The following is a 144,179-nucleotide window of genomic DNA, read 5'->3' on the forward strand; positions in this document are numbered from 1 at the left end:
ACAGACACAAGGCTCAACTCGGCTTGAAGTTTTTTATTGAAATAATTTGATTCTTTTAGTTGTAGTAGCAGTAGTAGTAGTGGTATTTGTAGTTGATGTAGCAGTAGCAGTAGCAGGTCGAAAACCTTTAAAGTAAACAAATGTGTAATTAAATTAGCATTTTACAATTTCATTAGTTATATAATCCAATTTAATTTTAATTAATACACTTCAATTATAATATCATTTATATATATTATTTATATATATATTATTTATTGTATTTTTTTATCTAGCACATTTCACACATGAACTTAAATAGCTATCATTTTAACCAATAATTTTTTAATCCTATAATTAACTTTTTATACAGTTTTAAATGAATATGAAAGTAATATTTGAAGATAAATTCTGATACATAAATACATTGTTTTTTTAATTGCTAAATAACATATATTTATATAATATTTAACTAGAGCTACTTAAACTTAGGATTTACATCATTTTCTTAGTAGTAAATCTGATTTAAACAATTTAGTTATTCAACTTAACTCTTTTGGCATTTTCAAACTTAACTGAATTTATTTACAGTTCCTTTTAAACTTGAAACTAATTTTAAAGTTAAATTTCCTCACCAGTAGTGTCTCTGTTTCCCCTCACATTCCTTGGTTTGGTTTGATTTGTTTGCACACACCTGGGCCTAATTAAATGATTCCAGAGACACACCTGGTTACCTTGTTTTTTGTCTTGCTGCCATCTACTGGCCAGACTCAAAATAACCTAATCAACTAATAAAAAGGGAGGGGAGGAGGAAGAGGAGGGAGCAGAGGTGAGAGGAGACAGGCTCTGGACTGGAGGTGAAAACTTGGTGCAGGGGCTGGGCTTTTTCACTTGACGCTGCATTAAACACATGATAATGTCAAACGGCTGATGTGGCTCTGGAGTGTTTATGGTTTATATGCTGTAAAGATGAGTTTATTTATGCAGATAAGTAATAGTAATAATAATGAGGATAATTTTTATATAAAAATGTTCATAATTAATCGAAAATAGATCCGCTGACAGTATTGTTGACAACACAGTCAGTCTTGACCTGTGCTCGTGCAGCCACAGTCAGGCCACGTAACTTTCACGAGAAAACGTGAGATGCCAGCGATCACAACATCAAAATGGATCATTTTTTAATTAAAAAGGGACAAAAAACTGCAGATATACCACACGTACAAACACGCAGAGTCGTAAAAAACAGAAAAGAAAAAGAGTCTGAGGAAAATGTGACTGTGAACTCTTGCATACAAGATGAACACAGGAAATGTCAAGATAAAAGGACGGACAAATTCTTATTCATTATCCATAACACAAACTCTTTATGCTTATTGTGCAATGAAAGAGAAGCAACTTGGAACACCATTTCAACACAGCGCAGCCACAGTTCAATGAAAGTTATCCGGCTGGCAGTGAACTATGAAAGAGGAAAATAGCACAGCTCCCTGCTTCACTTTGTGAGCAGCAAAACCTTATCCACAAAGTACAAACCTCCACTGCAGAGCGTTTAGCAGACGCAGCTCTGAGATGGCGTGGATTTTGGCCCAGGCCAAACAACTATTTTCAGGCTCCAAAATAGTAAAAGACTGTTTTTTGGCTTCAGCAGAAATACTGTTCACAGACTTTGACAGACTTTGATCCTTAAACAAATAAAAGGATTACAGTTGTTTGATTCAACAATAATGAGGAGGATGGAAAACATCAGAAAGGACGACAGAAAGGAAGACTAGTTGAGCAGTCGACCTGTAGCGATAAACTCCTGGAGATAACCACACACACCACATTTGGTGTCAACTGAGCAGTCATCAGTATCAAGTATTTCTACAAGACTAACATATTTGATAATATATTACAAAAATATATACAATAAAATGACCTGAGGGCAGATATTCCCTGCTCCTTCTGTGGGGGGGGGGGGGGGGTATTTGTGTTTCTTGTGGTCTTCAGTGGAGCTGCTTCATCTGTCTCACTACTCACCCAATCACCTTTGAGAGAGAATGAGGGGAATGTAAATGTGTTCACAGTATTTTTGCCTAAGCCCAAAAGTCCTACTTGAATTGAATTAAAAGTTTTAAAAGCCATTTTTGGTTTCCATCAATGAGGGAGGTTTTAATCAAAAGCCAAATCCTGTCTCTCCATTTTATTCTTACCTCACGCTCACCTTCCAACTGAAGAGACGGTACCAGATCAGAACATACACTTTAACCAAGCTGTTTTCTTGAATCTGAATCTATAACTTGGTTTCAGGTCACAATATTTTAGACTTCATTAAAAATAAACACAATGGGTTTGGTGAATAGTTAAAAGACGTAACATACAAGCCTGATGATCAGGGATGTCCAAGTCTGAACAGTCGTCCAGGGTGACTCCACACATCTCAGAAGCACCTCCAAGGAGAACATGAACAATGGCAGGGCTGAGGTCAGACAGACAAGGCCCTTCATGGAGGAAGGAGTGACCCTTCATCCTCCCGGCCATGAGGAAGAGGTCGTCTTCAACCAGAAAGAGTGAAGCTGATCAGACAAGAACACTTGGCTCCCCTTCAAAAAGTCGAGTGATTCTGCTGTTTGCCATGGAAAACAAAGTTGGGACACAACAAATCAGAAGGTTTTCTGTTTTGACTGGAGCAAACCAATTCATATTTAAACTGTGGAAGTATGTCACTGTCACAGGAAACAGCAAAGGGAGATGTGACTGGTGCCAAATGGATAAACTGGTATATAACAACATGTTTGTGAAAAACCGAGTGTTTCTGTCCACGTGGAAAAAACAAACAAACAAACTAAACAAAAACAAACACCACGTCTCTGTCCCCTATGACACTAAATAAATAAATAAATAAATAAAAAGAAACTGAATCTCATTTCTAAGAACCTTGAACATTTTTAGGTTTTACCTTCTAGTCTGCATGTCAGTGGACAGGCCCCTTCCACATTTGTTTGTCCTGATCTGCAAAACTTTTTCTAATGTCCATGTTGAGAATTAACGGACTCGTCCATTTCATGGTTTTGGAGAAACTGCTTTGCACATTGAGACTGATCCCCCTTGGATCATTCATAGATAAACTCACAGATATTGTACAATTGATTTGATTGTAAATTTACAAAAACGACCAAATAACAGATTTTAAACACTCATTTTCTGTTCCTGTTGTGTTTTGTTTTTGTTTTGTTTGTTTTTTTTTCATTATTTTTAATGAGAATTTTACTCCTGTTCCAATCACAAGATGCACGCTGCTTTTTCCACAACATCAGAACCCACACTCTATCTAGGGTTTATATTCTCATTGGCTCTGAGTCTGCACGATCAGGTCGCCGCCCGAGCTGCGTCACCTGGACTGTCACTTGGGCAGCAGCCAACTTGGACCTGAAGCATCTATGCACTTACATGAGGTGAAACTTCAGCAGAGGACACTTCTGTTTTTAGAAAGGGACGTCTCTGTGAGTCAGTGCTCATGCTAATGCCGCTGTCTAAGCCTCATCAAGATTCAAATAACACCACAAACTGAAATAGTCAAATAATAAAGAAAGAATCAGATGGTCTTACCACCAATAACATTCTGTTGTAATGTTAGATTTGACATTTTAATAAAAGTCAACATGTAGAAACTTCAGACATTTCTAGAGAAAAGAAAGTGACGGCAGCAGGAAAAGGATGAGTTCACAGGTGGTAACGTCCTTCAGCTCCTACAGCTGAACTGAAGAGCATCAGCATCATGAGGCAGTGCAGGTCTGTGACACTGAACCTTTATAACTGGTCACTTTGGATGTTCAACTGAGAGTGGAAATTTATTGTAGCCCAGAATTTTTTTTATTTTTATTTTTCTGTCTATAATGTCCAGGTCCACCTAAAACTGTAAAGAGCAATGACATGTGTCTGAGTTTAGATTAGTCGGCTAATCCCTCCTTAAAGTGGAGTCAGGGGTTTGAGCGCCCGAATGATCCCGGGAACTTTGTTGTCGAGGCTTTTATAGTACGACTGTAGAACACAAACACTGTGAGGTGAGCTGTTGTCACTCACAACAGTGAATAAACTCAGCTCCAAAACAAACGGCAAATCCACGCTCACCTTCAATAAGCACTTCTGTCACAGAAGTCGGTTAAGAGCTCTGCCCCTTTCTTCACCGAGTGACTAGAGGTGAGATCGGGCCTAATTTGAAGCTTTTCCACACCTCACTCTTACCGGGCGTGTTTGTCTTTTCAGTTCTCCTGCCTTTAGTTTAACTTCTTGCTCCTCCATATTGGGGACACCAGGTCAAAATAGATGCAGACTTGCGGAGGGGAAGATTATTAAATGAAGAGGGGGCGTTCACGTGCGCAGAGCTCTGGCTCTGCGGATCCTGTTTAGTAGTTAAATAGCAATTACATTACATTACTTCTCTGTTTTATCCATATTATTTATTTTATAACAAGTATTCCTTAGTTTAGTATCCACACATCGTTTTAGCATACATTTTATAAACATATATTTATTTGAAGCCGACCCGACCCGAAGTAATGATTGACATTTTCGGGTCGGGTCGGGTCGGGCTTGGGCTCGGTCTTAAGATCTTACCTCTACGAGTGACCAAGACAGGCGGCCGAAAGTCAGACGACACAAAATCTATCATCAACTTCCGGTCTACGGTGTCCTTGTGCCACGTGCACTGATGAAACCTTCTGTTTGAACATGATGTTTGTTATGGACAAACTGTCACAGAAATCCAACAGCAGACAACCACCTCATGTCAGAGATGCTGTTCCTCCTGATCACCTCTCTCCACGTGTCACTCTCCACGTGTCACTGACGTCATCACCGTGGACACTGGAGTAGGAGCCTCCTCAGTAAGATCTAGTCCAAGGTACTGGAGATGAGGATCCAACTGATGGTTCATGGGAGTTTGTCCAACACGTGCTTTGAGAATCTGGAGAAGACGTTTGACTGTGTCCCGCGTGTTTGTCCTTTGGGTTTGTTCTGGGAGTCTGGGTTCCAGGCTCTTTGCTCAGGGCTGTGTGGTCCTTGTCTGCTGTTTGCAGATGATGTTAATTCATTTCAAGAAATATACGTTTAATTTGTTTAGACCAGGGGTGTCAAACTCATTTTGGTCCGGGGGCCGTAACCAACCTACTTTGATCCCAAAGTGTCCGGATCAGAAAACTCATGTCATATAAACCCCAAAAATAACAATAAGTTCAAATATTTGTGCAGAGAAAAACAAATCTATTACAGAAATCTTTTTAAAGAACTTTGAAACTAAACATTTTTAAACTAAAAATCTTCGTAAATGAACTCTTTCTTTTACAAATTATTATGAAGAACCTGAAACTTTAAGAAAAATGCAATTTCAACACAATATTTTAACATGAACTTGTATGTAAATAGGAATAAGTAAATTTTTGTTGTAAAATCCTGCACTCGGCTCCACTTTTCTCATGTTGGACATTTTTGTGATGAGGGTGTCACGGTCAACAGTCAAAACGATCGTCCTTTAAGAGCGTTTGGAAAGAGACAAGTCTTCATTTGTGCTGCTCTGGTGGGAGGGGCCACGTACAGAGACGCTGGAGACGCTGCTGTGATAAACACCACAGAAAATTAACAAGATTTTAATTAAAATATTTAAGTAGAAAATCAGCCAAGGGCCAGATTAAAGGTGTTGGAGGGCCGCATCTGGCCCCCGGGCCGCATGTTTGACACCTGTGGTTTAGACCATTGTCACTCTGGACAACATGTGGCAATGTTCATTTTGTCACAAATGAAAACCCTCTCCTCCTCGTGCTTTTCCTGCTGTATCTCTGTCTGTTTCTTCTCCACTCGTCTCGTCACACCAGAGTTACTCTTCCTGAATTCTGCCTTTGTCTGTTGGTCATAATTACAGACAGTAGGTACAATAAAAGTGAAGCAATCTAAAAATGCACCGCGCTGACGTTACCATGTGATTTTTATTTTGATAATATTCTGTCTATTACAGGTAATCTGATGAAAATATAATTCATGTGGAGTGTATTTATTCTCTTTCCTGTTTGGTGCACTGTGGAGAACAATCATGTTGGACTCTGGCAAAGAAAACAGACTTGGGCCATAATTTTGTCACTGGACGGCGGAGAAGGCAGAGCAACCCTGCGCCGCTCATACACCAGATCTGAAATTACTCTCACTCACTCCAACATGAACAGTTCCTACGCAGCAATAACAAAACACAATGAAGACGTACAGTGTGGAATCTGCCTGTTATATCCACTTTAAACATCCTCCACATGGAGAATTACTCTACACTCCACTTAGGTTAAACTGTGTAACACACTGATCTGATTTGTTTCATCCTCATGTGTCCAGAACTCTTTTGTATGTTGTATAATATAGTCAGTGTTGGGAAGGTGACTTTTAAAATGTAATCCCCTACAGATTACAGATTACACACCCCAAAATGTAGTTTGTAACAGAATCCATTAAATTACTTAAAGTGAGTAATGTAATCTGAATACTTGATATTGTCCTGCTTTTTAAAACTACATAAATGTACCAACCACATCCTGAAAATTCTTGTTTGTTTTCTTCAAATTGACTGAGCCAAAGTCTCCATGAACAGACTTTTGTTTTACTGTAGAGAAGCAAAGACGAGGATCTTCAGATACGATATTTTGTCTGTTAAAAGAAAATAAAAAGTCCAATCTTTACTTAACCAGATTAAAAATATTATTGATAGAGAAATTATTTTTATATGAGAAATTTATATGATTATGTCCACCCTACTTTTAGTGTCATACTGTTTAGACCTGGTTTAGACCTGGTTTAGACCTGGTTTAGTCCTGGTTTAGACCTGGTTTAGTCCTGGTTTAGACCTGGTTTAGACCTGGTTTAGACCTGGTTTAGTCCTGGTTTAGACCTGGTTTTACTCCTAGTTTAGACCTGGTTTAGTCCTGGTTTAGTCTTGGTTTTACTCCTAGTTTAGACCTGATTTAGTCCTGGTTTAGACCTGGTTTAGACCTGGTTTTACTCCTAGTTTAGACCTGATTTAGTCCTGGTTTAGACCTGGTTTATTCCTGGTTTAGACCTGGTTTAGACCTGGTTTAGTCCTGGTTTAGACCTGGTTTAGACCTGGTTTAGACCTGGTTTAGTCTTGGTTTAGACCTGGTTTAGACCTGGTTTAGTCCTGGTTTAGACCTGGTTTAGACCTGGTTTAGTCCTGGTTTAGACCTGGTTTAGACCTGGTTTAGTTCTGGTTTAGCCCAAAATGTCCCCAAAAAATCCCTCTGTGTAATCCATTTATTTCAACAAAGTAACTGTAATCCAATTACCACTCACTGAAACAGTAACTGTAACTGAATACAGTTACTCATCATTTGTACTCTGATTATGTAACTCTGGTACATGTAATCTGTTACTCCCCAACACTGGATATAGTGAATTTGAACATGTGAACATCCTGTGAGTGTTTGCCTCATGAATGTGACCAAGATGTGACAGTGGCTCGTCCCTCCTCCTCCTCCTCCTCCTCCTCTCACACACTATTCTACTTAAAGGGATAGTTCGGGTTTTTTGACATGAATCTGAACCGAGATACTGGCCGGTTTCTGTGCTGAGGAAAGTCGTCCGGCAAGTTGTCTGGGGACTGTAAAATAAAGTGTTTTTCTTCTCAAAACAATGTGTTCAAAAGAGTGATACATTTGCATCACAAAACCATCGTCCTCCAAAAAGTCAGACCTCATAATCGCTTGGCACTATTTTCTCTCCGTTCGTATCACTGCGCGCTGCCGCCAGGTGACAGCCGCGCCTGGTTCACAGCCTGGATAATCAAGAGTTTGCACCATTTTTTAGATATATTCTTATGTATCTTATACAAATTTATATACTTCTCGCTCTAGTTCTCACGTTAGATCTCTCGCATCGCGGTGGTGTGTGCATGTCAACACTGCCGAACAACTGAACAAAGTGATGGATCCGTGCGCGGCTGTCACCTGGCGGCAGGGCGCAGTGATACGAACGGAGAGAAAATAGTGCCAAGCGATTATGAGGTCTGACTTTTTGGAGGCCGATGGTTTTGTGATGCAAATGTATCACTCTTTTTAAAACATATTGTTTTGAGAAGAAAAATGTTTTATTTTACAGTCCCCAGCCAACCTGCCGGACGACTTTCGTCAGCACAGAAACCGGTCAGTATCTCGGTTCACCGGACGCTGTCGGGGGTGAGTCAGTGTGGATGCACCACACTGCTCATGAGGATGACATACAGATTCATGTCAAAAAACCCGAACTATCCCTTTAAGGACATTTGGGTGACATTTTTTCCGACACTATAAAAATGTCTTTAAGTGAGACGAGTAAATAGAGGAGCCGGGGAAACCAGTGACTCTCCTCCAGTGTAAATGCCACAGTGTCCCAGAGGCTGCACGTCCACTGTACAGCACATTCTAACCCCAGATCCCTTTATATTAGTACACGCATATTCCTATTGCAAAACCAAATAAATACATCAATAAATCTTAGCTGTAATTTGTCTTGGTTTATATTTATTCTCTCCATAATATCATAACAGTGATAAGAAGTAGTCTGCTGATGTTCCATTGTTAAGTCAAAAGATTTAACTCGTAAAATGTCATTATGTAAGATTTGTATTAACATTTCCCCAAATATGACCTAAGTGTTTCCCAGAGACGACGTAAACAGATCAGATCAAATATATATTTTGACTGAAAACAATTGTAATGCTAATTTATTCTGAATGTTTCTGATTCTTATGTTATAATGAGGTATTTGTTTCTCAAGACGATTATCCAATCAGAAAGCAGAATGAGCGTCACATGACTCTCTCATTTGGGTTGCTGGTTCAACGCTGAAATCCAGTGTGTTTAAACCTAACATGTCTCTGATCTGAACGGTCTCTCTCTAAACCCCAGCACCTGCAGCATCATGAGTCAGTGCTAGTTCAGCCTCTGCAGCTCAGGGAGGGAAGTCTGGAGGTTCTGAGCTTCACATGAGCCTGAACATGAACTGAGACTGAGACAAACTTGGATGTGTTTCTATCTGCAGGTTAAGGCTCTGATGACACTGGTTCAGTTGTGACTGTAGTACTTTAAAAAAATATACAGTTTTGGGAAGGTGACTTTTAAAATGTAATCCCCTACATATTACAGATTACATACACCAAAATGTAGTTTGTAACGTAATCCATTAAGTTATTTAAGGTGAGTAACGTAATCTGAATACTTTGGATTACTTGATTTGCTGTAGTGAAGCAAAGACGAGGAAATCGTAACATAAGATGTTTTGTCTGATAAAAGAAAATGAAAAGCCCAAACTTTACTGAACCAAATTTAAAAATATTTCTAATAGAAGAGGAAGAGACACGTCCACACAGAAAGGTTTAGTCCTGTTAAGTCCTGTTTTAGCCCTGGTTTAGTCCTGGTTTAAACCTGGTTTAGTTCTGGTTTAAACCTGGTTTTAAATCTGATTTAGATCTATTTAGATCTAGTTTAGACCTGGTTTAGTTTCCTGGCAATGAGTGGAATTACCGGGGAAAAAAAAAAAAGTGGGATATAGCCCAAAATGTGAAAACAGGAAAATCCCGCCGTGTAATCCATTTATTTCAACAAAGTAACTGTAATCCAATTACCACTCACTGAAACAGTAACTGTAACTGAATACAGTTCCTCATCATTTGTACTCTGATTACGTAACTCCAGTACATGTAATCTGTTACTCCCCGACACTGAATATATATATATATATATATATATATAAAACAGTAAGAGTGCAGTCTGCATCCAGCTTCTTTAAAACACCACATGTGTTTTTCTGGCCTTTGTCTTTTTGATCACTGATATTCTTCTTCTTCTTCTTCTGCAGTGCATTTGTTGACAGGACGCTCCACCTGCGTCTTTGATCAGATGTGTGTATTATGTATATATATGTCTACTGGAGTCACTTAAGGAAAAGATGACAGAGAATAGAAAATAAAAGTGTCTGGAGGAGACGTGTTTGTGTGTCCGCTGTGTGTGTCAGAGTCGCAGCAGGGAGCAGTGGTTCTGGGCGTGTCTGTGTGTTCGCCTGTGCCCCGAGACGCACGTGTCCATAACATATGTGGACAGCAGCGATGCACTTCAGGTCGAGTCATTAAAGGTGCTCTTCCTGTTTTGTCCACCCTTAAAAACATGAAACACTCACTTCCTGTACGTTTTCTGTTTAGAAGCACTTTTCACAACTCCAGTGTGAAACCAGTGCAACTCTGCAACCAGTGCAGGGTTTTACTGTTGCAGTGAAGCTAACAACAACTAGAATGTTATCTTGCACTTCCTGATAATAAATAAATAAAATGCAGCTCATTGCAGGCAGCAAGAAGGTGACTTGTTGTGACCTTAAGCTTATACAATATGTGTCTTTACTGTGGTAAGTTTTGCTCAAATACAGGAGTAAAAAAAATAGTTACAGTTCATCTAACGTTCAAATTAGTGAGAAAAAAAATATTGCTTTTGTCATAATGGTGATTTTATTTAGAAATCATATGAATCTCACTTAATTTTGTTGACATATTACAAAGGGTAAAATAAAAATAATGAGAGGTTTTGGAGAGCACATGCAGTATTAAAGAAATGCTTATAAAATGCAATAAAAAATCCATCAAAATAGAGTAAAACATAAGTAAAATAAAGTAATAATGAAATAATAAAAATAAAGAAATTAAATAAACAAATACAATATTAAAATAATAAAAAATAAAGCCAAGTCAAGTACAAATAAGTAATAAGTAAAGTCAAATATGGTTTATATGGTACAGCCTGTGTTCTTACAGTCCTACAGTCTCAGCTGTGTCTCCTCCACCTGCAGAAGCTGCACTAGCACTGACTCATGATGCTGCAGGTGCTGGAGTTTAGGATGTGACTGTTCAGATCAGAGACATTTTAGGTTTAAACACACTGGATTTCAATACTGAATAAATCAGCATTGGAACTGTTACCTACGGAAGCCCTGAGAGGCAAGAGAGAGAGAAAAAAAAAAAGAGGCAGGTCATTTGGGCTCTGTTTTCTAAGTGTCTTTTTTTTTAACCACATCAACAGCAAAAAAAAAAAAAAAAATTACATATTTTTTTTGACAATTTTTTTTTCTAAAAGAAAAAAAAAGTTCTAATTTTTTTTTTTTTTTTTTTCTCTTGTGTTTTTTTTTTTTTTTTCTGTTGATGTGGCTGACGAAAAAAACTGCCGCACTGCCTCTGGTTTTAGCGGGACTGAGGTGCGCCCTGACGTGTAGAGCGACCGTGTTTCCCGGGAGCCGACATTTTGCATTTTGCGCGTTCTCATTGCGATGGGATTTGAGAGAGAGAGAGAGACGCTGCGATCATCCAACGGTCTATGACGGACGCACCTTCGGGCCCCTCCCCACATTCCTGGTTCAGTCCTGGTCCTTTCATGTCTGTTCGGGTCAGGACAGTGCGGCGTTCTGTCTTCCAGCCTGGAGCAGTGATCCCCACTCTCGCTCTCCCAGAATGACAGCGGATCAGTGATGCATCGATCTTACTTCTCATATTACTCAGAACATAAAACATAAAACTCATGAAAAGACTGTATTCAACTAGAATAAAAACACACAACCCGGTCCAGGTGAGTTTCAAACCTCGACCTCCCACATCCCAACCCAGAACCTAACGCCATAAACCAAATCTCCTGCGGCCTGAAGTGTGGTACTTATGGGAATACACCAGGAAAACACTTAGGCTCTGAGTGGTGTTTTTTTTTTTTTTTTTTTTTTTTTTTCCATCAGCCACATCAACAGCAAAAAAAAAAACACAAGAGAGAAAAAAAAAAAAACGGAGAAAATGTATTTTTTTTTTTTTTTAGATTTTTTTTTTTTTTTGTAGAATTATTATTAATATTTATTTTTTTTGAGTTGGTGAAAAAAAAAAAAAAACACTTTGAAAATAGAGCCCAAATGACCTGCCTCTTTTTTTTTTTTCTCTTGCCTCTCAGGGCTTCCGTAGTTGTCAGTGATAGAGCAGATCTATTTGAACATGATTATCTTGTATCTTAATGTATCTGTAACACAGTTTGGTCTGTGGAATTTAAAATCTCACTGAGTTCCTTTAAGGATCTTAAGCCTTTAAAGTTACAATGTCCCATTTCAAAGCTGAAGTTAGAGGAAAGAAAAGCCGTTATCTCCTGCAGTGTCACCACTTGGATTGAACTTAAGTGCAAATGTGATGGACAGTAGACTTTGTTCGAGAGGAATAATATGGTATTAATATTGCATAACCTTGTCCAGGCCTTGAGCAAAGACAAGCGTGATATGAGATGAAAATATGTGCAACTTAAGAACTCATTAAAACTGAGCCATTAAATATTGAAGTGCTTTATGAAGGATTTTCAGAGGAACATTTACAACAGCTCACCCTGCTCGCTTCAGCCCACACCTGTACACCACACGCCTGGGACGTTTGGAAGGATTAATAGAGCTCAGGATCTCCATTTTTGACTCAAATTGACCAAATATACAGTTTTAGTGTGGTTTAACCCCACTGTCACAAATTCTGTCTTAAAAAAGGTGTATTATGAAAAGTCAGCTGTCATCTTATGACCTTGTTCCCTCATCAAACCATGCAAACAATGTCACCTTGTCTGAATAATATACTTTACACATGATCCATATTAATAGTGTTCATATTCATATGAATCATTATTAATATGACATTCTTTTACTCATTAAACCATAGAGGAATATATTTCTCCTGATCCTACATTTATTTTTATAAAATAAATAATGCAATGTTGACAAGACGTCTGTATTGACAGTGGCACTGGTGAAAGCTGATGTCTGAATCCTATATAATGTATAGCATCTATAGGTGAAGAAGAATCAAGCTGGCACGTTGTGAAGGTAAATGTGTCCATATGTTGTCACAGTAATGCCTCTGCACAGCGCTGTGACAGCACAGCTCTGGTCACACATGCTCCTGTTTGGACACGCGGATGAGAAACAAAATGGAACCTGAGCTTTGTTCACAACACAGCAGCAGGTTTAATAAGACTTGATAATTGGCATAAGTGCTGCAGCTGACAGCCCATGGTCCAGCACAACATGTTAAAGAATCATCATTATGCTAATGAGGCAGATCACTTAAGAACACAGTATTTATTAATACCTGCTCGGGCTCAGACTTACTGTCACAGCATCTGATGAAAGACACAGTTGTTGCATTTTTGTGATGCGACTGGCAAAGCCACACACAGCCCATCAGTGAGACGACATTAGCTCTACTTAGCTTTTAGTAGTAGTTTTACTACTACTCGTAATAGTAGTAGTAAATCTGCAGCAGCGGCCACAGTAACAGTAGTAGTAGTAGTAGTAACAGCGGCGTTTAAAAACAGATGTGACAATCCCCTCAGGACCCTGTGCAAATGAGATATTTTATATATTTTTTATTTCCTCTGCACTTTATCGACACGTGATTTCTTCTTTACTAGATGAAGATGTATGACATGATAATGTTTCACTTGAACTTTCACTGCACTGAGTCTCCCCTCTATTTGCTCTCCATGCTAGGTCACTCCACCTTCAGAGCACTGTCGCAGCACAATCAGTGTGCATCCCACTCATGTGTGAGAGAAGAACTCAGTCTAAATCTGCAGGGTTTGTGTGAATGAAATAAAATAAAAGTCCAGGTGTGTTTGTGATGAGGAAACTACATTAGACCAGAGTTCAGGAAACAGAGTCATATGGGCCGTTTAAACTTTAGGTCACATGAAGGAAAATGTGTTGGTGTTTGGGAAATGACTGCACCTCAAAGCAGCATTTTATCTCCATGTTCTGTTGCTTTGTTCTTTTTTTCTTTATTAATGACCATGACACAGTCCTTATATTCAAAGTGCTGTTCTGTTTTTATCAAACCTTTTTTACTTAAGTCAAAGGAAAGAGGCTGCAGCAAAACTTATTCCAGTCAAAAGATGTAAGACACTGGACGTGTGACACCAGGGAGCTAGAAAAACCTCACTCAGATGCAGGCTGTTTGTTACTTTCATGGCAGTTTATGAAAACAATAACAGTGTCTGACTTGTTCTTTTGGTACTGAAACTCAATTTTAAATATTAGAAAGTGTCACACTGTTGTAGTATTAGTACTTGTACAGACACAGTGTTACACTGTTGTAGTGTTAGTACTTGTACAGACACAGTGTTACACTGTTGTAGTGTTAGTACTTGTACAGACACAGTGTTACACTGTTGTAGTATTAGTACTTGTACAGACACAGTGTTACACTGTTGTAGTGTTAGTACTTGTACAGACACAGTGTTACACTGTTGTAGTATTAGTACTTGTACAGACACAGTGTTACACTGTTGTAGTTGTAGTATTAGTACTTGTACAGACACAGTGTACAGTGTGTACTTGTACAGTTGTAGTATTAGTACTTGTACAGACACAGTGTTACACTGTTGTAGTATTAGTACTTGTACAGACACAGTGTTACACTGTTGTAGTTGTAGTATTAGTACTTGTACAGACACAGTGTTACATTGTTGTATATAGTACTTGTACAGACACAGTGTTACACTGTTGTAGTTGTAGTATTAGTACTTGTACAGACACAGTGTTACACTGTTGTAGTTGTAGTATTAGTACTTGTACAGACACAGTGTTACACTGTTGTAGTATTAGTACTTGTACAGACACAGTGTTGCATTGTTGTAGTTGTAGTATTAGTACTTGTACAGACACAGTGTTACACATTGTTGTTAGTATTAGTACTTGTACAGACACAGTGTTACACTGTTGTAGTATTAGTACTTGTACAGACACAGTGTTACACTGTTGTAGTTGTAGTATTAGTACTTGTACAGACACAGTGTTACACTGTTGTAGTATTAGTACTTGTACAGACACAGTGTTACACTGTTGTAGTATTAGTACTTGTACAGACACAGTGTTACACTGTTGTAGTTGTAGTATTAGTACTTGTACAGACACAGTGTTACACTGTTGTAGTATTAGTACTTGTACAGACACAGTGTTACACTGTTGTAGTTGTAGTATTAGTACTTGTACAGACACAGTGTTACACTGTTGTAGTATTAGTACTTGTACAGACACAGTGTTACACTGTTGTAGTATTAGTATTAGTACTTGTACAGACACAGTGTTACATTGTTGTAGTTGTAGTATTAGTACTTGTACAGACACAGTGTTACATTGTTGTAGTATTAGTACTTGTACAGACACAGTGTTACACTGTGTAGTAGTTAGTACTTGTACAGACACAGTGTTACACTGTTGTAGTTGTAGTACTTGTACAGACACAGTGTTACACTGTTGTAGTATTAGTACTTGTACAGACACAGTGTTACATTGTTGTAGTTGTAGTATTAGTACTTGTACAGACACAGTGTTACACTGTTGTAGTATTAGTATTACTTGTACAGACACAGTGTTACACTGTAGTAGTTAGTACTTGTACAGACAGTGTTACAGTAGTATTAGTACTTGTACAGACACAGTGTTACATGTTGTTAGTAGTATTAGTACTTGTACAGACACAGTGTTACATTGTTGTAGTTGTAGTATTAGTACTTGTACAGACACAGTGTTACACTGTTGTAGTTGTAGTATTAGTACTTGTACAGACACAGTGTTACATTGTTGTAGTTGTAGTATTAGTACTTGTACAGACACAGTGTTACACTGTTGTAGTATTAGTACTTGTACAGACACAGTGTTACACTGTTGTAGTATTAGTACTTGTACAGACACAGTGTTACACTGTTGTAGTTTAGTATTAGTACTTGTACAGACACAGTGTTACATGTGTAGTTGTAGTATTAGTACTTGTACAGACACAGTGTTACACTGTTGTAGTTGTAGTATTAGTACTTGTACAGACACAGTGTTACACTGTTGTAGTATTAGTACTTGTACAGACACAGTGTTACACTGTTGTAGTATTAGTACTTGTACAGACACAGTGTTACACTGTTGTAGTTGTAGTAGTTAGTACTTGTACAGACACAGTGTTACATTGTTGTAGTTGTAGTATTAGTACTTGTACAGACACAGTGTTACACTGTTGTAGTTGTAGTATTAGTACTTGTACAGACACAGTGTTACATTGTTGTAGTTGTAGTATTAGTACTTGTACAGACACAGTGTTACACTGTTGTAGTTGTAGTATTAGTACTTGTACAGACACAGTGTTACACTGTTGTAGTTGTAGTATTAGTACTTGTACAGACACAGTGTTACACTGTTGTAGTTGTAGTATTAGTACTTGTACAGACACAGTGTTACACTGTTGTAGTATTAGTACTTGTACAGACACAGTGTTACACTGTTGTAGTTGTAGTATTAGTACTTGTACAGACACAGTGTTACACTGTTGTAGTTGTAGTATTAGTACTTGTACAGACACAGTGTTACATTGTTGTAGTTGTAGTATTAGTACTTGTACAGACACAGTGTTACACTGTTGTAGTTGTAGTATTAGTACTTGTACAGACACAGTGTTACACTGTTGTAGTTGTAGTATTAGTACTTGTACAGACACAGTGTTACACTGTTGTAGTTGTAGTATTAGTACTTGTACAGACACAGTGTTACACTGTTGTAGTTGTAGTATTAGTACTTGTACAGACACAGTGTTTACACTGTTGTAGTTGTAGTATTAGTACTTGTACAGACACAGTGTTACACTGTTGTAGTTGTAGTATTAGTACTTGTACAGACACAGTGTTACACTGTTGTAGTTGTAGTATTAGTACTTGTACAGACACAGTGTTACACTGTTGTAGTTGTAGTATTAGTACTTGTACAGACACAGTGTTAGCAGAATGATCTGTCTGTCAGGTTCCCAGCAGCTGTTGGCACGAGCCCCAGAGGTGCTGTACCTTCTGTCAGGGTGACATCTGTATTTCCCTCACTCACCTCCTCACACTGTTTACACACACAGGAGTGTGTAAGTGTTCTCCCACAAACTATTTCAGTAGCACGGCAAATTATGACAACAAAGTGTTATATCCAATAAACTTACGCAATATTGCAACAACGACTTTAAGTGTTAAGCTCAACACGTTGAATCCATGATCCAGTCACTTCTCACAACAAAGGTGCTTTTATGTGTGGAGCTGACCTGTTTTTCTGTGTGGAGTTGACATGTTTATTTTATTTTATTTATTTATTTTTTCTTTGTGGAGTTGACATGGTTTGGTTGTTGTTGTTGTTTCTGTGGAGTTGACATGTTTCACTGTGTGGAGTTGACATGTTATTATTATTATTATTATTTTATTTTTATTTTTTTTTGCCTGTTTGTTTTGTTTGTTTTTTTCCTTTGTGGAGTTGACATGTTTTTCTCTGTGTGGAGTTGACATGTTTCTCCACCGTGTCTGGGTGGTTTCCTCTGGACTCTCCTCCTCTGCTTTTATAAACATTCATCATGGGTAAACTCTTCCAGCTCTGGACCCGTCCCTCTGGACATGGGTCTCTGCTCCTGCACCTTAAAGGGCCCATATGACGCTATTTTCTGATCTATGTTCTAATGTCATTTCCTCATCTCAAACAGACCTGGAGTTGTGTTTTGTTTCATTCACACGTGTTTAACTTGAAATCTCCCAGTTCATGACATCACAAGGTGCAAGAGTATTTAGAGTTTTGGAGATGTAGACTAATAATAAAGATTAGGTTTACATGTGAAAGAACAAGGGGGGGTCTCAGCGTTTTGCAGATTTTTTTTTTTTTTTACAGCGTATGAATGCGTATTGTGTATTACAGGCAGATAGTAATTACACACGTGTGAGTCAGGACTAAACCAGGTCTAAACCAGGACTAATCTTGGACTTAAGAGAGAAAACGCTGAGCAGTTTGTCCACAAAGCGCGATCGGGCAGTTGCCGCGTTTACGTCTGTGAGGTGCGGAGCTGAGCCGGTCCTTTCTCCTGCGTCACCTCCGAGCCCGTCCTGACACTGAGTCCTGTTTCAGTCCTGGTTTAGTCCTGGTTTAGTCCTGGTTTAGTCCTGGTTTAGTCCTAGTTCAGTCGTGGATTAGTCCTCCTCTTCAGTCCTGGAATCAGTCCTGGGTTAGTCCTGGTTTAGTCTTGGTTCAGTCCGTGGCGTAGGCAGCGCAAAAGTTTGATATAATCTCGGGTTAACGGGCAGGTGCGGTCCTGTATTGCGCGAGTGCGGTGTTGCTGTGGGAGTCTCCAAAAACTGGACCCGTGCAGGACTCTGCGCTGTCAGGCTCCATTACAGAATAAATGAATCTTCAGTTCGTTACATAAAGAAGGAGGAAAATAACAAAAGGACGACAGCAGCAATAAGTTTTAAGAAGGAAGTAAAAAGTGTTGCACCTGTCGATCCTGTCTGAGAAAAGTGTATAAAGTTTGTGCTGAGGTTTTACAGCCTTAAAACAGATAGAATAATTGTAAAATATAAAGTTGATACTTCGTGGATTTCACCTGTCGCGGGTTATTTTTAGAACGTAACTCCCACGATAAACGAGGGACACTGACCTCTCACCTCACAACCTGTGCACATGGACTCACACTTGTCCCGACCGGGACGGAAAATGGAGAATTTCTTGTACAAGTCACTTGTTAAATGTGCATTTGTGCTTCGGTGTGTTTCAGACTGACCGACTGTTTGTGTCTCGCTCCTTCTGAGTCACAGACGCTACGAGAGACGCTCAGTTTAATGCCCCCAACAAGCGGTACTGAAAACCCGGACATTTGCATCACTTAAAAAAAAAAACCCCGGACAGGACGCAAAATACGGACATGTCCAGGGAAAAACAGACGTTTGGTCACCCTAACTTCTGACTGGATTGTTTCTAAATGTAGAACACAACAAATAAGATGTTGAGATGTTCTGCGTGTGCCTGTAGACACAATGTCAGAGCTGCTGGCACATGACACGTGTATCCTGTAGGTGTGGCTGCTCTCGGCGTACCACCAGGGGGCGCTGTCACCGTGCCGCTGTCTCCTCTAAACATCCACAGGTCTTTGTTTGTAGACTGTTGCCGGTTCAGACATCCCACGACGCTTTGCTTGCTTGTGTTTCATGTTTACGATGCGTAGTGTCAGACTTGATCCTCGGTTGTCGGGTGGATTCCCCAGAGAATGCTTCGCTCACCTGCTCTGATGTGACACGAGCAGCTCCAAACCCCCACGCAGATGAGACGCCGCCGCTGCCTTCACATCTCCGAGCAGCCGACGTATTTACACAAGTCATTACACTGACACGACGGGCATTCATTACTGAAGAGCACAAACGCAGGTGTTTCAGACGACGGGCCTTGTTAGTCGCTCTGCTGCCCCCTCTGGCATTTTGCACTTTTTAGGGACGATTACATTTGATTTGACACAGCTCCTTTAAAACAATACAAACACAGACGCTTGTAAAAATCCATATATATCCTAAACAAAGCCCAACATGAACAAGTGATGCTGCTCATTCCAAAACTGTGAGGATACAAATCACTTCGTGCTGAAAAGACAACGCTTGTTTTTGGAATCTTTCAACCAGAGAACAAAAAGTAAAAAGGGACTGCTGAGGTTTGAACCAAGGATTTCTTGTTTATTAGACAGACGCTTTAACCCTCACAGACCTAAGGGCAATTTTACTACATCTGTCCTTGCTGGGATTTTATTTTATTTATTTATTTATTTATTTTTTCAGAATTTTGCATTAAAACTCCCCATTTTACCCCTCATGAAGTGTTATAAATCTTTTTTTTTTTTTTTTTTTCCGTGCAACCTGTTATTTCTGTATTTATTGCTGTAGTTGTGTCATATGGCTGTAATAAAAGCTACAGGACCAAAACTACAAATGAAAAAATAAAAAAATAAAAATACAAATAATAATAATAATATTAATAATAAACAAACAAAACAAAAACAAAACAAAAAAAAGGAAAATAAAATTCACGCTTTATGTCAGGAGTGTCAAACTAATTTTGGTCCAGGGGCTGTATCCAACCGACTTTGATCCCAAAGTGTCCGGATCAGAAAACTCATGTCATATAAACCCCAAAAATAACAATAAGTTCAAATATTTTCTTTTACAAAATATTATAATATTATGAACAACCTGAAACTTTAAGAAAAATACAATTTCAACACAATGTTTTAACATGAACTTGTCTGTAAACAGGAATAAGTACAGTTTTTGTTGTAAAATTCTGCACTCGGCTCCACTTTTCTCATGTTGGACATTTTTCTGATGAGGGTGTCACGGTCAACAGTCAAAACGATCGTCCTTTAAGAGCGTTTGGAAAGAGACAAGTCTTCATTTGTGCTGCTCTGGTGGGAGGGGCCACGTACAGAGACGCTGGAGACGCTGCTGTGATAAACACCACAGAAAAATTAACACGATTTTAATAGAAAATATCATTAAAATATTTGAGTAGAAAATCAGCCGAGGTCCAGATTAAAAGTCTTGGAGGGCCGGATCTGGCCCCCGGGCCGCATGTTTGACACCTGTGGCCGAAAGTATTAGCTCCTCTTACATTCCCAACCATAAAAGGGGTCAGATTTTGCAGCAGGATGGTGCTCCATCACATACTTCTATCTCTACATCAAAGTTTGTCAAGGTGAAGAAGATCAAGGTGCTCCAGGACTGACCAGCCCAGTCACCAGACATGAACATCACTGAGCAGGTCTGGGGTAGAATGAAAGAGGAAACATGGAAGACAAAACCAAAGACTCTTGATGAACTCTGGGAGGCATGTAAGACACTTTCTTTGCTATTCCTGATGACTTCATCAACAAATTGTATGAATCATTGTTGAACCGCATGGATGCGTCCTTCAAGCTCATGGAGTCATACAAGATATTAAATCTGGATCTCACAGCACCACTACTTCATTCACTGACGTTATGCGACATATTTTTGTATTTGAAGTAAATTATTTGTTCAATTTTCTGTAGGCGACAAAACTTTTGTCTTGCCAAAATCTGACCTTTCTGTGTTCATTAAATGATCAATCTTTCTTCAGTGAAGAACATTTATTTTAGTATATTGAGCATAATTTGGGAGGGTTTTAGCTTCATATGAGACATTTCTAAAACCAATCGATTAATTTAAAGTCAGGTTATAAGCTTTTGTTTCTACAAAATGGATAAGCGACAAGACTTTTGTCAGGGACTGTACACATGATCTTCAGTTTGTAATAATTACAGAGAAGTTCCAGGCTGCACACTGGAGTCTGCAGTCACAGAGTCTGTACATATGGTCCGAGTGTTTGGTTCAATGTTTCATGTGCTGTTGAGAATAATGACTTGAATAAACAGTCCTCTTGCTGTTTTGGCCAATATCTGCTTAAAAGTGTAAATCTGAATGTAATTATAACATCTATTTCCCTGATCACTGAGGACACTTCCTCAAACTCTCTTCACTCTCGCTCCTCTCCACGAGTGTGGTTTTTGTCTGAGCCAGAGGAGAGAACTAACCCCAGGGTCCCACCTGAGCACAGAGAAGGAATGTGCTGCCCCTCGTGGTACTTTTATAAATCCTGCGCATGGTGCAAAGGGCATAAACAGAAGCCCGGCCATGTTTCTGCTCATGTGCAGCTCCTGTAGATTTGGCACAGTTTATGTATGTTCTGTTTCATTAGACTCTTGCTTTTACACACAGCCAGGTATTTTGAGAAACTAAGGTAACACTTCATAATAACTACACCTTACTTAGCTTTAATAAAGCATGAACAAAGACTTAATTAATAATGATTCACACTTAACAAATGCTTAATAAAGCATAATTCGTCTTCACTTTAGAAAAGCTCTCAAAAAGACTTAACTAACAGATAATAACTTCCTGAATTACCATTGCATTGCATTATTATTAATCATTCTCTCATAGTTTACTAATTATTAATAAATGCTCAAATGGTTAGTTCATGAGTAATTAAGTATGAAATAATTATGAGTAACTGTTTACAGTACAGGCAAATTAAGTGCAAGTGCTAATTAAGGTAGTAATTATGTAGTTACTAAGCGTGAATCATTAAGTCTTTGTTCATTATTAATTAAGCCTTTGTTCATGCTTTATTAAGGCTAAATAAGGTGTAGTTATTATAAAGTGTTACCAAAACTAATATTTCCGTCCCTCTGTTTTCCAAAACAACATGTATGCATTGTTTTCGAAAAAAAGTTTTCATTTACATCAAACTACATGAATACGCCATCGAGCACCGGCTGGATCAAACCCAAAACCGTACATGTACCAGAGTTATGTAATCAGAGTACAAATGATGAGTAACTGTATTCAGTTACAGTTACTGTTTCAGTGAGTGGTAATTGGATTACAGTTACTTTGTTGAAATAAATGGATTACAGGGTGGTCATTTTCAGTTTTCACATTTTGGGCTAAAGCAGGACTAAAACCAGAACTAAACCAGGACTAAACTAAAACTAAACTAGGACTAAACCAGGACTAAAACCAAAACTAAACTAGGACTAAACTAAAACTAAACTAGGACTAAACCAGGACTAAAACCAGAACTAACCTAAAAATCATGACAATATCATGTAATCCAAAGTATTCAGATTACATTACTCACTTTAAGTAATTTAATGGATTACGTTACAAACTACATTTTGGTGTGTGTAATCTGTAATCTGTAGGGGATTACATTTTAAAAGTCACCTTCCCAACACTGGCTGTGGATACAAACCAGAAAAAGTGCGACTGCTGCTCTGAATGCTCCATCATCATCATCATCATCATCATCATCATCATCAGCATCAGCATCATCAGCATCATCATCATCATCATCAGCATCATCATCAGCATCATCATCATCATCATCATCATCATCATCAGCATCATCATCATCATCAGCATCATCAGCATCATCATCATCATCATCATCATCATCATCATCAGCATCATCATCAGCATCATCATCATCATGCATCATCATCATCATCAGCATCATCAGCATCAGCATCATCAGCATCATCAGCATCATCATCAGCATCATCATCATCATCATCATCATCATCATCAGCATCATCATCAGCATCATCATCATCATCATCAGCATCATCATCATCATCAGCATCATCATCAGCATCATCATCATCATCATCATGCATCATCATCATCATCATCATCATCAGCATCATCATCATCATCATCAGCATCAGCATCAGCATCATCAGCATCATGCATCATCATCATCATCATCATGCATCATCATCATCATCATCATCATCATCAGCATCATCATCATCATCAGCATCATCATCATCATCATCAGCATCATCATCATCAGCATCATCATCATCATCATCAGCATCATCATCATCATCAGCATCATCATCATCATCAGCATCATCATCATCATCAGCATCATCATCATCATCATCAGCATCATCATCATCATCATCATCATCATCATCATCATCATCATCAGCAGCATCAGCATCATCAGCATCAGCATCATCATCAGCATCATCATCATCATCAGCATCATCAGCAGCAGCAGCATCAGCATCATCGCATCATCATCATCATCATCAGCATCATCATCATCATCATCATCATCATCATCATCAGCATCATCAGCATCATCATCAGCATCATCAGCATCATCATCATCATCATCAGCATCATGCAGCATCAGCAGCAGCATCAGCATCATCATCATCATCAGCAGCATCATCATCATCATCATCATCATCATCATCATCAGCATCATCATCAGCATCAGCATCATCATCATCATCAGCATCATCATCATCATCATCATCATCATCATCATCAGCATCATCAGCATCATCATCATCATCAGCATCATCAGCATCATCATCATCATCATCATCATCATCATCATCAGAGCAAAAGGTAAAACACTGGTCTCACTTTTGGTGCTTCAGCTCCTAAAACTCTTTTTATTTCACTTTAAATACACAAACACCAAACTGTAGTTTCCCAGAATCTCGTCTCTATTCAGACTTTTTAGAAAGATTTGTTTTCAAACGTGAATTTACCGTTTGCTTGTGAAAGATGAGTACAAACAAAGGGAAATGTCTGAGTCTTTAAAAATACCCGTGTACGTGTAAACAGGGCCTGACCATCGTTACTACACATCTCCCGTGATTAGCATGCCGGCTGCTGGCCTGTGCTGCTGCTGCTGTCTGACAGGCCTAGTTTATCCTGATGCTCACAGTTGATAGTATTGATCTTTGGGGCCATAATCCAGTGCTGTAGCAGGTGCCACGGCTCCATTGTCTCGGAGGGCTAATCCCAGGCATTGTGAGCGATTAGCAGTGTCCTGGCTCAGTGCGCAGCAGCGGGGCTGAAGGGGCCCCACGCAACCACCACTGCCCCACATGAGCACGGACAAAGGCGTGTCACTAACTGTCAGCCTGACGTGATTAAGCCGGGGCGCGGGGGCTGGGCGCGGGGGGCTGGGGCACGGGGGGCTGGAGCGCGGGGGGCTGGAGCGGGGGGGGCACGGGGGCTGGGCACGGGGGGCTGGGGCACGGGGGGGGCGGGGGGGCTGGAGCACGGGGGGCTGGAGCACGGGGTAGGGGGTTAGGGCAGGGCACCGTTTTTTTGGGGGGTTTTTTTGTATTGTTTTACATTTACCTATTTATGAACGTCCAAGATAATAATAATAATAATACTAACAATAATAATACTAACAACAACAACAACAACAATAATAATAATAATAATAATAATAATAATAATAATAATAATAATAATAATAATAACAACAATAATAATAATAATAATAATAATAATAATACATGGGTTTTATTTTGCACTCTTCACGGTAACACAAACAGTGTCGGGGAGTAACAGATTACAAGTACCGGAGTTATGTAATCAGAGTACAAATGATGAGTAACTGTATTCAGTTACAGTTACTTTGTTGAAATAAATGGATTACACAGAGGGATTTTCCTGTTTTCACATTTTGGGCTCTTCCCTTTTTTGTTTTTTGTTTGTTTGTTTGTTTTTTTTGTTTGGTAATTCCACTCATTGCCGGACACTAAACCAGGTCTAAACCAGGTCTAAACCAGGACTAAAAGCAGGTCTAAACTAGGTTCAAACCAGGTCTAAACCAGGACTAAACTTGGTCTAAACCAGAACTAAACCAGGACTAAAAGCGGGTCTAAGGACGAGGCTGGACGGGTTCTGTGAGGTACGGAGGGGCCTGGCTATGGACCAAAAAACACAAAATAGAGCCCAAATGACTTTTTTTTTTTTTCTCTTGCCTCTCAGGACTTTCGTATAACTTAATCCATGTTGGCGAGATCACTTTTTTCCCCCTCACCTCACTTTTCAGAGCTTTTAACCACGTTACCCCGAATTCACACCAGGAGCTGCAGCAGAGCTTAACGTAGGCGGAGCTGCGTGCGCGTAAATTTCTAAGTTTCAATTCACACCAGAGTCAGAGACGCTCCTGCTGCAGCTGCACATCCTCTCACTGTTTTCAGACATCACATTTTGTACTTGCTTTTTATTATTTATTTTATGTTAAAGTGTATTAAGTTAGAATGTGTCTTAAGTGTATTATGAAATAAGTGTACAACTGCATTTGCGTTTAATGAGGTTTAATACTATTAGCACGCACATTAAACACCTGAGGTTTTTTTTTTCCCTTAATAAGGTAAAATCACGTATAATTAACAAACATTATGAGCATGATTGAAATATCCGTACAGGTAATAAGGCCGATACGTTTATATGTAGATACAGAGTCCTGCACCGATGGATAAGGGAAAATAGTCCCTGAAACAAGCGAGTTTTAACATTCTTTTAAGGGCGGGTCAGGACTAATTCAGGTCTAAACCAGGTCAAAACCATGACTAAACCTGGACTAAATCAGGTCTAAACCAGGTCTAATCTTGGAGAGAGAGAGAGAGTTAGTGAACCCTGAGCCCCGCGGAGCAGGTGTCTGAAAAGCTCGACGGCTGCACGTACCTCTTCTCCGAGCTCTGCACCGGTCCTTTCGCCCGCGGACACTCGGGGCGACACGGAAGGACCCCGGAGCACATTTCGACAGTGAGTCCTGGTTCTGGTTTAGTCCTGGTTTAGTCCGGGGTTAGTCCTGAGTCCTTGTAGAATTGGTGTCTGACATCGTAAATCACGTGCGCGTTGTTTACGTCTTTGTCTTGACTTTTGGTTAAATTATTTTGAAAGGGCATCGGAAGTTTATTTTGACACCGCGTGTTTATTTCAGACGCTCGTTGGACGTGTGTATGACACTGTCGGTGTTACTCTGTCGGTGTTACTCTGTCGGTGTTACTCTGGCGGTGTTACTCTGTCGGTGTTACTCTGTCGGTGTTACTCTGTCGGTGTTACTCGGTTTACTCTGACGGTGTTACGTGTTACTCTGTCGTGTTACACTGTCGTGTTACACTGTTACACTGTCGGTGTTACACTGTCGGTGTTACGCTGTTGGTGTTACACTGTCAGACCGGTTAAAATAGAGTTCTACAGCAGCGCGTCTGCTGCTCGTGTGCTCTGCTGCTGTATAGTTGTTTGACTTCACCATTTACTCACCCAAAGTTGTATTTGGAGTGATTCGGGCATGTTTGAGTTATCTTTAATCTCTAATCTATTTTTAAAACGCCATTTTGTAGATTTTCACCACCACCACCACCACCACCACTGCTCTGTTCTTACTTTGTACTCCAATTTTATTTTCTTAATTGCCGATAGATGTTGGATTAAGCAGTGTCCCACAGTCATATTGTTACATAAGGGGAAAAAAATCTAGTGTGATTGTGTCAGTGGACTTTTATTATGTCATTTTACATGAACATGACCCACAGGTGCCAGAGAGTGTAAACTTATAACAGAGACAAGCACACTGTCATATTATTATTATTATTATTATTATTATTATTATTATTATTACCATTTCACTGGCTCTCAGTTAAATAGTTTAAAGCAAAATCAGGTAACTTTCTTTTTTTTCTAATTTTGCTTGTGTTTATTGCACTGAAAACATAAATAAATAAATAAATAAATAAATAAATACATCTTTAACGTGAGCAGCCGTGCGTCTCCACAAACACTTCCTTGGGAGCTGGGCTGCTCCTGGTTGTTTCCATGGAAATGTTCCTCACTATTATCTTCCTCTGTGTGACATAAAACTTTACAGTTTACAGTTAAACACCGTCTCTGTAACGAGGAAAACAGATGGTAATTAAGACAATGTGGTAATTCATTGTAACCAAAATAGATACACTTATTATCTGTAATGAGCAGAGGTGATTACAACTAATTAAATTATTTATTATTATTATAATTTAGTTTAATATTGTGATTAAGAATGCATTTTTTTTCTTGTCTCTTTTTTTGTGTTTGTATTTTTCAAAGGCTTGTTTTTTCTCTGAAAATCTGGCAACACTGCTCCTGATTTCCCCTGGTCTTTCTATAAAAAGAGTGCAGTATTTACCGTGTTGAACATGCATAATTGTGTTCTTGCGTGTCCCCTGTGCGGGGACGGTTTCCCGGTGCACAGGTCTGGTTTGGGGCCTGTGAGTCGGAGCATCTGGGGCTCCTCTTCACATATGGTAATGTCTTTATCGCACACAAACACGTCGTGATGGGACACAGATAGGATCACAGAGCCACTGGAGCATCAGCTGTGTCAGATGAAAATACTACTATAAATATACATGAATACGACACATATTTGTACACCTGTCACATGGCTCTGCTCTTCTTTCATGATGTGTGAAATTAGGCTGAACCAAAATCCTTCCAGAAAGATTGGATTTTTTGTCTTCTGTCCCTGTCACGTTTCAGGCCAGTCAGAGAAATGCTCTCTTTTCCCTCCTTTTCCTTCTGTATCAACTGTCCTCCATCCTTCAAACCTATCTCCAAACAGCAGCAGAACTATCAGCCTCCTCAGCCGCTCCATCGTCTCTTCTTCACAGCCACCACCTCTGCCTTTGCCCTTGGGGGAGTGGTTTAAAAATTCTACTTTATTGATTATTATACTTTACTGTTTTGTTGTATGGTTATTTGTTCATCAGAAACATGCCTGAAGAGGTTTCAGATGTTTCAGATGAGACCTGAGTGTGAATCCCCCTGAGGCACAACGATCCAGTACCAACAGTCAGTGTGGGTTTTTTGGGCAAGACCCTTCGTCCTGCTGCTCAGCTCATACAATGATGAGAGACAATGAATGTTTGCTGTCGTCTTGCCAAACAAGGTCTGTGTCAGGTGCCTGGGGAACCAGAGCACCTTGATGAAAAATGGGCTACTGGAAGATGTAATTGGGTGAGATATGGGAACAAGGCTCTGTTGGAATGCTACTACTCCAGTAGTCAGAGGGGTTAGATGAACAGGATGTGGGAGAAATGATCTCTTCGATACTCCCAGTCCTTACAGCCAAGCAACTAGTAGCTCAGTGTTCCACCATCCACAAATGGCAACTGTTATCACAACTCGAGACTGACGAGATAAAACACAAATGCGACAGCAAAGGGGAAGCCAGGATGCCAGGTCAGAGAGGAGTTAACACCAACTCCCCAAGCAGATCACCGATACAAGCGCTCGAAACGAGTTTCTTCTGCAGGGGGCTGGGCGCTGCCTTAGAGATAGAGTGAGGAGCTCAGTCACACGGGAGCAGCTCCGCACAGAGCCGCTGCTCCTCCACATCGAGAGGAGCCAGTTGAGGTGACTCGGGCATGTGTTCTGGACTGCCTTCAGAGTTTTTCCGGTTATGTCCCACCAGAAGGAGGCCCTGGGGAAGACCCAGGACACGCTGGAGGGACTATGTCTCTTGGCTGGCCTGGGAACACCTCGGTGCCCCCTGGAGGAGCTGGAGGAAGTGTCCAGGGTAAAGGAAGTCTGAGAATCCCTGCTTAGACTGCTGCCCCCATGACCCAGCCCCGGATGAGAGGAACTGAAACCAATGAGCTGATCTACACTTCAGCAGCAGTGATCCTAGAGGTGCTGGGCTATAAGAGCAACCACAGGAGCCATGAGATACAATACCCACCATGGAAAAGACGGCTAGAGGTTAAAAGCAAGGACAAAGTGAGCAGAAGTGAGCCAATTGTCAGAGGCCCAGAAAGTGTGAAGAAAAAGCAAGTATTCAAGAGGTACAGCCAGATGTCCACACCTGAAGCTCTCGAAACTGCCAAACAAAGGCTCCAAGCCTTGGCCAGCCGCCTAAAGAGGTACACACGAGATAACGAAGCCAGATGAATGAACCACCTGTTCACAACACAACCGACGAAAGTGTACGCTCAGTGGCAGGGTAATAACACCAGAGCAGAAACACCAAGGCTGGAGACTGAGAGGTACAGGAAAGGCACATGGGAGAGGGAAGCAACACATAACACTGATGCACAGTGGCTGGTGGATCTGACAGAAAACCACAACAACCTCCATGAACAGAATCCAGTCACCATCACAGTGGCAGACATCCAGGAAAGAGTCTCAGGTATGAAAAACTGGACCGGACCAGGCCCTGACATGATCCACACACACTGGCTAAAAAAACTCACTGCTCTCCACGAGCAAATGTGGTGGAGAATGACCGAGCCAAGATCCTGTAGAACTTCCCGATACAGACTGACAGAATGATGATGGCGAAACAACCAGACATAGAGGTGGTGGATAAGCAACAGAACAAAGCCAAGGTGGTGGACATTGCAATACCAAGTGATGGGAACATCAGAAAAAAGGAATACGAGAAACTAGAGAAATGCCAAGGACTCAAGGTTGAACTGGAGAATGAAAGGCTACAGCACATCAAAGGAGGTTAAATGCAAACTAAAGATGCTCTGTGGATGCTTAAAACATGCTAATAACACACAGTGAACTTGGAAAAATAACTACACTACCTAGACAGCAACCTGACAACAGTACTAACTCAGACGTAGTCATGTGCTCTGAGGATGAACGTCTTTTTACAGGCCTCACTGCTGTTCTTCTGCACTCTGTGCATGGATCTATTAAAGACTCTATAGTAGAAAGTGATTAAATAGAAAAGCAAAAGTGCTTAAATCAGCTCTACATTTCACTAATGCTTTATTCCTCCAAGTTTCATTTATTCTTGCCGATTTTCATTAGAAGATTTATCTTTTGCTCTTGTACTGTAACAAAATTGAGAAGTCATAAACTACTGCGGTATTGGACTGGTATTATACTCACACACTGGTGCATCACTGTAAAGTATAAGTTAGTAATAATATGTTTCTGCTGTCGTCCTGACTTGTCAGTCTTATTTTATAGCACTTTTCACACACATTTTTGTCACAAAGACGCTTTAAAGAGCATTATTCATCAGTATTCATGCCAATCAGCACCAACGGTCCCTCCGACCATCACACACACACACACACACACACACACACACACACACACACACACACACACACACACACACACACACACACACACACACACACACACACACACACACACACACACACACACACACACACACACACACACACCACTTTCATACTAGGCAATGTGAGTGAAGTTTCTAGCCACTAGCACCAGTGCTACTTTCCGCCTGTCGTCCCTGGGCAGGTTTATTGATTGATTATATTTAACTGACCTTGACTAGATTCTGGAGACCTGTGTAGCATGTTTTGTTGATGGGGGGAAACGCATCCGGACACAGGGAGAAACATGCAAACTCCACACAGAAAGGCCCCAGCGACCCGGGGATCGAACCCGGAACCTTCTTGTCTGAAGACAGCCAATCACTGCAAAGATCAGGCCTGCAAACAGCCAATCACTGGGCAGATGAGAGCTGTGCTGTATCCCCCTGTGAGAGAACCGGTTAGTCCAGTATTTATGAGATCAGAATAGCCTCCTGTCTGAGAAACGACCTCCTCCAGCGTTTTCTGCTGAGCGCGGATTGGAAGAGCACATCAAACATCACTGTGAAGATGACATGAAGAGGGAGGGGCACCAACGATCTCCAGAAGAATACGTCAACCATGGCTGCAGGGAGAACACCAACTTGTAGAGAGGTGGGGGGTGACGGAGAGAGAAGTGGGAGGGAGTTGGGAGATAGAGTAAAGGGAAAGAGAAGGAGTGATGGAGGGAGGAGAGGCTGCTCGCTGCTGTGGAAACATCTGGGGGGCTGCTTCTCTTCACCTGCCTCATCTTCATTTTCACATCTCCATGCACAATGTCACACTGCGGTCTTTCATTTTCATTCTTTAGTCAATTGATTGGTGAATGGTATTTTAGTTGACTAATTATTTTATTTGGGTTATAAGGATTTATATGGGACAATAGCAGGAAGGAGAAGTAAGGAGAAGTGTGTCTAAAAAGGCAGATTAAAGATTAAATCCTGATTTATAAATTGAATCTGTCTTTACATAAGTACATTGTTTTACAATACTTTTCTGCATAAATAACAGTTTGTGCATGAACTCCCCCTGCAGCAGTTTAGTCTTGTGGGTGCAGCTTGGGTCAGACTCAGAGATACATCATAGTTTTCAGAGCTTATGAACGACAGCACGTCTTTCTTTAATCGACTACAGGACAATTAATTATGCTTGGCATGTTAAGCAAATCAATTTCACAAGATTCAGACAATTTAGTGCATTTTTATTTCACTCCACACTCTGTGGTAGCTCATCATTACAGCCACAGGTGCCCTGTAGATCTGCACCACCACTTATGCACACACACACTGTGTGAAGTGTGCTGCCTGTGTCATGTCACATTGGTTCAAACTAGTGACCTTCAGAGGTCATTTCTGCAGCTACTCATCCTGGTTATCTTGTTTCACCTTCTTCATATAAGATCAACTGAACTGAAATCACTCAGTGTCATGAAAAATAAAGCACTGGAAGCAGGCAGGTCGACCTGGAGATTTAATGAAGGTCCAAGTTTGACAAATAGTAAAGCAACGACTAAGAAGTGAAGAAGACAAAACATGAATGAACTGACTTGTTGGGATGACTCCATTTTCACAGAAGGAGACAGAAGCTGCCACGTTCAGTCAGTTCACTGAAGTCTCTGCAAGTTTTTTGGGTTTTATTTTTTCAGACCAAGAGTTTGTTTTCACCCCTGACAGTTTGGACTGATCCTGTGCTCTTTCTCAGAGTGGTCACTCACATGTTGCTGGGATGTGTCCGGTCAGAGGATTTATACAGGTTTTGATGCTGTCTTTCTACTGGTGGAGGCAGGTCTTAGGTGTGTGAGAGTAAAAAAGCCCCTCGTCCTGGTTTATCGTCCTGTGTCTATATTTCGATCGACTCTTTAATCCAACAACAATGATTTTAAACATGGTTTAAACACAGAGTACACTGTGGTTCTCTTACAGTCACTTGTAACTTCCCCATGTGATTTAAAGTACCCGCCCCCTGTTACTGCACCTGCCAATAAGCCCAAATGACATATTACCCAGAGTGCCTCTCACCACTTCCTGCTCTGGTGCTTCCTGCTCCCGCTCACTGTGGCTGTCGTGCGAGTCGTGCTCTGGAGTCAACGTGCCAGTTGATTGTTGGTCATATCAACTTCAACTCTGCATCTGGCTGGATCTTAAAACTGAACTGTAAGAACCTCAGTCTGAATTTCACTCTAAACGACTGCTTGTTCATGCAGACATGGATTAAAAACTAAATGGACAATATACGATCTCACAGGACTCTTGCATTGAACTAAAGTTTTGATTTGCTCTGTCTATCAAAAGTATAAACTAGTCTAAGTATTATTATTGCCAACCTATTAACATAAAACCCTAATAATATGATACAATTTTTCATACTACCAACTTTATTTTGTGTCCGTTTTCATTCATTTACCTTATGGCTCTTTAGTGAATCTGTTTCTGATTAGTCTATTGCTGTCAGTCTGCCTATAGCCTACAACACCTCCTCCTACACCTACTGGTCACTACAGACACAGACCCTGTGGAGTCGGAGCGGCTCTCGTAACCTGTCCTGATTATTGAACTGTGTCTGTGAGCTCGATGATGCAGGAGTTTTTGTATTCTTCTAGAAACTGTACATTGGTTTGCAGCTCATCAATTTTGCCACTTAAGGACTGAATATTGGAAAGCGTAATGGTAGGAAGAAGAATCCAAGCACTCCACCACGTCTCCCTCTTTTCTTTGTTACAAGCAGCTTCTGTGTTTCAAATCCATCTGAACCTGCTTCAGGTCGAAGCCTCTGATCCAGGAAAACGACTGATGGATCAATAGTTCCCATGCACGAGTTCTGAAGAAGGAAGAGAAACTCTGAGTGTCCTGGACACTAGAGCCATAAGCACACAGGACATTATCACCTATTATCCCAATAGGCCCATTTTTATCTCAGATTCTGCACTGCAGATGTGATGCCCTTTACTGTGTAAACCAGTCCATTTGTTCTACAGCATAAGCATCAAAATTTGCCAAGTCTGGGGATCGATCCTCCACTTTGTGTTGGGGGAGCACTGCTCTCCCACTGAGCTCTGTCACCCCTACTTTACTAAAGCTGAGCAGTAGAGTTAGTTTTAGTGAGCTCCAGTGTGAATCCATGAGAACATGCTCCTCCCAGCATAACCACTAAGCCCCTGCAAGCCCAAAGGATAAAAGCTCCTGGTCTAAGTGTTTCCCCCAGCCTTTCACTAATATTAGAAAAAAAGAATGTATTTTAAGGCCGCAGGCCTGCCACTGAATACTTGAAATCATATTGAGACTTTATTTTGTATGTATTTTCTTTGCCAAAAGAGCCACATCCCTCCTGGAGCCCATGCACACATCTGCTGCTCTGTCCTCTGCTCTCATGCACTGCTCTCTTGTGGCTGACAGCTCCTGATTTGTAGGCTCCCCGGGGCCCACTGGAGCATAATGCGCTTATGGAATGCTGATTGATTGGAGAGAGGAGTTTGCCGTTTGATTGAATAGTGAGTAATGGTGGCGTGGAGTGCATTCATAACTGGAGCAGGCACACAGCACTCAGCCGGCTCGCCCGTCTCCTCCTCAATCTACACCGGATCCGGGTCAATCGCTCCACACTGCAACCAATTTAGCAGCAACCGGAGTCTTCTAAGTGCAATCATATAGGGTTTGTTCCCTGACTGAAGTTATATTGTGAGGGAATTAGTAAATAGTTTGATTAAAGGGCCCATATTACACTATATTCTGATCTATGTTGTAATATTGTTTCCTCATCACATCTGGAGTAGTGTGTTTGTGTGTTTGCTCTAGAGCTAGAATCAATGACACCTGTGGATCAGTCTGTATCATTTGCACAATTTAAATCACATTATTCATCTAAAATGTGCCGCATTAGAAAACTGCTGTTCCCAATGTTCATTTGTATCAAAATGACTATATATATAATGCTGCCAAATGGTGACTGATTATTATGACTGTTTATGAATACAAATTTGGAGAACTTAAGTACGTCACAGGGTTAGATCAAGCAATTTTGCATCTTGAAAATAAGTAATTAAAGATTGCTCAAACATGCACAAATCACTCCAAATACCATTTCAAGCATGTAAATGATGAATGAAACAACTATAACATGTTTAAAGCCTCTGAAAAGTCAATTTTGCATAATAGGTCAGCTTTAACACACACAGAGTGCGGGGGGGGAGCTGCTGACCTCAACTGGGGATGTTGTTGGGCAGTGGGAGGAATATACTTTGAGGATCTCTTCCATCTCAACATCACATCTTCAGAGGAGGAAGCAGACACTGAGGACTCACCCTGGCTCAAGTCTCTGAGGTGGTTGGGAAGCTTCTTAATGGCAAGACTCTGGGGAAGGATGAGATCTGTCCTGAGTATCTAGATCAGAGGTGTTCACACTTTTTCATCATGTGAGCTACTTACAAAATGACCAAGTCAAAATGATCGACCTAATACAAAGCCAAACAAACTGCACTGAAACACTCTGTGCCCCTTTTTTGGACCCTCCCCCACAGTTTGAGAACCTCTTCTTTAAGAGAACTTCCTCTGGCACTTTACACAAAACTGTGAAAAAAGTGAAGGAAGATTTTTAAACCTGTTTTTTAAAGTTCCAAACTGGAGTTTCATTCTTTTCTGGTTTTGCAGTGATATTTACCAGCCTCTGCACGTTTACCAAACCAAACGCACATCGTGACAAACACAGATGCATTTGTCACTTTTGTTAGACAAACTTCAGCCAAATGTGGCAGTAGGTCTGTTCTGTAGATCCGCTCTATGCTGTAGACCTGCTTTGTGCCAACACTGGAACACAAATTTAGACTGGTTTTTGCTTCACGTTTGGTCTTGTTCTTCTAATCAGCCGCACTGTGGGAGGGGCTTGTGTTGGCTGTACGCAGGAAGGAGCGAGAGCGTGAAAAGGCGAGGGGCGGCGTGCTGACGTGAGGCAGATGGACAGGTAGGATGTTTAGGAAGTTGAACCTGCCCTGTGATGCACGCTGGTACACGAGGGCACACGCTGTCGCAGACGAGCCGTGCATAGGGAGCGTGTGTGTTTGTGATGCGCCGTAGAGTCTCCGCGGGTTTCAAATGAGCGCACAGGCTGCACTGAGACGCCCCACACGCTCCTGCACCCGCTACAAGTTTATTACCAACAGCAGCGGCCGGAATGAAATATGATCACACTTGTTGAGTGTCAGACCTCGAGTGAGAGACAAGACCGAGTCCAAACACAAGTCCGAGACGAGACACGGCGATCTACCCACACGACCTTGGCGATCGACCGGTAGATATCGCGATCGACGAGACTGGTCCCCTGGTCTAGAGTCTCTGGAGCTTGTCGTGCTGTCTTGGTTGTGCAGTATTGTGTGGTCAGGTGGATTTGTTTGATCCCTCTGATCATCTGAGGTTGTGTTCCAACTACAGGAGAATCACACTCCTCAGACTCTCTGCTAACGTTTCCTGTCCCTATTCCAGGGACTGGAGAGCAGAATCTGACAGATAATCCAACAGGGGCAGAGCAGTTTTCATCCTGGACATGGAACACTGCACTCTTGGCTGGTCTGGGAAAGGAATACGATCAGATAAATCTTTATTTGTCCCAAAACCGAGGAGTGGGGCGTTTTACGGTACAAACAGCATGTGAGCACGGTCAGTTCATCAAAGCTCTTGATTATCTCTCAATACTATTTCCAAACTAGTTTTGACTGGTTTTATTTTGTTCATTTGCTTCAGTTTCTCACTCACTTAGACTCTCTCTCTTTGCATATCTCAACCTATCTACCTGTTCATTAACTAGAACATGTCGCTAATGCTTGTTTCCCATTGGTGGACGGCAGCCTGTTGCCTCATGCCTCCTCCCTGCTCCTCGTGATCCTATCTGCCTCCCGCTCCTTTGAAAGTCTGATGTAGTTTTTGTTTTGGAGCCGCCTGGCACACTGTATCACGCTCTGAAACAAAGCCTGTGTCCTCATCTGCAGGTCGATCTCCATCTGAATATGAAAGCCCACCAGAGCAGAGGAGCAGAGAGGAGACGCACCTTTTGTTCAGACCCACCAGGCTGCAGCTGCTTATTATTTCTTTGTGTGGAGGGATCGTACCTGTGGTAAATATTTATCATGGTTTTACATCAGTCAAGACACAGTTAGAGAAGAGAAGTGGAATACATCAGAGGTGCGGTTACACTTCTGTGACATATTAACTGCTGCTGCACATGACATATTTAGATCATCCGTGTGTCGTTCGTTCATTTGTTTTTCAATATAAAATCAAAAATAAGAAAACGAAAAAACAACAGTTTTCTTCATTATTTGTCTCCAAAACCAAAATAAAAAAACGATAACAATTCGTTTTTTCAGTTTTTGATTTTGTGTTTAAATGAAGAATGGAAAAAACAGATAACGACCGTTTCCCGTTTACGTGACGTCCGTGACTGCGATGCCGGACGTTTGCACCACGTACGGACTGAACCAGGACTGATCCAGGTCCAGGACCAGACCGGGACCTGGGCGGACTCCAAGCTTTGACTCCGAGCCTCCGCGGGGTCCGAGCCTCAGCTCCGAGCTCCAGCCCTGCCCTGGGCTCTGAGTCTCAGGTCTGGTCCCGGTCTGATCCCGGTCTCAGTCCCACTCTGGTCCCGCTCTGGTCTCGGACCTGGATCAGTCCCGGTTCAGTCCGTACATGGTGCAACAGTCCAGCATCGCAGTCACGGACGTCACGTAAACCGTTATCCATTTTTTCCATTCTTCATTTAAACATAAAATCAAAAAGTGAAAAAACGAATCGTTTATTTTGGTTTTGGAGACAAATAATGAAGAAAACTGTTTTGTTTTTTTTCGTTTTCTTATTTTTGGTTTTATTTTGAAAAACAAATGAACGAATGACACACAGATTTTAGACGACCACTGTTATTGTTTTGAAAATGTGATATTTCAGAAAAAAAAAAAAAAAAAAAAAAGCTAAAACAAAATATTAAAAGGTTTAATTACTATGTTTCTGTTTGATTTTGCTGTCACAACAGTCAGCGTGTGTCCTGCTAACGAAACTACAGCACATCAGGTTTGAGTCGTACACTAACAGTCCCATAACATTTTATTATTATTATTATTATTATTATACACACTATTCAAGGACATCGGATCATTAACTAAATAGAACAGCAGTGTTTTCAATAGTTGGTTTCTATGGCAACGGTCCACATGTTACATCACTTTAAAAGGATGGAGATTTTAAAATTGAGCTGAAGGTCAGATGCATATTTTTTATTTATTTATTTATTTATTTTTTGGGTTAATGTTATAGTTTCTCTGTGGTTACTCAATGCCCATGAAACTAAAACTCACAGGGCCCAATCTTTTCACCAGTCTCTGCTCCAGCTCGAGTGTTAACGAGGGGGCGAGGGCAGATCGAGCTGGACTTGGCCGCTGGAGGCTGGAGTTGGGCCGGCACAGTTTTAGATGATGACAGCATCTGAGCCGATCTGTGACCCGCTGTGGCATTTAAAATCACTGCCAGCGTCTGCAGTCTTTGCCTCATTACCAGGCAGCAAAGAGGGTGTGGGGGAAAAAATTAAATATATATCTGTATATATGGGTACAAAAGCAGCTCTGGACCCCCCTGAGGGAAGCACTCACTTGTGGAGGGGTCAGGATGATAGACTTTTGGACGGGCCGTCACAGAACAGGCTGGGCTTGTGTTCCGTGTGCTCCTCTCACGTACGCACACTCCTGTAAGCCCGTGCACACACACTCACATCAACCACCGTTTCTTTGAGTTCAGTGTCTGTTCTTGTGCGTCCCTCGTCCCACATCAGACCCACTGACCTCCTCTCTCCCCCCGGTCGCACTCGCAGTCGTCTCTCTCACGTCCTGAGTCTCTCACCTGCTGCTGTTGACCGTGTTCTCTTTCCACAGGTGTGCACTACATTTGGTTCCCAACAGGTCTGCAAATGATGGAATATGTTTATTGTCATGGAAATATTTCAGATTTTACCACTTTGTGCACAGACATGGATTAAACATGAACACACAGGGAGGCAGAAGCTCTAAAGCCTGCGCTCTAAACGCTAAACATTGTACTTTTGTACAGGTCGTGATAAAACCAAACTGTAGGCCTCGCTAACAGAAACTATAAACAGTTAGGGTGTTAGTTTCAGAGTCATTTAGCTCCTCCCTGCAGGCAGATATAAGGAAGTGTCCACCAGCGTCTGACCAGAACTGAAGAAGCAGCTTGGACGACTTTTGTCCAGTGAACAAACTGAATTTCTCCTTTCTTCCTACCAGGACGACTGAGGCATGTTTCCTACAAACTGTAGAGCAGAGCTGAGTTGATGCAGGAAGCATCAACAGCACAGGAACATCCCAGAGAGCAGGAAATATATGAAAAGATTTAATATTAAAATAAGGCTGTTACGCCTTGAATATGTTACACGTAATGTTTTTCAGTGAACTAGTTCCATATTTATAGATTTATAGATATTTATTTATTAGGGTGACCAGATTTTCAGAATTCAAAACTGGGACACACCTGGTTGGGACGGTTGGTATAAACAGTGTTGGGGAGTAACAGATTACAAGTTACATAATCAGAGTACAAATGATGAGTAACTGTATTCAGTTACAGTTACTGTTTCAGTGAGTGGTAATTGGATTACAGTTACCAGGTCTAAACTAGGTCTAAACCAGGTCTAAACCAGGTCTAAACCAGGTCTAAAACCAGGAAACTAAACCAGGTCTAAACCAGATCTAAACCAGGTCTAAACCAGGTCTAAAACCAGGTCTAAACCAGGACTAAACCAGGACTAAACCAGGTCTAAACCAGGTAGATTCTAAACCAGGTCTAAACCAGGTCTAAACCAGGTCTAAACCAGGACTAAAACCAGGACTAAACCAGGTCTAAAAACTAGAATCTAAACCAGGTCTAAACCAGGTCTAAACCAGGACTAAACCAGGACTAAACCAGGACTAAAACCAGGTCTAAAACCAGGACTAAACCCAGGTACTAAACCAGGTCTAAACCAGGACTAAACCAGACTAAACCAGGTCTAAACCAGGACTAAACAGGTCTAAAACCAGGTCTAAAACCAGGACTAAACCAGTAAACCAGGTCTAAAACCAGGACTAAACCAGAACTAAACCAGTCAAAACCAGGACTAAACCAGGTCTAAAACCAGGTCTAAAACCAGGTCTAAACCAGACTAAACCTAAACAGTCCAGACTAAACCGGTCTAAACCAGGACTAAGCACTAAATCGTTTGGGTGAACCGTGTTTCCTCGTTTTCTATCAATAATATTTTTTAATATGATTAATTAAAGTCTGGACTTTTTATTTTCTTTTATCAGACAAAACATCTTATGTTACAATTTCCTCATCTTTGCTCTACAGAAAATCAAGTAATCCAAAGTATTCAGATTACATTACTCACCTTAAGTAATTTAATGGATTCTGTTACAAACTACATTCTGGTGTGTGTAATCTGTAATCTGTAATCTGTAGGGGATTACATTTTAAAAGTAAACTGCCCGACACTGGTTGTTCTAGAGAAATGCAGTTTGATGTCGTTTGCTCTGCTGCTGTATGTACATCCATCACAATAAACTCTGATTGGATTGAAATTGCAGAGTGAATGAAAACAAGTTTATTCAAATTCAAATATGAGATTTCAGACAATCAGAACATGATAAAACTGAATCTGAATATCACTGAATATCCTGATAATTCCACAACAACTCAGGCGTGTGGGTCGTCCTCAGTTACATTTACTTGAGTAACTTTTTAAAGAAATTGTACTTTTCCAATAGTATAATTTTAATCACACTTGCGGATTTTTTTCTTTCTTTTCTTTTTTTGCAGTACTCTTACTTGACTAATTTGTTTTAAAGTTTTGCTTCCTCTTCCTACTGTGTGTAAGATTACAAATGGAAAATGGAAAATGTGAGCATTTGTTTCTCCTTTCGATATGATTTAGTTTGTGTCATTTTTATGTCTGTCCTTTGAAAACAACTGATTTTGTGTAAAACAAAATGTTTTGTCACAGAACCAGGATTATAAACTCAGTTCTTGAACTTACCGTTACTCTTAAATTCCCAAATACTTTGTACTCTTATATGAAGCAGCCTTTAAACCTTACTGTACTAAAACCAGGCATTGTAAACCAGGGTGTGACTTAAAACTCCAAGGACCTAAACCAAGGTCTAAATAAACCAGATTCAAATTTAAAGTAACCCAGGATTACCAGTAAAACCGGGTTAAACCCAGGACCTAAACCAGGACTAAGGTCTGAAAACCCAGGTCTAAACCTCAGGATTCTAAACCAGGACTAAACCAGGTTCTGAAACCAGGTCTAAAACCCAGGATTAAAACCAGGTCTAAACCAAGGTTAAACCAGGTCTAAAACCAGGGAAACCATTTAAACCGGTCTAAACCACAGGATTTAAACAGGACTAAATCCTGCTGTGTGGACGTGTCTCTTCTTCTATCAATAATATTTTTCATTTGGTTCAGGAAAAAGTCTGGCCTTTTTATTTTCTTTTTATCAGACAAAAACATCTGATGTGACGATTTCCTCGTCTTTGTTTCTCTACAGCAAATCAAGTAATCCAAAGTATTCAGATTACGTTACTCACTTTAAGTAATTTAATGGATTATGTTACAAACTACATTTTGGTGTATGTAATCTGTAATCTGTAGGGGATTACATTTTAAAAGTCACCTTCCCAACACTGGCTGCAGCGAACAAGGGTTCAAGGTTCAAGTGGTTCTTCATTTCACATCACAAATGTATGTGAGAGAAACACATGACAGAATGAAATGTGCTCTCCCAAGGCCCAGTGATCCAGAAAGACATAAAAACAATAATAACATGTAAAAAAAAATAAAAACATTTAAAACAGCAACATTTAGCAGTTCCAATGAACAAGTAGTAAACGTGGCAAGACAGAGAGGCAACCAAAGCAGGAAGTGAGTGTGAACTGTTCACAAGTCTGACAGCCTCAGGAAAGAAGCTGAACACAGCTTTCAGAAGAAGTTCTAGCTTTAATGCTCCTCAGTCTTGTCCCAGAGGCAGAGGACAAACAGATGGTGGAGGGTGCTGAGGTTCCCCCCCATGATCCTGGAGGCCCGTCTCTTCTGCAACGCTCCTCATAAACGTCACTGATGGGTGTAAAGTCACATCAGTGAGCTTCTCTGCTGCTCCTGACCTCAGCTGTAACTGTCTGTCCTGTGGCTGAGGCAGTGGCCGTACCACACTGTGATGGACCAGGTCAACACACTCTCCACTCCACATCGATAAAAAGACATGAGAGCAGGGAGGCCTAGTCAGCAGCCTTGAGTCTCCTCAAAAAATACAGACGCTGGTGGGCCTTCTTAAACACACTCGCTGCATTAGTGGACCAAGTGAGTCTGTCGGTGATGTGCAGACGCAGGTATTTCCAGCCGGACGCCCTTTCAACTTCTGTGTCCATGATGTAGAGACGCGACAGTGAACAGCTGCTCCTCCTAAAATCCATTATTAATTCTTTTGTTTTTGAAAGGTTCAGACAGAGGTTGTTCTCTCTGCACCAGGTCTCCAAAACTATACTCCTGTCTGTTCGCCTGCTCGTTGTTTTCCGAGATTAAACCCACAATGCCTCAAAACAGAAAACAAGTGTCACCTGCAAATTTAAACAATCTGACAGCGGGTGAGAAGCCACACAGTCATATGTTAGCAGAGTGAACAGCAAGCCTTGGGGGGGGTGTTGAGTGGTTGGTGAGGAGAAGCAGCCATTAATCCTAACAGTCTGCTCCCTGTTAGTAAGAAAGTCCAAGTGGACATGAGACACACACACGAGACAACAGGAACCATCTGAGTCGTGCTGGAGGTGAGATGGAGACTGTTGACCAGACTCTGTCTCTCTAGAAGAAGAGAGACGAATCCATGTGCACCTGCCAGGGAAGTGTCACATGTTTAAAGTAAAGTGTCCATACGAAAGAAATACACACTACTAAAGCTCCAATATTACACAAAACTGACTCTTGGCAACTTTTAGACATGTTAAAATGATGTTGCGTCACCAAAGACAAACCTGGAGTTGTGTCGGTCTGCATCTCCAAGCTCCAAATGCTCTGTTCCACCTCGTGATGTCATGAAGTGGCATATTTCAAGCTGACTTTTACCTTTTCTTTAGTAGATAAAGTCAAATTGTCAGTGGTATTAATAGTTAACACATAACATGATTAGATCTCCGTGTTTTATTCTTTTGAAAATGCCTTAAAAAAAAAAATAAACAGTGTCACTTCTGTGTTTGAATCCCCTCTCCCCTCGCTCCTCGCGCTCAGTCGCTCCCCTTTCAGAGCGCCATTCACAATCAACGTGCATCCTTCTTATGAAACTACCGCACATCGCATCGGGTTTGTGAAGTTGTAGCGTATTGTTTTGTGTCATGCTTTTGTATATTCCTGGAGTCGTCCTGCTGACTGTGAGGACGGGTTTGAATGGGCGAGTTTCATTGTTGCTGGGAATTATTTTGGTCGGCGGCAAGAAACACTAATTCAACATGACGGACGGAGCGAGAAAGCAGGTAAAGGGTATTGATCCCGGTTATTTATCCACTCTAACGGCAGAGGACCCAAGACCATTTGACCAGAAATTGGTCATGAGCATCGACGGACGACAAATCCCCCTTTTCAAGCTGTCAGGTAGTGCGAAGATTGGCTCCAAAAAGACCCGGAGTCGCGAAGCCGTATTTAACTGGTTTTAATGAATCCAAAAGACTTGCAAAACACAGTAAACATCCACAAAACAGAAAGACAATCTGACAAATGGGGGAAGACAAGACACAGACTCAAAAGGGGAGCTAATGGGACACAGGTGCAGCACATTAGGGCGGGAACACAAGAGGGAGGAAGTAAACCTGCAACAGAAAACAGGGTAAGTGATTTCAAAATAAAAGGGAACAAACAGGACATGACACAACCTCGACAGAGCCTCGGACCAAACCAAATTTCTGGTCAGAATCTCCAACTACCTGGACAAATATTCACTTGGGCGACATCCACAATGACTTGGTGGAAACTCCTGGGCCATTCACAGCAGAAAAGATGAAAACCTCCAAGAGTCTCGATGTGTTGTTGAACTTGTTGGAGTCCACGGTTTGTTAGGATCTTCTACGTTTGCTCTGCGGATGTTTGAAAGTCGTTTAATTCACCGTTAGCGGTTCTTTTCACTCAGAATATGAAAAAGACATTTTCCTTCTTCCGTGCTTCTATTTGTGCATCTGATAATGCAGCAGGAATTTACCATTATCATGGATAAATACGCGAGGTTACACACTGTGTTTGACGCTACCGTGTTTCTTGCCTCTGACCAAAACATTTCCCAGCAGCAACGCAGGCTTTTAATAACAATGACGTCAGCTGAAACTCGCCTATAGCCCAGAAAAGATTGCTAGATGACAGAAACATGTTAAAAACTCTTCAGGCATGTTTTTTAACATGCCTTCATTTCAGCTGCATTTCTCACATGAAATGCCACCAACAGTTCCTCCGGACGCTGAAATGTCCCAGTTTACACCAAACACGACCAAACTGTCCTGGTTACAGACGTCACAGCCAATGAAATGTTACACATTACAGTTTAATGCAGCTTTCAGCATCAATTAATGTTTGTGTTAACAGACAACACCTTGGTATGTTTACAGTAGGGATGGGCATGATTAATCAATAATTGATCACTAAGAATTTCATCGATTAAGTTCATTTTAATCGACAAACTGAATGTATGTTGCTGTGTGTATCGTGACCAAACAGGTGTGTACATGTGTCTCTGCATCAGAAGGAGCGAGACACAAACAGTGGGTCAGTCTGTAACGAACCGAAGCACAAATGTGGATTTAACCAGGATTTGTAGAAGAAATTCCACACTTTCCGTTGCGTTGGGACAAGTGTGAGTCCATGTGCACAGTGTATAAAGCAGCACATATGTTTCTGTGTCCAGTGGGAAAAAGTTTTTCCAGGTGAGAGTCGCTCAATGTGGATGACGAGGCCCCGCCCCCCGCCCCCCGTACGCTGTCCTGGTTTTGACAAACACAAATCTGGTCACACTGACCTGTATTCACCTGAGTCATGTCTTTTAATCCAACACAAGTTGAACCACATCAGCGACACAAGAGCTGGAGTTTTATCTTCACTTAGTTTATGTAAATTAGTGATGTGGTTTTAAGTTTTGTTTCTGTGAGATTTGAACAAAACTGAATTAAACACATTATAATGTCAAACAGCTGATGTGGATCTAGAGTCGTTATGTTTATATGTCGTAAAGTTGAATTTATTTATGCAGATTAGTGCAGATAGTAATAATAATGATGATCATTTTAATATAAAAACATTCATGATTAATCGATCGTTAATTCTTCCGACGATCGATTAAGAAAATTTCATCGAATGCCCGTCCCTAGTTCACAGTATTTACCGGTGAGTTTAACGTCACCGTGACGTGGATGGATTTATATAGATTATAACCCATTATAACTCATGTATAACCCATTGTCTGAAATGCAGCTGAAGTGAAGGTTCAGACTGACTGATGTTCGCTGTGGCTGTAGCCGTGAATGTTTTAATCTAAACATACAGAGAAACTGGTATTTGTTAATTATCCCTGGGATAATGTTACGTCTGATGTTCACCAACTGGCTCCACTCTGTTTTCTAACATATTGGTGTAATTTCCCGTTCAGAGGAGGTGTTTCTACACAATATCACACAGCAGCGTTCAGTTCCTGAATTCAAGACATTTTTACAATAGATTTTAATGAACCCACTTGTTGTTCTGTTGTAGCTTCTTGTGCTTTTACTCTGTTTTTACTCTGCTACAAACTTGATCTTGATCGATGTTTCTTCTGCTCGATGGATAATGTCTGTGAAGTGATGACGTATTTTTGACAGTAAAATTCCGTCTGTGAATTCGTATTCGTACTGATGAAAACGTAATCGTACATTTTCATTTCGTGATTGTAATTCTTGACGTCGTAACTTTTCAATTCGTATTCTGATGGATAAAATACACACAATATATTTTATGTACGACTGGACTCATTTGAGAGTTTACAAATATTTATTTTATGCGCAACTACAGACAAATATGCACGGATTTCTGTTCTATGCGCACGAATATTTTTGAAAGCTTCTTACTCCATAGGGGACAAAGTTATAACATGACAGAAAGCTCCAAAGTCATATCACTGTGATCATGTTTGGGGCCAACAGTTCCTTCACTGATGTGGGATTCCTCAAAAATCATGTTCGTCCCACGGTCACCAACCTCGGCGTCGTCTTAGACAGTGATTTTAAATTTGATAAACAGATTAACAATGTTTTAAAATCAAGTTTTTATCATTTGCGGCTTTTATCTAAAGTTAAACCTTTTTTATCTTTTAAACTATTTGAACAAGTTATGCAGGCTTTTATTTCATCGCGCCTGGACGACTGTAATGCACTTTATTCCGGCATTTCGCAAAACGCACTTTACCGACTACAGTTCGTCCAAAACTCTGCAGCGCGACTTTTAACAGGAACAAAAAGGAGAGAAGAGCACATCACCCCAATCCTTACGTCTTTGCACTGGCTCCCTGTTCATTTTAGAATAGATTTTAAGATTTTATTGTTTGTTTTTAAAGCTTTGAATGGACTGGCTCCACTGTACGTCTCGGACCTCATCCAAATTTATCTCCCTGCGCTCTGAGGTCCGAGGTCCGGCTCCAGCTCAGGGCCTAAGACGAGACTTAAAACCAGGAGGACAGGAGCTTCTCTGTGGTCGACCCTAAACTCTGGAACGATCTGCCGCTTCACGTTGGAGCAGCTCCACAGCGGAGAGTTTAAAATCTCGTCTGAAGACCCACTTTTATTCTCTGGCTTTTAACACCGCGGGAGTCGTGTGCTCCTCTGTGTCTTTTATTTATTTTTATTGGTTTTACTGATTTAATTTATTTATTGGTTTATTTATGTCTATTCTATGATATAGTTTTATTTTTATTTCACTGGTTTTATTACTTTAAGACTAGTATTATTTTAGTAGTTTACTTTATCATCTTATTGTTGTTATTTTTGATGTATTTGTGCAGCACTTTGGAAACAGTTTGTTTGTGAAATGTGCGACAGAAATAAAGTGGATTGGATTGGATGTTCTTCTCATTGACCCTCTGAAGTTGTTTTTAGAGTGATTCGTGCATGTTTGAATCATCTTTGTTCTGTTTTCACCTCCACAGGTACACGCACTTCCTTCTCCAGTTTTATTTTCGTAGTTCAGTTCAGCTGCATCGTGTACTCTTTTTGGCACAAATGAAAAAAAAAAAAAATAAAAAATAAAAGAATCTGCTGCTTGGTGGTGTGTGTGATGATGTTTACGGTGATGCACTGTAAAAAAAAAAAAAAAAAAAAGCAGGTGGAATCAGAATCTCATTGAGTGTGTTTACACATGCACATCAATAACCCGGTTATTAGCCATATCCCGGTTATGTCAGTATTCGTGTTACTGTGTTTACATGAGCACTGAGAAACCGGGACACTCATATCCGCGTGTACATGATCAAATGGAGTATCCCGGTTTCTTGACATAATCTTACAAATGCGCAGGCGCAAAAATTAACTTAAATCAATTTCATAAACCAGGAAAAATACAAACCGTGAGCTCCTTTAGCATAAGAAGCTAAGGAGCTACGAGATCTCCCACAATCCACTGTGCAGATTCTTCATTAAAATCTTCTGCATAAATAAACTCAACTTTACAACATATAAACCATAAACACTATAGACACATCAGCCCGTTTGATCAGATCATTCAGCTCTGATCACATTTGTTTATGTTTTACAGAAACGAAACTTAAGACCGTTTGGCTAATTAGCATAAACTGTTAGCGGCGATGAAAACAACTCGCTCCTTGCGCCGCTGATGCGATCAGTTTCTTTTGGACTAAATGACACGACTCTGTGGATTATGTGTGTTATTTCTGTGACAGAAGAGGCGCTGATGATGGTAAGTGTGTTCCGTGCATATAGAGTATAGGAGATAGTTCATGTTTTAGCTTTTCAGCGTCACACGAGTGCAGATTGTACATGTGCAGGTTTAGCGCAGCTCTTTATTTTACAGTCATTTCACTCGTTTGGTCACTTTATTTATGTTGGTCAATTTATTTATGTCACTACTGTTGTGGTGAAAGGCTGGAAAGTGTCTTTTGGACGCATGTGCACTCAACTTTATGTTGCAGTAACCGGGATACTGCGTTTACATGTCACAAGTAACCCGGTTACTATCGGAATAAACCAGCTACAGTAACCCGGTTTCTAATAACCGGGATACTGCCATAACCGGGTTACTGAAACCGGGTTACTGCGTTTACATGCACCATCAAGAAACCGGGATACTCAAAAAACCCGATCATAACCGGGTTATTGATGTGCATGTAAACGCACTCATTGTCCACAGCAGTTTTCCAGCCCTGAAATCTGTCATTTTAGATCAATATTGTCCAAATTCTAACACAATCATCCACAAGTGTCATAGATTATAACTCCGGAGCGACACAATCACACACTTGGACTCCTGTGTGTTCCTGTGTGACCTGGGATTGTACAGCGGGACATTTGGGATAGAAAATGTGTAGATTCCACTTTGTGCCGAGCAGAGTTGTGGAGTCGTTAGTCTCGCTGGGAGCTGACGTGTGCGGCAGATTTACAGCAGAGGTGACACCCGCCGACTCATCCATCTGCACGGGCCACGCAGCACATGCTCTCATTACAGAGAGTACTCTGTTCAGCGGACACTTCTGACCCGCTCCTCTGCACCTCCTCTGCTCCTCTGCACCTCCTCTGCTCCTCTGCACCTCTGACCCTCTGCACCCTCTCCTCTGCTCCTCTGCACCATCTGACCCTCTCCTCTGCTCCTCTGCTCCATCTGACCCACTCCTCTCTCTGCACCCTCTCTCTGCACCCTCCCTCTGCACCATCTGACCCTCTCTGCTCCTCTGCACCATCTGACCCTCTCCTCTGCTCCTCTGCACCTCTCTGCACCCTCTCCTCTCTGCTCCCACCTCTGACCCTCTCCTCTGCTCCTCTGCTCCCTCTGCTCCATCTGACCCTCCTCTGCTGCTCCTCCTCTGCTCCTCTGCACCATCTCTCTCTGCTCTGCTCCTCTGACTCCACTCTGCACCTCTCCCTCTGCTCCTCTGCTCCTCCCACTCTGACCTCGCACCCTCTCCTCTGCTCCTCTGCTCCTCTCTCTCTGCTCCACTCCTCTCCTCTGCACCATCTGACCCTCTCCTCTGCTCCTCTGCACTCCTCCTCTGCTCCTCTGCTCCTCTCTGCTCCTCTGCTGCTCCTCTGCACCATCTGACCCTCTCTCCCTCTGCTCCTCATCTGACCCTCTCCTCTGCACCTCCTCCTCTGCACCATCTGACCATCTGCTCCTCTGCACCTCCTCTGCTCCTCTGCACCTCTGCACCCTCTCTGCACCCTCTCCTCTGCACCATCTCCCTCTGCACCATCTGCCCTCTCTCCATCTGACCTGCTCCTCTGCTCCTCTGCACCTCTATCCTCTGCACCCTCTCCTCTGCTCCTCTGCTCCATCCTCTGACCCTCTCCTCTGCTCCTCTCTGCTCCATCTGACCCTCTCCTCTGCTCCTCTGCTCCATCTGACCCTCTCCTCTGCACCACCTCTGCTCCTCTGCACCATCTGACCCTCTCCTCTGCACCATCTGCACCATCTGACCCTCCTCTGCTCCATCTGACCCTCTCCTCTGCACCTCCTCTGACCCATCTGACCCGCTCCTCTGCACCTCCTCTGCTCCTCTGCACCATCTGACCTCTGCTCCTCTGCACCATCTGACCCTCTCCTCTGCACCATCTGACCCTCTCCTCTGCTCCTCTGACCCGCTCCTCTGCACCTCCTCTGCTCCATCTGACCCTCTCCTCTGCACCATCTGACCCACTCCTCTGCACCATCTGACCCACTCCTCTGCACCATCTGACCCTCCTCCATCTGACCCTCTGCTCTGCTTCTGTCCCTCTGTTTGTGTTCACTATTCATGTAAGGCATTATCTTTGTGTGTGTGGGGGGCGTGTGTGTGTTTGTGTTTGTGTGTGTGTGCATGTGTATGTTCGTGTGAGTGTGTGTGTGCATGTGTATGTTCGTGTGAGTGTGTGTGTGTGCATGTGTGTGTGTGTGTGTGTGTGTGTGTGTGTGTGCGTGTGCCTGTGACAGTGGGACAGGTTGCGTGACAAACGTTGGGCTTGTTGACCACATGAGTAAAAGCTTCTATCAGAGAGTGTTTCTGAACGAGGGGAGCGGCCGAGCGGCGACGGGTGAGTGCTCCTCTTCTCTCCGGATACGGCCTCTGTGGGTGAGGGCGGGTGAGGGTGAGGGTGAGGAGGGGGTGAGGAGGGGGTAGGTGGGCGCTGTTCTGGACGGGCAGGTAAAGAAACACTGCACAACTGACCAGTGGTGGAACGTAACGCAGTAAAAGCATTGAAGTACTTTTTTTGTTTTTGTTTTTTTGTTTCTTTTTTCCTTTTCTTTGGTGTCTTTTATAGTAGGTCTGCTGTTATACTGTCTGCTCCATAAACCCTCCTCTGCTCTTACCTGTCAAGCCAGAACCACAGGCTTTGACAAAACCCGACGAGCGGCTCTGAAACTGAATCCCGCCTCCCTGACTCCAGAGGGCGTGATTGACAGGAGGATTAACCAATCAGAGAGGTGCAGGGTCTGTTCAGGTCTAAACAAACAACAATTAAGAGTTAATAAAAAAAAAAAAAAAAAAAAACTCAAAACACCAAGCTTTTATGTGTCTCAGATTAAACAAGTTCTATTTGTTCTGAATGTTGCGAGAATTTTGGAGAGGAGACGTCTTCTGCATTTGAGAGACACGTGATACAAATTATTACCTATGGTTGGACGTTCTCAAATTAGTTTTTTTATGCTCCATCTGACCCTCTCCTCTGCATCATCTGCTCCTCAGACCCATTCCTCTGCTCCATCTGACCCTCTGACCCTCTTCTCTGCATCACCTGCTCTTCTGCTCCGTTCCATTCCATCTTACTCACGTCTACATCCTCTGCTCCTCTGACCCTCTCCTCTGCTCCATCTGCTCCATCTGTCCCTCTCCTCTGCTCCTCTGACCCTCTCCTCTGCATCATCTGCTCCTCTCCCTCTTCTCTGCATCACCTGCTCTTCTGATCCTCTCCTCCATCTTGCCCTCCTCTACATCCTCTGCATCATCTGCTCTTCTGCTCCGTTCCATTCCATCTTACTCACGTCTACATCCTCTGCTCCTCTGACCCTCTCCTCTGCATCATCTGCTTCTCTGACCCTCTTCTCTGCATCATCTGCTTCTCTGACCCTCTCCTCTGCTCCATCTGTCCCTCTCCTCTGCATCATCTGCTTCTCTGACCCTCTCCTCTGCTCCATCTGACCCTCTCCTCTGCATCATCTGCTTCTCTGTCCCTCTCCTCTGCTCCATCTGACCCTCTCCTCTGCATCATCTGCTTCTCTGTCCCTCTCCTCTGCTCCATCTGACCCTCTCCTCTGCATCATCTGCTTCTCTGACCCTCTCCTCTGCTCCATCTGACCCTCTCCTCTGCATCATCTGCTTCTCTGTCCCTCTCCTCTGCTCCATCTGCCCTCTCCTGATCCTGCTCTCCCTCATCTGCTCATCTGACCCTCTCCTCTGCATCATCTGCTCCATCTGACCCTCTCCTCTGCTCCATCTGACCCTCTCCTCTGCATCATCTGCTCCATCTGACCCTCTCCTCTGCATCATCTGCTCTCTGACCCTTCCTCTGCTCCTCTGACCCTCTCCTCTGCATCATCTGCTTCTCTGACCCTCTCCTCTGCATCATCTGCTCTTCTGTTTCTCTCCTCTGCTCTCCTCAGACCCTCTCCTCCGCTCCTCCTCGTCGCTGCGCTTGTCGATATGTTTTTTTTTTTTTTGTTGACGGCGCAGATAAATAAATGAAGAGGACAAATGTTGTTGTGATGAAACCGAAGTGCGTCTCTCCATCTCTCCGCCGTGCCTCGGCTCTTATTTCGCATGACAAGCCCTGCCTGGATTTCAGTGTCGGAGTGGTGACATTTTAAAAGCTTTGCTCTCTCCGGACGCACTAGCACCATTATCCCAGAGGACGGGAGCAGAGCCCGAGCCCGAGCACAGACTCACGCAGGAGACCAGACATCACTTTCAGCTCTAAGTAAAGTCCTGCCTTTGCTCTACAAGTTATTTTCACCAACAAATAATAAAAATCCATTTACAACAGTATCTCATACCAAGGGCCCATACGGCACTATTTTCTGATCTATGTTATACTGTTCTTTTCCAAATATTTACCCAGAGTTGTGTTTTGTTTCACATGTGCAGCTGCTGGTTGCAACACTCTCACTACTTCATGCTGCTTTAGTGTGTTTATTTTAGGGTGACCATATTTCCGTTTGTGGGGGGGGGTCTCTCCCTGTTTCGCAGATCATTATTATTATTTTTTTTACAGCGTATGAATGCATATTGTGTATTACAGGCAGGTAGTCATTACACACACGTGAGTCAGGACTAAACCAGGTCTAAACCAGGACTAATCTTGGACTTAAGAGAGAAAACGCCGAGCAGTTTGTCCGCAAAGCGCGATCGGGCAATTGCCGCGTTTAACTCCGTGAGATGCGGAGCTGAGCCGGTCCTTTCTCCTGCGTCACCTCCGAGCCCGTCCTGACACTGAGTCCTGTTTCAGCTCTGGTTTAGTCCTGGTTTAGTCCTGGTTTAGTCCTGGTTTTAGTCCTAGTTCAGTCGTGGATTAGTCCTCCTCTTCAGTCCTGGAATCAGTCCTGGGTTAGTCCTGGTTTAGTCTTGGTTCAGTCCGTGGCGTAGGCAGCGCAAAAGTTTGATATAATCTCTAGTTAACGGGCAGGTGCGGTCCTGTACTGTACTCCAAAAATGGACCCGTGCAGGACTCTGCGCTGTTGGCTCCATTACGGAATAAATGAATCTTCAGTTTGTTACATAAAGAAGGAAGAAAATAACGACAGGACGACAGCAACAACAAGTTTTAAGAAGAAAGTAAAAAGGGTTGCACCTGTCGATCCTGTCTGAGAAAAGTGTATAAAGTTTGTGCTGAGGTTTTACAGCCTTAAAACAGATAGAATAATTGTAAAATATAAAGTTGATACTTCATGGATTTCACCAGGTTATTTTTAGAACGTAACTCCCACGATAAACGAGGGACACTGTCCTCTCACCTCAACCTGTGCACATGGACTCACACTTGTCCCGACCGGGATGGAAAACGGAGAATTTCTTGTACAAGTCGTTGTTAAATACACATTTGTGCTTCGGTGTGTTTCAGACTGACCGACTGTTTGTGTCTCGCTCCTTCTGAGTCACAGACGCTACGAGAGACGCTCAGTTTAATGCCCCCAATGAACGGTACTGAAAACCCGGACATTTGCACCACTTTACGTCCCGGACAAGACGTAAAATACGGACATGTCCAGGGAAAAACGGACGTTTGGTCACCCTAGTTTATTTGGTAAATCCTTGTGTGAAATGTCTTACTTCTCTAGATCTCAGTTGTTCTTATCTTTCTTTTTAAGTGCATATTTGTATCCTTCTGTTTAGGACTCGCTGTCATTAAGAAGTTGCCGATACAAAACCAGGGTTCCCACTCTTTTTCACTGACAAAATTTCAAAACTTTTTCATGACCTAAAGTGAATTTTCCATGACTTTACAGCACCTACATGTGTAGAATTGATCCGAATTTTTTGGGGCGTCCATAAGGTGGTGCCCCTCAGAGCACTAGATGCCCCATGCACTGCAGTCATGTGCATAATGGGAAGACCAAATTAACCTCTGTGTGTCAGATGCCCTCCCAAACTTCTGGTGCTGGTCCGTGCAGCTGCTGGTTGCAACACTCCCACTACCTGATGCTGCTTCAGTGTGTTTATTTGGTAAATCCTTGTGTGAAATGTCTTTCTTCTCTAGATCTCAGTCTGTTTTAAAGGTTGTATAGAGGAGAAATCCAGCGACTGTTTGTCCTTTTTCAAATGGGGAAGTTGCTGATACAAAACCAGGGTTCCCACTCTTTTTCACTGACAAAATTTCAAAACTTTTCCATGACTTTTTCATGAACTAAAGAGAAATTTTCATGACTTTACAGCACCTGCATGTGTAGAACTGATCAGACTTTTAGGGCTAAATATGAAATGTGAAACGGCAGTCTCAGTTCCACTCACTTTATGGTTTGGGATTCCAGCTAGATGAATTTTGTGTCCTTGGCAACATTGCCCAAAATCCTTGTTGTAAAGCAGTGCCTTGATTTATTGTTTCGTCTCTTTTAAACAAAATGCGCAGACGTTCAGAAATAATCATGATGGTTTAACAAGAACTTAAACAGAACACTGTAGTTGTGTGAAAGAGACACTAAAATTCCATGACTTTTCCAAAACTTTCATTGATTTTACAAAATTCCTTGACTTCTCCAGGCCTGTAAAATGACATTTTCAACTTCCATAAAACAAAAGCACAAAACAGAAAAACACACAGCAACTCCAACATGAAACACTGAATCGAAATATAAGACAGTTAAAACATTTGCAGATTGAAGATATAAAAGTGTTAAAAACATGTGCAATTATCCTGTAAGATACTCTGGATGGGTTTTTAAAAGTCAACAGAGGTAAAAACAAACTAAAATTAAAAGTCTGTTGAAGATGGTTCCAGTCACTTGTAACCCAGGTGATAAACCCTGCAAAACGTCTCTCTCTGCGTCTGTGCCTGTGTCCTGTCTCCTACTATGGGAACTTTAAACTCGTGGTATTTCAGTGTGTTCTCGCGCGATCACAAAATCACGTGGGTCCCACTAGACCAATCATCATAACGCTCTCGGTGACGTCATATGATCACGTGATGCTGCACGCCAATCGCGTGAGCTTATGATAAGATAAGATATGCCTTTATTAGATGATGATGCCGCTGTGATTCAGTGTGAGTGAGGTGCTGTTTTCAGCCGGATGAGAGTGAAGCTGCAGGAGCTTCTCCCGAGTCCCAAAACCACGTTAAAGAGCTTATATGCACGGCGTAGTCCACGGAAACTGGCCAGGTTTCTAACCCCCCTGATGGCGAGCTGAAAGGAGCAGGCCTCAAGCCTACAGAGCCTCCGGAACCTACTGAACCTCCTGAACCTCCTGAACCTACTGAACCTACTGAACCTCCTGAACCTCCTGAACCTCCTGAACCTCCTGAACCTACTGAACCTATTGAACTACTGCAGAGTCGCACCTCTCCTGCCGGGATGGTAGGGTTCTTTGCAGTCCACAAAACTCTCCCAACGCACCCACACGTCCATCACCCACTGGACTGTCACACATTCCCTTCACGAACTCTTTATGCACTTTACCTCCTCTCTGGATGTCCAGTCAAATCCAGTGGGTTCCAATGAACTGTGTGTGAGCTGGGCTTAAGGTTTTTGTGTTCTTGGTTGTACTCACCACCGATGGACTCTCAATATACTCTGTACAATCAAATACTGCCTCCATCATTGTCGGACTCTTGATAAATCCGTGTATTATTCGTTTTTTCAATATAAAACCAAAAATAAGAAAACAAACAACAGTTTTCTTCATTATTTGTCTCCAAAACCAAAATGAAAAAAACAGATAATGATTTGTTTTTTTCAGTTTTTGATTTTGTGTTTAAATGAAAGAATGGAAAAAACGGATAAACTTCCGTGACTGAGATGCTGAACTTTTGCACCGCGTACGGACTGAACCAGGACTGATCCAGGTCCGAGACCAGAGCGGGACTGAGACCGGGACAGACCGGGACCAGAGCAGGATCAGAGCGGAACTGAGACCGAAACCAGCAGTCCGAGCGGTTCCATGTCATCGTCTGTTCGCTGGTTCCGTGTGGGGAAAGTGAGAATGTTCTGTGGACTACAGGTCTGGACGGGCTGCTCCAGTCCTCCACACTCAAGAACCACGGCTGGTTCCGAGGTGGTGCAAAGCATCAAACTGACGCTTTCACATCCAACGAAAACGAACCGAACTAAGAGCTTTTGGTTCAAATGGACCAGGTCCAGGGACCAGACCTAGAGACCAGAGCGGGGCCTGAGACCGAGACAAGACCGAGACCAGACCGGAGGCTCAGAGCCCACAGCAGGGCCGGAGCTCGAAGCTGAGGCTTGGACCCCGCGGAGGCTCAGAGTCAAAGCTCAGAGTCCGCCCCAGTCCCGCTCTGGTCCTGGTCTGGTCCCGCTCTGGTCCCGGTCTGGTTTCGGACCTGGATCAGTCCTAGTTCAGTCCGTACCCGGTGGAAAAGTCCGGCATCACAGTAACGAAAGTCACGTAAATGGGAAACGGCCGTTATCCGTTTTTTCCATTCTTCATTTAAACACAAAAAAAAACGAAAAAAACATGAAAATTTGTTTTTTTCATTTTTGGTATATTTGAACGAATTTATATATATTGCATTTATCTACTGATGAACTCTCGATATATATATATTTTGGCATCCAATAACTGCTACTGAACTGCTTATTGAACTGTGTAAATAATTGAATGGCCAGTCACTGTCTATGTTTAAATGTTGTATGTCAAATCACTATTTACTTATTCACTGTTTACTTGTTTCTTTAATATTTGGTACCAATCACCAAAAGCAACTCTCAGTCTCTTGTCACTCCCTCCTAGAGCCGATCACTAGTCTTCAGGTCACTAGCCCATATCAACACTACTACCTTATTACCCCTTCACTACTGTGTCCAACTGTGTATATATATCATATCCACTGACACAGGTGTTACACACTTGCTGCAGAAAACTGAAATGAGGAATGACCGAAAGCTGCGAGGGCTTTAGGAACGACCAGGGTTATGTATGTGTTGGAGCACGGTGTGTGTCTGGAGCTGTGGATGTGCAGGAGTGAGCTGAGGTACGACGGAGTTTTACCAATTAAATATTTATAAATGAACAATAACCAGTGGGTTTGTGTGCAGGTGTGGACAGAGGGACACTTCGGACGGCTGCAGGAGAAATCGCATCAAGCTTAAAGGTTGTATAGAGGATTTTTTTAAGGGAAGAGAAATACAGTGACAGTCCTTGTGCGCGTTCAGAATCACTGTTGAAGTTTCCTGTCTAGAGGTAATTTATCGACCGACGCGTCAGTTTTTAGACCCTTCGTCTGCTTCAGTCGCACCATCGGTGGAAGGGATCTCCAAGAATCACCTCAGTTTGTCTTCGCTCCTTTTCTCCTTCTCTTCTTCTTTCAGCGACCTCAAAAACTGACTTTCTTTTGCGGCGAACTGGTCGCGATTCTCGTCCGACGTCTCGACAAACTCTGCGCGAATTGCGAGGAAGCGACAGTTTGAAAAAGCCTCTAAGAACCGCTGCATAAATCACATAATCCCCGAGCGCCGGCGAGTCACTTACACTAGGGAATTTGATTGACAACCTAACAGCCAATAGAAAATGAGGGAGCCTCGTTTTCTATTGGCTGATGTTTATCTGGCCTCAACATGTCCACAGTTGATGGATTTTCATTCTTTTTTTTTTTGATCATCATAATTACAAAGCTGCTGCGTCTCTGTAATGGTATTTTAAACTTTCATTGACAATTTGAAACAAACAAACAAAAACAAAAAAAATCCTCCATACAACCTTTAAGGTGCAGTGTTTTTGATGTGGATCTGTAAGCTAAGTCTCCATAGTCAATGATCGGGAGGACTGTAGTTTTAAACAATCACATGGCTCCTGAATTTCCAAACACAGAACTGCCTCGCTGTTGTCCCTAAGCTGGTGCCCATCAGAGCAGTAGACGTCCTTCATACTGCGGTCATGTGAGTAATGACAAGACCAAATGAACCACTACGAGGTACAATAAAGTACAGTGGAATGTACTTTCAGATTTTATGACTACTTTCTTGGATAATAGCTGAGCTGAAAAATCATTTATTATAAGAGCAACGTCATATTTGAGCTGATGTCAGAGCAGCTCCTGTGGTGTCAGCTCATTCACTCTGTTCAGACTCACATCTATCTGAAATGTGACAGCGTCTTCCCCTCAGTAACAGTCTCATACATGTTGACTCTTAAAGGTCCTACATCACGCAAAACTGACTCCTGTGACCTTTAAGTGGTGTTAGAATACTGTTACCTCCTCCAATCGAAGTATAAATATATAATAATATATAAAGTATAAAATAAAGCTCTACTTAACTCCACTGGTCCTCTTCAAGACAATCAAATAATCAGACAATCAAGTAAGAGCAAGAATACCATAAATAAAATAATAAAAAACATTCAAATAAATATAAGACACAGAAACGCACACAACTCACAAGGTATTAAAAGCCAGAGAGTAAAAGTGGGAGTTAAGATGAGACTCGGGCCCCGTTTACACGTACACGGGTATTTATAAAAACAGAGACATTTCCCTTCTTTTGTTCACATCTTTCACACGCAAACGGTGAATTCGCCTCTGAAAAGGAATCTTTCTAAAAACTCCGGCTAGAGTGGAGATTCTGGAAAACTCCAGTTTCACATTTGCGTGTAAAGTGAGTTAACAGAGTTTTAGGAGCTGACACAATGAAAGTGTGACCAATGTTTACCTTTTGATTCTGATGATGACAGTGTGTGAAATACAGGGGGTGCGGGTCCAACACCCCCGATTAACCCATTACACCCCCTAAAAAGCTTCAAAAAGAAAATTTTGAGGGGGCTAAAATGATATATAGTTAGTCCAGACTCCATCCCCTATGGACCTGGACAGGGTCAGACCGATGTTCCCAATGTTCCTCCAATTGTGAAAGGAATCTATGTTCCCCACTGCAGGTCTCATCTCCAGTTATCACCATGAACTCAGAACAGCAGCATGTAGCCTAGAACTTTGTATAAACTCACCGCACATCAGCCTGGAGCAGAAGCTCTGAGTTCGGACAACAGCTCTAAATACACCAGAGAACTCACTGCAGCGCCCAGCCCCTCAAGATCGGTCAGATGGTCCAGAGGCTCCATCCTCCATGTCCTGGTTCCAGACGGGGACGAGCAAGACCAGTGCGCAAAGGACTGGGTCCAAGTGCTTCAGTGCCGTCATCTGCGCACTGGTTCCATGTGGGGAAAGTGAGAATGCTCTGTGGACTACAGGTCTGGGCGGCTGCTCCGGTCCTCCACGCTCGACCGCAGCTGGTTCCAAGGCGGTGCAAAGGATCCGGACAGAAGCGTGAATACCGTTTGGTTTCGCTATACGTTGTTCTGAGCGTCCGTCCGCGCATGTGTTTTTTTTTTTCCCAGGGAAAGCGCTTCTCAGGTGGAGGCACCGGACACCACTCCTCACTTCAGCTCATCTATTTGTTCTGCTGAAACACTTTTCATGTGTTTCATTCACACACAGCTGATGGATCAGATCCATGAGCAGAGATGAACAAGGGCTCGGAGGTCAGTGATTTTGCCACTTCTTTAACATATTTGTAGAGAGGCGAGCCCGCTCACTAATGCACGTTTTTCAAGGTATTTTTGAGTAAAACTTAAAAACTGTAATGAAATAAATGCTACAGGTTTGAGTCTGATCAGGCACCTCAAGCTGGAAGTGGCCCTCGGACCTCAGAGCGAGTGCAGGGGAGTATATTTGGATATTCCAATTTCTCTCATAGCAAACTAACTAAATAGGACAAGAACTACTGATAGGGATGATGTCATGACTTGGTAGCCAGATAACAACCTGGGTGGAGTCTGATTGGACTGTGCAGCGTGCCAAGACCTGGCTGACCTGCGCACCAACGAAGAGGTGCCAAGTCTAAACTACGGTGTCCTCCCACTATAGTTTGTGTATAAACGTTATTGTATAGGCGTCAAACATTGAGTGTCTGCATGGGAATGTCGGCACAGACTCTTGTACAAGTATGACTTTCTAATACTGGAGTAAAAAAATAAGTAATTATCTGGAATTTTTATCTAAGCAGAAACGAACACCTGAAAATATTGTTTCCTCAACAAAACTACAGTGTGGCATAGATCAGAAAGTGGTATAATATGGAGCGTGTAAAGGTGACGATGGCCGAGCGCAGCTGCTGGGGACAGGGACTCAGAGGTAGAGGTCCTTCCGTACGTCGTGCTGCCCGCGCAACAAAACCAGACCTAAACCAGGACTAAACCAGGTCTAAAAACAGCTCTAAAACCAGGACCAAAACAGGATTTAGCCAGGATTTAACCATGCCGCCGGATCGCCCACCGCGCCTCCTCTCATACGCAGCCCAGTTCCTTTCTCTTCGTGTTTGATAGAGTTTAAGAAAGCAAAGGTTCACATCCTGCGGGACTTGCGGGCAGGCGCGGGACAAAATATCACAGGTGCGGGTGGGAGCAGGACTCAGAATTCTTGTCCCGCGCAGACCTCTACTCAGATGGACTATAGCTCCACTCTGCTGTCCTGTCTGAGGCTGGAGCCTACTTCACCACCTCAAGTGAATTTCAATTGGACAGAAGACTGAGAGGCACCAATCAGAGGCCAGGTCAGTCAGCAAGCACCGTAACAATACGTGTGTTTAAGATGCTGAAATCCTCACCTGGATCGTCTGTGAGAGCAGGCGGCTGCAGCCCAGAAGAGGAAGAAAACACTCAAATCAGCCTGGATTGTAGACTGTATATTACTGCACTCTTTATACCAAACCTGAGCATTGTCCAGCTCCAGGGCCACACACGTCCCTTTGGTTGACTCTGACCGGCCTGTTTAAACTCATTTGGAATCACAAAATAAACAGATTTCATCATTTGACCTCATGCATGGACTAAAGCTGCATTGCTTTTATTTTAGGTGTTTTTTTAAATGACATTTTTTTTGTAAATGAACCTCACTTTTTCATTGCTTAATCACAACATAAACTCTTCCCAGTCTGAGCAGCTCGTCTAAACAATGATATTTACTGATTTTACAATTCATATTTCAATATTTGCCACACCTAAATTATTGCGTTACTACTTGGACTCTGACAAACAAAACTACTCTTAAATGAGCTGAAACTATATATAAAAAAAATCACTTAAACTATTAGACAAAAAGCCCACAAATGATCACTATAGAGGCTTTGCATCGTCACGTGACCCCATAGCAACAGTAACTACGCCGCCATGACACCAGGCACGCGAGATCAAGCATGGCTGCTAAACAGAGCGAGCGTGTTCCATCTCTCCCGAAATATCTCGACTCGCTAGCCTCAGATGAACGAAAAAACTACTTGGAAAAGCTAAAATTAATCTCTAATATCGATCCTTATAATGTGACCGCTAGTTTCTACTCCGATTCGACAGAATTATGGCCAGAAGTAGAATTTCTGGATATATCAAACTACTTGATATTTGCGACTAGTAGCTTCACCAAAGAGCAGATCAAGGCTTATAAAAGCCTAGAGGTGCACCAGTATTTTGTTGCTGGGTGGGTCAGATATGTTTATGTAGGAAAAGCTTATTATGTGACCAAATTGAACATTGAGGTCCCCTCTTTGAATTCTATTCTGGATATGGCGTGGCTTATATTGAAAAACAACTATTGGGTTTTTCAGGACACTTTTTACATTCAAAAACACGGAGTACCTATGGGTAGCCCTTTTTCACCATCCTTCTGTAACTTATACATGGGTCTGTTTGAGGAAAAGTTTATCTATCATGATAATGAATTCAAAGAAAACATATGTCTATGGAAGAGATATTTGGACGACATTTTTTGCTTGTTCAAAGGTACTAAATTGAGACTTGAGTCATTTTTTGCTTATCTGAACTCGCGCTCCTCATATATATCTTTTACCATGGATTATGATCAACAGCGCTTGAGTTTTTTTGGACTTGTGGATCATCAGAGAGGGTAATCAGCTGTACACGGACTTATATAAAAAGCCTACAGCTCGAAATTCTTTACTTAGAGCTGACTCTCAACATCCACTTCCATTGAAAAAGAGTCTCCCATACAGCCAGTTTTGTAGGCTTAAAAGAATATGCCACAAAACTGATGACTTTGAAAGAAATTTAAGTAATATGATGACAAACTTTGAACAAAGGGGTTATAAGAAAATCTATTTTAAATGATGCTGCCACTAAAGTTAAAGGAAAACCTAGATCTGATTTTCTGAGGGTCAACCCTCCAAAAAATGCCAATAAGCGGATTATATTTTCTACTGGATACTCAAAACCCGCGGAACAACTTAAAAACATCATAACTAAACATTGGCATATACTAAAAACTGACCCTTCATTGGGTGTGGCTTTCAAAGAGCTCCCCCTAGTGGTGTATAAAAGAGGAAGAAACCTTGGAGATAGACTTGTGCACTCCTACCTTCCTCCTAATCAAACCACATCATGCCAAACTATACTGACTCCTATTCCTGATGGAAATCGTCGTTGTGGTGGTGCAGTCAGTGTAACTATACATATCGCTGCAACAGTTTTAAGCTCCTCACACTGGTAAAGAAATAACGATCAAAGGAATTATATCCTGTAACACCAAGTCTGTGATTTATATGATCACCTGCCCCTGTGGTAAAGCTTCTGTGGGTAAAACCAGCAGGGCTTTAAAAACACGGATTGCAGAGCAGAGGAGAACAATCAGATGTAAAAACATGAACTATCCTGTGGCGGCTCATTTTGTTGATTTGAACCATCCTGTCTCTTCCTTAAGATATATTGGCATTGAACATGTGGAACTGCCCCCTAGAGGTGGGGATCTAGAGATGCTCCTGTCAAAAAGAGACACTTCTGGATTCACCATCTTAAAACTCTTACTCCTCGTGGACTGAATGTGGAGTTTGATTTAAGATGTTTTTTGTGATAGACTGAAACTATTTCTGTATTTTATAAAATGTTTTTTATGTAAACTGTTGTTTCTTGTTGTAGAATAAACTGAACTCACTGGGTGACCTCACTTTGGGACCTCCCGTTCATTGAGTGGGTATATGGGCACCTGGGCTGTGGTCCAAGACAAGAAAAATATCTGATGAAGGCTTTTTTTGCCGAAACGTTATTTTGGTAATAAAATAGTAATTTTGTTAATAAAATAGTATTTGGACATCGGCCAACCGAGTGTGCTATGCATTTTTTCACCCTGATCTGGCTACTCCTTGCATTTGCACCTCTGCAGGAATCTTGGTGTGCGTTTTCTGTTTCTTTTTATGTAGGAAAAGCTACCAGTAATGTCAAGGTTTTAATCGGAAAGGTAAGCGTTTTCCAAAATTTCAACGCGATAGTCGTTTGTTTACAAATGCAACGGAACGCGGAAAAAAATATCTAATGTTATTTTCGCGCAGGTGAACCACTCTCAGCGACTGAATGAGACGCCTCTGAAGCCTTGGATCGCAGCAACTAATGAAGGGACGATAATAACAGCCCACTGCACTTGTATGGCAGGTTTAGGAGGAACATGTTCTCATGTAGAAGTGATTCTGTTCGCTGTTGAAGCAGGAGTACGAATAAAACGATCTAAATCGTGCACTTCAGTCTCTTATAAGTGGTTGATGCCGACATCTGTGGCAGAAGTTCCTTATCGTGAACTCTGACAGAACTGAGAACTGAGAGAGTTCTGTTTGTGTTTCTGTCGAAATCATCGTCACATTTGGAGTCTGAGTAGTAGAAACCGTATCTTCCAACTCGTATATAAACATGTCACTCGCCGTAGGACCGATGTTTTCTTTGTTGCTTGCTTATCCACAACTAAGTCTTCTACAATTAATCGCTTTTTACGAGCAGATCTCTCTAACGTTCGCGAGTATCTTTTCACGGCCGATTGTTTCGCAGTTCGGGTCACAGACTCTTCGACTCGTGCCCCATATTGATAGTAGGAGCCCAATCTGGGTTCGCTGGATCATAGACTGGTGCAGGTTTTCCTGGATAAATGAATGAAATTTTAGTTCAGTAAATGTGCTTCTTTCATTAAATAAACTATGAAACTATTTAAATAGCAAATACCTTGATGAAAGTGACGCGAGCAAACTTCGGGTGACTTAATAGTACCATTAGAAATCTCTTCACGGTTTATATTTGCTAGCCATAATTCCCGTCTTTTTTTCGATAATTCCCTTGTTTGTGATCCCTGATGAGTCATTTCCAGAGGAACATTGAAAAAACGAATCGTTTCATCCCTTTCAGAGCGACTAGAACAGCCAAACACACAACAAAACCTGCCCATGTTTCTCCGATGTTACTTAAGTGAATGGCATAGCGTGCCCCGTGTCATGGCGGCGTAGTTACCGTTGCTACGGGGTCACGTGACGGTGCAAAGCCTCTATTGCAGAATACTGTGAGGGTTTCTTTCTGCCTCTCCTACCCCTCCTGTCCCTGCTCCCTCTTCCCTTCTCTCACCTTATTTGGCTTTTCCTGGGCGGGTCCCCGATTCATCTCACCTGCTGATCTCCACTCCTGATCCTCGTCAGTAATCATCTCCTGCAGTAAAAGACCTGCTGACCTGCTCTCCAGTGCCGGATCGTTCCGTCAACCAAGTGGTGAACAACTCAGGCTTTTTGTGTTTTTGAGCATTTTTGAAGATTTTTGACTCTTACCTGTTTTCTTTTATCCGTTTCCCAGTTCTTCCGTTTTGGAGCCAGCCTCATCCCGTTACCACCAGTTTCTGTAAGCCTCCGGTCAGTCTCCATCTCCACAGACCTGCCTTCCCTGGAATCTATCCCCCCGCCAAGACTATTTTTTGTAAATAAAATACCTTTTTTCCTTCTGCATATTTGGGTCCGACCAGTGATTCTTTAACAAATACTTGACAAATACAAATTCCTAAATTGGGACAACACAATCAAATATGAAGATTTAATTCTGGTTTACAAAGTCTTTAATCATCTTGCTCCACCTCCTCTAAAGGAGTTTGTGAAAAGAAATTCAAATCACACAAGAGCAGCTCTAGAGGCGACGCTCTGTGCCGTTTAGGAAAAGTACTTTTGGACAACTTTCTTTTGTTTATCGAGCAGCTCAAACATGAAACACAGAGAAACTGCTCTTGTACGAGAACTTTCAACACTGCAGCATTTTCTAAAGCTTTAAAACAGTGGTTATTCAATGGTCAAATGTGTGTTTAACACATGTTTATTGTTGTTTTTATTATTGTTGTTGTGTGTAATGGTTGTGTTTGTAAGTGAGTTGTGTGTGTGTGTGTGTTACAGTGAGTGTGTTGTGTTTGTGTGTGACAGTGGTGTGTGTGTGTGTGTGTGTGACAGTGTTGTGTGTAATGTGTGTGTGTGTACAGTGAGTGTGTGTGTGTGTGTGTAAGTGAGTGTGTGTGTGTGACAGTGAGTGTGTGTGTGTGTGTGTGTGTGTGTGTAGTGAGTGTGTACAGTGAGTGTGTGTGTACAGTGAGTGTGTGTGTGTGTGTGTGTGTGTGTGTGTGTGTCAGTGATGTGTGGTGTGTGTACTGTGAGTGTGTGTGTACAGTGATGACCTGTGTTCATGTTGTACTTTTCCTCATCCTGTAGATGATTTTACATCAACCTGCTGCAGGACTGAAGATGGAAATGAGCCACGTTGGCTTTAATCTTTACATATTTACATTTTTAATGTTGATTTAATATGTACTGTCCCTTTACAAATAAATAAAATAAATTCATATTATGCAGAATTTAATTAAGCATTTTGGCCTTCACAATATTTTCTCATGTTGCCCCATGGAAAATAAGTTTTACCCACCTCTGCTTTTTACAGTCTCGGACTTGGAGCCTCCGTGAGCTGGAGAACAGGACACCTGAGGTCACGCCGACTCCCGCTGACAGGACAGAGCTCTTGTTCATTTGAAGTGCCGCACTGAATGAAACTACATTAAACTTTGTGAATACATTCTCCTGTTTCTCCAACACCACAGACTGACCCCACATCACCTGAGCAAAGAACAGAGCTCAGGATAAAGTTTACACGATCAGGCCTGATCTGTGGTGCAGATGACTTTAGTTCACCATAGAGAAAGAAAGAGAAAGAATGAAGAGGGAGAGGAGCTCCTGGGCGACAGGGCGTCATGTTTCATCAAAACTTATCATACATTTGGGCTTTGCAGTCCATGCACGTGGCCAGAAAGAGGCTACATAGCCATGTCACAGGGCGGTTCACCTTCTGCCGTCTTAAACACACATATGCCACGGAGGATGATAACTTACACTCACAAGACTACACCAGCACTACTAGTCATGAGAAACCCCCCCCAAAAAAACAGGAAACAATGTATTTATATAATTTAGAGCAGGGTTGCTCAATACGTCGATCGCGATCTACCAGTCGATCGCCAAGGTCGTGTGGGTAGATCGCCGTGTCTCGTCTCGGACTCGCGTTTGGACTCGGTCTTGTCTCTCACTCGAGGTCTGACACTCAACAAGTGTGATCATATTTCATTCCGGCCGCTGCTGTTGGTAATAAACTTGTAGCGGGTGCAGGAGCGTGTGGGGCGTCTCAGTGCAGCCTGTGCGCTCATTTGAAACCCGCGGAGACTCTACGGCGCATCACAAACACACACGCTCCCTATGCACGGCTCGTCTGCGACAGCGTGTGCCCTCGTGTACCAGCGTGCATCACAGGGCAGGTTCAACTTCCTAAACATCCTACCTGTCCACCTGCCTCACGTCAGCACGCCGCCCCTCGCCTTTTCACGCTCTCGCTCCTTCCTGCGTACAGCCAACACAAGCCCCTCCCACAGTGCGGCTGATTAGAAGAGCAAGACCAAACGTGAAGCAAAAACCAGTCTAAATTTGTGTTCCAGTGTTGGCACAAAGCAGGTCTACAGCATAGAGCGGATCTACAGAACAGACCTACTGCCACATTTGGCTGAAGTTTGTCTAACAAAAGTGACAAATGCATCTGTGTTTGTCACGATGTGCGTTTGGTTTGGTAAACGTGCAGAGGCTGGTAAATATCACTGCAAAACCAGAAAAGAATGAAACTCCAGTTTGGAACTTTAAAAAACAGGTTTAAAAATCTTCCTTCACTTTTTTCACAGTTTTGTGTAAAGTGCCAGAGGAAGTTCTCTTAAAGAAGAGGTTCTCAAACTGTGGGGAGGGTCCAAAAAAGGGGCACAGAGTGTTTCAGTGCAGTTTGTTTGGCTTTGTATTAGGTCGATCATTTTGACTTGGTCATTTTGTAAGTAGCTCACATGATGAAAAAGTGTGAACACCTCTGATCTAAAGCTTTGTAAGTTAAAACCAAGATTTTAAAATCAACACTGAATTTAACAGGAAGCCAGAGCAGTGAAGATGTGAGTTTGTCTGTTTGCATTAAAAGGAGGTTCGAGACGTACTGTGGGGCCAGTCCATTCTTTAAAAACAATCAATAAAATCCAATCAATAAAATGAACAGGAAGCCAGTGCAAAGACACAAGGACTGGGGTGATGTGCTCTTCTCTCCTTTTTGTTCCTGTTAAAAGTCGTGCTGCGGAGTTTTGGACGAACTGTACTCGGTAAAGTGCGTTTTGTGAAATGCCGGAGTAAAGTACATTACAGTCGTCCAGGCGCGATGAAAGAAAAGCCTGCATAACTTGTTCAAAAAGTTTAAAAGATAAAAAAGGTTTAACTTTAGATAAAAGCCGCAAATGATAAAAACTTGATTTTAAAACATTGTTGATCTGTTTGACAACATTAAAATCACTGCTACAATACCACTACATGACATCACAAGGTGGAACAGATCATTTTGACCTTTGGAGATGTACAGACTAATAATAAAATGTTACTCAAACACGTGTGAATGAAACAAAACACAGCTCCAGTCTGAGCAGGAGGTGCAGGGAGCCTCGCGCAGTAAAAGCTTTTTCTAAATCTTTTTATGTATCGGCGAAAAGCTGAACGTGTCTTACCTCGGCTTTGTTGCTATAAACCAAAAGATAAATCTAACTTTGCCATCCTCATGTCCCTGTGTGTCACATGTCCTCCCATCCTCGTCGACTCATCTGTCAGATCAGATTACCAGATTAGACATAAACAGGTTCAATTAAAATGTAGCTGTCAGAACTGCTGTATAAAATGCTGTTTTAATGCAGATGTATTTTATGTTGAAGCTGTTTTGATCATGTTCATAATCTGTCCCTCCTGCTGCTGCGTGGCGCTGCCTGTAATCGCTCATGAAGTTAACGGGTCTATGGCCCCAGTCAAGCAGAAGTAAACAGGAAGGCCAAAAATTCAAGTTAATTCATCTGATATAAAAATGTATTGAACAGATACATATGTTCTCTAGTTTATGAAACTGTTGACCTTTTTTCTGTATCATTTTTGGTTCTAAAGTTCCATATGTTTTAAACAGACCATGTATGAAACATGGAACAAAAATTATTTCCCAAATTTCAAAGACCTGAAAATCATGTCAAATAAATGGATGTATTTCATCATATCTTGTGTTATTCCATCTTTGAACTGTTGATGAAGGGACATGATTTTTTTTTATGTATTTAAAATGATAAAAATTTGCTTGGAAGGACTGACATATTTTATAGAAATAGTTTCCTTTCATTTCGAAGTAATATTAAAGTATTCGGAAGAAAAAAGATGACATCCATCCATCCATTTTCTTCTGCTTATCCGGGGCCGGGTCGTGAGGGCAGCAGCCTAAGCAGGGACTCCCAGACTTCCTTCACCCCAGACAAGTCCTCCAGCTCCTCCGGGGGGACCCCGAGGCGTTCCCAGTCCAGTCCAGAGACATAGTCACTCCAGCGTGTCCTGGGTCTTCCCCGGGGCCTCCTCCCGGTGGGACATGGGCGGAACACCTCCCGAGGGAGACGCCCAGGAGGCATCAGGAACAGATGCCCGAGCCTCAACTGGCTCCTCTCGACGTGGAGGAGCAGCGGCTCTACTCCGAGCTCCTCCCGTGTGACTGAGCTCCTCACCCTATCTCTAAGGGAGACGCCCAGACACCCTGCGGAGGAAACTCATTTCAAGCCCTTGTATCTGCGATCTCGTCCTTTCGGTCACTACCCAGAGTCATGACCAGAGGTGAGAGTGAGGAACGAAGACTGACCGGTAAATCGAGAGCTTCGCCTTTCACTAAAAAAGTTGACAAATTATATAAAATCCTGCACCTTCTACTTGCTTACACAATTTTCCCTCTGTTACTTTTCCCTCCGTTACCATGACCTTTCTTAATAAAAAATCTCATGAGTCAAAAAGTCAAGAGGTTTTTCAACCTAATCTTGTACCATATGGTAGAAAACTATATGAAGCAAATATTCAAACCAGTTTGTTAAGGATATGTAAGTGAGAACCAAGAGTTATCACTGTTTGGATTTATTGCCCAAAAAGTGCTGCATATTTCATTCCCTCCGTTACCGAACATGAGTTTTTTAAATTTTTTGTCAACAACTTGAAAGAATCTCACAGGTTTAACTTGACCCTGTTGGAGTGTAACTCTTTCCTACATTCTGATTGTTTTTACTTATTTCAATAGTCCCTCTAGTTTCTGAATAAGAGACATTTGAATGTCAAAAATCTGCCCGTTTCCCTCCGTTACCACTTGACCGGACCCATATATAAAGAGTGAGGGGGCACACAGGAGGCCCTCTTCTTGTATCTTCCAGAAAAAAAAAACCAAAAAAAACCAAAATGTCTTTGAACCACCAAAACACAGGCCACAGATCAGATCGATAAGTAAACCACAGATAAATAAAACAACGATAATGATTTGAAGAGAATTGTGTTTTTTCACCACATACTTCCTAGTGAACATTGATCATGTGTCTCTGCAGGTGATGTGACTGTAGGACTTTGTACCAGATGCCCTACCTGTGACTGGACGTGTTTTAAAGAAGAAAAGCAGCACACGGAGAGCCTTGTTTCTGCAGATACAATTCTTACATTCACTGTGATTCTTTTCTCGTTCATTGTTGTATTAGAGAGTAATTAGTGCTTTAAGAATATTTAAACATGTACAACACAAAGTAGATCATTATAGTCTTATTTCTGTGTCCACAGAGACACAGAGAGCAAAGCATGTGCACTGGAGTGAGTCTTCACACAGTCCAGCTCCAAACAGGCTCATCACATTTCATCAACGTTTATGCTGTTTATGTTTCTGTTCTGAGAGAATAATGTGTCGAGGGGATTGAATATGTTTGAAAGAATAAAACATCTTTTTATTTTTACTCATGTCCAGCGATCTTTTCTCTCAGTGTAGCAGATCTTGCACACGGCGAGTTCAGGCAAATACATTCTTATTTACAATTATGATTATCCAATCAGAAAGCAGAAATGGTGTTGCCAGTTTCAGTTCTGAAATCCAGTTTGTTTAAAACTAAAATGTGTCTCTCTGATCTGACTGGTCACTACCTAAACCCCATCACCTGCACTAGTCATGAGTCAGTGCTAGTGCAGCCTCTGCAGCTCAGTGAGGGAACTCTGGAGGTTCACATGAGGCCTGAACATAAATGACAATGAGACACAGTTGGATGTGTCTCTGTCTTCAGACTGCAGCCTGAAGTGACCCAAATCCAATTTTTTGGCTTCTATGTGACCTGTATCCGATCTTTTAATGTCAGTCTGAACCACACAGATCTGATTTTTTTCAAATGCAACCCAGGACACTTGGATATGTGCTCCTGAAACTGATACATATCTGATCTTTTGACATGTGACTTCAGTGTGAACGGCCAAAGTGCATTCATCCACCTACACGTTATCAACAAGACACAAACGTCACTATTCTGCGCTGAAAATTGTTAATGAACTCCGTGTCACTGAAGTGAAGCACATCTCCACTCACCACTCTTGGCTCCGTCTCCACATCCACACGTTCCTTTCAACGGACTGAACCACAAAACACCACGACCAAAAAACCTCGTCCTTCTCCTTCTCAATCTCCTCCTTAAAACAAGTAAGTTGTTCATGTTCTGGCTCCGGTACGAGAGGAACTTTAAAATCTCCAGGTGCTCGATGCTGCGTCCATGTTTGGACAACTTCTGTAAACACAGAGACGCTCGCTGCGGTTGACGTCGTCGTGTCTCCAGTGTCACATGTGGGACACTTTCGGACCGTTTAATGTTCACACAGGGGATCGAATACAAGTCACATTTAATTGGAAATGTGAACGACCTCGCAAAAACATCGGATTTCACAAAAAAATCGGAATTGAGCGTTAAACCCTGCAGTCTGAACGCAGCCTCTGTGTGCAGGTAAAGACTCTGGAGACACAGGCTTTAAAACAGAGCACAGGCTACATGAGCCTTGTCTCTTCTGGAGACAGGAGGTCTAGAGTGGAACACTGCAGACATGTGACGTGTTTCCAGAGCATAAAGGGATCTGTACCCCCAGGCGTCTCAAGTGGCACGACAGTAGAGTCATGTGTGACCTCACAGAGTGGAGGCCTGTGGACGTGTGTTGGATAAATGCTCATGAACAGTACAGTAAAACTTCCCAGTAAATATTTCCAGCTATGGCCACATATGTTGAGCTTCTCAAAACAGTTCCAGCTGTTTCCAGTTTGTCGATGCTCGGCACTAACAGCCCCAACACACAGTTGCATAAAGAAACGTTGAAGTGTAAATGCAGAAAAAGCTGATGACAAACCAGAGGTAGTTTCTGATTTAGCTGTAGCCTCATCTCACAGAGAAACAAACGTGGGATTAATAAATGTTTTTATCAAGCTCTAAGATCGGCCGCATGTTTAACTGTGTCATTCAGATACTAAGTATTCTTGAATTATTAAAAAAAACATGAGTTGTGTTTGGGTAACTCAGAGAGTCGCTCTGCTCTGGTGCACCTTGTTTCACCTCCTCCACACTCCTCATCTCCAGATCCACGTGAACCTGGTCTCAACTCTCTCCTCGTGTGTCAGATGCCCTCCCATCCTGCTCTACCCTGGTGTGTCAGATGCCTCTTCCTCAGACCCATGTAGCCTGGTCTGAACTCCTCATCACTGCAGTCTGAGCACCTGCTGTGATTGGCTGGAGCTGTCCAATCACGCGAGAGCGAGCTTCAAAGAACACTTTTATGAGTCCACATTTGTTCATGAATCATTCTCCCAAAGGCAAAGCGCCGTCGTTAAACATTTAATTAATTTTGCACAGGTGAAGCGTTCTCATTAACTCCGCTGCTTCTGAGTCAGATTTAATTGACTTAAACATAACTTACGTGTGAAATACTGCAGCTTTAAAATGTCTTTCTTTTAGAGCTGAGTTTGGAGCAGCAGGAGGGAAGTGGTTGGCTGGATTTAAAGTGCCTACGACTGGTTAGACTCAGACCTTAAACTAAAAATGTAAAAGACAAATCTTAAGGTTTAAAATTGTACTTCCTGATTAAAAATAATGAGAGAGAGAGACTTTATTGATCCTGAGGGAAATTCAAGTTTTGCTGCAGCAACATTTCCACTCAGTGTTCTTTGTGTCTCACTCAAAGGTCTGAGGTGAGTGTAACAGGAGGACTGGTCAGGGAGGCTCAGCAGATCCTGTGGAAGAGACAAAAGTGTCTCTCCTCTGTGTCCTGCAGCGTCACAGCAGAGTCCAGGGGGAGACACGTGAACACAACAGGAAAGGCCTCGTTCTTACTTCGCTCTGGTGTTTCTGTTGGCGACGAAATGGTTCATTCCCTCAAAGTGTTTTTTCTGGAAAATCTTCAGCCACATTTGCTGCCACATATTGTATCAAAAAAAAACAAAAAAAACTGTAGCATCTCACATGTTCATAAGCGGCTCATAAGCGGCTCTCTTTAGCCTCTTGCATCTCTCAGGAAAAACAAAATCAAACTGTTTCTTACTTGTACACTGAAAAAATGGTCTGAGAGGAGTTGCTCAAATTGCAAAAAAAAAAAAAAATTCACAACAATAACATGACTTTTTACATTTCTCTGTCCAGCATGTTTAAATCTTACAAAGGTCACTTGATTTGTGGCCGATGTGAGACCTGCAGGTTTTAATCAGGTTGAGGAAACATGACTTTATTATAATCTCTGGTGAAGCTCCTCCCTCTGGAATTCTCACACTCAGGACACAGGACAGTTCCAGGAGCAGAGGACACACTCAGGACACAGGACAGTTACAGGAGCAGAGGACACACTCAGGACACAGGACAGTGGAGCAGAGGACACACTCAGGACACAGGACAGTTCCAGGAGCAGAGGACACACTCAGGACACAGGACAGTTCAGGAGCAGAGGACACACTCAGGACACAGGACAGTTACAGGAGTAGAGGACACACTCAGGACACAGGACAGTTCCAGGAGCAGAGGACACACTCAGGACACAGGACAGTTACAGGAGCAGAGGACACACTCAGGACACAGGACAGTTAGAGGAGCAGAGGACACACTCAGGACACAGACACAGTCACAGTTAGAGAAGCAGAGGACACACTCAGGACACAGGACAGTTCCAGGAGTAGAGGACACACTCAGGACACAGGACAGTTACAGGAGCAGAGGACACACTCAGGACACAGGACAGTTCCAGGAGCAGAGGACACACTCAGGACACAGGACAGTTAGAGGAGCAGAGGACACACTCAGGACACAGGACAGTTAGAGGAGCAGAGGACACACTCAGGACACAGGACAGTTAGAGGAGCAGAGGACACACTCAGGACACAGGACAGTTAGAGGAGCAGAGGACACACTCAGGACACAGGACACAGGACAGTTACAGGAGCAGACAGACAGGACACACTCAGGACACAGGACAGTTCCAGGAGCAGAGGACACACTCAGGACACAGGACAGTTAGAGAAGCAGAGGACACACTCAGGACAGGACAGGGACACACTCAGGACAGTTACAGGAGCAGAGGACACACTCAGGACACAGGACAGTTACAGGAGCAGAGGACACACTCAGGACACAGGACAGTTCCAGGAGCAGAGGACACACTCAGGACACAGGACAGTTCCAGGAGCAGAGGACACACAGGACACAGGACAGTTACAGGAGCAGACACAGACAGGACACACTCAGGACACAGGACAGTTAGGACAGAGGAGCAGACAGGACACACTCAGGACACAGGACAGTTAGGAGGAGCAGAGGACACACTCAGGACACAGGACAGTTCCAGGAGCAGGAGGACAACACTCAGGACACAGGACAGTTAGGAGGAGCAGAGGACACACTCAGGACACAGGACAGGACAGTTCAGGAGGAGCAGAGGACACACTCAGGACACAGGACAGTTACAGGAGCAGAGACACACAGTGTGGAGCAGGAGGATTATGAGAGTTGATCTGGAGGTGAGACTTTTCAAAGATTTTATATGTTTCTCTGGTCTAGAATGCCGTCATTGTTAAAACATGTTTGTGGTGTTTTATTTGAAATTAGAGTTAATGTAAAGACTGTTCCCATGAGACAAATTGTATTTGACTGTCCATCTACAAGAGTGTGACAGTTGTAGTCAGAGTTGAATGTGTTTGTTCCAGAGTCGTCTACAAACACAGAGTGACGTCCAGGTTCTGCTGGAGCTGTGGGGAAGTTCATGAATGTTACAGCTGATGTTTCAGGAAAAAGGAAGATTTTGGATTATTTGGATTTCATAGACGAGCCTAAATGTTTCACATGTAAAACACAGGCAAACATATAATATCAAATATACAAAGTGTAGATTGTGCAGAGTCGAGTCTCAGGTCTGATCTGGTTCTGGTCTGGTTCATGTTTTGTCCAGTTCATTAAGTTTACTAATGCTATGTTCAGACTGCAGGACGTAACGCTCAATTCAGATTTTTTTCCGATGTTTTTGCGAGGTCGTTCACATTTCCAATTAAATGTGACTTGTATGTGACTCCAGTGTGAACAGTACATGGTCTGAAAGTGTCCCACATGTGACACTGGAGACACGACGACGTCAACCGCAGCGAGCGTCTCTGTGTTTACAGAAGTTGTCCAAACATGGACGCAGCATCGAGCACCTGGAGATTTTAAAGTTCCTCTCGTACCGGAGCCAGAACATGAACAACTTACTTGTTTTAAGGAGGAGATTGAGAAGGAGAAGGACGAGGTTTTTGGTCGTGGTGTTTTGTGGTTCAGTCCGTTGAAAGAAACGTGTGGATGTGGAGACGGAGCCAAGAGTGGTGAGTGGTGATGTGCTTCACTTCAGTCACACTGAGTTCATTAACAATTTTCTCCTACTTCAGCGCAGAATAGTGACGTTTGTGTCTTGTTGATAACGTGTAGGTGGATGAATGCGCTTTGGCCGTTCACACTGAAGTCACATGTCAAAAGATCAGATATGTATCAGTTTCAGGAGCACATATCCAAGTGTCCTGGGTCACATTTGAAAAAATCGGATCTGTGTGGTTCAGACTGTCATTAAAAGATCAGATACAGGAACATAGGGGCCAAAAAATTGGATTTGGGTCACTTCAGGCTGCAGTCTGAACACAGCCTATAAAGTTACAACATTTTCTACACATGGAAACAAAATAAAATACAATGTAAAAAGATAACGATAAATCAAATATTAAATCCAAACTATTCAATCATCTAATGTAGAAATTCAGCCGCAAATCTAACACACACATGACATTCAGTAAAACCAAAACACTTTTAAAATGTGACTTGTGCCACTTCTGCCTTGGGAGCTCAAATCGACAGGACTGAGGCGTCCCTTATTTATGTTTCAAGAGTTGGTGATTCTACTTGTGTCCTTTAAACTGCACATGCTGCACTTCTTAGTTGGTTAAAATCCCATATTATGATGTTAAAAACTGTGCCCACAAAACAAAACGTTTCAAAACCTGCTCAGTGTGTGAACCGGTCACCACAGAAGCAGCTCACCAACACCAGGGAATTTCACAACTGTTGCCTAGCAACTGTACACTGGACCAAAACTCTTCTAATGTACACAGAAATGATTATTTGATGAATACAAATGCAATAAAACTACAGTGACCAAACATCTGTTTTTCCCCGGACATGTCCGTTTTTTGCGTCCTGTCCTGGGCGTCCGGGTTTTTTTTTTTTTTCATAAAGTCATGTCTGGGTTTTCATGATCTATGTACAGTGTTGGGGAGTAACAGATTACAAGTACTGGAGTTACGTAATCAGAGTAACTGTATTCAGTTACAGTTACTGTTTCAGTGAGTGGTAATTGGATTACAGTTACTTGGTTGAAATAAATGGATTACACAGAGGGATTTTCCTGTTTTCACATTTTGGGCTAAATCCCTTTTTTTTCTTCTTTTTTTTTTCCTGTAATTTCACTCAGTACCGGATATTAAACCAGGATTAAACCAGGTCCAAACCAGGTCTAAACCAGGATTAAACCAGGACTAAACCAAGACTAAACCAGGACTAAACCAGGTCTAAACTATGTCTCAAACAGGATTTAACAGGACTAAACCAGGCCGTGCGGACGTGTCTCTTCATCTTCTATCAATAATATTTTTAATTTGGTTCAGTAAAGTCTGGGCTTTTTATTTTCTTTTATCAGACAAAACATCTTATGTGAAGATTTCCTCGTCTTTGCTTTTCTCTACAGCAAATCAAGTAATCCAAAGTATTCAGATTACATTACTCACTTTAAGTAATTTAATGGATTACGTTACAAACTACATTTTGGAGTATGTAATCTGTAATCTGTAGGGATTACATTTTACATGGGGGCCATTAAACTGAGCGTCTCTCGTGGCGTCTGTGACTCAGAAGGAGCGAGACACAAACAGTCGGTCTGAAACACGCTGAAACACAAATGTGTTTAACAATGACTTGCACAAGAAATTCCCCGTTTTCCTTCTCGGTCGGGACAAGTGGGGATCATGTGCACAGTTTACGAGGTGAGAGTAGCTCAGAGTCGAGGTCCCACCCCCAGCAAGGTGTCCGGGTTTTCACAAACGGAAATATGGTCATCCTAAATAAAACAGATTTATTTTGTTGAAATCATGTTTAAAATATCAGAAAAAATGTGTCACTTATGTCAAAATTGTGCCAAACTTTTAGATAGAATTCTCCATAGAGAAGAGCTGTTTCTGTTCCTGTCATTTTCATCATATGTTTTCACTTTTCTTCACGCTGTGCTTGTTGATTTGTGTAAAATTACACTATAAACAGGTATTATCCAACAAAATAATGTCACAATTACACAATCATAAAAACTGCCACATGAACTTTGTCAATGGTTCAAACAAAAGACATGATTCACAGTGTTTCAAAACAAACTGCTAAACTAAACATGGCTGAAGATACAGTTCTTGCATGTTTCTTTGTCAAAGAACTAGAGTTTGGAGATGTGCTGCCATTAAAGTAAAAATAACAACACAGGAGGAGGTCAATAATGACTCTTTGTGAACAGATGCTGGAGCTACAGCACAGCGGTCAAGAGTCCTCAGCAGAGACGAGAAGGAGCTTCACCTTTTATGGATCTTTTAGGGATGAGCTTTTATCCATGATGAATTGCTCTCTTCAGACGGGGTCTTTCCCTCTGCCTTCAAAACTGCAGCGGTGAGGCCCCTGCTGAAGAAGAGCAATTTAGATTTGAATGATTTTAACAACTATCGACCAGTGTCTAACTTACCATTTTTAAGCAAAATGTTAGAAAAACTTATTTTTATTCAACTAAATAATTTCTTAAACCATCACAATATTTTGGAAAAAATGTCAGTCTGGTTTTAGGGTGAACCACAGCGCCGAGACCGCCCTGGCAAAGATTTTAAATGATTTTAAAAGATTTTTGAATAAACTGTGATTGTGAGCAGAGGTCGGCTGTGGTGTGTCGGGGTCTGTGCTGTGGGCTCCTGGTGGAGGGTTGGTGTTTGGGCTTCGTCTCTCCCCTGGACCCTGTGGTGGTTCCTGGTGGTGGTGGACGTGTCATGACTGCTGCTCCCCTCCCTCCTTTCCCCGTGTGTGTGGGCGGAGTCTCCTGGGACCTCTAATTGTCCTCACCTGCAGCCAATCAACTGCCTGATTACTTGAGACCTGCTCACCTGTGACACTCTGCCAGATTGTTTTCGCCCGCCCCAGCCCCAGCCCCGCCCCAGCCCGCGCCCAGCCCGCCCAGCCCCGCCCCAGCCCCGCCCCAGCCCCGCCCCAGCCCCGCCCCAGCCCCGCCCGCCCCGCCCCAGCCCCAGCCCCAGCCCCGCCCCAGCCCCGCCCCAGCCAGCCCCGCCCCTCCCCCAGCCCCGCCCCAGCCCCGCCCCAACCCCGCCCCATGTGTGTGTGTGTGTGTTTGGTGTGTGTGTGTGTGTGTGTGTGTGTGTGTGTTGTGTGTGTGTGTGTGTGTGTGTGTGTGTGTTGGTTGTGTGTGGTGTCAGGCAGGTGTGGGGGGTTGGTGGGTGGATGGAAATGTGGGATTGTTTCTAATCACTTTAAAGCATTTTGTGTTAGATTTTTGTGTGAAAAGTGCTTTATAAATAAAGTTTGATTGATTGATTGACCTCCATCCATCCATCCATTTTCTTCCGCTTGTTGGGTCGCGGGGGCAACAGTCTGAGGAGGGCCTCCCAAACTTCCTTCACCCCAGACACGTCCTCCAGCTCCTCCGGGGGATCCCGAGGTGTTCCCAGTCCAGTCCAGAGACATAGTCCCTCCAGCGTGTCCTGGGTCTTCCCCGGGGCCTCCTCCCGGTGGGACATGCCCGGAACACCTCCCGAGGGAGACGTCCAGGAGGCATCAGAACAGATGCCCGAGCCTCAACTGGCTCCTCTCGACGTGGAGGAGCAGCGGCTCTACTCCGAGCTCCTCCCATATGACTGAGCTCCTCACCCTATCTCTAAGGGAGACGCCCAGACACCCTGCGGAGGAAACTCATTTCGAGCGCTTGTATCCGCGATCTCGTCCTTTTGGTCACTACCCAGAGCTCATGACCAGAGGTGAGAGTAGGAACGTAGATTGATGGTAAATCTTCACCACACAGTCCCATGCAGCGACCGCATCACTGCAGACGCTGCCCCGATCCACCTGTCAATCTCACGCTCCATCCTCCCCTCACTCCAGAACAAGACCCCGAGATACTTGAACTCCTCCACTTTGATTGACCTGTGTTTGGAAAATCCAACCAACTTAACCAGCATCACATGACCCTACACATGTCACATGACCCTACACATGTCACATGACCCTACACATGTCACATGACCCTACACATGTCACATGACTCTACACATGTCACATGACTCTACACATGTCACATGACCCTACACATGTCACATGACCCTACAGATGTTACATATAAAAATACAGTGCTCACCAAACCAACTTGAATGCTCCTCGTTCCCGTCTGCTGCTCTGATTTATATTAGAATTTCCTGGTGACCGTGTGTTTACATTTCCCCAGTGTGAGACACAAGAGAAAACTGCAATAAACCTCACATGAACCACGTCCAACATGTCCACGTGTGTCCGAGCACACAGAACGTCCTCCACACTCCCCATCAGCCTCTGCCCTGTCCTCCTCTCACTCCTCTGTCCTCTGCTCTGTCCTCTACTCTGTCCTGTCTGCTCTGTCCTGTCCTCTGTCCTCTGTCCTCTGTCTCTGTCCTCTGTCTGTCTCTGTCCTCTGCTCTGTCCTCTGTCCTTTGTCCTCTTCCTTGTCCTCTACTGTCCTCTGTCTGTCCTCTACTCTGTCCTGTCCTGCTCTGTCTGTCTCTGTCTGTCCTCTGTCCTCTGTCTGTCCTCTGCTCTGTCTGTCCTCTGCTCTGTCCTCTGTCCTCTTGTCCTCTGTCCTTTGTCCTCTGTCCTCTGCTCTGTCCTCTACTCTGTCTTCTGCTCTGTCCTCTACTCTGTCCTTCTACTCTGTCCTCTGTCCTCTACTCTGTCCTCTGTCCTCTGTCCTCTGTCCTCTACTCTGTCTCTGTCCTCTACTCTGTCCTCTGCTCTGTCCTCTACTTTGTCCCCTCCTCCGTCCTCTGCTCTGTCCTCTGTCCTCTCCTCTGTCCTCTACTCTGTCCTCTACTCTGTCCTCTGTCCTCTGCTCTGTCCTCTGTCCTCTGTCTCTGTCCTCTCTCCTCTACTCTGTCCTCTGTCCTCTGTCCTGTCTCTGTCTCTGTCCTCTACTCCTCTGTCCTCTCTCTGTCCTCTGTCCTCTGCTCTGTCCTCTGTCCTCTACTCTGTCCTCTGTCCTCTACTCTGTCCTCTGTCCTCTCCTCTGTCCTCTGTCTCTGTCTCTGTCCTCTGTCCTCTGCTCTGTCCTCTGTCCTCTGTCCTCTACTCTGTCCTCTGTCCTCTGCTCTGTCCTCTGCTCTGTCAATGAGTACGACCTTATGGAAAATCAGTTTGGAACGATTAAAAGATGAACTCGGTGAACACACTTGCGTCTGTTGAGATGTTCTGTTTGATGTTGGCTGTGCACATTGGTGTTTTCTGAAGGTAAACAATAAAGGTTTTGTGCTGTAACAAGGCCTTATGGGAGGGTTAACTGTTTGATTTTGCTCTTCATTTATAAAACTGTCCTAAACAGTGTCAACAGAGCCCCAAGATTTTAATTGGTACCAGTGAAAGTAGATCCCTCTCCCTGCACATGGGACACAGGGTCATAGGCTGCGTTCAGACTGCAGCCTGAAGTGACCCAAATCCGATTTTTTTGGCTTCTATGTGACCAGTATCTGATCTTTTAATGTCAGTCTGAACCAAACAGATCAGATTTTTCAAATGTGACCCAGGACACTTGGATATGTGCTCCTGAAACTGATACATATCTGATCTTTTGACATGTGACTTCAGTGTGAACGGCCTAAGCACATTCATCCACCTACACGTTATCAACAAGACACAAACGTCACTATTCTGCGCTGAAGTAGGCAAGGCAAATTTATTTGTACAGCACAATTCGTACACAAAGTAATTCAAAGTGCTTTACAGAATAAGAAATACATTAAAATCATAATAAAAACAAATCAAAACATAAATAATCATGAAGATTAAAATTAAAAAAGAGAGACATAAATTGGAGAGAAGAGTGCGGAATGAAAACCTTTCAGTTATTTGCACAGTTAAACAGAAATGTTTTGAGTCTGGATTTAAACAGCGTCACAGAAGAGTCTGTCTCACATGTTCAGACTGTTCCAGGTTTTAGCTGCATGAACCTGAAACTCTGACTCCCCTTGTTTAGTCGTGACTCTGGGCACCAGCAGGAGTTGGTCCCTGAGCTCCTCAGAGTGTGAGATGTTCATATGACACTAACATGTCACAGATGGACTTTGGTGCTCGGCCATGGAGACACTTGTACAAACAGAGACACTTTAAAGTCTCTGAGCCACAGGAGCCAGAGCAGAGACCTGAGACCAGGACTTATGTGCTCGTACTTCCTAGTTCGAGTCAGGACCCGAAGGTCGGCGAAAATTGTTAATGAACTCCGTGTCACTGAAGTGAAGCACATCACCACTCACCACTCTTGGCTCCGTCTCCACATCCACACGTTCCTTTCAACAGACGTCGCTGTCGCTTGTCCCCACAAAACACCACGACCAAAAACCTCGTCCTTCTCCTTCTCAATCTCCTCCTTAAAACAAGTAAGTTGTTCATGTTCTGGCTCCGGTACGAGAGGAACTTTAAAATCTCCAGGTGCTCGATGCTGCGTCCATGTTTGGACAACTTCTGTAAACACAGAGACGCTCGCTGCAGTTGACGTCGCGTGTCTCCAGTGTCACATGTGGGACACTTTTGGGCCATTTAACGTTCACACTGGAGTCACATACAAGTCACATTTAACTGGAAATGTGAACGACCTCGGACTTCCGGTTCAATGAGACGGTGAGCGCGTGTACAGCGAGGGGGGCTCCTACTCCAAAAACTTCTACTACCTTGTGTAAAAACTTACAGCACTGATTTCACCTGCATCCGAGAGTGAATTTGGTAAATACATTTTATGATGAGTCAATCAAAACAGAAGCAACTGTTGCTGACCCAAGCCCCATTGACACGAGCTGCGACCTCATCAGCTAAGTTAGCATCTACCGTCGCAGACGCCACAGCCGCCGCGCCGGACCAGTAAAATGAGTTCGTTGGAAGCAGCAGCAGCAGCGAGCAGACCATGGCTGTTACCAAAAGCGATATCGAAGCATTATTAAATGCGCAATGTGAGAATCTCAAAAAAGACATGGCCAAACTGATCGACAATCTGGTTGAATCTTTGAACCTATCAGTGCAGGCGCTGGGAGGAAAACTCGACCTGTTTGACAGTCGTCTATCTGAAACTGAAGTGAGAGTGAGTGACAACTTTAAAAGACTAAACGATTTGGAAACAACTGTCAAAACTCTCCGACTACAAACTACAACACTTCAGGATCGCGTTGACGACTTGGAAAATAGGTCCAGATGGTCCAATCTACGGATAATAAACATTCCTGAGGGCAGCGAACGGGACCTGGACCCAACGAAATTTGCTGCGGATCTCATCATGACTGTGACGGGTTCGGGAGTTTTTGTCAGCCCGCCGGAGATAGAGCGCGCCCACCGCACTCACGGCCCCAGACCTGGAGATCAGGGCGCACGCAAACCAAGGCCCTTCATCATCACGTTCCTTCGCTACCAGGATAAAGAGAAGATGCTGAGGTGGTCCAGGCTGCACACTGTGGAGTACCGCGGCGTGGAGCTTCGCGTCTACCCTGACATCAGCTCAAACTTGGCCAAGAAGTGTGCATCGTTTAATGCCGTTAAGAGCGCTCTGTATCAAAAAGGAATTAAGTTTCGGCTTCTTCATCCCACCCGCCTCTGTGTCTTCACGGAAGATGGGACCCACTATTTTGATTCTGCCGCGTCTGCCCAGGAATTCTACGATCGTCACGTCGCCTCTTCACCATAAGGGAAGTAAACTCTTTGAAAAAGTAATAAATAACTGATGCATGCCCTTACTTTTGAACGTGATTTAGTAAAATGGAACTTTATGGCTTTAGGCATGCTTGTTCTGCGTTTTGTTAATCTCGCCCTCTCAGTGCTCATCCTACCTCTCGGAGATGATGTATAGTTAGTCTTTAATTTAAAGTTTTACATATATATTAATATTATAATTATAACAATGATTATTATATAAAGGCGTATTTATACATATTCACACTTATTATTTATTAGCATTATTTGCATTTTACTAGTATTATCAGTACTAATAATATTGACACTATTATTAACATTAAGATTTATATATGTATATATATATGTATGTATATATGTGTATATATGTATATATATTTATATATATACCCACAACAGCATTAGTGTGCCCAGTGTCATTGTTATCATAATCACTCTTTTGTCCATGACCAAATTACAATTTCAATAACTCCAGTTAGAATAGGCAATTTAGTTTACTGACTTATTTATAATTTTTTTATTATTATTATGCTTTACACTCAGTGGTGTGCACTATTTTTTTGTCTTTATTATTATTATTATTATTATTATTATTATTATTATTATTATTATTAACACTGCTGATTGTTACTTTTATGTTGTTATTATTAATAATGATGGTCATATGGTGATTATGATGATGAAGATAATAATAATAATATTTAGTGATGGTGGTGAGGATAATGATGATAGTAATGGTTGTCATTACTGTTACAGTTATTAATAATATTTTACACCTGTTATTGTTGTTATTATTATTATTGTTACTATTATTAGTATTAGTAGTAGTATTATTAGTTGTATTATTATTATTATTATTAATTTATTTTTTCTCTCTTCTCTTCTTTAACAATAATTTTGTAAGAAAAGTAAACTTTTATTTATAAGTTAGGTCTATGGAACGCTAGCTTGACGCTACCGCCTTTATTTGATCATTTGTTTAGTTTGTTGTAGAGGAGGAAAAGGAGCCCTCTATACCTCCAAGTCTAAACTTAGAGTTAGGCTCCCATTTCATTTGTAATGGAAGTAGTTAATGGGGATCTGCTGCTTGTCAAGAACAAGCCTAGGATTAGGGTAGAATTTCTATCTTTTTTATTTTATATTATCTTTTCTAGAGGGGTTGGGGTCCTACAGATGAACGAACTTCTAAAATTTAAGTTTTTCTCTTTGCATGTAAATTTCTTGTCTTATCTGCTCTTTTACAATGCGAGATAATCTATGTGTCAAACTAAAGCTGTGAATTTGTACAGTGGGAGCACTCCTAATAAATTTGTATCTTGGAATGTTAAAGGAGTCAATGGACCAGTAAAAAGAGGCAAAATTCTTGCGCACCTTAAACATCTTAAAACTGATATCGCCTTTTTACAAGAAACCCATTTGACAATAAAGGATCATCATAGACTAAAGGCTTCATGGGTTGGTCAAATATTCCATTCCAAACTTAACAGCAAAATGAGAGGTACAGCTGTTTTAATTCATAAAAAAATTAATTTTATACCCAAAGATATTACTTCTGACCCTCAGGGGCGATATGTACTGATTTCAGGCTCGATCAATAACACTACATTAATCTTGGTTCATTTGTATGCTCCTAATTGGGATGATGAAACTTACTTTCAAAAAATAATCCCATTACTACCCAACCTTAATACTCACCACCTGATTCTAGGAGGTGACCTGAATTGTACCATGAATCCTCCTTTAGATAAATCTTCATTTAAACATCCCTTCCCAAATAAAATGGCCAAATCTATTATTTCCTTTATGGATAAAATGGGCGGAGTAGATCCATGGCGCTTCCGTTATCCAACTGACCAACACTTTTCTTTCTACTCTCAGGTTCATAAAGTACTCAAGTATAGTGATTTCCGATCATGCCCCAGTACGTTTAGATCTCTCCCTGCCATCATGTCAAAGAACACTCCCACCTTGGAAACTGAACTGTTTATTACTAAATGATGATCAGTTTTGTGAGTCAATCTCCATGGCTATTAAGGATTTTCTTAAAAACAATGACTCTGATCTAATTTCTCCATCTCTTCTGTGGGAAACTCTGAAAGTTGTAATTTGGGGTGAAATTATTTCCTATACAGCTAGATACAATAAATTAAATAGACAAAAAATGAACAAGCTTTTAAATAATATTAAGGAAATTGAAAAAAAACTGCTAACTTCAGTTAATCCTGAATTGGAGAAGGAGAGATTAGATCTGCAGTTGGAATACAACTTACTACTCACTCATCAAACTGAGAAATTGATCTTACAGTCACGTGGTTTTCAATACGAACATGATGAGAAGGCAGGGCGCTACTTGGCACATCAACTGAAAAGTCAAACAATATCACGTGAAATTAAAGGCGTTAAAACTTCCTCAGGTGATTACGTTTCCACTCCATCCGATATTAATAAAACCTTCACCAAATTTTACACCGATCTGTACACTTCTGAATTTCCCACTCATGAGGTGGATATGTTATCCTTTTTTGACGCCTTAACTGTACCGTCAATCTCTGATGGTGAGTTATCTGATCTTGAACAGCCCATAAACATTTCTGAGATAACCGATACAATATCGGTAATGCAAAATGGAAAAGCCCCTGGCCCAGATGGATATCCTATAGAATTCTACAAGAAATTCTCCAAAGTATTAGCTCCCCTTTTATTGAGAATGTTCAATGAATGTTTGAGTAAAGGGACTCTACCAGAAAGCCTCTCAAAAGCTTCTATAACTCTGATATTAAAACCAGGAAAAGATTAAACAAACTGCAGTTCCTATCGTCCCATCTCTCTTTTAAATTCAGATTACAAAATCCTTGCCAAATTGTTAGCTTTACGTCTTGAACCTATTATGCCCAACATTATATCAACCGATCAAACTGGCTTTATGAAGAACCGTCATTCATTTTCAAACATTCGTCGACTCCTTGACATCTTAATGGCCACCGCACCCAATGAGACTCCTGAAATAGTCGTCTCACTGGACGCAGAGAAGGCATTTGATCGTGTGGAGTGGAGGTATATGTTGGAAGTTTTAAAAAAGATTCAATTTTGGCCCCAAATTCATAAACTGGATAAGGCTTCTTTACTCATCCCCTAAGGCTTCTGTCACCACAAACGGAGTTCACTCACCTTACTTTTCTCTAAGTAGAGGCACTCGCCAAGGTTGTCCGCTGAGTCCACTCCTTTTATAATATATTATATATATATATATATATATATATATATATATATATATATTATATTATATAATTAATAATAGAATCACTTTTTAAAAAAGCGTTAAAGATATTTGATAGGAAATCTTTATCGTTTCATCATTGTCTCATTCTACAGAAGTATAATATCTTAAGTTTGGGAAATTTTCAAAAATTTAAACTTGCCTGCTCAGTCTACAAAATCTTAAATGGACTTGCTCCACCAGCTCTGGGTGAGTTCATTAAGCCCAAGTCCAGCTCTAGTGGTCGGGGAACAAGAGCCTCTATCAGAGGCGACTGTGCAAAACCCTATAGACGCAACAACTTTCAGTCAACAGGTGTGAACAGTCAAGGAACAGAAATCTGGAACAACATCCCAGCTGCTATAAGAGACTCCACCACATTCAGTTCATTTAAAACTAATCTGAAGCGACGGCTTAAGAGAAACCAGATCTGTGATCACTAATGTTCTGCTCCTATGTAAATGTCAGTGTTGTATGTCATGCTTGTGTGTTTGTCTATTGTGACGCGTTTTATGTTCTTATGTTTTATGTTTCTATCTCTCTGACCTGCAGGACTACAGATGAAAAGTAGCCTTAGGGCTAATTCTGGCGTATTTACAAGTATATGTTCATGAATATGCATTGTCCCTTTTAAATAAATAAATAAATAAATAAACAAATTATCACTATACGCGGATGATCTCTTACTATTCATTTCAGACCCAATCTCCACTATTCCTCAAATAATAGATTTATTAAATAGATTTGGAACCTTCTCAGGCTATAAGCTAAATATTGCTAAGAGTGAGTGTTTTCCGGTAAATAATTTAGCATCTCAGATCCCTAGTCAACTCTATCATTTTAAATTTTGCAAACAGAAATTTAAGTATTTGGGCATACAGATATGCTCTAACATGTCAGATCTGTATGAATATAACTTTCCCCCATTAATTTCAAAACTTAAATTGGACTTAGATAAGTGGAACAGTTTATATATTTCAATTGCTGGAAGAGTTAACTGCATAAAGATGAATGTGCTTCCACGTTTTCTATATCTCTTCCAATGCCTACCTGTATTTCTCCCTAAAAGTTTTTTTCAACAGGTAGATGCTCTACTCTCATCTTTCATTTGGAAGAGAAAACCACCACGCATTAGAAAGGGGTTGCTAGAAAGACCAAAATTAACAGGTGGCCTTGCCCTTCCCAACTTGAAATATTATTACTGGGCCGCCAACCTGCAAAAAATTAACTTACTTATCCATAAATACCCCCTTAGTTGGTGTGACATGGAGACAAGGTCCTGTTCTACTTCTCTGCTGTCCATTCTGACATCTGCTTTGCCCACTCAAACTTCTAGTTTTTCATGCAACCCTGTCATCATCTCATCCTTCAATATCTGGTTTCAATTTAGGTCTTTTTTTAAATATAATGAATTGTTAATCCACAGTCCGATTCATAATAACCACCTTTTCCCTCCAAGCACTGACTCCGCATTTCTGTTGTGGGAAAGCTTAGGTCGAGCTAAAATAGGAGACCTTTACATTAATAATGTCTTTGCTAGTTTTGATGAACTTTGTAAAAAGTTCTCCCTCCCAAAGTCTCATCTTTTTCGATTTTTTCAAATTCGCAACTTTGTGAAATCGAATAGTCAGTCTTTCCCGAACATTCCTCCAAACACAGCGATAGACAAAATGTTTGATCCAGCTATAAAATACAAAAAGGTGGTTTTTCCAAGATATACGGTCTGATAATAGATCTTAAAAATGAATGTTTGGAGAAAATAAAAATACAGTGGGAGGATGAAATTGGTAAAGAATTAGATGAAGATGGTTGGAAGGGTGTACTTTCACAAATAAACAATAGTTCTTCGTGTTGCAAACTTAATTTGATACAATTTAAAATAGTTCACCGCATTTATTACACTAACCATAGACTATCCAAAATGTATCCTGATGTGAAAGATGAATGCAACAGATGCAAAATGTCCCCCGCAAATATGACACATATGTTTTGGTCATGTCCTCAACTAAAACATTTCTGGATAGCTATTTGCAAACACCTTGCAGATGGTTTGAAAATTGCCTTGACCCCTTGTGCTGACCTGGCTATATTTGGAATATTATCCAACCAATATAATAGACACGAGATGGATATTATATCCTTTTCAACTCTTATAGCCAGAAGAAGAATATTATTAGAATGGAAGTCACCGACTGCTCCAAAAGCCTCACAATGGCTGAGTGACCTCATGTCATTTCTTGACCTTGAAAAAATTAAATATGACTTGAGAGCCCAACCAACTAAGTTTTACACTGTATGGGGCTCAATAATCAAATATACAAAATCTCTAAAATCATTATAACTCTACATCCTTCTCAAGAGGGTGTCAAGGCTAATTTCTAATTTGGTGTGCTTCCACTGGCACAAATGGTACAAAGGAAAAGAAAAAAAAAAAAAAAAGAAGAAGAAGAGTACAACGCAGATTGTTACTTATATATAACCTGTATTGTGTATGTAGGACCTGGGGGGGGTGGGGTTAGTGATGTGGGAGTATAAAAAAAAAATAATAATAATACATGATCATAATCCTTACATTCTTTCACGCTCATCGTTGCTTGTTTCACACGATCATAAACGATAATCTTTGTCACCTTCATTAACGTTATTATTAGTTTGAACGACTATAAACGAAAACAAAATGTCCTTACTTTATAATGAGATTAGTTTATTTCGCACGGTCATAAATGATAAACTTTTACACCTTCGTTAACATTATTATTAGTTTGCAAGGCCATAAACGAAAAACAAATAATCCTTATACTTTTTATTTTATGTGTGTATGTATGTATGTATGTGTATATATATATATATATATATATATATATATATATATATATATATTTATTTATTTATTTTTTTATTATTTTTTTTTTTATTTCTCATTGTAGTTTTTTCGCACGATTATAAACGATAAACTTTTATGCCTTCGTTAACATTATTATTAGTTTGTAAGACCATAAATGAAAAACAAATAAACTTTATATGTGTGTATGTATGTAAGTATATATATGTATATGTGTATATGTGTATATGCATGTATGTTATATATATATATATATATATATATATATATATATATATATTTTTTTTTTTTTTTTTTTTATTATTATCTTTTCATTTACACTGTTGTTTGTTTTGCATGATTATAAACGATAAAATTTCGTCCCTTTGTTAACACTACTGTTAGTTTGTACGACCATAAACAGGAGGAAAATGTATGTATGTGTGTATGTATGTATATATACGTGTATACATATGTATGTGTCTAAAACTAGAATTGATTAATAAAAAAAAAAAAAAAAAAAGGAAATGTGAACGACCTCGCAAAAACATCGGATTTCACAAAAAAATCGTAATTGAGCGTTAAGCCCTGCAGTCTGAACGTAGCCATAAATATGTTTAAATTACATTTTATTATTATTATTATTATTATTATTATTATTATTATTATTATTATTAGCTTTAAGATGGAATTAGATAAAGTCCTTGAAAGTGGGAAGCAACTCCCATTATTAACAGTCACACCCAAGCGGTAGCATCCTACTGCTCTCTCCTGACTACTACCCACTCGTCTATTTCTACTGAACATGAACACTTTGGTGGTGCTTGCCCCAAAGGATCGATGACGGGACTCGGACTACAGCCACATTGGGCTATAACAGCAGGCAGGTCTCTGCTCCTGTCGGCAGGAGCTGTTACAGTGGTGTGGGGTTGGTAGTTCCACTTATACACCTATAAAATGACTTTAGGCTTTCTGACCCTCCACCTGAACACTAACACCTCCAGCACCAGGACGTCATACAGGAGCTGAGCCACAGACAAGACACGAGGAAACAGCTTCACCTCATGATGAGACTCACCAGAAGCCCTGTGTTGCTTTAGTGTTTGGTACTTTTAGTTTCCTGGGGTTTTCTGGGATGATGTCGCTCTTCATTTTGTTTAAATATTTCCAGATGATTTTGTTTACTTCATACCTGCCCTCGTCCAGTCACATTGTAATGATCATGTGAGAGTAAGTGCAGATTACTTCCTTGTGTTTCTGTATGTATTTTATCAGTTGTTTTACATCATTATAATCTCTGTGACAGACGCAGAGGAGATGTTCTGTTTCCTGCTTGTTTGCATGTTAAGAAATATCGTCACATGTTGTGTTCTGTTGGCCTGTTCCCTGTTCACATGAACTTGGACTGGTCCCTCTTCACCTGCCAAACACAAAACATTGTTCATTGTTCAAACTGGCCCATGGTCCTTCTGACCTGAAGCTGAAGTGTCAGTTATGTGTGCAGGGGGCGTGGCTTGTTACTTCTTCCTGTACCACTAATGTTGTACCTGTGAGTTCTTGTGTAATTGTGTGTTGTTTTTAATGATGTTGTGATGTTCTTAATACATAATTAGGTCAGAGCCCCACACATGGTGAAGGATCTAATGGGCTGATTCATGCAGCTCCTCACCGCTGTGTCGCACCACTCAAGTGTCTCCAACTGTGAACGTGGACCCTCACTCACCTGTGCCTGAGCTCCTGTGGCCCGAGGAGCTCAAACAGAGCAAGTCTCCATTTACATGATGTGGAATCAGCCCATAACAGTCCACAAGCAGTGGGGCTGGTCAGTAGAGGGCGCAAGTGCACCACACTCCTTAACTTGACCTAGATAAAAATAAAACATTAAAATTATAATGTCATTATTTTGTATTAAGCTATATGTTAATATATTCATATATTAAATATTAATATTTTGTTTAAAATTGAACGTGTATCTGCATAGACATATTTTCATCATGTTAAATGTGTTCATATCACTTTATTTGACTCATGTGTTTGGAATTTGAATGGGCTGAGTCTATGGAAGAGCCTGAAGTTTTGAGGAAAAGTTGACGTCATTACACTGCAGCCTTAAAATACGACTTGGGGCACAGGGTGGGGGCACCATGAAATCAAGTGATTGGTCTTTATAAACATTATCACTTCTGATCTATTGTGATGTGTGTTCGCTCTGTCCCGCCCAGCCCCAACTCTCCACTGGCAGCAGGTCACTGCTACAGGCTCATGAACAGAGAACAACAGAGCTGTGTGCTGTACAGGTATGATGAGTTCAACTTCAACTCAAAGTGTGTCCAAGGAACAGTTTTTAGGGAGTAATACGTCTTCTCTTCAGCATCTGGCTGCGGTGAAATCCTCTGGCTCTTGTGTTGATTCACATACTTGCTAATGACGGCTAGCTACTTTCTCTTAAACGTCCACACAGGAGAGCGGGAGGAGAGTCCTAAAGACACCGGGACCCACTGGGACTTGGAGACAGTCGCTCTCTCCTCTGCCTGCTTGTTTCTCAGTGTAAAAGTCTGACCTGGGTGTAGCGCAGAGGGCTTAAGTCTACCTGGTGCTCTAGTGCTAATATGGACTGGTGGAACTTTCAGTTAACACTTTAAGTGGGAAGAGAGATTAAGACTGGTCGTAAAACTTTACAAGCAGCTCGTGCATTCAGCTCTCTGATCTTGTGTCGAGGACCTGACTGGACCAGGACTTGGGCCAGTTTGATCTCTTCATATTGGAGACACCAACAGGACAGTGTGTAGATGATACACATCAGTCCATTAGTTTTGGGCAAATCTGTGGGCGGAGCCTCACAGGTAAATAGTGTTATAGTTAAATTGTGTGTAAATTTGCTCAGAGCCGACAGCTGCTCCGGTTGTTCTGCTGTGTGCTGTAGGAGCTGCACTGATGCCGTGTGTTTCTGTTGTGACCGGAGCCTCTTATTGTAGATTTGCTGATGTTGTTGGAGGTGAGTGTGAGCAGGTGGATCAGGTTGTGCTTTGTGCTCTGATAGTTCAGCCAGTAGTGACCAAAATGACTGTCTGTTTCTGGCATTCATTATACAACTATCTAGCCTATAGATAATACATATATTTATGATATATATTTATAATGTTGGCCTATGCACCACCCCAAAAACACCACCAGCTGCCACTGTCCACAAGTGCTCAGGCAATGCCACATACATCTCATCCTCCTCAAGTCATCAAGTCCCACGAGATGTTTGTGAGTTCACAAACTCATGAGAATCCCTCCTGGTGTGATGGAGCGTTAGGTGGTTGGAGCACAAATCATGTTGCAGCTTTATGTTTGTGTGGAAGCACCTAAACTAACAAAACAAACACATGAACGCCAACAGATGTACTTCAACCTATTTTAGCTCCAATACAGACTCTTCAGTTTGTGACAAAAGTGCAGAAGGGAAGTGCTTTGTGCGTTTGTGGACAGGGAAGATGTCTGCACTTTTGTCTCAACTGGACAAACACTTTTTGCTGTTGTCTCTGTTGTGACGCTTCAACCAGTCAGATTCAAATAATGGTCATAATGTCTTTGTGCTTTCTGATCGTTTTCAGCAACAAACTGTTCCAGACTGAACTCAACTCAGTGACACACACATGAGTCTGGTGGGAGCAGGTTAACAGTTTAGTGCTTTGCTCATTGATTCTGCAGAAAGCACCAATGTTTTTCAATCCCGAGAGATATTTTTAATTTTTTTTTCTCCTTTCTTTTCCCACGTAAGCAGCCGTATTTGTTTTGCCCTGGAAGGACCATGCATATCCTTGATTGGCCAATCCACCTGTCAATCACGCTGACACATTCACCAGGGGCCTGACTCACATCTTCATAAAGTAATGAAGAAGTGTGTATTCTGGAGTAAGTTGTGCTCTGGGATTGACTGTTCAGACATAACCAGATTGTAGCAGGATTTGTGCTTCTACTTTGGCTCAATAACAGACAAATCTCCTCCATCCCTCACTCCTGATCAAATAAAGGAGACACACTTCCACATAAGGTCACTTGGACTGGAGAGGAGTCTCTGTGCCCCAGTGTAATGCAGACCATCACTCAGCACCATGGACAGCTCACAACTTACTTTAGACTTTAGGAGGGAGAGGTAGGATCACCACTTGGAACGACACATCAAAATCTGTATGACTTGTATGTTTCTGTTGTACTTAAAGTCCTACCACTTATATTTTCAGAAATATAATACATAAAATAAAATATAATTATAAACAGATCATGAAGCATACTTCTGTCTTCTTCAAGTATCTGCCCTTTTCCTCTTCAATGAGGTGAACTATTTTGTGATGTAACATCAGGACTTTCCAAAAGCAACAACAACAGAACAGGACACAAACTCACACACTGGTGGTGTTCAGATTCTAGGATGTGGTGATGGGACCAAGAGGCAGATTTCCCCAGAGTTAAGATCAGTGGTTCCACACCTTAAATCATTCACATGATTCTGAGTCCAAGTGTTGAGGAAATAATGATTGTAGAGTGAAAAAGCTCCATGCTCCATGTGAGATGAGGTCAGTGCATAACCAGTGTTTTACCCTGGAATTCCCTGACGTCCTTCTCCTGACTCTCACTGTTTTTTAAGAATAAAACTGATAAAACTGATTCTACTTAATAAAATAAAAATGTTATAAAATAATGATTATAGAATATTTCATACAGGCCAATAAGATTCCATCTCTTCATTAAAATTAATACCATCTAGTTCAGCGTTCTTCTGTAAGAGCTCCTAGGGTCTCGTTAGGGTCCTGACCCCCTGTTGGGAATAACTGGACTGCACTATAATTAACTATGGAATATTCAAAAGGTAAATCCAGAAGAACTGAACCTGATCATTTCTATTAGTGGCAAGACCCTAGAATCCACAAGTTTACAACAAAAATGTGCATTTCCACAGTGTTCATGTGAGCGGCCCGTCTGTATTCAGTGTTACTGGCCCCTGTCTGTATTCATTATTGGCCCCTGTCTGTATTCATTATTGGCCTATAGAATGTTCTGAATCCCACACATTGTAAATCCACTCGGTGTGAAGAATGGGGCTCTGTAATATCATCTGCATTATTGTCCAGTGTGTTTCACTGCACTGCACACTGAGAGGAGGCACAAGAACCCCTCTCCACTACAATAGCACAGTGCTTCAGGGGCCCTCTCCTGTGGCCCTCAGAGGAGCCCAGGATCCTGCTCATTGTTCGGGGCAGGTGGCAGCTCCTCCTGCCTGTATCCTCTCCTCTCTTCCAGTCGCTCTGAGAATGGGCCCCAGGACGGAGCTCATTGTGTACATCTCCTCCTCCACAGTGCTCACGCTGGCCCCTACAGGGCCCCTACACGGCCCTTATATCTGCACAAACATCTGCCTTTATGGGGCTCGCTGGGTTCCATGCACTCTGCTGTGTGTGTGTGTGTGTGTGTGTGTGTGTGTGTGTGTGTGTGTGTGTGTGTGTGTGTGTGTGTGTGTATATCTGAAGCGCCGTGCTTCACTGCTCTTCTATTGCATGAGGATGAGCACAGAGCTCAAGAGCAGATGAAACTGTCCCCCACACACACCAACACACACCAACACACACACACAACACAACACACATGCACGTGTGGGGCCCTCGTGAGGTGCACAATAATGACACTGTCCTGACAGGAGAGAACAATTTCAACCCCACACTTAAAATGACAGAGGTGTGTAATACTTAGTCATATTTACCTGAGTACATTTTAAAATACAGCATACTTTTACTCTTACTTGTGTGTGTGTGTGTGTGTGTATGTATATATATATATATATATATATATATATATATATATATATATATATATATATATATATATATATATATATATAGTGTGTGTGTGTGTGTATATGTGTCCTTACATTAGTCGGATATCAAGTGCATATATTAGTTCAAAGTCCTTTCACGTCTGTGGATTTGAAAAATGGCTCCACTTTCTGAAGCTGCGGTGATGCCTTCTCTAAATTAAAAGGCAAATAAAAGTGTATACTTTATTTCCATTGTTGTGACAGAAAGACATGGACATAAACAGCTGTGGTCTACAGAGTAACAGCACATTCCACAACATATATACTTAATACAAAATCAATATTTAGTATCAGCAGCACAGTGAAAGAATAAGCCAGTGTCTCATTCTCCAGAGGCTAATTACAGCGTGGACATGCTGCTGCTGTCACACCCACTCTGACACAGCAGCTCACAGGAGACAGGCTCTGTACATGTACACAAACATCCCATAATATGATCTCATTACAGGTAGAGAGTGTGTTTACCTCACACACACGAGCACCAATCTCAGTTTGTTCCACCGAATGTCAAAAAGAACCAGATGAGAAGGATGTACAGTGCACATGAGAGCATCAGGAGCTGTGTGGTTCTGAGTCCAGCTAAGATAACAGACTTTTATTTACATATATTTACACATGTGCATGTATATTTATATGCTCCTTTATGAGTGTGCTGTGTGGACATGACAGACTGTTCCTCTCATTCATTTGATGAGTTATTATTTGGATTTCAACCCTTCTCTTCAGAAGCGCTGGACGATGGGTCAAATGCAGAGGACAAATGTCTCTATGGAGACAATGAACCTGAACTTAATTTCATTTTTAGTTTGTGTGGCACTGACATTGGAGGAGGCTATGCAAGTGGCAACAGTTCTTCATTTTATTTATTTATTTTTGTATACATGTGTTTTTATCAAAAGATGCAAATAAAAATAGAATTGTAAAAGATCAGGACAGAATCATGAGTTGTAGAGGCCACAGCACCACGGACAGAGCGGTTCAGCACCATGGACAGCTCACGACTGGACTGGGGTCTGGAGGTCTGGAGGACTTTGTACTGATGTGATGTTTTTCTTTTGATAACACATTTTGATGCCTGTTGGAAGTGCACTATAGAAAACACTTTCACCACACACAAAGCACAATGAACTGGAACCAAACTGCACCTGAGGTAAACTGTCCAATATCAAATCCTACCACAACACAGCTTTGTTCTCTGTCTCTGCTAAATGATCGTTTCACATTTTCCACACAACGGATCTGTTTGCAGTCAAAAAGTCATAAAGTCGTTAAAAAAAAAAGTTGAAAGTTTAAAAATGAAGAAACACATAAGATTTTTTTTTTTTTATGTGGACACACATTTTCGCCAGAACACTTTTTGGAGAAAGAGCTTTATGTCACTTATAAACTCACAGTGAGAAGAGTAACCAGAATCTTTACTCAAGTAAGAATACTGTTACACTCTGCAGTACCTAGGAATAAAAGGTAACACTTTATAATAACTACACCTTATTTAGCCTTAATAAAGCATGAACAAAGACTTAATTAATAATGAATGATGAATAATGAATGAGAGATTGGGTTAGATAACCATACGCCCCCGTCAATGTGCTAAAGATATATGTCCACAGTGGTCCTAGTTTTGGACATTCAGATGTGTCCTCTACTGTCATTTCTATAATGGTATTATTCAATACAGGGCACTCTGTTTGGTTGTTAATGTTAAAAATGTTCAATAAACAAAGTTGGAGGGAAAAAAAAATAAAATAAAAATATATATATATATATATATATATATATATATATATATATATATATATATATATATATATATATATATATATATATATACATTTACATAAATTCACACTTAGTAACTACTTAATTACTTCCTGAATTAGCACTTAACTTGCACTTAATTCACCTGTGCTGTAAATAGTTACTCATAAGTTTTTCTTACTTAATTACTCATGAACTAACCATTTGTGTGTGCATTTGTAAATGTATATTTAAGTACAAATTTGAGCATTTATTAATGATTATTAAGCCATGAGAGAATGATTTACTAGTAATGCATTATTGTTTCTCTGGAATTTGACCAACCTTAACAAATGTTTAATAAACATAATTCATTTTCACTTTAGAAAAACTCTCAGAAAGATTTAACTAACAGATAACAGCTGCCTGAATGATCATTGTATTGCATTATTAGTAAATCATTCTCTCATAGTTTAATAATCATTAATAAATGCTCAAATTTGTACTTAAATATGCATTTGTAAACATGCAAATGGTTAGTTCATGAGTAATTAAGAAGTATTGAATAACTATTTACAGCACAGGTGAATTAAGTGCAAGTTAAGTCCTTATTCAGGTAGTAATTAAATAGTTACTAAGCGTGAATCATTATTAATTAAGTCTTTGTTCATGCTTTATTAAGGCTAAATAAGGTGTAGTTATTATAAAGTGTTACCGAATAAAAGAATGGTAACTACAGTTGTGATAAAAAGTGAATTAACTTGAGAAAATATTGAGTACAATGAACCTCTTGAGGGCTTAAATTCCACATTCGCTTTACTTAAAGGTGCTGTACCTGTTTTTTTGTGTTTTTTTTACTGTCTTAAACAGAACCTTACACATTCTGAGCACCTAATTATTCACCACAATGAGTTTTAAAGCCCTTTTTCCAACTCCCTGAGGCCTGAGTTTATTGTGAATGGTAAAGCAAGCAACTAGCATGCAAGCAGCACACTTCCTGATTATTGAACAATACTGACAGTACACAGTGGACTTATTTTGAGCTCAAGGTCCTAATACATGGGAAAGAAATTGGATACAGACTCTTTAAAGTACGCACACAAATCGTGGAAATATTTAAAATTCTCATTGTTTGATTTATTTCTTTAGTATTCTTTATTTGTGTGTTGACTTCTGTTGTTGTGTATGATTGTCCCTGAGCTCACACACCCTGGCCTCACATGCCCGTTGTGCGTCCAGAGGAGGTCAGCGCTCTCCATAACGGCTCAGCGCACAGGACGGCGCAGAACATCGGAGGAGCAGTCTGAGAATAGAAGCCCGGCCCCGCTCCTCTGCTCCGGGCGCAAACAGCAGCCTCACCGCGGCGGGACACGGCGGCACGTATGGACTGACCCCAAACGCAGCTCATCTCTCTGCGTACGCATCTGCCCGTGGAGCTCTAATAACACAGACTTCCCCTGGATCCTAACGGACAGTGCGGCGCTCTCAAGAATAAACAAGATTATCTGCAGTGAATAGAAGAGAACGGAGCTGTCAAAGTGAATTCAACGGCCGGTCTCTGCTTTACCTCTCATACGCTTTAGTTCCAGAGCAGCGCTATTCAACTTGTCGCCCGTGATCCATCCCCAAATATGTGAAATAGTTTTTCTCTTGTTTACTGGTTAGTCCTGGTTGGTTCTACTCAAGTTTAATTCTGACTTTTTCTTTTACTAATGATACATTTTATTTATATTAGATTTTACATGTGTAATGATTGGCTCTCGGCTTTCTCAACCTCTCCACGTTTCCAGGGGAGTCCCTCAAGGGTCAGTCCTGGGACCAACTCTCTTCTCCATTTATATTAATGATATCCCATTGTCTGTTAGCAAAGGAACTGTTCACCTGTATGCAGATGATGCAATTTTATATAACTCTGGCCCCAGCCCTGAAATAGTCAATCAAAATTTACAAGAAAGTTTTCTTAATGTAGAGAAAGCCAACTGGACTTGACGCTAAATGCAAAAAAAAAAAAAAAAAAAACAAGGGCAATCTGGTTTAGTCGCATTAAAACTACTAATTCTCACAAACTTTTTCTTGGCACAGCAGATGGAACCAGCCTTGAGCAGGTTACAGAATATAAATATCTGGGAATCTGGCGAGATAGCACGTTAGCTTTCCATCATCACATCGCCGTCTTACAGGCAAAGGTAAAGGCTAAATTGTTTTGTTTTTTTTTGGACAGAAACCGCTCCTGTTTCACAATCCCAGCTGAACGTGCCATTGTTGAGACGTCCATTCTTCCACAATTTGACTATGGTGACATCATTTATCGACATGCTTCCAAAAGTAACCTTGCAAAATTAGATCCCATTTATCATTCTGCGATCCGTTTTGTTACAAATGCCCCGTTTAGGTCTGCTGTACACTCAGGTGAACTGGCCCTCACTGCAGTCTCGCCCAAATATGCACTGGCTTATGTTTGTCTATAAAAACAATGCCAGAGCTCACACCTCCATGTCTAAGTCAGCTGCTCGAACAAGAGTCTCCCTCCAGATACAACGCTCGGTCCTCACAGCTCATCAAACCGAAAGTTCCGAAGTCCAGGTCGTCTCTTGGCCTCGTGTCATTTCGATGCGCCGCTGCTAATAATTGGAATTTGGCTCAAAGCTCACTTCAACTGGACTCCTTCATTTCTCTTTCTGCTTTTAAATGTAAACTGAAGGTAATTTTTAAAGACATGTGTAAATGTTTGTTTTATGTTTTAATGAAGGATGTTGAGTGTTTTGACATTTCTGACCTTTGTGGACGACCATATTCAGTACTTTAAAAAAAATCGCTTTTCCTTCTCTCGGTTAGAACGATTGGCACAGCCGTAAACTACACAACACATCGGCATTTTCCTCCAGTCAGTTCACTTCCTGCCCTCCGTCTGATTTTGCGCGCTGACAAACGTAGCCCTGTGACGTCACGTGAAACCCAGATATACCTGGGTCAGTATTTCGTATCAATCTTCCCATCACATGCATTGTAAAATAAAAAAAAATAGAAAAAAAAAAAAAAAAGGATGCTCAGAATGTGTGAGGTAAGTGAGAAATAACTGTGGACCTCTGCAAACTGTTGAAAGTGAAACTAAACCCGACGTGAACAATAACGTGTACTTTAATCTTCAACTTAACCTTAGACACTAAATCTGATTTTTTTTTTTTTTTTGCTACTCAACCATGTACATGTTTTAATAGCACTGACAACTGGTTCTAGTGCTTTGAACATTTTAAAGCAAACCAGGTCAATTTGCATCTTTGTGTTCAAAAATATATAAAACGTGATCCTGTCCTGGCTCCAGTGTCCACTGCCAAACCCAGGTACACAGCGCTGTCCTGACTAGAGCCCGACCGATATGGATTTTGTTGTGGCCGATATGAAACCGATATAATGGGAGTTGGAGCTGCCGATAGCCGATATAATCACCGATATATTTAGTGATGTAAAAATTCACTGTAAATCTTGAATTGATTAAAAAACTTAGGTTTGGCTCTAGTGAATTCTAAATTGGGTTTATTTAGGCAACATTTATTGTTATTTTGACTCTTTACATCACATTTACATACAGTAGATTGGAATAATGGCATTTTTGCATCACATTCTAGACACTAGTGATGGGTATTCCAGTTTTGTTTTTGTTTTTTTGGTTTTTTATGGAGAATCGGCTCGGCTCACTAAAGCAGCTGGCTCTTTCGGCTCCCAAGCGACTCTTGAGATGGTTTTGTTGCAAGCAGGACTAAACCAGAACTGAACCAGGACTGAGTGTCGGGACTCGGTCTCTATCTCTCTCCTGCACTTAAGCCCAAGTTTAGTCCTAGTTTATTCATTTTATGCTGAACTGCAGCCAAATATGCACTTTTTTTATCCTATGCACAGGCAGATTTCTGAAAGTTTCATTTTCAGCCGCTGCTGCTGTCAAACTACGGGTCTACATGCGGCTTGAAGAGAAAAAGTGAGAAAAAGAGAAAACACGGCTCCCAATAAGAAGCAGGCTCCTGTTGTTCGCTCTAAAGAGCCGCTTCGATCGCGACCGACCCATAACTCCTAGCTAGTAAACTATCGCTATTAGCCTTTAGCCGTAAAAACATGTGCACCGCGGTAATTAATTATATGCATAAATGTGGATCATTCACACGTCTATTCACAGCTCATTTACATATCAATGCTGGTCCAGTAACAAATATACGACCAATATAATCACTTTACAATAGACCAATAGAAAACAGTCTGTTTATGTGCGGGAGCTACAGCAGCTAATCGCTAACAAAACCTAAACTAGCTTCAAAGTCGATGTATTTCCAACACTCACCGCTCACACAGGCTCCTCCCACATCACAAGTCTGAACTAATAAATGTCCTTTTAATCCAGACTCAAACCGATTGTCCGAAAAAGAAAATAATCTCAGTGTTGCGCACGGCTGCGGGTGTAAACAAACACACGTGAGTGAAGTGACGTGACTCTGTGGTGTGTTCAGGGACAGTACGGACACAGACACAGACAAATTACACCGTAGATAAATACTGATGCGGAGCCACATATTAGGACATTTATCTGTCTGTAAATTGGATTAAATGAACAGAATGTAGAGAGTCTAAGCTTTATAACGAGGTATAACATGCCCACGTGAAATATCGGCCCATATCAGCAAGCATATCGGCCGATAGCCGATATGTCTCCAGGTGCCCATATTGGCCGATAATATCGGCCAGCCGATGTGAAGCATGAAGTGTTTCCCCCCTCCCCCTCACTCTCCCCTTTAGTCCTCCAGACCCCCTCCCCCTCACTCTCCCCTTTAGTCCTCCAGACCCCCCTCACTCTCCCCTTTAGTCCTCCAGACCCCCTCCCCCTCACTCCCCCCTTTAGTCCTCCAGACCCCCCTCCCCCTCACTCTCCCCTTTAGTCCTCCAGGTCCTGCCCAGTTTAGCAGCTCTATTTAAATTGTGGTTGTGGACAGATTTAACTTGTTTTTTTTAAATGAACTTGTTCACATTTTGAAGGCAGTAAAATCAGGTGCAGTGCCTTTAACAGAGCACATCCACTGTGAGCAAAGTGCCAGCAGAATGTGCAGGGAGCAGGAGGAGATGTGAGGGAGGGGCTCCAGAGCGTCTGCCAAAGGTTAATGCCTGGGCCTGCTCGCCGAGTGGGAGTAATTACCCAGGAGACATTGCATTAGCTGCGAGCTCCAGTGGAAGCCTCAGATGGACCCTCACTTGCACTGTGGGGTGTGACAGGGGCCGCACTGGCTCAGTGGTTAATGCTTTGGCTCATCAAGGTCAGCAGTTCCTCTGCTTGTTGTGTCCTTGAGCAAGACACATACATTTATCTAAAAAGGCCTTAGAATATTACATGGTTATGCTCTGTTTTAACTTCAAACAGCTGCTGGGCCTGACAGTTGCTCCAGCAGCACTGATGGGTCAAATGCAGAGGACGAGTTTCCCTTTTAAAGACGCTGCACCAGTCTAATCATTTGGACAATTTTAAGTTTCCATGGAAACATGAAACATGGACACTTTGCATAGGTAACACCAAGTGATGTTATCCAGTGTTTGTTTTCTTTATGTTTATGACTTTCTATATTTCGATACACAGAAGACGTCGCACACAGTGTGTAATGGAAAATATGTGGGATTATGTAAACAAGACGTTTTTATGCTTCACTGAGAATCTACAGTGTAAATAATGGTGGAAAGAATACAAATAAACAGAGGTGTGTTCATCCAAAGTGTGTAGATACATGTATCATTTACTTGACACAAGGATGAGTTTTATCTTTAAGTGAACCTGCTGGAACATGGAGCGCGACATGTCTGTGTGGGGCTCACACACTAAGTGCTCTGTGGAACAAAACCGAGGAATTATGCTATTTATAGCAACTAGAGCTAAACAGCTGATCACCGCTCGTACCTCCAGGCCAATCAGAGGCACAGGGAGGAACACAGTGAACACGAGGAGGAGCTGCCGTCACACAGCTGTAGCCCTGTAGCAGCTACGACCAGAATACTGTTTGAATTGACTCTGAAATAATAAAATCATTTTACCAGAGCTGGTGTTTACCTGCGCTCACTCCGGGGGCGCGGTGTGTGGAGTCACAAGAGACTGATGGGTAAAGTGCACCTTTTATAGGGCTTCACAAAGACGGCAGCTCTCCGTGCCACACACACTTTAACCTCAACCTGTAAAAACTGACAGAAGAAGCCCATTCAAGTCAAAACTCAGCCAAATGAAAAGACAATCAATACCAGGGCTGGGCCGGTCAATAAATGTCTCCCTCCACAGTTTTATTTCACACATTTAAGTCCTCCAAGTGCATTATGGGATAAATATTTAATTATAATAAAACATAAATGTGATTAATTGCAGAGCCCTTCACTGAACGCAGTCTGAATCAATAATGTAGGCAACATTATGCAATGTGTTTCTTTTGATATAAGACACTTACAGTGTTATTAATTTGTTGCAAAGCAGGTTACAGTCAACTGGAGGTTCATTAGCTGTGTTGTTTCCCTGCACACTTCCCTATGAGCCGTCTGCACACCACACTACACCCTCTCTTCTTGGTTTGGAGTCATCTGGATGTCTTTGCTCATTTTAAAAAGGCATGGAGGCATTTAAATGGACTTAAAACTACACTTTTATCTTCTCAAGTCTTAATTCCATCAACAGAGCGCAGTGTGAGAGAGGTTCAGAAGGGAGAGGGGCTTTCCTGTTGTGTCTCCAGACTTCATCTGGTTCCGCCTGGGGGCTGCTGTGGTGTTCCAGGACACAGAGGACACAAAGGAGGGACACTTTTGTCCTGAGGGCTGCTGTTCTCCTCAAACTGCCCTGACACTGAATCTGATGACTCGACCTGTTGAGCTGCACTGACACTTTTCTATTATCATTGTCTTACTGTATTTTACTGCTCGTCGTGCTTAAATTACCCTCAGGTTAAGATGAGGATCAGTCTCCAGGAAATATACGAAAATGTACATTCAAGAACCCTGAATGTGTGTATGCCTGTGTGTGTGTGTGTATATGTGTGTGTACATGTGTGTATGTGTGTGTATATGCAGTCCGTCTCTCGTCTCTCTCCTGCTTGGTGTATGCGCGTGTGTGTGTGTCTGTGTGGGATGTGTATGCATGTGTGTGTGTGTACGTGTGTGTACGTGTGTGTACGTGCAGTCCGTCTCTCGTCTCTCGTCGGCTCTCCTGCTTGGTGTGCGTGCGTGTGTGTGTGTGTGTGTGTGTATGCGTGTGTGTGTGTGTGTGCGTGCGTGTGTGTCTGTGTGTATGGGGAGTGTATATGTGTGTGTGTGTGTACGTGTGTGTGTACGTGTGTGTGTACGTGTGTGTACGTGCAGTCCGTCTCTCGTCTCTCGTCGGCTCTCCTGCTCGGTCACACTGCAGAGAGCCGCTCAGAGCTGCACCCTCAGGGCTCCCCATGAAAAGAATCCTCCCTTTGTGGAAAATCAATGGGGAGCGTGATGCGTCTCATATTCCATTGTATAATAGATCAGTGCGCCGGTCGTATGTGCTGCAGCGAAACACGTGAGCCGCCGGCGCAATGTGGACCCCTCCAGCCCCTCAAACCCCCCGTGTGGACTGGAGGGGCGACCTGGTGCGCTGCTTCTGCTGTCACATACTCAACTCTACAAGACGACAACACAACAACACAACACACACCACAACACAACAAGACTACAACACAACAACACAACACTACAACACAACACAACAAAACTACAACACACTACACTACAGCAACAACACTACAACACAACAACACTACACTACAAGACTACAACACACACACACAAACTACAAACTACAACACAACAACACAACACACAAACAAGACTACAACACTACTACACTACAGCAACAACACTACAACACAACAACACAACACTACAACACAACACAACAAAACTACAACACAACACTACAGCAACAAAACACTACACACAACACAACAACACAACACTACAACAAAACACACACAACACACAACACAACAACAACACAACAACACAACACTACAATACTACAACACAACACACAACAACACACAACACAACACAACACAACACTACACATACACAACAACACACAACACAACACTACAACACAACACAACAACACAACAACTACAACACAACACTACACAACACAACACTACAACACAACAACACAACAACACACACACACAACATACACACACTACAACACAACACAACACAACACAACACTACAACACAACACACAAACACAACACTACAACACAACAACTACAACACTACACACACAACACAACACACAACAACACAACACAACAACTACAACACTACAACACTACAACACAACACTACAACACAAACACAACACAACACTACAACACAACAATACAACACAACACACAACACAACACTACAACAATACTACAACACAACAACACAACACTACAACACAACACAACACACAACTACAACACAACTACACTACAGCAACAACACTACAACACAACACTACAAAACACAACACAACAAAACTACAACACTACTACACTACAGCAACAACACTACAACACAACAAGACTACAACACTACAACACTACAACACAACACTACAATACTACAACACTACTACACTACAGCAACAACACTACAACACAACAAACTACAACACAACAACAACACAACACTACAACACAACACTACAATACTACAACAAGACACAACACAACAACACAACACTACAACACAACACTACAACACTACAACAACAACACTACAACACAACAAGACTACAACACTACAACACACAACACTACAACACTACTACACTACAGCAACAACACTACAACACAACAACACAACAACACTACAACACAACACTACAACACTACAACACAACACACAACACAACACTACAACACTACAACACTACAACACTACAACACAACAACACAACACTACAACACTACAACACAACACTACAACACTACAACACTACAGCAAACAACACTACAACACTACAACAACAACAAACACAACACAACAACTACAACACAACAACACTAACAACACTACAACACACAACACTACAACACAACAACAACAACACTACAACACAACAACACAACACTACAACACAACACAACACTACAACACTACAACAACAACACTACAACACAACAACTACAACACAACACTACAAACACTACAAGACTACAACACTACACACAAACACAACTACAACACTACAACACAACACTACAATACTACACTACAACACTACAACACACAACAACAACACAACACTACAACACAACAACACAACACTACAGCAACAAAACTACTACACTGGTCCAGTCTAATGATGTGATGCACAACGCAATGTGTGCTTTAAAAAATAACACACACACTCACACACTGCAGAGGAAGAGCAGCACATTCTTTACCTTCAGCTGTGTTACTGTCCCAAAGGGAAGGTGCAGTGTTAGACACAATAAACATACAATACAATGTGACAGACTTGAGCACAGCTGCAGCTCACGCTGGAAGATGCAGAAGAACATTCCTTCTATAAAAGGCACAAGAACATGTAACCACATTTCACCAGCACAGACCCAAGCCGGGAGAGCATTCATCCTGGTTGTGGCTTCAGAGATGGTGTCCTCGCTCACTGAGACCTGATCTGGACACTCTCAGCTGCCACCCTGAAGGGAGGAGGTTAAATTCCTCAAAGATCATGTGCTCAAGGCTCTTCAGTATTTGTTGCTCCTTGTAAATCATGTTTCTGCTGTAGAAGTCTGACACTTTGACCAGTTGAGCCAGACCACAGGCTCTACACCAGCCTGTACTGTCCTCCATACAAGTGTACAACCACTCACCTCATGTCATAGATAAACCTCAGTCAACTCTCACACGTATAGTAAGGCATAGTAAGTATTTTGTACTTACTATATTTGTACTTGGGCATATATAATTGTATTATATATTCAAGTTCAGATTCAGTTTCCCTTTCAAAGCTGAAATCCAAATCACTAAAATGAGATCGAGGGACTTGTAATAAAGTTCAGACATATTTCTTAGAAAATCATAATAACATTTGGTCTGGCATTTTAGGCTTTTTTATTATTTGTGTGTTTGAACAAACTGTTCTGATTCACCTCAGAATGATTTGGCAATAAAAAAAGTGGGTTAGAGCTTTCCATTCATGTTTCACTGTTCACTTTTATCAGATCCTGGACAAAAAAGAAGAAATGGGTTTTCAAAAGCTTCTAACATTGTTCTCTCATCAAAAACATGCCTGAAGAGATTTTGGATATCATCCATGAGTCTGAGTGATCTAACCTTCTCTCTCAAGCCCATTTGAATCCTCCTTATGGTTCTGTGCAAGGCTCCGCCCACAAGCCTTTGCTCCCACACAACAGTTCTCCATAAAAACATGATTCAAAACACAGATTCTTGACAGACCTGATGTGATGTGCAGTCATGTCATTAGCACGATGACTTAGGGCAGAGAGCAAAGAGACGGTGTCAAAACAAAAGAGTAAAAGGTACAACAGTGATCCTGAACATGGGAGCAGCACAAGGACCCGCCTCTATTACAAAAATCTCTAGTTACAAAAATAAGCAAAACCAATGAATGTAACAAATATGTTATGCAAATGTGGCAGCAGGTCTGTGAGTCTGTCAGTGGCCTGCTGCGTGTGGCCTGAGGGCCTCTCGCCTGCTCGAGCCTCTGACGTCACTCGCTGTGTAAGAGCAGTGCAGCAGTACAGCACCGGATTAAGCTTTAATATTTCTTAAAAATCACCTTTCTCTGGCCTAAAGCCTGGTGATTGTGCCCCGCAGTGAGCGTTCCGTCCGTGAGTATTATGAGATCCTCATTTATCTCTCCGTAAATGTATCCAAACAAGCAGTCCTCCTTTTGCAGACCAGCGTGTGCACGAGGGTCAGCTCGGGACTTCTCCTGGCTCGTGTGTGTAGTCTTCTGTAAAATGATCCAGCAAATATCACCTTTTACGTTTGGAGACTCAAGCTTCCTCTTCTCTTCTGTTTAACTCTTTGTTTTCTCCTTCTCTTCTCAAACAAGACACAAACTAAATCAAACCTTTTTTTTTTTTTTTACTCAGATTGCTGTGGGTATTGGAGCTGCTTTGGTTTAGCAGATCTAATGTTGATAAATACTGTCCTCACTGAATTTGATTGTATGTGTGAGGCTGAATGGAGACAACTTTTTATGAACAGTCTTATAAATAATTGTGTATATACTAGTCTCAGTATCAGTATCCTTGCTCACAGCAGCGTCACACCAGCACGGCTCAAGTGTCACTGAGTTTGTTGAATCTCATCTCATTTAGTGTTTTTTGGGGGGTTTTTTTGATGTATGAATCAGCACAAAACCATCGCTACAATCCCCAACATCTGCTGTGCCACATGTGGGTTTGGACAGAGAGCAGAGGAGCACCTGTCTCGGTGCCCTGGAGGAGAGGGGCACTGGTGGAGTCTGTACGCAGCCCAGAACCAGAGCATGTGGCTGGGCAGATGGTCACTCGGCTGCTGGCTCCAGGCCGCACGGGGCCAGTGGAGGGGTCAGTGTGGGCTAAACGGACAGCACAGCAACTGGCATCACAATGTCATAACACTCACAATGTAACCGCCTCTCAGCCCATGAGGAGCACTCACATATTCATTTATACATGAATCATCTTGGTGGGCCAGAGTTACGCTGTCGTCTAATCAGAAACGCACATGTTTCTGTGCGGGGCCCCTCCCTACACTGGGCCCCGGTTCCAGACTGGATCCATTCATGTTGCACATTATTCTTTGATTTTAAAGGTGCACTCTGTAACTCTTCAAGTGTGACGTCCGTGCAGAGTCTGTATAAAGACGTGGACTGAGGGAGAAGTCACCCACAGCATTCAGCCCCAGTCAAATGAAGCTCATTGAGGTTGTGTCTATTTATACAGAGTGTGTGTGTCCAGAGCACCTGCTTGTTCCATGGAGATTAGTGCTTTGCCTGGAATGAACACTATGAAATTACAGATGGTCATTTATTGCTTAAATGAGATGGATGTGACCTGTGACTTGACTCGACAGCATCACCTGCCGTGGTGACAGAGACATCTGATGCCATCCTGGATGTCCTGGGTGCTTGGGTGCCCTAAACACAACAACAGTTTGAAAAAAAAAAAAAAAATGCAGTGAATTGAAAAATGAATGATATAAAAATGTACTGTACAAATAATAACGTTGGTGAGTGGCTCTGGGGTTTCAGACAAAGGTCATGTTCTGTATTCAGATTCATTTAGATCTGATATGATTATCAACTCATGACTCATACAGGGAGGGCATCTGACTGTTTGTGTCCTTCACTTCCCACACACGTGTGTTTGTTCATGTAAACTACAGCTGGAAGTGTCTCATTCTGTGGCTGGTCAACTTTGCCATGATAAATAAATAAATTAAAACACAAAAACACACAAATGTTTGATAGAATTATATATTTACTCTTTTGAAAATCAATTGAATAAAACATAAATTCTTCAAAGGACACAATTTCAGGTTGCTATGGCAACAGCATTGGTTGAAAACATGTGCCTGGCCATTCATGCACGAGTGTAATTTACCTTCAGTTCTTCTTTCCAAACGGCCGTGGACTGAGCTGTGGTGCACTCACAGTTTAAGGGTCCTCCCAGGAAGAATAGGACAAGGTTTCACTCTCAAGTGCCCACACTGAATCAAGTGTTTTGTCAAATTTTGTGCTGATAAAATTAAAGAAATATCTGAAGTATTAATGAAATGAATAAATGAAAAAAAGGCAGATTCCAAAAGGCTCACTTACAATGAAGGTTACCATGGCGACACAAGGAACAGATTAACAAACACAGCCTGAAAAGTGGATTCAAAGGAACTTTCTGTAAGGTTTAAGATTTGAGGTAAACATGTTCAGATCAAATATAGCTTTTCCCGATAACTAACATGACTGATGATTCATTCTTAATGACAAACTTTGGACAGGATGTTTCATTTATTTATAATATCATTTGATGTTTGGATTCAGAAAACATTCTTATTTGGGTTTCCAGCTTCAAAGCTGAGCTCCAGTGTGTTTAAACCTAACATGTCTCTGATCTGATGGTCTCTCTCTAAACCCCAGCACCTGCAGCATCATGAGTCAGTGCTGGTGCAGCCTCTGCAGCTCAGGGAGGGAAGTCTGGAGGTTCTGAGCTTCACATGAGCCTGAACATGAACTGAGACTGAGACAAACTTGATATCAGCTCAAACGGTTCATTTCAGCTGTTCATTTTTGCTGTCTGGAACTGCAGAAATGTGCCTGGTTTGAACATCCAGACTTCACTTTTTCTGGACTTCAGCGCACGAGGACTCACCCTGAACCTGCAGGACTGTCAGCCAATCAGTGCTCTCAGAGACTGCGTCCATGTTCTAGAATGTGATGATGTCATAACCTCAGATGGACCAAGAGGCAAACTAAATATCCACAATCCACAAACACTGAACCTCATCTTTATTTGTTAAAGTTTGGGAAAATGTGGAAAAAATAATTTCTCTTTACTTGGAGAAATGAACCACAAACCAGGTCAACAGATTTGACCTGATGTCACGACAACTCAGCCTGCACCTGCACCTGCCCCTGCCCCTGCCCTGCCCTGCCCTGCCCACCTGCCCCTGCTCCTGCTCCTGCCCCTGCCCCTGCTCCTGCCCTGCCCCTGCTCCTGCCCTGCCCCTGCCCCTGCCCTGCCCACACTCCTGCCCCTGCCCCTGCCCCTCCTGCCCACACTTCGGCCCCTGCCTCCTTCTCTCGCCCCTGCCCTCTCTCCCTCCCTTCTGCCCGAGCGCCCACATCAGCTCCCTCGTCCCCTCGCCCCCTCCCGCCCCTCGCCCCTCGCCCCCCTCCCTCTCCCTCGCCCCTCCCCTCGCCCCCTCGCCCCCTCGCGCTCTGCTGTGACTCCACCGCGACCGCTGCCACACAAAAGCTCTGCAGCAGTGTGACCGCGCGACAGCCAATTAGGACACAATCAATCCTAGAGAAGAAGAGCGGAGAGGAGGAAGAGGAGAGAGAGAAGGAAGAGGAGACAGAGGGACAGAGAGAGAGAGAAGGTGGCAGTTTTCAATAATTGTAATTTTCAAAGTGGGACTCAATTTATCCTGTCCATCAAAACGAGAAAGAAACACATTTCATCGAGCAAAGATTTCGTGACCCCCCCCTGCAGCGCCTCCGACGGGGGTCACGAAATCTTTGGTTGATGAGAAGAATGAGGATGAAGTGGTTTTGGGTGGGATCTGTCTGTTTGCTTCTTCGTCACGTCTGTTTCTCTCTTCACCCCCTCGTCTCTCGCTCCCTGTCAAACTGCAAACACGTCGACCCGGATCTGATCGTTTCTTCTTGGCAACATGTGAAGAGTTCCCCCGTTACAGCTTCACTTTTGTTTCAGCGCGACTTAATCTCCGCACGTACCACCTCCCATCGGAACTCTTCGGGTCAAATTTGACCCATTTTGACATTCAACAGTAGAAAAAATGCCCTAAACGTCATTCTTTTATCCTGAAATGTGATGACTTTTCCTAAATTTTGCCAAAATATACAAAAATGAAAATATTTTAAAATGTTATACTTTTGTACAGGTGCTACAAATTTTGCGACACTGAGGCTGTTTCGGGTCAATTTTGACCCGTATCTATTAAGATGGATTTTAGCTCTATCAGTGCAGGTCAAATGAAGCAAAATGGAAGTTTTAGGGAAACTTGAAACTGTGAAACTGCACAGACCACGTGTGTGTGTATTTTTTTATGGGACAGTGGTGACAGAGTTCAAGAGTCACTGTTTTGAGATTCCCTCATGCCCCAGGTTCACACAGACAGACGCCTGCTGGGTTTTGAAGGGGCAAAGGAGGATCTCAAAACAGTGAAAGGAGTGAACATCCTGTTTATGGAGCACAGAATAAACACAAGTCAATCAAGTGGGAGAGAGAGGTGTTTTCCTCTAAGTTTGAGTAAGTTCACTCAGGACACCACAGTCGTCTCGTACATGTAAAAGAAGAAAAAGAATATCATTCTTATGAGCACATTACATATGGCTGCAGAGGTGAGCTCCTGGGAGCTCCATCATCATCTTCATCCATCATCCTTGACTACACTGCCAACAAAGGAGGAGTGGAAAACCTTGACAAAGTAACAGGCACAGCTGCAAGAGCAGAACCTCCCGCTGGCCTGCTTCGCTGGTCCGCTTTGTCTGTGGAGTGAGCTGAACCTGACCTGGAGGACAAGCAGGAGGAACTGGAGGAGGTTCTTTTCTAGAGGAGTTTGGAAAGGCTCCTTGTGACTCCCTGTATGCAAAGGAGACACCAGCTTCCCCACACAGCAGCTTCAGCAGCTTCAGCAGCTTCAGCAGCTTCAGCAGCTTCAGCAGCTTCAGCAGTGTTGGTGAGGCCAGTGCAGTGATCTGAACCTGACCCTGATCAAGAAGTCACACCAGAAACCAACACAAGGGCACAGAAGAGAAGGAGATACAACTTTAGCCCTGCAAAGAAGAACTGAAAAACAGCTACAAGCTGCTGCAGAATGTGGGAAACACAGAAACACAGTCCCACACACACAGTTTCTTCCCACTGCTCTGAATGCACTGACTAGTTTGAAATAAGCAGAATGGCTGCAACAGATCCAGAATATTCATGTCATTTTCAAATGCAATAATATATAATATAAATCATAATGACTTTTATGTGTTTAGGTGTTTTGTTAAACAGGACTATGATACTTGTGATTGTTGATGTTTTTCTCCAAAAACGAGTGTTGTAAAACTTACAGAAATATGTTCTTCCTGCTCTCAGAAACATTATATTTATATATTACACTTATTTATTAATGTGGGACAGTCTATTTAGTCATTTTAATTAGATCTGTAGTTCAAACTTTGGTTTAGACACTAACTATGAGGGAAGTCTTGGTCCGGGTCAAATTTGACCCGAACCAAACTGTGAAGGCTTCAGAAATGAACAGTATGTAAGGGTTAACCAGACTCCACACTCTTCTCCACGTCCACGGAGCGACCGGGAGAGGAGGGGGAGTCGCACCTTTCCTCTTGCTCCTCAGATCAGAATGACCAGAAAAGTACCATGGCCCAAATCAAACTCTTGTCGCGCTGTGGCTCTCGTTTAATCAGGTCGTTCGCTCTCTGTCTGTTTGGGGTCCCTGGCCTGAAAAACAGTGAGTGTGTTTACATGCACAGCAGTATCCCGGTTATGATCAGGTTTTTTGAGTGTCCCGGTTTCTTCATGGTGCATGTAAACGCAGTATCCCAGTTATTAGAAACCGAGTTGCTGTAGCTGGTATATTCCAGTAGTAACCGGGATACTGCGGCATGTATTCGCAGTATCCCGGTTACTGCATCATAAAGTTGAGTGCGCATGCGTCCAAAAGACAAACACTGTCCAGTCTTTTCACCACAACAGTAGTGACATAAATAAAGAGACGGGTGCACCTCTGGACCTGTCCTGACAGTGAGTCCTGGTTCAGTTCTGGTTTAGTCCTGGTTTAGTCCCACAGTCAGTCCTTAGTTAGTCCTGGGTTAGTCCTGGTTCAGTCCGTGGTGTGTGCGGCGCAAAAGTCTGGCAGTTCAATCCATATTTCTTCTGCTCAGTAAATAAAACCTGTGAAGTGACGACTGTCGAGTCGCGTCTCTGAATTTGTATTTGTACTGCGTGGGTGCGAGCAGGTGCATGTCTCCAAAAATGGACTCATGCAGGACTCTGACCTGTCCCCAGGCCTCTGCACCTGCCTCCAAACCTCTGCACCTGCCCCCCAGACCTCTGCACCTGCCCCCCAGACCTCTGCACCTGCCCCCCAGACCTCTGCACCTGCCCACTGCCACTGGCCGTTAGCAGGAACGTCCAGGTCATGTAAAGCAAATAATTTAAGTACAAAGAGAGGGTATTTTACTTCAGTGGGGTATTAACTGCAAACACAACATATTTACCATATTTTCCAGGCTATTAGTCGCTCTGGATTATAAGACGCACCGTCATTAAATGGTCTATTTTCAAACTTTTTTCACCAATAAACCGTGTGGGACTTTAAAGGAAACCCCACAGTGTGATGGGTGAGTGGTTTTGTTTGTTTGTTCGTTCACGGTGACTCTGGGCTTTGTTCAGTTGTGGCGTGTAGGGAGGGTGTGTCTGGGACCAGCGGATTGTCGGCGTGTTCGCAGTGACTCGGTTGTTCAGTCGTGTCTAGAAGCGGCACGTTGGACTCGTCGCTTTTTCGGTTCGTTCCTCCGTTCCGTTCCTCGCCGGCGTGGAGTGATGAGTGTGTCTGTGGTCCTACATACACAAGACAGGTTATATATAAAAAACAATCTGTCTTGTACTTATTTTTTTTTTTCCATTTATATCATTTGTACCAGTGAGAGACACAGGAGGGATTGTAGAGAAGAGAAAGGAGAAGGAGGGATGTTAGAGGAAACGGCAGAAAAACAGTAAACAGAGAGAGATCTTAGTCTGCGTTCAGACTGCAGCCTGAAGTGACCCAAATCCGATTTTTTGGCCTCTATGTTCCTGTATCCGATCTTTTAATGACAGTCTGAACCACACAGATCCGATTTTTTCAAATGTGACCCAGGACACTTGGATATGTGCTCCTGAAACTGATACATATCTGATCTTTTGACATGAGACTTCAGTGTGAACGGCCAAAGTGCATTCATCCACCTGCACGTTATCAACAAGGTTCAAGGTTCTTTATTTGTCATTCAAACATGCGAGAGAAACACATGACAGAACGAAATGTGCTCTCCAAGGCCCAGTGATCCAGAAAGACATAAAAACAATAATAAATAAGCAATGTAAAAAAATAAATGCATTCAAAACTAGAAAAGCAGTCAGAGAGCGCAGACCTCCGCCAAGGACCACCCCCATTTTTTATATAAATTGCGATAAAATCAGTCTTCTGGATCAGATCTGGATCAGCCTTTGGAATATGAAAGAGGATCCCATTGTCCATCCCTGAGTCAAATTTCATGGGGTTTGGTCAATAATTAACCCAGATATTGAGAAACTAAATTTTTGGCCCCATTTACCACAATGTTAACTAAAATTTCAAAGTGATCCAGAATCCAGGATTTCTTCTGGATCAGCCCCAAAATGAAATCAGTTCTTCCTTTTCACATTTCCAACAAATCCTGAAAATTTCATCGAAATCGGTCCATAACTTTTTGAGTTATGTTGCTAACAGACAAACAAACAAACAAACAACAAACAAACAAACAAACAGACAAACAGACAAACAGACAAAACAGAAAACAAACAACAGACAAACAAACAAACAAACAACAGACAAACAAAAACAGACAAACAAACAAAAGACAAACAAACAAACAAACAGACAAACAACAAACAGACAAACAGACAAACAACAAACAAACAACAGACAAACAGACAAACAAACAGACAAACAAACAAACAGACAAACAGACAAACAAACAAACAGACAAACAAACAGACAGACAACAAACAGACAGACAACAAACAGACAAACAAACAAACAAACAAACAGACAAACAAACAAACAAACAGACAACACAACAACAAACAAACAAACAGACAAACAGACAAACAAACAAAGACAAACAGACAGACAGACAAACAAACAAACAAACAAACAGACAAACAAACAGACAGACAAACAAACAAACAGACAAACAAACAAACAAACAAACAGACAAACGTCGGCTCCAATGAACAAGTCGTAAAACGTGGCAAGACAGACAGAGAAGCAGCCCAAGCAGGAAGTCAGTGTCTGTTCACAAGTCTGACAGCCTCAGGAAAGAAGCTGAACTTCAGCCGAGATGTTCTGGCTTTAATGCTCCTCAGTCTCGTCCCAGAGGCAGAGGGACAAACAGGTGGTGGGAGGAGTGCGAGGCGTCGCCCCATGATCCTGGAGGCCGTCTTCTACAACGCTCCTCATAAACGTCACTGATGGGTGTAAAGTCACATCCAGTGATCTTCTCTGCTGCTCTGACCTCACGCTGTAGATCTGTCCTGTCCTGGGCTGAGCAGTGGCCGTTCCACACTGTGATGGACCAGGTCAACACACTCTCCACTCCACATCCATAAAAAGACATGAGAGCAGGAGGCCTAGTCCAGCAGCCTCGAGTCTCCTCAAAATCACAAACAAGACACAAACGTCACTATTCTGCGCTGAAGTAGGAGAAAACTGTTAATGAACTCTGTGTCACTGAAGTGAAGCACATCACCACTCACCACAAAACACCACGACCAAAAACCTCGTCCTTCTCCTTCTCAATCTCCTCCTTAAAACAAGTCAAGTTGTTCATGTTCATGTTCTGGCTCCGGTACGAGAGGAACTTTAAAATCTCCAGGTGCTCGATGCTGCGTCCATGTTTGGACAACTTCTGTAAACACAGAGACGCTCGCTGCGGTTGACGTCGTCGTGTCTCCAGTGTCACATGTGGGACACTTTCTGGCTGTTTAACGTTCACACTGGAGTCACATACAAGTCACATTTAACTGGAAATGTGAACGACCTCGAAAAAACATCGGATTTCACAAAAAAATCTGAATTGAGCGTTAAGCCCTGCAGTCTGAACGAAGCCTTAGATAAGAGGAGAGACGAGGAAGGAGGAAGAGGAGAGAGGAAAGGAGGGAGGAGGTCAAAAAAGAGGAAAGAGAGGAGAAGGAGGCAGAAGAGAGAGAAGAACGAGAGAGAGATAAATATTGGAGAAGAGGAGAGAGCGAGAGGGATGGTAGAGGAGACAGAAGGCAGAGGAAAGGAAAGAAGGAATAAAAAAGGGGGAGGACATGAGAGATAATAGATGAGAGAGGAGAGAGCAGTTTTGTTCCGGGACCATTTGTACCAGTGGAAGTTTTGTATTTTGATGGAGAATTGCCGTTGGATGAGGTGGAAAACATCCTCAGACATGTTTGTGAGGAGGGAACAGCAATAATAACACAGTAAACAGCTGCAAAAAGTCCATTTCGCTTAATACCCCCTCTTTAAAAAAAAATAAAAGTAAAAAATCCTCACTCCACAGTTTCTTTTCAATCTCAAAGTGAGGATCAAATTAAAACAGAGAGAATTAAAACAGTTTATTGTAATTGCTGTTGTGAATGAAAACAAAAAAACAAATGTCCTTTTTCAATTTTGTTTTTAAATTGAAAATCCATTGAACACATGATGGACAGACTGATACGGCAGGAGGAGGACGGACACAGAGACAGAAAGAGCCCGGGCTTTAAAAAATACATGTGCTATATCTCATAGTCACATAGTCCGGGAGCACCTGAGAGAAGAGAGGATGGACAGAACAGGAGAGATGTCAGAGGAGAGGAGAGAGAGGAGGATTGGAAGAGAAGGCAGGAGACAAAGGAGAGGGAGGGGACAGGAGGGCTGCTGGAGTAAAGGAGAGAGAGGAGAGGTCGAAGAGAGGGCAGGAGAGAAGGTAGAGGAGAAGAGAGAGTGGACAGGAGAGAGGAAAGGACACAGGAGAGAGAGAGAAGAAGGTAAAACAGAGGGTGGGAGGAGAGAGAGAATGTGGAGAGAAAAGGAGGGGATTATAATAATAATAATAATAATAATAATAATAATAATAATAATAATGCATTCGTCTTATACGGCGCTTTTCCAGATACTCAAAGTCACAGTTTACACTTTGGTGTGTTATTCATTCATCTGTTGGAGTCACAACTGCCCTGGGGCAGACTGACAGTAAGGAAGCTGCCAATCATCTGCACTCCTGGCCCCTCCAACCAAAACCAGCAGCAGCACTCACCACATCCAGACTGGGCAATGTTCACGTTCATCTGTCTTCGTTTGTACGAGGAAAGAGATTTATTTTACAGCACTTTTCTGTTTTAGCATCAGCGCACATTAGTGCACAACACAGACACATAATTAAACCTGTCAGACGTTCACAGAGCCACAATCTAATTAAACAAACAACAATAAACACACAAAGACACAACCATAAAGTGTTATGGTGTGTTCAGAAGGAGCTGCTGAAGGTTCACAGCTGCGCTGCAACTCTTCTGTGTCTGTGTTTGCTGCTCAGGACCTGCACCCTGCAGCAGGAGAGTTTCCTCCAGGGGTTTGTGAATGAAACATATTGGGCTGAATAACTCAGATGTGACTAATTAAATGCCCATTTCCTGTGTAAATGTATCATTGTGATGTTTAATTTTGAGCACTGATAACTGGATAATGGGTTTGTTTTATAGACATTATCTGCGCCTCATCTTCTACCCTCCTTATATTTACAACATTTCTGGTGATGTTTACGTGAGAAGCTCTTTTGTTTTACAAAAAGTAGCTCACAGGAGGAAAAAGGTTAGAGTCACACTTCCCAATACTGGAGGCTGCACCTGCCTGTGGACAGGGCTGCACCTGCCTGTGGACAGGGCTGCACCTGCCTGTGGACAGGGCTGCACCTGCCTGTGGACAGGGCTGCACCTGCCTGTGGACAGAGTGAGAGAGACAGGAGAGATTGTAGAGAAGACCAGCCTCCTGCTGGTGCCAGAGTCACGACTAAACAAGGGGAGTCAGAGTTTCAGGTTCATGCAGCTAAAACCTGGAACAGTCTGAACATGTGAGACAGACTCTTCTGTGACGCTGTTTAAATCCAGACTCTAAACATTTCTGTTTAACTGTGCAAATAACTGAAAGGTTTTCATTCCGCACTCTTCTCTCCAATTTATGTCTCTCTTTTTAAAATTTTAATCTTCATGATTATTTATGTTTTGATTTGTTTTTATTATGATTTTAATGTATTTCTTATTCTGTAAAGCACTTTGAATTACTTTGTGTATGAATTGTGCTGTACAGATAAACTTGCCTTGTCCTTTATGGACTCCAGACTGAACCAATCACAGAACAGAGTTATGGGTTGGGTGGAGTCAAAGGCAAAGTTCCCAGATGAAGTAAAACAAACGTGGTGCTGCACACAGATGTACTTCAGTTTACTGTAGTGAAAATACAGAGAGTTGAGTTTGTGAAAAGCAGCAGAGTGCTGGGAGCATCTGTAGATGTGTGTGTTTTTCTCTCCTGGATGTGACGCACACACTGCTCCTCACAAGAACAGCTCAGTTTGAATCTGACAGGAGGACCAGAGGTGTCCATGTTGTACTGTGTCCTGGCCTGTCCATCAGGTGCTCGAAAAATCACTTTTATCATTTTGAAATCAAATGAAATCTGAAGTTGGCTTGAAGCTGTGATGTGGGAGCTCCTGGTAAAAGCCTGGCAGCAGTTTGAGAAATCTGTGAAACGCTTTAACAGAGACAAGAGAAACCACATCTTTTACTCAACTAAGAGTACTGCTCTGCAATGCATTACTCAAGTAAAAGTACTGTTACACTATACAATCTATTACTGAAGAAAGACGACTGTCACCCTCTGCAGTGCATTACTCATGTAGGAGGAAAAGTATAGGTTCTGAAAACTATTTGAACAAGTAGAGTTTTATTAAAACATAATGGTACTTGTGTGAATTAGCAGGTGGGTGGTCCTCAGTTGGATCAATAGCTGCACAAATGCACATGAGTGGAGCCTGGGGTAATGTGGATATGAGAGTTAAGAAAATATTATAGAAGTGACATTTTTATTAAATGCAGCAGCCCGGAGCATCTCTCTGCACTTTATTAGCCTGCACTGTGAGCTACAATATATCCCCGCTAAGTATTCCAAAACTTTTGTCTGCTTTCTCTCCTAGAGGCCGAGGAGGCACTTTAAAGGTCCACTATTACACAACACGGACTCTTGTGAGATTCAAGTCATGTTCGAATGCTGTTACCTCCTCAGAAACAGACCTGGAGATTTGTTTCATTCCCACATTTAACACACAAACTCCAGATTGAGTTCTTCTCCTAAACAGAAATGTTTTTGATGAGGAAACAGAATTAAATGATATGAAATGATAACATAGATCAGAAAACAGCGTAGTCTGAGTCCTTTGAACCTAAGTGCAGAGAGAGACCAAAGAGGGGAAATGTGAGCGTGTCCTGTCCATGGCAGAGCGTTCAGAAAGCCTCTCCACACTGGTCTGTCGTAGGAAGCACTAAACCAACTCTATAAACTCTTCTGAGTCGGCAGCTCTCCTCTGCACACGGCCACAGGCTCCACAGCACCACCACGGGCCTCTCCTCTGCCTTTGTCGTTGTTCTGCATCTGCTGTGACCAAATCAGAGGAGTAAGACGTCGTCTCTCGAGCTTGTTTTAAAAAGAGAGGGTGTTGTGTAAAATCACTTTTTGGAAGTTTCCTCTCATGTTATAATGTTCTCTGATGAAAAACATGCCTGAAGAGTTTTAGATGTCATCCAAGCATGTTTTAGCAATATCTGCCGGAGTCTATTCAAACCCCTCATGGTTCGCAGTATTAGTCTGTGCAAGGCTCCGCCCACAAGCCATGCTCCTACATGACAATTCTCCATAAATGGGTCCAGTCAAGTGGTAACGGAGGGAAACAGGGGCAGATTTTTGACATTCAAATGTCTCTTATTCAGAAACTAGAGGAACTATTGAAATAAGTAAAGTATCAGAATGTAGGAAAGAGTTACACTCCAACAGGGTCAAGTTAAACCTGTGATATTCTTTCAAGTTCAAGACAAAAAATGTAAAAACTCATGTCGGTAATGGAGGGAATGAAATATGCAGCACTTTTTGGTCAATAAATCCAAACAGTGATAACTCTTGGTTCTCACTTCCATATCCTTAACAAACTGGTTTGAATATTTGCTTCATATAGTTTTCTACCATATGGTTCAAGATTAGGTTGACAAACCTCTGACTTTTTGACTCATGAGATTTTTTATTAAGAAAGTTCATGGTAACGGAGGGAAAAGTAACGGAGGGAAAATTGTTCAAACAAGTAGAAGGTGCAGGATTTTACATCATTTGTCACTTTTTTTCTTCTGAATACTTTAAATATTACTTCAAAAGGAAAGAAACTATTTCTATAAAATATGTCAGTCCTTCCAAGAACATTTTTATCATTTTAATTATTATTATTATTTTTTTTAAATCCTGTCCTTCATCAACAGTTCAAAGATGGAATAACACAAGATATGATGAAATACAAACATTTATTTACATGATTTTCAGGTCTTTGAAATTTGGGAAATAATTTTTGTTCCATGTTTCATACATGGTCTGTTTAAAACATATGGAACTTTAGAACCAAAAATGGAACAGAAAAAAGGTCAACAGTTTCATAAACTAGAGTACATATGTATCTGTTCAATACATTTTTATATCAGATGCATTAACTTGAATTTTTGGCCTTGTTGTTTACTTCTGCTTGACCGGGGCCAAATATACAAAAGCATGATACAAAACTGTACACAGCAACTTGATTGTGAAACTAATTTCTTCACAGTCAGTTAGTGCTCTGATAAGGGGCTATTCATACTTCATAAAACCATAAGAACTTTGTTCTTGAGGTGATAAGAACAAAGTTGGTCTGGGCTCTGACATTTCATTCTTCAAAAGATGATCTGCTGTTGAAGTGCCCACTGTCTCCTGTTAGCTCAGTCTTAATCTCTTCTGTCTGTTTGACTTGAACTGGAGTCACGTTGGTGATGTTTCTCTGTGTTCGATGAAGAGTTCAGGGACGTTTATATTGAGGGGATTTCTTTTCCTCCTCAAGCCTGACTGCTGTTTTATTTATTTATTTATTTATTTTTGCTTTGCCTTTTGGCTTTCTCAAACTTGTCATGGAGATTTCTCCAGACGTTTCTACACTGATTTTCATCTGAGCCTAAAATGTCGGCGAACTCCCTCCATGAATGACTTGCCATTTGGTGTTTTTATTGTCACCGAGCGTCGTGTCGTACAGATGTTTGTATTTTCTCACCATTTCCACCAGTTGTGGCTCAAAACTATCCTTTTATTTTCTTGCTCCGCATCAGCAAGGAAGCAGATAAACCACACCCACATAAATAACCAATCAGAGGGAAGAGGTTGAACAGCGCTGCCGAACTGCTGAATAAAGTTGTGCTCAGCTGATGTCATCAAAATTTCAGTTCGGCCAGTCCTGCGTGCAAGAACAAGTTTCTTATGTTCTTCTGAAGTATGATCAGGCCTTTAGTGTGGAGAGACTCCAAAACGAAAGTGAAACTATGAAACATGTTATTATGTTGTTTTGGGTGAATAGAGAATCTTCAAAACAACAAAAGGTGGCATGTGTTATGTGTTAACTGTTAATAGCCCATAGAAGTAAAATAGTTCTCTTTAATAATGATGGGCTTTAGTCAGGGGCTGAATGCTGAGGTCATCTAACCCAGCAGATTCCCAACAGAACAGTAAGAAAGTTTAAGTCTTTTCTTTCCTCTATGTAGTGGTCTGTAGTGGTCTGTCAGGGTCTGTAGTTGTCTGTAGTGGTCTGTAGTGGTCTGTAGTGGTCTGTCAGGGTCTGTAGTGGTCTGTAGTGGTCTGTCAGGGTCTGTAGTGGTCTGTAGTGGTCTGTAGTGGTCTGTAGTGGTCTCTAGTCATGTGTATTGGTCTATGGGGGTCTGTAGTGGTTTTTGCAAGTCTGTAGGGGTCTGTAGTGGTCTGTAGTGGTCTGTAGTGGTCTGTAGTAGTCTGTAGTTGTCTGTAGTGGTCTGTAGTTGTCTGTAGTTGGTCTGTAGTGGTCTGTAGTTGTCTGTAGTGGTCTGTAGTTGTCTGTAGTGTCTGTAGGGGTCTGTAGTGGTCTGTAGTGGTCTGTAGTGGTCTGTAGTGGTCTGTAGTTGTCTGTAGTGGTCTGTAGTGGTCTGTCAGGGTCTGTAGTGGTCTGTAGTTGTCTGTATTGGCTTATAGGAGTCTGTAGTGGTCTGTAGTCATCTGTAGTAGTCCAAAGGGGTCTGTAATAGTCTGTAGGAGTCTGTGAGGGTGTGTAGTGGTCTTTAGTGGCCTATAGGGGTCAGTAGAGGTCTGTAGGTGTCTTTAAGGGTCTGTAGTGGTCTGTAGTGATTTGTACAGGTCTTTAGGGGTTTTATAGAGGTCTGTAGTTGTCTGTCGAGATTGTAGTGGTCTGTAGGGGTCTGTAATAGACTTTAGGAGTCTGTGGGGGTCTGTTGGAGTCTGTAGAAGTCTGTGAGGGTGTGTAGTAGACTATAGTAGCCTATAAAGGTCAGTAGAGGTCTGTATGGATCTGTAGTAGGCGATAAGGTACAGTAAGAGTCTGTAGCGGTCTGTAAAGGTCTGTAGTGGTCTGTCGAGGTCTGCAGTGGTCTGTAGTGGTTTGTATAGGTCTATAGGGGTCTGTAGTGGTCTGTGGGGCTCTGTAAGGGTCTGTGAGTGTCTGTACAGGTCTATAGGGGTCTGTAGTGGTCTGTGGGGCTCTGTAAGGGTCTGTGAGTGTCTGTACAGGTCTATAGGGGTCTGTGTGGGTCTATAGGGGTCTGTAGTGGTCTGTAGGGGTTTGCAGTGGACTGTAGTGGTCTGTAGTTATCTGTCGTTGTCTGAATGGGTCTGTAAAAGTCTGTAAAGGTGTATAAGTGTCTGTAGGAGTCTGTGGGGTTTTCTAGTGGTTTGTAGTGGCCTTTGAAGGTTAGTAATTGTGTAGTGGCCTATAGTAATATAGTAGTACAGTCAGTAATGAACTGTATTGGTTTGTACGGGTCTATATGTGTCTGTCGTGGTGTGTAGTGGTCTATAGGGGTCTGTAGTGATCTAAACAGGTCTGAAGTGGTGTGTAGTGGTGTGTATTGGTCTGTAGTGGTATGTAGTGATGTGTAGTGGTGTGTTGGGGTCTGTAGTGGTCTGTAGAGGTCTGTAGAGTTCTGTATGGGTCTTTCGTGCCCTATAAAGATCATTAGTGGTCTGTACGGGTCTGTAGTGGCTTATAGGTGTCAGTAGAAGTCTGTAGTGGTTTATATAGGACTTTAGCGGTGTGTGGGTGTCTGTAGTGGTCTGTAGAGGTCTGTAATGGTCTGTCGGGGTCTTTAGTGGCCTGTAGTGGTCTGGAGAGGTCTTTTCTGGTTTGAGGTGGTCTTTAGAGATCTGTAGTTTTCTGTACGGGTCTGTAGTGGTTTGTAAAGGTCTGTAGCGGTCTGTAGGGATCTGTGGGGGTTTGGAGTGGTGTATAGGGGTCTGTATTGATTTGTAGTGGTCTTTAGGGGTCTATCGTGGTCTGTAGTATTTTGCAGTTGCCTGTAGTGGTCTATAGTGGTCTGTAGTGGTCTATGGGTGTCTGTCTTTGTGCGAAGTGGTGTGTAAGGGACTGTAGTTGTGTGTAGTGGTGTGTAGAGGTCTGTAATTCTGTGTGGTGGTGTGTAGTGTTCTATATGGTTCTGTAGTGGTCTGTAGTGGTTTGTAAAGGTCTGTAGCGGTCTGTAGGGATCTGTGGGGGTTTGGAGTGGTGTATAGGGGTCTGTATTGATTTGTAGTGGTCTTTAGGGGTCTATCGTGGTCTGTAGTATTTTGCAGTGGTCTGTAGTGGTCTATGGGAGTCTGTTTTTGTGCAAAGTGGTGTGTAAGGGTCTGTAGTTGTGTGTAGTTGTGTGTAGTGGTGTGTAGAGGTCTGTAGTGGTCTGGAGAGATTTGTAGTCATTTGTAGAAGTTTTGTAGTGGTCTACTGAGGGCTGTAGTGGTCTGTTGGGGTCTCTAGTGGTCTGTACTTGTTTGCAGGGGTCTGTAGTGGTTAGCAGGGGTCTGTAGTGGCCTATAAAGGTCAGTAGTGGTCTGTATGGGTCTGTAGTGGTCTTTAGGGCTCTGTGTGCTTTTGTAGGGGTCTGTAGTGATCTCTAGGAGTCTGTTAGGGTCTGTAGTGGTCTGTGGGGGTCTGAAGTGGTCTGTAGGGGTCTGTAGTGGTCTGTAGGGGTCTGTAGTGGTCTGTGGGGGTCTGTAGTGGTCTGTGGGGGTCTGTAGTGGTCTGTAGTGGTCTGTGGGGGTCTGTAGTGGTCTGTGGGGGTCTGTAGTGGTCTGTAGGGGTCTGTAGTGGTCTGTGGGGGTCTGTAGTGGTCTGTAGGGGTCTGTAGTGGTCTGTAGGGGTCTGTGGGGGTCTGTAGTGGTCTGTAGGGGTCTGTAGTGGTCTGTGGGGGTCTGTAGTGGTCTGTGGGGGTCTGTAGTGGTCTGTGGGGGTCTGTAGTGGTCTGTAGGGGTCTGTAGTGGTCTGTAGGGTTTATAGTGGTCTGTAGGGGTCTGTAGTGGTCTGTAGGGGGTCTGTAGTGGTCTGTGGGGGTCTGTAGTGGTCTGTGGGGGTCTGTAGTGGTCTGTAGTGGTCTGTGGGGGTCTGTAGTGGTCTGTGGGTGTAGTCTGTGTCTGTAGGGGTCTGTAGTGGTCTGTAGTGGTCTGTAGGGTCTGTAGTGGTCTGTAGGGGTCTGTTGTTGTCTCTAGTCGGTGCATTAGTTTTCTGTCACTGCTAAAAACAACATGGCAAAACAACCTACAGAGCAAAAGTGTTCAAAAGTATCACAGACACGGGGATGCATCCCAAACCCTGAGTTACAAAGTGCAGCTTCTACACTCTGTGGAGGTGTCACTTGTATGATTCTATGGAAAAATAAAAATAAAACTCTACTATGGAACATTAGAGACAGTTTCACACCATACTGTGGAAGATTAAAGCCAAAGGAACATTTTCATATTACCAAGCAGGAGGTTACAATTTAAGAGACAGTGTTAAAAGTTACATACTGTGGCTTTAAAGTGTCTAGATGTTTCCAAATCTCTACTAAACTTGAAAATGACATGACAGAGTGGAACAGAGCATTTGTGGTTTGGAGATGTTGACAGAGAATAAACATGTGTAAATGAAACAAAACACAACACAACAATGCTTTAGAGGAGGAACATGGAAACTTTCTAACATGGCAACTTTACATGAAACCTGACCTTTAAATAACCAAGCATGAAGATCAACACAGCTTATAGTGTTTATTTAAGTTGAATAACTGCAACAAATTGCTCCATTAGCTGATAAATCATTCTGTGTTAGCAGTTAATACCCCATAAAATGCCCCCATCTTTATCATAAAATGATCCAACAGGCAGTGTGTTCATTCTCTCCCATTTAAAAACAGACATGTACAGAACAGTGATGTTCTGCAGAAATGATGCTATTCAAAGAGCAGTGACCTAGAAGTGTCTGGTCTCACAGATATGTCCTTTTATGAGTCACTGGGACAGGAGCGTTACATAACTCTCAGACACACTTACAGAGAGCAGCACACACAGCACAAAAGACCATCCGCCGCTCTTATCTCCACATAAGAGGTCCCACTTCAGTGGGATAGTTCAGATAAGTTGGCTCTGTCCAAATGTGGACTCACAGTAGACCTCTATTAGAATGGAGACCATGTGTCCTCTGTGTCCTGTGTTCTTCTCAGCCCTGTTCTCAGTCCATCAAAAGCACTTTATTTGTCCTCAAGGGGAACTTCAAACACACAGAGCAGTAAATACACTAACGACAAAAAGAGAAGAATCATAAAACCCAGTGCAGGGCAGTTTGAGGAGAGTAACAGCCCTCAGGACAAAAGGGTCCCTCCTCTATGTCCTGCAGCATCACTGCAGTGTCCAGGTGAAGTTTGGGGACACAAGAGGAACACCTCTGCTGAGCCTCTCTCTCGTCGCTCTGTTGTTTTGGTCGGTGATGTTGGTCATGAGATGGGACATTCCCCTCAAGTGTTACATCTGGATCATCTTTGGCTGGATCTGGATCATTCTTTGTCATATTTGGCATAGAAAGTTGAAGCTGTTGAATTGTTCTCAAAAGTATGTACCATGTCTGAGCTGGTTCTCTGGGTGGAGCGGCGCTGCAGCTTTAGCTTTAGCATTAGCAGGAGTGTGAGTACAGGAGTGTGTACGTCCCAGACTCACTGAGCTCCAGACAGATGCATGTGGCTATTTTTAGAACCTTCTCAATTAGAAGGTTCCAGATGTGCAGATCAAAGTGTCGGAGGTCGGAGTCATGTGTGTTTTCAGAGTATTTGAGGATACTGACATTATTATGATCGTCAGGGTGAGATGCCAGGACCTGCACTGCCTCAGAGGCAAACACAGACGTGTCACATTGATTTAGTCGTGTTTTTGGATGTAGACTGTATCGAGACATTAGGAAAGAATAATGCTGATTCCTCTCATCACAGTCTCTTTTTAACTTGTGGCAAGATGTATCAAAGTCCCATATAAAAGTGTTTGAAAAAACAAAAAAAAGTATAGTCTTTAATTCCTACTGCACAAAGACCATGAACATGAACATGAACATGAACATGAACATGAACATGAACATGAACATGAACATGAACATGTACGTGGTCATTCTCCTGTTGTATCATCTGTAGGCAGTGTTGGGGAGTAACAGATTACATGTACCAGAGTTACATAATCAGAGTACAAATTATGAGTAACTGTATTCAGTTACAGTTACTGTTTCAATGAGTGGTAATTGGATTACAGTTACTTTGTTGAAATAAATGGATTACAGGGCAGTATTTTCCTGTTTTCACATTTTGGGCTAAACCAGGACTAAAACCAAGTCTAAAAGCAGGACTAAACCAGGACTAAAAGCAGGACTAAACCAGGACTAAACTAAGACTAAACTAGGACTAAAACCAGGTCTAAAACCAGGACTAAATCAGGACTAAAAGCAGGACTAAACCAGGACTAAAAGCAGGACTAAACCAGGACTAAACTAAGACTAAACTAGGACTAAAACCAGGTCTAAAACCAGGACTAAACCAGGACTAAAAGCAGGACTAAATCAGGACTAAAAGCAGGACTAAAGCAGGACTAAAAGCAGGACTAAACCAGGACTAAAACCAGGACTAAACCAGGACTAAAACCAGGACTAAACCAGGTCTAAAACCAGGACTAAATCAGGACTAAAGCAGGACTAAAGCAGGACTAAACGATATGACACGTAACAGTAGGTGGACATAATTGAAGGCAGCAGTGTCTCATATAAAAATCATTTCTCTATCAGGATGTGGTTGCTACAGTCACGTCGTTTTAAAAAACATGACAATATCAAGTAATCCAAAGTATTCAGATTACATTACTCACTTTAAGTAATTTAATGGATTACATTACAAACTACATTTTGGGGTATGTAATCTGTAATCTGTAGGGGATTACATTTTAAAAGTAACACTACCCAAGAGCAAATTATTTTATTCTGCAGAACAGAGCTGTAGCCCTTTATTTTATTTAAGGATACTTTTAGTGCCTAATTCCATTTTCTTACTGCTCTTAAACTGTGCATTGCCACACTGGAATTTCCCCAGTGTCACAAATAAAGGTTCTTTTATCTTAAATAAAAAGTAGTTCTTCAGATTGGGGTCATACACCTGCTCTGGACCACAGGCTCCACAAAAAAGTTGTTTAAATCCATTTTGTATTTTTCTCTTGAGTTTTTAGTAGGGCTGGTATCATTAAAGGTTGTATAGAGGATTTTTTAAGGGAAGTGAAATACAGCGACCGTCCTTTTTCAAATGTTGTGCATGTGTGACACCACCTTCCTCCTCCACAGCCTCAGTAGAAACATCACCTCCTCCCGCCTTTTTACTCGAGAAATCACGTTTGTTTACATCCAGTGCGCGTTCAGAATTACTGTTGAAGTGACCTGTCTAGAAGTAATTTAGCAATTTTTAGACCCTTCGTCTGCTTCAGTCGCGCCATCGCTGGAAGAAATCTCCAAGAATCACCTCAGTTTGGCTTTGCTCCTTTTCCTCTTCTCTTCTTTTTTCAGCGACCTCAAAAACGGACTTTCTTTTGCGGTGAACTGGTCGTGGATTCTCGTCCGCCGTCGCAACAAACTTTGTGCGAATTGCGAGGAAGCTACAATTAGAAAAGGCCTCTAAGAACCGCTGCATAAACCACGTAATCCCCGTGCGCCAGCGAGTCAGTTACACTAGGGTGTTTGATTGACAGCCTAACAGCCAATAGAAAATGAGGTAGACTTGTTTTCTATTGGCTGATGTTCATCTGGCCTCACTACGTCCACAGTTGATAGATTTTCATTCTTTTTTTTTTTTTTTTTTGGTCATCATAATTACAAGGCTGCTGCGTCTCTGTAACGGTATTTTAAACTTTCACTGACAAAAACAAACAAAAAAAAATCCTCCATACAACCTTTAAGAAGTTGCCGATACGATACATATCTCGATACAGTGAGCTTTTGATTCGATACGATATATATTTCAAATCAAATCGATACAGTTCAATAAAAAATAAAGGCTAAATCATGACTGTGACACTAAAAGTCTTTGTTAAACCACTTCCTGTGCAAAGTTCATATGAAACACAAACATTTTAATCATTAAAACTGCAAAAATGTCAAATGTGTCTCATAAACGAGTTTCCTTCCTCTGAACAAACAACAAAACTGTAGCTGTGACAAAATAATGTAGTCAAATATACCAGAAAATACTCTTTGTGATATATCGATACACGAGCCCACGATATCGATACTGTATCGTCACATTAAGCGATACGATATATCAATATTTCAATATTTTTGCACACCCCTAGTTTTCAGATTATGTTAAAGTTTTCTTAGCAGTGTGTATGTGTGCAGTGTGTCTGCATGGCAACCGCAGAACATTCCACCATAGAGATACATGTAGACCAGTGTGATGTCACTACAAAATATCAGCCGGTGGTTTTTAAATTCTACAACTTGACGATGTCATGCTTCCAAATTGCATTTTGCCAAGAAATATCCAAAATGTAAATGCACAAATGTTGAACCTGATCATTTCTAAACAGTCGTGTTATATTACAACAAAAGTCTTGCTTTTTAACAATATATATTTCAGCCGTCCACATCTGTATTAAATATCATTGGCCACGTTTACATGATGTTTTTTTGTTTTGTTTTTTTTTTCATTCTGAATTAACTATTCTGAATTAAATAGTTAGGAATTAAAATATTATCCTTTGAGTTTACATGGAAATAATAATTATTATTGAGGTTTACATGGAAAACTCATTAACCCTTGTATATGTTGATAAAAAATTACTTTGATTATGTTGCGGGTTGTTTTGACCCGTATATTGTAAATCCATGCAAAACAGTAAAAAAAAACAGGTTAAACCAATAACATCTTTATTTTAGATGATATGAACATTTAGAAAAGAGACAAACAATAACTTTTTAATTTCAACAGAACTATTTAAGAACAATTTAAAGTGTTCCCTCTTCACACTTTTTTTTTTGTCATTCGACTTGCTTCATTTTCAATGTTCAACAATGTTCACCCATTTATCCCACACATCTCTGATCGCAGCTCATTTGTCTCTTTCACATCGACACATCAGCTCTGGTGTCGCGATTGTCAAATCGGATCAGACGAGACATCGTGTGGAATGTCTCCAGAGACACTGCAGCTCGATAGATTGTCCTTCCATTTTCTTCATTCCACAGACTTGTAGTTGCTTCTCCTTTTGACCTGTTCACTCCAAAATGACCCACATCATCTTTGTATAAAACTCTGCACACACATTGTACTACACATCAAAGAGTCCAGATTTCACACACGAGTTCATGACCCAAGATGAGACAAAATTGTAGGAAGAAAAAAAATGGATAAAAAGTACTTTGGTCAAAACAAAAACTGAAATGGGTCAAATTGACCCGTAACATAATACAAGGGTTAAATCGTCTTTATTTAATTCTGCTCAGTGTCTGGGGGTGGGGAAGGTTCTGATTGGACAGGGACACCAACGTATTTACGTCGACCAGAAGAAGAAGTCATCTCGGTTTGTCGTTACGCCACGGACACATGATCCAAACTTTTTTCGCAGTGGTTCTGATGATAATTGTGCAGCAGCTGGAGAATTGTCTCCTCACACTTTACGTCTGTCAGGTACGTCTCAGGTTACATCTGAGGAGGAGAAGGGAAGAGTGTCGGAGAAGGAGGAAGAAGACAAAGTGAGTGTGAGGCTGATCTACCTCAGCCCACTCCCACATCCCACTCACAAATCCAAAGAGACGAGGATGAAAGTCCTAAGCCAGGACTGGTGGAGCCGGAGCGTCTGGATAACGTCAGAAGGACGACACAACGAACATGAACTGAACCACCGACATTATTTTAACAAGAATAAATGTTTACATGATCGACGAATAAATTAATTTGGTTTTAAAATCTGAATAAACCACCCACTTACTTCAGAATTAAGTTTAATTCCAAATAATCATTTTCATTAGGAATTTAGTCTTTACATTGTCTTTTTAAAGCTGAATATATTTTTATTCAGAATTAAATCAATTAAATTAAAGATCTCATGTAAACGTGGCAAATGGCCTATAAAATATTGTGAAGTCAATCCAACAATTCAACCACAACAGGACAATTCGCCCAACCTGCAGAGCTGGGGAAGGACGGAGGATTCCATGTTAGTCACGCTGGGAGAGATTCTGCAGAAAAGGAAAAAGAAGCACCAGCCCACAGCACCACTGCATTTGTAAAGGCGGGAGAAAAGCCCGTTAGCCGAGGTAAGGGGAAGCGGGGAAGGGGATTGTGCTCCAGTCAGCGCAGGGATGGGAGATACAGTAGTTAGACTGTTGGGAGAGGAGGGCAGAGGAGGTGTGGTGCTGCTTGGAGTTTGGGGGAGAGCTTCCTGTTGGCTCTGGCACAAGAGGGAGGAGCTTATCTGGAAACTTGGAGGAGAAGAGGTACAGGCCTGGTGTCACCGCTGAGCTGCCAACCACAGAGACAAGCCACAAAATACTCCAAGAAGATGTGGACGCATGATGATCTCTTTTCTGTGCCAAAGCTACAACAGAAGTACACTTTATTCATCCATCCATCCATTTTCGTCTGCTTATCCGGGGCCAGGTAGCAAGGGGTCAGCAGTCTAAGCAGGGACTCCCAGACTTCCTTCACCCCAGACACGTCCTCCAGCTCCTCCGGGGGAACCCGAGACGTTCCCAGGCCAGTCCAGAGACATAGTCCCTCCAGTGTGTCCTGGGTCTTCCCCGGGCCTCCTCCCGGTGGGACATGCCCGGAACACCTCCCGAGGGAGACGTCCAGGAGACATCAGAACAGATGCCCGAGCCTCAACTGGCTCCTCTTGACGTGGAGGAGCAGCAGCTCTACTCCGAGCTCCTCCCGTGTGACTGAGCTCCTCACCCTGTCTCTAAGGGAGACGCCCAGACACCCTGCGGAGGAAATTAATTTCGAGCGCTTGTATCTGCGATCTCGTCCTTTCGGTCACTACCCAGAGCTCATGACCAGAGGTGAGAGCAGGAACGAAGACTGACGGTAAATCGAGAGCTTCGCCTTTCGTCTCAGCTCCTCTTCATCACAACCGTCCAATACAGCGACCGCATCACTGCAGACGCTGCACCGATCCACCTGTCAATCTCACGCTCCATCCTCCCCTCACTCCAGAACAAGACCCCTTTATTCATCATATCAGAAATTAAACTAATGAGCTTGTTATCCCTGGTGAACGCTGCTAAAAGAACCATGTGTTTGTTGTGAACATAACTGGATCACAACACGAGTCTAGAGATGGTTTAAAGGTTTAAAAACTTTAGAGCAGAAGTCTGAATTTTTACCTACATCACAACAATCTGGGTAAAATTAAAACTGATTTTGGATTAAGTGTGAATCAAACAAAACACACCTCCAGAGATGTGACTTTATTTAACAGTATAATATGGTCATTTGTCTCCAGCATGTTTTTGTGCCACAGACCAGTTTTTATCAGGGAATATTTTACGGACTGGAGGGGGTTTGGGGGCACATGGGAGGAGGCGTGGTTAAGTCCTGCTGGAATCCTGTTTTAGCCCTGATTTTAGACCTGTTTTAGACTTATTTTTAGACCTGGTTTAGTCCTGGTTTAGACCTGGTTTTAGTTTGGTTTAGTCCTGGTTTAGACCTGGTTTAGTTCTGGTTTAGTCCTTGTTTTAGTTCTGGTTTAGTCCTGGTTTAGACCTGGTTTAGTCCTGGTTTAGACCTTGTTTTAGTTTGGTTTAGTTCTGGTTTAGACCTGGTTTAGTTCTGGTTTAGACCTGGTTTAGTCTGGTTTAGACTGGTTTAGTGTTTAGAGTCCTGGTTTAGACCTGGTTTAGTCTGGTTTTCTGGTTTAGACCTGGTTTAGTCTGGTTTAGTCCTGGTTTAGACCTGGTTTAGTTGGTTTAGACCTGGTTTAGTCTGGTTTAGTCCTGGTTTAGACCTGGTTTAGTCCTGGTTTAGACCTGGTTTAGTCCTGGTTTAGTTCTGGTTTAGTCCTGGTTTAGACCTGGTTTAGTTCTGGTTTAGACCTGGTTTAGACCTGGTTTAGTTCTGGTTTAGTCCTGGTTTAGACCTGGTTTAGTCTGGTTTAGTCTGGTTTAGACCTGGTTTAGTTAGTTCCTGGTTTAGACCTGGTTTAGTCCTGGTTTAGACCTGGTTTAGTTCTGGTTTAGTCCTGGTTTAGACCTGGTTTAGTCTGGTTTAGACTGGTTTAGTCTGGTTTAGTCCTGGTTTAGTCCTGGTTTAGTCCTGGTTTAGACCTGGTTTAGTCCTGGTTTAGTCCTGGTTTAGAGACCTGGTTTAGTCCTGGTTTAGTCCTGGTTTAGACCTGGTTTTAGTGAATTGAGCGTTAAGTCCTTCAGTCTGAACGAAGCCTTTGTGGACAACACCAGCTGCAGCCTCCACCCTGTCCTGTTCTCATCACAACCCACAGTAGTGCTCCTCACACCAGCAGAAGAAGGGTCACAGAGAGGTCACCGGGGTCACAGAGAGGTCACCGGGGTCACAGAGAGGTCACCGGGGTCACAGAGAGGTCACCGGGGTCACAGAGAGGTCACCGGGGTCACAGAGAGGTCACCGGGGTCACAGAGAGGTCACCGGGGTCACAGAGAGGTCACCGGGGTCACAGAGAGGTCACCGGGGTCACAGAGAGGTCAGCAGTAGTGTTGTGTGCGAGGGGGAGGAGGGGGGCAGGACACACACACTGATGACTTCCTCTGTCTGTCTGTCTGTCCTTAACGTCGGCTGGAACATCACCAGTGCCCGGGGCTGATCACAGGATCAAACACGAGCACAGACGGCCTCCACACTCTTTCATGTCTCTGCTCTGCTGTGTATCGCTTTAGTTTTTAGAGAAAACGCTCACACAGGCCTGTGTGAAAGACTGGAGCTTTTAAGCCTGTTATTGTCCCCTGATCATGGTCGTCTTCTCTGAGCACTGAAAATGCTCAGTTGGCATTTTCCCCGTTTAGTTTAAGTTAACATTATTTTAAGTGAAATACTAAATTCCACGGTGACCAAAAGCTTAAGCAGAACTTTTGTGAAGCTCAAATACAGTGTTTAGCCTTGGCCTTTAATAACAAAGGAACATTTCTGCACCGTCAGCTGATTGTAAAACTCTAATCCTTTAGTCCTTTAGTACAGAGCTCTCCAACCTCTGCACCACGGACCAGTTTTATGTCTAACAATATTTCACACACCGGCGTGGTATGCACAGCATGTTTAGTCCTGGTTAAATCCTTTTTAGTCCTGGTTTAGACCTGGTTTAAACCTGGTTTTAAGTTCTGGTTTAGTCTGGTTAGTTCTGGTTTAGTCCTGGTTTAGTCTGGTTTTCTGGTGTAGTCCTGGTTTAGTTCTGGTTAGTCTGGTTTAGTTCTGGTTTAGTTCTGGTTAGTCCTGGTTTAGTTCTGGTTTAGTCCTGGTTTAGTCTGGTTTAGTTCTGGTGTAGTTGGTTTAGTTCTGGTTTAGTTCTGGTTTAGTCCTTGTTTTAGTTCTGGTTTAGCGGTGCGGGAAACACAGGAGGAGGCACGGTCCACGCGACGTGTGGGAAGGGGGTTCATGCTTTCGTGGCCCAGTGCCAAACGACCCACAGTCCGGTACCAGTCCACAGCCTGGGGGTTGTGGACCCCTGTTTTAGTTGATTCATTAGTTCATATTGTATTAATCAACCAAAACTTGTATCAGACTTTTATCTAGATCAGTCTACGTTCCTCCCCTCACCTGGTCATGAGTTTGGGTAATGACTGAAAGGACAAGATCACAGTTGAAATGAGTTTCCTCCACATGGAGGCTGGGTGCTCCCTTAGAGAGAGGGTGAAGAGCTCAGTCACACAAGAGGAGCTCGGAGTAGAGCCGCTGCTCCTCCACTTCAAGAGGAGACAGCTAAGGTGGCTCGAGTATCTGCTTCAGATGCCTCTTTGTCACCTCCCTGGAGAGGTGTTCCAGGCACGTCCCACCAGGAGGAGGCCCCAGCGAAGACCCAGGACACACTACAGGGACTATGTCTCTGGGCTGGCCTGGGAACACCTCGGGATCCACCAAGAAGAGCTGGATTAAGTGTGCATGGAAAGAGAAAACTCGGCCTCCCTGCTTGGACTGCTGCCTCCTCGACCTGGCCCCGGATAAAATGGATGAACTGAAGGAGCTGGATACAAGTGGTCAACATGAGTTTCCTCCACAGAGACAGAGAGGAGCTCAGGCACAGAGAGGAGCTCTGAGTTGAGAAGAGCCTTCTGAAGTGGCTCGAGGACTATGTCTCTGGGCTGGCCTGGGAAAACCTCAGGATCCCCCAGACGAGCAGGTGGAGGTGTGTGTGGAGGTCCAGGTGTCGTCTTGTGAGATCAGTTTGGGTCAGAGACATCGAGATATGAAATCGTTTTCAGAGCTTTTGCCACACGCCTTTTTAGTCGACCAGCTGATCGACAGGACATGTTTTAAGTCCACAGAATATTTCTTTAGTTAAGTGAAACTATATTCTGGTTTATTGTTTATTGTGAACATGTTCTTGTGATCTTTGGTATGTTGCAGAATACATGATTTTGAGCTAACAAACATTCCTTTTTTTTAACTAAATGTTGCAAACTTCAGTTAAGCTGTTTTGAAAGATTTTATATTTGACAAAAGCTTCTGCTGAATAAACAGTACATTTGAGAGATTGTTGTTGTGGATAAGTAGGATGTGCCTGGATTATTGTGTGAAATATGAGCACGGGGTTTGCCTCATGACAAACGGTTTGTTGTGAGGCACCAGTGCAGTCCTCAAAATGCCCTGACAGTGCCGGCCCTTCCCGTCCAGTCCACCAGTACGTTTGTGCAGCTAAACTTAAATTTCCCTCGGGATTAATAAAGTATGTACTCTGGATCGCAGACAAATTCATTAGTAGTTACTGCATGAAATGATGGCCTAAAGCAGGAGAGTCAAACTCATTTTGGTCCGGGGGTCGTGTCCAACCGACTTTGATCCCAAAGTGTCCGGATCAGAAAACTCATGTCATATAAACCCCAAAAATAACAATAAGTTCAAATATTTGTGCAGAGAAACACAAATCTATTACAGAAATCTTTTTTAATTGATGAACTCTTTCTTTTACAAAATATTATAATATTATGAACAACCTGAAACTTTAAGAAAAATACAATTTCAACACAAAGTTTTAACATGAACTTGTCTGTAAACAGGAATAAGTCAATTTTTGTTGTAAAATCCTGCACTCGGCTCCACTTTTCTCATGTTGGACATTTTTCTGATGAGGGTGTCACGGTCAACAGTCAAAACGATCGTCCTTTAAGAGCGTTTGGAAAGAGACAAGTCTTCATTTGTGCTGCTCTGGTGGGAGGGGCCACGTACAGAGACGCTGGAGACGCTGCTGTGATAAACACCACAGAAAATTAACAAGATTTTAATAGAAAATATCATTAAAATATTTGAGTAGAAAATCAGCCGAGGGCCAGATTAAAGGTCTTGGAGGGCCGGATCTGGCCCACAGGCCGTATGTTTGACACCTGTTGCCTAAAGCGACAGGGTTGTAGTGTCGCCTGTCAGCGTCCGCCTGCGTCCTCAGTGTGCGGCTGCTGTTTGGCTTTAGTGTCTGTGTCGTCTGCTGCAACAGTGTGTGAACCTTACGTTTGCTCTGACAATGATGTACTGTTTCCTCTCGGCGTTTTCTTCGGCGCAGACAGGCTCCCGATTACTGTGGTCCAAAAGTTACTCCTCACGTACCTCATGCATTCAGGGCGTCTTAAGTATTCACTGTGATAAACAAACAAAACACATTATAATACAGACAGTGTCGGGGAGTAACAGATTACATGTACCGGAGTTATGTAATCAGAGTACAAATGATGAGTAACTGTATTCAGTTACAGTTACTGTTTCAGTGAGTGGTAATTGGATTACAGTTACTTTGTTGAAATAAATGGATTACACTGTGGTATTTTCACATTTTGGGCTAAATCCCACCTTTTTTTTTTCTTTTTTTTCAGTAATTTCACTCATTACCGGAAACTAAACCAGGTCTAAACCAGGACTAAAACCAGGATTAAAACCAGGACTAAAACCAGGATTAAAACCAGGATTAAAACCAGGTCTAAACCAGGTCTAAACCAGGACTAAAACCAGGATTAAAACCAGGACTAAAACCAGGACTAAAACCAGGATTAAAACCAGGTCTAAACCAGGTCTAAACCAGGACTAAAACCAGGATTAAAACCAGGACTAAACTAGATCTAAACCAGGTCTAAACCAGGACTAAAACCAGGATTAAAACCAGGATTAAATCCAGGACTAAAACCAGGACTAAACTAGATCTAAACCAGGTCTAAACCAGGTCTAAACCAGGACTAAAACCAGGATTAAAACCAGGATTAAAACCAGGACTAAAACCAGGACTAAACTAGATCTAAACCAGGTCTAAACTAGGTCTAAACCAGGACTAAAACCAGGACTAAACTAGATCTAAACCAGGTCTAAACTAGGTCTAAACCAGGACTAAAACAGGACTAAACCAGGATTTAACAGGACTAAATCCTGCTGTGTGGACGTGTCTCTTCATCTTCTATCAATAATATTTTTAATTTGGTTCAGTAAAGTCTGGGCTTTTTATTTTCTTTTATCAGACAAAACATCTGATGTTACGATTTCCTCGTCTTTGTTTCTCTACAGCAACTCAAATAATCCAAAGTATTCAGATTATGTTACTCACTTTAAGTAATTTAATGGGTTATGTTACAAACTACATTTTGGTGTATGTAATCTGTAATCTGTAGGGGATTACATTTTAAAAGTCACCTTCCCAACACTGAATACAGACAATACACAGACAATAAAACATGCTTATACAACACATCTGTACTGGGGCAAGTCGATTTTTGCTCAAATTCATGGAATAAAATCATGTACAAGTGCAGGGCCTTTAAAATGTATGAGAGTCAAATCAGCTGCTGCTTAACCGCAGGCTCATTAAATAATTGAAATGAACAAGGGACACTACAGGCGCAGTGGGCCTATAGTCACTTAACATACACACACACACACACACACACACCTATCTGCATGCAATGATTGTTTATGTGTGTGTGTGGTCAACTGTCATTCAATCTGAGAATATCTATTTCTGTTTCAGATGAATATGCTCCATATATAGTGCCTACTTGTTCCTTCAGTCATTCAAATTCATATGGGCGGCTTAAGTGGTGTGCTGAGTGCTAAGCCCCAAATGGAACAGCAGGTACAGGTTACACACACACACACACACACACACACACACACACAGATGCATTGTGGGAGCAGTGTACTCTCCAGAGCTGTGATGTGTGATAACATTATACACCTGAACACATCTCTCTGAAGGGAAACAAAGCGTCTGCGCACAGAGGCACAGACGAGCTGTTTGTGTCACAGGAGCGGAGCCGATGCGGGGCTGCTCCAGAGCACCTAGGGGGCGCTGTGCCTCTGGAGCGCGGGCATCATCAAAGGGAGGTGTCAGGGACGTAAAGGAATGTACGGAGATGCTCCCTAAACCTGTGCATGACTTAAGCTCAAACATCAAAGTGTCTTTCTCAGTAGAAGCTGTAAAGAGGATGTTCCACTTCTACGAGGCATCGACACGGAACACTTTTAGATCACCATATTGTCTTTTATTGTTTTGGAAATATTATATTTGCTGGAAACAATGGTTCATTTTCATTTTTGACACCCCCCCTCACTTTGCTCTCTGCACTCCCCCTTCAGAGCACATCAACACAATCTATGTGCGTCCTGCTAAAGAAAACTACTGCACTGTTTTGTATCATGCTTCTGTATATTTATGGGAATTTGTTGTGTGGCTGATGTAGACTTGGGGCTGGGCACTGCACAGAGCCTTACTGCTAACTGTAAGAAGAGTTAGAACAGGACATGATGCTGGATTAAACATGCATGGAGGGAGGGAGGGAGGCTTGTGATGAGGGAACATTAGAACATAATAACTGCCTGGTATTAATCAGGGAGGACCAGGGACTTATTATACTTACATGTACACAGTACATGTGTAAGAAGAGCAGTTAAGTGAGTGGTGAGTGGAGCAGTCCCAGACAAGACTAAGACAGACTTTATGATCCAAGTTTGGTGAAATCACTATAACTAGTCTCGGATAGTCCAGTTTTAATGTGCACTATGTAACTTTTCTACCAGGGAATTTACACCAGTTTGTCTCACTTGGAGATGTTATTGCTGTTCTCTCTGCTCCAGCTGCATGGGCTGAGCAGCCAGTCCCTTCTAACCTCCTGTTCAGAAAGATCCAGAAAGATGTGGAAGGGTCTGGAAACATCTGTATCTGGGTGTAACAAACATCTGTCCAAACTTGGGATGGTCCAACCACAGCTGATGTGAATCATGTGTCTCTCAAATGCAGAAAACATCAATCAACATGAAAACAAAACAATGCAGAATGTTGCAAATTCTTGCAACATTCATAGTTAAATCTATCACTTTACCTGAGATAAATAACAGTCGTTGATTCTGCACAAAGCTGCACTGTTTCTCAGTCCCCCATGTATTTTTCCCCTGTTTTACTTCTAAACCGCCTCTAGCGTCTCTGTAAATCCACCTCTCAATCACACCTAAGTGAAATCGGAGACAGGATATGGTTCCAGAGCCACACGTCTCTGTTAAATTTTGTCAAAGGACAAATTTGCCAGTGGGGACGATAAAGACCAAAGAGGAAATTTAAAGGACAGGAGTTGGTATGAGAGAATGTAGGTGAGACAGAAAGGAGGATGCAGAGGAGAAGTTCAGATTGAACATGAGGAGAAGGTGAAACAGAGCAGAGGATGTAGAGGAGGAGAAGAGGAGAAGGTCAGAGGAGCAGAGGAGAAGGTCAGAGGAGCAGAGGAGAGGTTAAATGGAGCAGAGGATCTACCTGCACAAACTTCATATAACCATGAAAGAAGTAAATACAACTCCAGGCCTGTTTTTGATGAGGGAACAATGTTATTACACACAACATAAAAAGCTCGCTTTAAAGGCAGTTTGGTAATCTGGGTCTTTAATTATTTAGTCACCACACACACAGTTTACAACGATGTTTTAATCACAAACATTAAAACATGAACAATTACCTTTTAAACTTTTATCTTGCACTAGGGTTTGGATGGAGGCTATTAGCAAATCACAAAGGCTGCAGTGTTTGAAGGACCATCATTTCCTTCATAAACAACAACAACATGTCCTCTTATTGTGCATGAAAACTGCTCACCCTGAACCTCACTCTCTTTCACTGACAAAATGTTTAAACTTCTCCATGACTTTTTCATCACCTAAAGTGGATTTTCCCATAACTTTAAATCAGAGGTGTTCACACTTTTCATCATGTGAGCTACTTACAAAATGACCAAGTCAAAATGATCGACCTAATACAAAGCCAAACAAACTGCACTGAAACACTCTGTGCCCCTTTGTTGGACCCTCCCCCACAGTTTGAGAACCTCTTCTTTAAGAGAACTTCCTCTGGCACTTTACACAAAACTGTGAAAAAAGTGAAGGAAGATTTTTTAAACCTGTTTTTTAAAAGTTCCAAACTGGAGTTTCATTCTTTTCTGGTTTTGCAGTGATATTTACCAGCCTCTGCACGTTTACCAAACCAAACGCACATCGTGACAAACACAGATGCATTTGTCACTTTTGTTAGACAAACTTCAGCCAAATGTGTGGCAGTAGGTCTGTTCTGTAGATCCGCTCTATGCTGTAGACCTGCTTTGTGCCAAACACTGGAACACAAATTTAGACTGGTTTTTGCTTCACGTTTGGTCTTGTTCTTCTAATCAGCCGCACTGTGGAGGGGCTTGTGTTGGCTGTACGCAGGAAGGAGCGAGAGCGTGAAAAGGCGAGGGGCGCGGTGCGTGCTGACGTGAGGCAGGGACAGGTAGGATGTTTAGGAAGTTGAACCTGCCCTGTGATGCACGCTGGTACACGAGGGCACACGCTGTCGCAGACGAGCCGTGCATAGGGAGCGTGTGTGTTTTGTGATGCGCCGTAGAGTCTCCGCGGGTTTCAAATGAGCGCACAGGCTGCACTGAGACGCCCCCACACGCTCCTGCACCCGCTACAAGTTTATTACCAACAGCAGCGGCCGGAATGAAATATGATCACACTTGTTGAGTGTCAGACCTCGAGTGAGAGACAAGACCGAGTCCAAACGCGAGTCCGAGACGAGACACGGCGATCTTACCCACACGACCTTGGCGATCGACTGGTAGATCGCGATCGACGTATTGAGCACCACTGATTTAAGGCATCCTATATGTGTAGAATTGATTTTAAGATTTTATTGTGTGTTTTTAAAGCTTTGAATGTTCTGGTCCCACAATATGTTTCAGACTTCATCCAGATTTACTCCCCCTGTGCTCTGAGGTCCAGCTCCAGCTCGTGGGGCCTAAAATGAGACTTAAAACCTGGAGGACAGGACCTTCTCTGTGACCGACCCCCAAAACTCTGGAAAACTCTGCCGCCCCACGTCCCAACAGCCCCCACAGTGGAGAGTTTTTTTTGTTTTGTTTTTTTAAATCAAAATGTTTTTATTGTTTTCAGATGATCAGATGTATACATACACAAACAACTGGCAGGCAACAAACTCACAGCTGTCACAGTTCTGCAGAGCGAAAAAAAAAAGAACAAAATTTCGCATTTTGGAGTTTTAAAAAGAACTCCAAAATGTGAGTCTCCCACCAGAACAGATCCACATGAACAATGGAACAAAAAATAATTATAGATGAAAAAAATACAAAATAAATAAAGAAAGAAAAAAGCACAGTAGAGTGTTTTAAGTCTCGTCTTAACACCCACTTTTATTCTGTGGCTTTTAACACCGCGTGAGTTGTGTGCTCCTCTGTGTCTTTCATTTGTTTTATTTATTTGACTATTTACTGCTATTTAATGCTTTTTTATGGTTTTGCATTTATTTGATATCACTGTTTTTATTGTTTTAGGACTGGTATGACCGACCAAATTTTAGCAATTTACCTTTTTGTTGTCCCCATTTTCTGATCTCTGTGCAGCACTTTGGAAACTGTTTTGTTTGTAAAATGTGCTGGAGAAATAAAGTGGATTTGGATTTAGAATTGATCAGACTTTTAGAACTAAATATGAAATGTGAACTCTTTCCACTCACCTTATGGTTTGGGATTATAGTTTTTAAACATTCAAAATCCTGTCAGTGCATTTAGGCTACGTTCAGACTGCAGGGCTTAATGCTCAATTCCGATTTTTTTTTGGGAAATTCAATGTTTTTTCGAGGTCGTTCACATTTCCAGTTAAATGTGACTTGTATGTGACTCCACTGTGAACGTTAAACAGCCAGAAAGTGTCCCACATGTGACACTGGAGACACGACGACGACGTCAACCGCAGCGAGCGTCTCTGTGTTTACAGGAAGTTGTCCAAACATGGACGCAGCATCGAGCACCTGGAGATTTTAAAGTTCCTCTCGTACCGGAGCCAGAACATGAACAACTTACTTGTTTTAAGGAGGAGATTGAGAAGGAGAAGGACGAGGTTTTTGGTCGTGGTGTTTTGTGGTTCAGTCCGTTGAAAGGAACGTGTGGATGTGGAGACGGAGCCAAGAGTGGTGAGTGGAGATGTGCTTCACTTCAGTGACACGGAGTTCATTAACAATTTTCTGCCTACTTCAGCGCAGAATAGTGACGTTTGTGTCTTGTTGATAACGTGTAGGTGGATGAATGTGACCTGACCGTTCAGACTGAAGTCACATGTCAAAAGATCAGATATGTATCAGTTTCAGGAGCACATATCCAAGGCTGCGTTCAGACTGCAGCCTGAAGTGACCCAAATCTGATTTTTTTGGCCCCTATGTGACCAGTATCTGATCTTTTAATGACAGTCTGAATGACACATGTCCAATTTTTTCAAATGTGACCCAGGACACTTGGATATGTGCTTCTGAAACCGATGCATATCTGATCTTTTGACATGTGACTTCAGTGTGAACGGCCAAAGCGCATTCATCCACCTACACGTTATCAACAAGACACAAACGTCACTATTCTGCGCTGAAGTAGATGAAAATTGCCAATGAACTCAGTGTCACTGAAGTGAAGCACATCTCCACTCACCACTCTTGGCTCCGTCTCCACATCCACACGTTCCTTTCAACGGACTGAACCACAAAACACCACGACCAAACACCTCGTCCTTCTCCTTCTCAATCTCCTCCTTAAAACAAGTAAGTTGTTCATGTTCTGGCTCCGGTACGAGAGGAACTTTAAAATCTCCAGGTGCTCGATGCTGCGTCCATGTTTGGACAACTTCTGTAAACACAGAGACGCTCGCTGCGGTTGACGTCGTCGTGTCTCCAGTGTCACATGTGGGACACTTTTGGACCGTTTAATGTTCACACTGGAGTCACATACAAGTCACATTTAATTGGAAATGTGAACTACCTCGAAAAAACATAGGATTTCACAAAAAAATCAGAATTGAGCATTAAGCCCTGCAGTCTGAACGTAGCCCAAGTGTCCTGGGTCGCATTTGAAAAAATCAGATCTGTGTGGTTCAGACTGTCATTAAAAGATCAGATACAGGAACATAGGGGCCAAAAAATCGGATTTGGGTCACTTCAGGTGCAGACTGAACGCAGTCTTATTGTCGTCTCTTTTGAACAAAAGTCTCAGACGTTCAGAAATAATCAGAACAGCTTCATGAGAACTTAAAACAACGCTGGAGTTGCATAAAAGAGATACTAAAATTCCATGACTTTTCCATGATTTCCATGAGCGTGGGAACTCTACCTGCAGTTTGGATCTGCACAAACTGAAAACTGAAATGCGATTCTTGATTTAGTTTGTCAGTTCAGATTTCATTATTTATTCATGTTTGAGTCAATTCTTTGGACAGAATATAATCACAATGTCAGAAAAAATTGCAATGTGTCTGATCTGACCGTGTTTACCTCTCAGCCTCACTGCTCTGGTAATGTAACCGTGTTTACCGCAGCGGTGAGGCTGTGAGGTTATTGCTCCCCCTCCCCGGCCTGGATGTCCAGCTCTACTTATGAGAGCCAAAGTGGACAGACGCTGGCTGTATTGTCCACCCCGACATAAATAATGCACACAGTCTGAAATGTGTTGTGAAACTTTAATTTTGCTCCGGCTGAGGCTGCATTAGACGAGTGTGTATGAGCCCAGGCATTTAGCACATTCCGGGTACTAAAATCTGTGGGGGAACCTGTGTCTTTTATGAGCCAAAAGGCAGCTCAGATATGGGTGAAATAGATTAGGGTTTAGGACGTGGTTAAACAAGTGGAGACTATGGTTACATTCCCTCTCCAGGACATGAATAGAAGTCACTGTAATGTTTCCAAATTGTCCATTTTTTTATGAAGAATGTGTAGCCCATATTTGATAATTGAGTGCCTTTAATAAAATATGCTTTAAGCCCAAATCATTATTTTGTTAGTGGTTCCAGACTGCTACACGATTCTGTTGTGAACAGACTAATTGTCAAATGAGATTACGAGATATCAGATGATCACCGTACTGTGGTCCACAGCAAGAAAAATGATCTGACAAAGGCTTTTTTGCTGAAACATTATTAAAATAATAGTAATAATAATAAATACATAAAAAAGCTTTTGGACATCAGCCATCTGAGTGTGTTATGCATTTTTTCACTTGTATTTTGCTGTTCCTTGCATTTGCACCTTTAATAGAACTTTGGAGTGAGTTTATTTTTCGGTTGATTTAATTCAGACCTGAAATTAATGTTCCCGGTCTTATTAACAGTACAGTGACTTTATCAGATGCATTGGTGCATGTAATCTTTATCAGATTACATGCACTGATCAATATGACTGTATATACAAATATGTTTCAATATGTGGCCCTTGGTCAGAAAACTGTGGACAGTCCCTGTTCCTGTTTAGGTTAAACTTAGGCAAGTACAAGTTATGGTTAATGTCAGTCTCCAGGAAGTGAATGTACTGTCCTCAAAAGGCATGTAAAAACCTGTGTGTGTGTGTGCTGGGAGGAAGGGGTTAGACTAATGTGAGTGTACGACCCCCCAGTGCCTCCCAGTGCCTCCCAGTGCCCCCCGTGCCCCCCCGGTGAGCCTCTGGCTACTGCAGCTGCTCCACACCACAGCATATCGATCTGAGCTGCACTAAGAAAAAGTGCTTCAATCACCAGAGATTAGAGCAGCTCTATGAGGCCTGCGAGGCCCCTGCGAGGCCCCTGTGAGGCCCCTGTGAGGTCTCTGAGGTCCATCTCCTCTCTATCACTTTCTATCTCAGCCTCAGTCCTGCTCTCAGTTCCTGCAGCTCACGTGGAACAGGCTCTGAAGCTGTTGACCAGATCAAATGTGA

The sequence above is a fragment of the Boleophthalmus pectinirostris genome, unplaced genomic scaffold, assembly GCF_026225935.1.
Source record: "Boleophthalmus pectinirostris isolate CB_2022bp ecotype Guang Dong unplaced genomic scaffold, ASM2622593v1 HiC_scaffold_12, whole genome shotgun sequence".
Classification (NCBI taxonomy): domain Eukaryota; kingdom Metazoa; phylum Chordata; class Actinopteri; order Gobiiformes; family Gobiidae; genus Boleophthalmus; species Boleophthalmus pectinirostris.